At 30.5% G+C, this 111,729-nt stretch overlaps 10 protein-coding genes across 13 annotated transcripts; 5 read left to right on the plus strand and 5 right to left on the minus strand.

Annotated features, from left to right (window-relative positions):
• Nucleotides 1-26,178: 26,178 nt before the first annotated feature.
• On the minus strand, nucleotides 26,179-31,579 carry LOC107626256 (Peptidase M50 family protein). The gene is made up of 11 exons (XM_016329131.3): nucleotides 31,339-31,579; nucleotides 31,062-31,256; nucleotides 30,411-30,476; nucleotides 30,259-30,325; nucleotides 30,048-30,146; nucleotides 29,770-29,873; nucleotides 28,370-28,517; nucleotides 28,183-28,263; nucleotides 27,627-28,088; nucleotides 27,183-27,503; nucleotides 26,179-26,749 (listed from the first exon to the last, which is right to left on the minus strand). Exons 2-11 carry the CDS (start codon nucleotides 31,181-31,183, stop codon nucleotides 26,600-26,602), a joined length of 1,620 nt encoding a protein of 539 aa, XP_016184617.1. The 5' UTR covers nucleotides 31,184-31,256; nucleotides 31,339-31,579; the 3' UTR covers nucleotides 26,179-26,599.
• Nucleotides 31,580-41,884: 10,305 nt separating this feature from the next.
• Nucleotides 41,885-44,175, plus strand: LOC107643817 (putative F-box/LRR-repeat protein 9). Of its 2 annotated transcripts, XM_088502376.1 has the most exons (3): nucleotides 41,885-42,322; nucleotides 43,460-43,996; nucleotides 44,098-44,175. In XM_088502376.1, the coding sequence occupies exons 1-3, from the start codon at nucleotides 41,967-41,969 to the stop codon at nucleotides 44,135-44,137; spliced, it is 933 nt and encodes a 310-aa protein (XP_088358502.1). In that variant the 5' UTR covers nucleotides 41,885-41,966; the 3' UTR covers nucleotides 44,138-44,175. The 2 variants fall into 2 exon arrangements, with proteins under 2 accessions (XP_088358502.1, XP_016203060.1); XM_016347574.3 differs by having other exon boundaries at nucleotides 43,460-44,175.
• An 880-nt stretch (nucleotides 44,176-45,055) lies between these two features.
• Nucleotides 45,056-51,287, plus strand: DIS2 (Arp2/3 complex, 34 kD subunit p34-Arc). The gene is made up of 10 exons (XM_016329239.3): nucleotides 45,056-45,524; nucleotides 47,090-47,156; nucleotides 47,291-47,498; nucleotides 48,140-48,309; nucleotides 48,937-49,014; nucleotides 49,191-49,323; nucleotides 49,405-49,496; nucleotides 50,086-50,142; nucleotides 50,328-50,393; nucleotides 50,692-51,287. Exons 1-10 carry the CDS (start codon nucleotides 45,463-45,465, stop codon nucleotides 50,728-50,730), a joined length of 972 nt encoding a protein of 323 aa, XP_016184725.1. The 5' UTR covers nucleotides 45,056-45,462; the 3' UTR covers nucleotides 50,731-51,287.
• Nucleotides 51,288-51,878: 591 nt separating this feature from the next.
• LOC107626437 (Serine/Threonine-kinase, putative (DUF1639)) lies at nucleotides 51,879-55,316 on the minus strand. The gene is made up of 4 exons (XM_016329353.3): nucleotides 54,505-55,316; nucleotides 53,169-53,613; nucleotides 52,919-52,996; nucleotides 51,879-52,517 (listed from the first exon to the last, which is right to left on the minus strand). Exons 1-4 carry the CDS (start codon nucleotides 54,846-54,848, stop codon nucleotides 52,464-52,466), a joined length of 921 nt encoding a protein of 306 aa, XP_016184839.1. The 5' UTR covers nucleotides 54,849-55,316; the 3' UTR covers nucleotides 51,879-52,463.
• Nucleotides 55,317-56,802: 1,486 nt separating this feature from the next.
• LOC107643826 (transcription factor GTE1) lies at nucleotides 56,803-61,992 on the minus strand. The gene is made up of 8 exons (XM_088500749.1): nucleotides 61,671-61,992; nucleotides 59,962-60,186; nucleotides 59,163-59,240; nucleotides 58,770-58,994; nucleotides 58,507-58,605; nucleotides 58,336-58,394; nucleotides 57,834-57,984; nucleotides 56,803-57,286 (listed from the first exon to the last, which is right to left on the minus strand). The coding sequence occupies exons 1-8, from the start codon at nucleotides 61,785-61,787 to the stop codon at nucleotides 57,092-57,094; spliced, it is 1,149 nt and encodes a 382-aa protein (XP_088356875.1). The 5' UTR covers nucleotides 61,788-61,992; the 3' UTR covers nucleotides 56,803-57,091.
• A 1,100-nt stretch (nucleotides 61,993-63,092) lies between these two features.
• CEST (death domain associated protein) lies at nucleotides 63,093-66,787 on the plus strand. Of its 2 annotated transcripts, none has more exons than XM_088500750.1 (6): nucleotides 63,093-63,502; nucleotides 63,584-63,628; nucleotides 64,120-64,233; nucleotides 65,058-65,138; nucleotides 65,691-65,855; nucleotides 66,500-66,787. In XM_088500750.1, exons 1-6 carry the CDS (start codon nucleotides 63,197-63,199, stop codon nucleotides 66,509-66,511), a joined length of 723 nt encoding a protein of 240 aa, XP_088356876.1. In that variant the 5' UTR covers nucleotides 63,093-63,196; the 3' UTR covers nucleotides 66,512-66,787. The 2 variants fall into 2 exon arrangements, with proteins under 2 accessions (XP_088356876.1, XP_016184945.2); XM_016329459.3 differs by having other exon boundaries at nucleotides 63,096-63,502; nucleotides 66,532-66,787.
• A 2,958-nt stretch (nucleotides 66,788-69,745) lies between these two features.
• LOC107615876 (uncharacterized) lies at nucleotides 69,746-70,726 on the plus strand. The gene has a single exon (XM_016317897.3). It carries the CDS (start codon nucleotides 69,746-69,748, stop codon nucleotides 70,724-70,726), a length of 981 nt encoding a protein of 326 aa, XP_016173383.1.
• Nucleotides 70,727-72,428: 1,702 nt separating this feature from the next.
• LOC107626623 (defensin Ec-AMP-D2) lies at nucleotides 72,429-73,124 on the minus strand. The gene is made up of 2 exons (XM_016329551.3): nucleotides 72,963-73,124; nucleotides 72,429-72,741 (listed from the first exon to the last, which is right to left on the minus strand). The coding sequence occupies exons 1-2, from the start codon at nucleotides 73,024-73,026 to the stop codon at nucleotides 72,566-72,568; spliced, it is 240 nt and encodes a 79-aa protein (XP_016185037.1). The 5' UTR covers nucleotides 73,027-73,124; the 3' UTR covers nucleotides 72,429-72,565.
• A 7,383-nt stretch (nucleotides 73,125-80,507) lies between these two features.
• Nucleotides 80,508-83,644, minus strand: LOC107643831 (uncharacterized). The gene is made up of 3 exons (XM_016347589.2): nucleotides 83,056-83,644; nucleotides 81,421-82,413; nucleotides 80,508-81,319 (listed from the first exon to the last, which is right to left on the minus strand). Exons 1-3 carry the CDS (start codon nucleotides 83,642-83,644, stop codon nucleotides 80,508-80,510), a joined length of 2,394 nt encoding a protein of 797 aa, XP_016203075.2.
• A 6,457-nt stretch (nucleotides 83,645-90,101) lies between these two features.
• On the plus strand, nucleotides 90,102-95,106 carry LOC107626703 (UBX domain-containing protein). Of its 2 annotated transcripts, none has more exons than XM_016329693.3 (10): nucleotides 90,102-90,372; nucleotides 91,085-91,212; nucleotides 91,303-91,416; nucleotides 91,591-91,786; nucleotides 92,497-92,574; nucleotides 92,670-92,738; nucleotides 93,038-93,181; nucleotides 93,294-93,390; nucleotides 93,979-94,253; nucleotides 94,755-95,106. In XM_016329693.3, exons 1-10 carry the CDS (start codon nucleotides 90,271-90,273, stop codon nucleotides 94,914-94,916), a joined length of 1,365 nt encoding a protein of 454 aa, XP_016185179.1. In that variant the 5' UTR covers nucleotides 90,102-90,270; the 3' UTR covers nucleotides 94,917-95,106. The 2 variants fall into 2 exon arrangements, with proteins under 2 accessions (XP_016185179.1, XP_016185116.1); XM_016329630.3 differs by having other exon boundaries at nucleotides 90,105-90,372; nucleotides 93,970-94,253.
• The last annotated feature ends 16,623 nt before the right edge of the window (nucleotides 95,107-111,729 follow it).

Genomic DNA, 111,729 nt, shown 5'->3' on the forward strand with positions numbered 1-111,729 from the left:
AATTCAAATGACATAGTCTCTTCATACTCATTTATAGGTCGCGAATTCGAGTTTCTCTAACTTTACTTAAAAAAAAAAGAATAAATTACCATTTATACCCATGAAAGATATAGACCTGGACAAATATATTCATATAAGAATAAAACGACAATTGTAACTACGGGCCTCTATGTGCTAAGAATACTTGGACGTTGGTTACGCAATTAGTCCGTTAAGGTACTCTTGGTACACAGAAACTATTTTCCGTGATTACAATTGTCGTTTTATTTTTATATGAATATATTTGTAGCGTCTATATCTTTCATGGGTACAAATAGTAATTTATTCTAAAAAAAAAGAGATAATACTCAATTTAGTCCCTGAACTTACACGCGAGTCTCAATTTAGTCCTTAAAGTTTCAATTGCCTCTATTTAGTCCCCAAACTTTATGAACATAACTCATGTTAGTCCTTGAAACAATTTTTAACATACAAACGTTAACGGAACACTGTCGTGACAATCGGATGCCACACTAAACTTTGTCAAATGATGACGTTTTCGTTTTGGCACTCAAATAACCTAAAAACAACATCCTAAATGGTGTTTATTAAAATTTTACCTAACAAAATAAGTAATACAATGTCGTTTTTGAGCTATTTAAATGTCAAAACCAAAACTGCATCATTTTACAAGTTTTAATGTGACATGTGATAGTCTACAACAGCGCTCTATTAACGTTTTTATACTAAAAATGGTCTCGGGGACTAATATGAGGCACGTTTATAAACTTCGAGGACTAAATAGAGGCAATTGAAACCTCATGGACTAAATTGAAACTCGCGTGTAAGTTCAGGGACCAAATTGAGTATTATCTCAAAAAAAATATAATCTGTCCGGTGCAATTATTTTTGGATATTTCCAAAATAAGAAATAAAATAAAGAAGGAAAAAGGCGATATGAATTGGTTAAAAAGGGATTTGAATATTTGGAATAAAAAAACAAAAAAGAAAGAGAAAGGTTGGAGAATTTGTCGGTCGAGAATGGAGGGGGAAGAGAGGGACCGTACAGAGTGGGGCCCACAGGTAGAGAATAAGGATGAGAGGAGCACGTGGGACTTACGTGGCAAACTGCCATAACCGACAATAACCGTGACTATGTCCTTTCCTATTTTCTTCTCTATTCATTCCTCCACTTCCGTGTTGCTCTCTCTCTCACTTTCTCCAAATTCAACATTTTTCTATTGTAGAAACTCATATGCGGTCGACTTCACGTGAAGTTGATATTTAAAAGTTGTTAAATAATTTAACTAAATTTTTATCGATTTATATATTTTAAAATTAAAAATTAGAAATTTATTTATATTTTTCTATTATTTTTAAAAGAGTTTTGTTTTTATGAGAGAGATCCTAATTCCTAACCGATGGATAACGCAAATTCCAAACCCTTTCTACCAACTCAAAAAAATGGAGTTGGTATGAGGCGGGAAAAATAAGGATATAGTGTGGTACCTTTCAATGTAATTAAAGTAGGTATGGATTAATTAATAATAATATATTTAATAATACTAATACACTATAGACTATGTTCATGACTCATGAGTGTTGGATAGTCAATAATAAAAATTACTAAAATGATGGAAAGTCACAACTAAAAAAAATGAGAATTAAAAAAAAAAAATTGATATGGTGCAGTATAAATTTGACCAAATCAAAAGATACCTTGACTAAGCTTTAATTTGTGCATGTTCATTTTGGTTCCATTAGCAGGAATCATGCCGACACCACCTCCTTACTAATTTTTAAAAATATTTATCTTTTTATATAAAAAAATATTAAAAAATTATTAAAATTTATAATTTTTATTATTATTTAATTATTAATTTAATTTATTTAATTTTATAATTTAATAATATATTTTATTTCATATGTTTAAATATTAATAACTGATTAATAATAAAAATAATAAATTTTAATATTTTTTATATATTATCTATATACAATATTATTTTTATTAAAATTAAATTTTTTTAATAAAATATATATAAAAGAAAATTGATTGACCTATGAATACGCGTCCCTTTCTTGGAACTTTCTTACTGTAAGTTACCCGTGGCTATCAATAGAAACAACTAACTAATTTTATTTTAGGGTTTTACTAATCAATGTTGCAATGGTTTTATACAATAGTAATAATAATAATTAATTAGTAATAAGGATATTAAGCCAAGTGTTATGTGATGATTTGTTTGTCGAAAATACTCTTTCTATGTAAAGAATCACCCAGCCACTAAATATATACATATGTATTATTTCATATATTTTTTAATTTATATTATTTTTTATTTTAATATATATTTTATATAAATAATTAATTTTTAGTATACACATATATTGTATGGTTTCTTTAATTTAGACAATTTGTAAATTGTAAAACATGCCATACTCTTTATGGCAGCTAATCTCATAAAAATAAAATTATTTATAAAAAGTAAAATGAACATATATATATATATATATATATATTTTTTTTTTCCACAGTATTTTCCAATCCGACAGGTCAAAGACTAATTTGTCGCTGCTGACCAATGGGTTGCTGCATGCACAAGGTGGGATTCGAACCGCCGACACTTGCTTAAGCGGACAAGTGAACTGACTACTCGACTAACCCAAGTTGGTTAAAAACTTTTAAATATATGAGTGCTTCTTAAAAAAGAAAAAAAAAACCTAAACTTTTTTTTTTTTTTGTGTGATGATGGCCCAAATAATAACTTCCAATAGCAACTACTACTGAAAAAAAAATCTTATATCATGTAATTAAATTGAGGGTAAATTGTGAAAATTGAGAAAATGATGAACGTTATATGAAGGTTATGAACTAAGCGCAGTTTCTTGATGAACAAGAAACTTGAGACTAAGAATTAGAGAAAGCAGAGAAGCTAAGAGAGAAATGTGAAACACTCATATTGAATAAATACACATGAAGTGGTGTTACTCTCTTATATATACTTCCACACAAATACATTTAGTCTTATCCAATCACCTAAACTTATAATTGCCTAACAAAACCTAAAAATAGGTAAATCTTCTTTCACCACCCTCAGACTGCTGGAGACAGTTTACAAATGCGTTTAGTTTGCATTTTTATTTTCTGTTTTTATTTTTGGTATTTTTGAATTTTAAAAAAGAAAACATGAAAACAAAAAATAAAAACAGAAGATATAATTTCATTGTTTTTATTACTTTTATTTTTTCTTATAAAATTTAAAAATAAAAAATATTAAAAATAAAAATATAAACCAAACGCACCCTAATTTGCTCAAATATTTGATAAAGATTACTAGAGAAAAAGGTTTTGTAAGAAGATTAACAATGAGATCATAAACTAATATGTGAACAACATATAGTTCATGCTTGTTGATTTTATCACAAATGTTATATATGAAGATGGCAAAATATTTGTTCTTGTTGACAATATGAGAGATTACCACCATTTATCACAATATATCATTGGTGGAATTTTTTTAATAATTTTCAATTTTTTAAACACTTTCTAAATTTAAGAAATTTGAATTTTAACATTCAATAACAAATTTTATTGATTTGGATCTCAAATATACAAATCCTAATCCTGAATTCTTATTTTACAATTCGAGTCTAACATTCATATATTTTGTATCCTCAACATAAAAAATAGAATTATTAAAAAAGGTGATTGGATAAATACCTAATATGCCATATTAAACACATTATTAATAGAAACAATCAATTAAATTAGCGACAGTTATATCGATATTTATCGAAAATAATTGTAAAATACTTCTTTAACACTTTAAAAAATGACGTTTCATCAAATATTGATGAATCTTTTAGCGACGGTTTTAAACCGTCACAAAATGTCGCGTGTTGTATAATGCAAGAGATAACAACAGGTGAATTTTATCAAAAAAAAAAATTTATAAAAATTTTGTATTCATTTCTTTAATTCGAGAATTCTTTTACAAACTCAATTTTTAGGTACCAAAACAAGTATTAACCCATTTTTCACCATAACAGAAAGTGATGCATCCTAGGACCACTTTTTAAATTTGGTTTTTGGGTTTGGAGTAATTAAACATTGATGAATTAATTTATATATGAAGTATAAACAAATGAATGTGAAGCATGTTATGTATTTCTTTAGACAAATGCATATGTGCCATGAGAGATATCATAAATGGTAATAAATACCTATGAACCATTGTTGATTGAGGTTGAGGTTTCACGAATTATTGTATATATTATATTTAAAATAAGGGATAAGTGCGTTCAAAGAAAGAAAAAATAGTCAATGACTTATAACGCAAATAGCATAGTCTCTTCATACTCAATTAAGAGGTTGCGGGTTCAAGTATTTTATCTTAGATAATAATAAAAAAAAAGTACATTTTCTATTTTCCTTTTCAGATATAGTTTTTTTAAATACAATAATTGATGTTATTTTTTTGGATGATTTAGTATATATATATATATATATATATATATATTTTTTTTTTACCAAAGATAGGAGACTCGAACCCGCAACCTCTTAATTGAGTATGGGGAGACTATGCCATTTAAGCTATTACTCATTGGCGATGATTTAGTATAGTTGTCTATAAAAGTTGTTGAATATGATTATTATTACATAATAATTAATTTTATTCGTGTAAAGAAAAATATTGGAGAGAGATCCAATACAATAATAAATAAATTATGAGAGAAAATGAAAGAGTAATTTTTTTTATAACAATATCTAATTAATGAGAAAATGAAAGAGTAGTATAATAATTAACATCACCAAATAATTATAAATACAATAATATGTTGTGTCAATTTATCTGCTTAATAATATCCAATACAACAAGTCAAAGGACCATGCTATATCTCTTTAATAATATTTTTTTCCTACTAATAATTGTCAAAATAAGACGGAGAAAATAAGGGAAATTAAAGATGAATGGATTAAGAAAAAAAAAAGAATATATAGAAAATAAAATTCAATTTCGATATATTAATCATATAAAAGTTGTATATGATTATTTAATTAAATTTATATATTTAATTTATTTTTTAAATAATAAATTTTACATTTAATTAGTTTTACTAATGTAATAGTATAGGATTAAGTGTTAGTTTGAATTAATTAATTTAAATGAAAAACGTATTTTTTTATCAAAAATAAAATATTTTTATTAAGTTTTAAATATATTTAGATATATATTTTTTAATATTTTATTAAAAAAGAAAATTATTTGTATTTTTTAAAATAAATAATACCTTACTTTAAAAAAATAAAAATAAAATCTATTTTAAAAATATTTATCTAAATATAAAATAATTTTTATTTATTAAAGATAAATCTAAACTGATCTAAATATTTGTATAATACTATGATCTTTTTATATTAAATTTTAAATAAATAATTAAAATGGTATATAAAAAAATTGAATTTGCTTCGATAGGGTTAGCCGACATGGATAAATAGATTATGATTCATGGATTGAATTGAAGACTTTCAAATCAAAGCTTTTTATTAATTTTGAAGTTTGAAGATACTCTCTTTCGTCATTATGATTATGACATCACAAAAAATTTGGCAACACGTTTTCGCATTCTCACCCTTATCCATCTAACCTTCTTCATGCTTCTCTACATGCTTCTCCCTTTCTCTCTTTTGTTTTCTTCTTTTTTTCGGTGATTATTATATTACTATTCTTCTATCATCTTTTCTACATATAATATCTTCTTATATGTAAATAATATTTAATAATTATTAGATAATAATTTAATTAAATTAGGTAGAAATAATGTTTTATGTAAAATTAATATTTAGGAGTCGTTAAATAATTTAATATATTTGATTAAATTGTTATTTAACAATTTATAATTATTAACTTTACGTAAAATTAACTGTATCTGAATTTTTATTATTAAATTATCTATACTTTTTATATTATCCAATAATCCATACCCAATCCAAAAAGATATGTCCATTTATGTAGACGTTTAACCTAATTTTTAGTTAGTAAAAAAATTACAATCAAATTATTCTTCTTTTAAATTCGACCGTAATAAACAGCAAATTATTATATATATAATATAATTTCTATTGATATTAAAATAACTTTAAATATTATAATTTTTTTTAATTAATTTATATAATGAACAATCGTTGAATTGATGAAATTTTTTACGTATAACAATTAATTAGTCAGAGGTAATTATACATTATTATTATTATTATTAATGACATAATAATATACAATTAGTCAACGTAACGACAAAGTATATACTATTTCAATTCATTATCAAGATAAAACTTTTATCCTTATATATAACTTCTCCACAAATTAAAAAAAAAAAAGTAAAAATTTAGGTATAGTCGACTTTATGTAAAGTTGATAGTTAAGAACCGTTAAATAAAAATTTAGTCAAATCAGTTAAATCATCTAACGGCTTTCAATTATTAACTTCACGTGAAGTCGACTGCACCTGAGTTTCCACTATTAAAAAAATGGTAAAAGTTTGGATATCGACTTTTTTTTTTTTTTTTTTATAAAAATGGTCATCATTATGATATTATTATATTATTGTTATCCATAATAGATTCGTCACTTTTTGATTTGCGGATGCAGATACTAGAAGTGAACCAAGATATATATTGTTTAAGTTGGTAGATAAAATTTAATTAATAATTAAGTTGCGATATATATATATATATAATTAAGCAGTAGTATATCTTGTCATCACTGTTAAGGAAGATCTCCAACTTTTTAAAATATATGTTCACACTTAATTAGTTACCAGATTAGAATTATTCCTGCTTAATTAAGTTATAATCTACTTATAAATTCTTAATGAAAAAGTAATATGCCACGTGTAAAGAAATAATGTGCAAAAATAAAAACAACGTCAAAAATTAATTACTAAATTAATTATTATTATTATAAAAAATATTAAAATATTAAGAATATTAAATTATATATGTATACATAGTATTTTTTTAATAAAAAATTAGAAATATTATTACTTAAAAAGAAACACTAGCGAGCGTGCTATATATATAGTAGGTTTATTAGACATGCACTATATAATTTTAATAATATATCCATAAATGTTAATGTCATGGATTAACGGTGTGTATCGCATATTTAATTAACTTCATTAATTTTCTCTAATTAAATATTAAATTGCATGCGAGGTTGCTTTAATTTGGACTACGTGGGGATAGAAGGGATGCTTAGTTAAGATTAGACAATTAGAAGTGAGACATATATATTTAATTTTTTAAAAAATCGGAAAAGTATTAAATTAAAGAGTTTGGCGATTAATTAAACATTTATTTAATTATGGAACTAACACTTTTTAATTAAATAGTAATTAATGTTTCTTGGTATGTATGTATTGCTAATAGTAGTAGGTAGTAATATATAGTTTGGCTCCTTTCTCTTCACGTTTTAAATAAATAGAACTAACTATATGGCCTCTTAATTACATTAATTAATGTGTAAGCCTAATTATAAGTTTTTAGACGATACCTTACCTAATTGTATAACCATCAAGTAATAAGTATTGACATCATTCTTAACAGAATAATGTCTGTTAACTCCCAACATTGCTTCAATATTATTGGATATTATTATATATATTTTTTAACTAATTTGGATTATCAAGTACTCAATTCACTTATCAATTTAAATAAATATTAGAAGTTTAAATTTCGCCTTATTATTTATATATGTAGTCATCTACTAATTAGCAACAAATTTTACAACCAATTAGTAATTTAATTAGTGATGGATTTAACTAATTTATTTAGTGGCGCTTATTTAAAATCGGTTGCTAATTCATAACTACTGAAATTGGTCACTAATTTAGCAACCAAAGTTTTAGTAACCAATCATATCCGTTGCTAAAAATTAGGGATCGATTTTTACTATTTTAATAATTTCTTGTAATAATTTTTTGACGTGCCAAAATGAGATATGACGTACAAAACTTAAAAGATATATTTTTTTTATGTTGAACTAGTTATTAATTATTAGGGTTACATTAAGTACTTGATAATAAGCTTAATTATATAATTATATCATGCTTTAAAAATTTAATTTTATATACATTAATGCGCATGAGATATTGCATCAAATATTCCATTTAAAATTGACTATAAATGAAATATAATAAGTTGCGACGGTGTTTTATATTGTTGACGTAAATATTTAATTTTTAATATAAGGTAATTAAAAACTTAAGTTATATCTTATGTTAGTAAATATATAATAATAAATTTAAAAGGTGCATATTAGAAGTCATTTTTGGTATGCATAAATTACGGCGTGGTGGTTTCTTTTGAAAACGAAACAAAGATTATATTTTCTTGTTTTGCAAGAATTTGACCGATCAAACATAGAATCGGATGGGAAATGGGACCAAAATCCAGAGCCTTCATAATTCATGGTCTCTATATAGTAGTTGAAATAATGAAATTAATAAGCTATAATATGTATATATATATTATTAAAATAAAATTAATATAATATATTTTGAATATTTAAATTATTAATATTCATTTGACTAATTTTTATATTTTTTCTTTTTGTAATTACACTTCAACACCTAAAAAATTTTTATATTCTATTTCTACATAGTTAGAGCTTATTCGAGTTACATAAAATATATATATTTATTTTGGATATTCAAATAATACTACTAAATTTATCGTCCGTTAAATTAGTAAGATAATATTAATACAGAGAGTAAACGTTTAAATTGGTTTCATGAAGTTTTTGATTGTACATTTTGATTTTCAATAACATTTTATTATTCTAAAAATTTTCAAGAATTACTTTTGTGAAACAGATTATTTCTTTGTTGCTTTTAATCAAAATTTTTACCGTAAACATTCACATGTAGTTATCTTTCTGTAAAATTGATAGTTAAAAGTCATTAGATAATAATTTAATCGAACATGTCAATCATCTAATGATTTTCAATTAAAAACTTCACATAAATACAATTGCATGTGAGTTAATAAATAAGTTGATAACTATTTTGAGTTGATATAAATCTCAAAAAATATTATTATAAAATAAGTTAGTTCATATTTAAAATAATAAAGAGGCTAATCTATTAGACGAAAATAATCTTTTGAAAATATTTAAAAAATAAAAAAATTATTAGAAAATAAAATATCTAATCTAAGTTTTTTTAAGAATCAATTATATTTAAATGTTTACTCTAATATAAAAATAATCAAAATAACAAATAATACCTTATTATCATTTTAATTAGAAGCTTTTAAACTTTAGTTTCAAGAAAAGAAAATTGCTAAAAAAAACCCTAACTTTCTATTGTATAAACTTTCATCCAAGTCAAATAACAGAGTAGTCAAATTCTTACTAATAGTTTTATTTTATCCGACCCAAAAAAAAAGACTAAACAAAAATTTTAAGTGTAATTAATTTTACGTAAAATTGATATTTAAAATTTGTTAAATAATTTAATAAATTTGACTAAATTATCATCTAACGATTCCCAATTAACTTTACAAATAAATGACCATTTGTATCTATAAAAGATAAAAACGCTGACATATGTACCCACATTAAATCGAAACTAAACTTGTACCACGAAAAATGTCCTCTGTGTGACAAAAGTATCCTATTTTTTGAGGGTTGAAGTACCACGTAAGATACTTTATTGTCATATAAAGAATATCATACATGAGTACAAGTTTAGTTTCGATATAATGAGTACATATGTCAATATTTTTATTTTTTATAGATATAAAGAATCATTTATTATAACTTTACATAAAGTTAACCGTACTTAAATTTCTATCGTAAAAAAAATATAGAAATAGAAATAAAATTTGATGATATGGTGATGAAGTGGGTTTCCTCGTCAGATACAACAAAGCAAAGTAGTTGTAGTTTTCAAACCCACGTAGTGCCACGTGTTTCTTATTATGAATTGTTGTGTGCTTTAATTTGACGTATTAATTAATTTCCATTTCCATTGCACCATTTTTATTTTCTGCTCAACACGTTACCTTTGCCGCCAACCGAATCCAAACCCTTCCAATTCATTCATATTTCTCTTTCTCCAAATTTATAAATAAAAAATTGTAACTTTAATAACTATGTATGCATGTATGTTTATAGTTATTTTTACTGAAAATTATATATTTAAATATTAATTAATAATACGTATAATGTCACGTCTCATTATTCTCCCCTGCATCTTGCTTAGAAGCATTCTCTTTGTATGTGTCCATTTTGCTTAAATTTCAAGTGATGATTATGCATAATTCATAATTATTCTTTTCGTGATTATAATTCATAATTATTTGAAAACGCTCATATATTATTATTAATACTGGAGTAAAATATCATTTTTGTCTCCAACATTTGGGGTAAATTCTATTTGTGTCTCTAACGTTTAAATCGTCCTATTTGTATCCTTAACGTTTATAAAAGTGATTCAATGTTATCCTACTATCAATTATACTCAAATCAGATTATATTTTTCAATTATTCTCACTTGAATGTATTCATTCTCAATTAGGTCACATTTGAATGTGTTCGATTTTAATATTATACCTACTATTTGTGTTTAGATTCAATTATGTCCATAGAAAAATAAATTATGTAAATGTTTTAGGAATTAGTTTCAATATTTGATAAGCTATTTTTCGGAGTAGATCATCGATTCTATCCCAGATATTTGTATTCTAACTTCAAGAAGAGATTTTTAAAACTCACATTAACATTGAATCACTTTTACAAACGTTAGGGATACAAATAGGACAATTTAAATGTTAAAGACACAAATAGGATTTATCCAAAACGTTAGAGACAAAAACGATACTTTACTCTTAATACTATTATTAAAAAACCTCTATAATAAAAAGAAAAATAAGAATTGAATTCTAAATATTTTAATTATAATAATTTTAGCGTATGTTATTGAATAATAACATATAAAAAATTAGGGTTTAGAATTTATAATTTATGAATCAATTTTATAGAAAATTAAGAGAGAAAAATATAACTGCCAACTATCATAACCGAAATAGTTAATCACTAAAGTTAGTTAGCTGTTAAAGTGAAGAATTAGTTAATTTGAACCTATTATAAAATAGTATATATATATATATATATATAAAGCTTGTATCACAAGAAAATTAAGATTAATTCATTACTCTAAAGTTATTTAGAGCTGATTTTGTGAAACTTTAAAACTTTTGCTCATACCTTCTTCAAAAATTACATAGTTTTTACAATAATGATTTTTATTCAGATACGTGTTTCTTATAAGATTGTTAAAACTATATGTAACATTTTGTGCATATAAAATTTTAAATTAAGTTATTTTGGAGGAGTTGCATTCAATTAAGAGTGTTTGAATTTAAACCAATTTAACAAAATTGTTTATCCAACCCAATCCAATCAAAATAGCAATAATATGGACTTTATTGAATCTCATTTTAACAAACCACACAGTTCTGATTGTATTTCAGATCTACATTTTAAAATGGATTCAAGATTTTACTTAGAATATGTTTAATTTATTACATATACATGCATTATTATTACTTAATTAGCCTTTTTTTATGAATGTGAAGTGAGATTTGTTTATGTATTTCTTCTTTTGTTCTAGTAATTTAAAACTTCTCCTAATTATTTTTAATACTAATCTATTAAAATCGATTAAACCGATCGAATTTAAACCATAGTAATTTTTGAATCAAGTTAAAAATAAAATTAAACCAATTAATATTTACATTACAATAAATTATATATTTTAAAATGTCAAACTAATTGTTCTTTAAATAATCGATCTAGACTACACCACAAATATCTCTACATAGGTACATATTTTGACAATAGATATTATATCATGAAATTACTAATTCCAAAAATTTAAGCTGATAGAAGAGAGTAAAATTTATGGTTATATCTCTAACACACTCTCTCAAATAAGAATCTCTTTTGGGTTTATTTATTTTTTGCATAAGCTTTCTTTTCTCTTTAGCTGCGTTTATTTACACAGAAAGTACACTGAGACAGGGATATAGAAATACAAAATCGTGTTTGACAGATGAGACATAGACAGAGACAATGTGTCCAGAGACACTAAATTAGTGTATTTTGTGTCCATCCTGATAGGAAGGACACGAAGACACTAACAAGGGATACAACTTATTTTTCATTTTTTCTTTCATTATTTTTGTTAATTTTTCATAATTATATTTTTTATTATTATATTTTTCATCTCAAATTTTTTGAATGCAAAAAAATGAGAATAAATTAGATTTTCATAATTTGTTCTAATTTATCACCAAATAGAATATAAGAACACAAAATTTTATGTATCTGTCCATCAGGTCTTGTTCCTATTCTCAGTGTCTTATCCTGTCCTGTTCTTAGAAACAAACGCAGCCTTTTATTTGTCTTATGCTATTTTTTTTTTTTACTTTTGGGGTTCAGCAAGGATCGAACTCTAAATTTTTCGGACATAAAATTCTGATATCATATCATAAAATTATTCATTTCAAAAATTTAAACTAACAAAAAAAGACAACATTAATAGTTATATTTTTAACGAGATAAAACTTGAGAATTTGCATTGTCTCATTAACTAACCTTTAGCCTATATATATTTAATCAAAGTTAGATTCCTTGTCCATCTTTGTACTAGAATTAATCATCATGGCTCACATGATTCATTGAAAGTATTGTATAAGAGTGTTATGCAATACACAACATTCAACTAAAAGACAATAATGCATCACATGTGAAGATCCATCTATTTTCCTCTTGATTGATGAGCAGTGTGACTTGATTATTAATTAACATCATTTGTACAGATACATTAACCGATGAGATTATTATGCAAAATGTTAAGATCTCATCATATATGGAGAGAATATGATTCCTCTCATATGATGAAATTCTCATATAATTTTTATCATGTAATGATTTTTAGTTTAATTTCTTTTTACTAAATTTGGGTTTTATATACTTAATCCCACATTATATATTGATTAATTAACATTTTAAGGTAGCGTTTGGTGGAGAGACAGAGACTGAAAAGACTGAAACTGAGACTGAGAGACAGAGATTAAGAGATAGAAATTGAAACAAATCTCAGTATTTTGTTTGGTGTAAAGTGAGAGACAGAAATTGAAACAAGAATGAAATTCTAATTTAATTTGTACAAAGGGTAAAATTGGAATTAATTGAAATGAGGATATTTTAGGTATAAAATGTTATTAAAGTTTCAGTCATCTCTAAAAATTTTAGTCATCTGTGTCCCTATTTTTTGGAGGTACTGAAATACTGAAATTTTAGAGACAGAAACAGAAATTTTAGTACCAGTCTCTGAACCAACAAACATAATATTGAGTCTCAATCTCTCGGTACCTCAAAACAAACGCTACCTAAAATAACACATCAAGTATTAAGAATTCGAATTCCGTTTTGTGCATACAACAATTGATTAATCAATAATAAATCCTTAAATAGAACTTCGATTTATGACGGATATTAATCTTTATTCTGAACTAAAAAATACCGTAAAAAACTAAAAAATTAACATAAGAGAATTTATAGCCGAAAATCTAGATTATATTAATATACCAATATTTTTAAGCATAATGTGAAAAGGGTTATGAATATCTAATCTAGCTTTTAAACTAGAAAGTCTAAGATAAGAAGGAGAGAGAAATAATTAAGGGTGACTATCTAGCAAGTAGAAATTAAAGAAAAGTAGCAGTGTGTGTTGAAAAGAGGTGGCAAAGTTCACTCACTTTTCCTAATTATATTATTATTATTCCATATATTCAATAACAATTTATCCTATCCCCAAAAAAAAAAAGGAAATTAAAAAAATAAAAGTAAAGGGTTTTTTTTTGCATTGCATTGTTTAATGTTTATTATGATTCGGTCCCAAGAGAGGGAGAGTATATATTGGACTTTCTAACTACCATACCTAACCCTAAAATTTCACGGTTGAATATTTTGTGTGCTTATATATATATATAGCAGACCATGTGGGTTTATGGCTCTGTGGGAACCCACCTCGTGATTTCTGTTCTCTCTCTCATTCTTTGTCATTCCCACGTAGGCATGCAACTTCACACATTTTTTATATAAATTTAATTAGAGAATTATTTTTTTTAATTTACGTACACAAAAAAAAAAAATAATCAGTACATATATTAGTTATTTATATAAAATATATATCAAAAATAAATTAAATGACATATTTTTTTTATAAATATATAATACTTAGCTACTTGATTTGGTGATGATTGATTTTTTTGTACATAATATTTTTGTTAGTTAATATAAGTTATTTTTTAAATATTAGACCATTAATATTAAATTTAAAAAAATAATTTTATAATAATAAATAAGTTTAATTATTCTATCGGTCTTTATAGTTTTACTGAAATTTTAATTAAGTTTTTATATTTTTATTTTTTTAATTAAATTTCTATATCATATAAGATTTTAATTAAGTCTCTATCGTGATAATAAAATGTTAAAATTAACAGAATATTTTGTTAAACTACATGGAATATTCAGTCAAGTGTTAGACATATTCATTTTGTTTAACGGAATATTCTATTAATTCCAACGTTTATGTCACAGCAGAGACTTAATTACAAAATTTGTTTATAAAATTAGATGACACTACATTAATTACAGTACATATATGCTAATTAGATGCTAATATAATAAATTTATAAAATTAGATAAAATCAATCTCAAATTGAAGAAGACATTGAGGCATTGGACTCCCTTAATTTGAGGTTGATTTAATTTCATAAACATATCATGTTAGTAGGTAATTCAAATTATCAGGTGTGTATTATAATGTCACTTAACGTATCATATCAGTAAACTCTGATGCCATCAGCAATGAAAGTGATGGAAGAATTAATGTGACTAATTTAAATTCTTTAAAGGACAAATTTAATTAAAAAATATTTTTGAGGACTAATTTAAAGAACGAACGAATAATCTTTTAGAGATAAATTTAATCATTTACTCATTAAATACAATTAACAATGTAATATATATTTTATAAACAATTTTATCATTAATTATCAACTTTAGTTTTTTAATATATATATATATATATATATATATATATATATATGTATGAAAATTAACAAAAATAAAAATATATAATAATTAATTTAGTGACTAAATTTTAATAGGATTTAACTAGTATGTATTTTAAGAGCACAATTTAATATTATCAATTAAAAAAAATTCTAAAATAAGATGCAAAGTTTAGTTTTCAATGTATTTATTGTATTTATTGAGATAAAAAAAATTAAAAAATTATCCGCTACTAATAATCGTAATGTCTATCTTAAAAATACATGATAATTAAACTTTTTTAATATATATATTGTTATGGTATCTAAAATTAAAGTTATTGTCTAATTGTTAAAAAAAGTTAAATAATTAATTTTAAATTTAAAAGTATAAAAGTTAAAAATTTTAAATATTTAAAAATTATTATAAAATATAAGTTAGACAAAAATTAAACATCTAATAAAAAATATTATAAAATTGGCCTATATATAAAATAGAATAAATGACTATTTGTATCCATAAAAGATGAAAACGCTAACATATGTAGCCACATTAAATCAAAACTAAACTTGTATCCACATGCTCTCCATGTGATAAAAGTACCCTGTCTTTAGAGGGTTGGAGTGACACGTAGGGTACTTTTGTCACACAGAGAGCATCTTGTGTGGATACAAGTTTTGTTTCGATCTAATGTGCGTACATATGTCAGCGTTTTCATCTTTTATGAGTACAAATGGTTATTTATTCTATAAAATATTTTTTAAAAATATTAATGAGTACTCCTAGAATAGGTTTGTTAGTTGTTGTTTGTTTTTTCCATAAGAATTGAATCTACCTAAAATAATGCATGCCCTATGGGCTACGTTTGATATGGCTGATCAAATTGTTCAAAGTTCTTTCGGCAATCACATGCACAATGCAGATACTCACTCCAATACCAAACAAACCCTAATGAATGCTCCCAAATCCCATTAAAGTATGAAGCAGAAGCAAATGGATTTTTGTCTGCACTGTCTCATATATAGTCAAACCTCCATTCCAATAAATACTCTGTGGCACCAACTAACTCATGCCACTTTTTATGGAGAAATTCTTATATTTAATATATATTTTAAAAATAATTTTCATTTTTATTTCTATTTTCAATAATTAGAATTTATTTACAATAATAATATAATACAAAAGATTAGGATTAAAAGTGATTAACTGTTTATAGATGATATTATTATTTTTAGGGTTTATATTAACTGTATGTTTTAAAAGGATATAAATAGAAAAAATTACCAAAAGTATTCGAAAAAGTTTACGAACGCTAATAAAAGTACCTATAAACTAAGGAAATTAACGCTATAGTCATGAAAGATGAGTTCCGTACGATAAAAATATTCAAACCCTAATTTTTTGTTAATTTTTTAATAAAATTTTCAAACTACCCCACCCTAACTCCCATTCTACTGTCACTTAGTTTAAAAATTTTATTAAAAAAATCAACAAAAAATTAGAATTTAGATACTATTATCGTACGAAATCCATCTTTTATAGGTATAATGTTAATTTTCTTAATTTATGAATATTTTATATATATATATATTGTTCTTTAATGTTGGTCTTTGTGTTGTCAAATTTTGACCCATGTGCAGCTTTTGTTACTCCAATGAAACTTATGATCAAAAGGGGTAGTAAAAGTGTAAAACAAAGAAGTTTTGTCTATAAAAACTTTTTAATTTATAAAAACTTGCTTGTTTCAAAGAATGATAATTAATTAATTAATATCTATAAATTAAAGGTGGATGTTTCTATGTCACTTATGATTTTTTTTTTCACAAATCATTTAATTATATCTTATACTACATTGTGCATGCATAATAGTATAAGACTAAAAGATAAGTGCCATTTTTTAGTTTTTGTTCATTTTTTTTAAGATTATATATAAAATTATAAATTTTTTGGAGCACATATTGAATATTCACCAGGAGTATACAAATATTTCTTTCTTCTATTTTGTATTTATAAGATTTTTAAGCTAGTAATTAAATTTTCTTACAATTATCTAGAAATTGTTCTTATAGAATATGTATGTGGGAGAAAATGATGAATATTAAAAAAAAAGATTTGAGCATACAAAAGATTAATTATTAAATTTGTGGGATTAACTATTTTAAGTTAATGATGAGTAATTGATATTATGATAAATAATTAAATATTTTTTTAATATGTCATGATATTATTTTTTTTAAGTTTAAACTCATAAGAGAATGTAAGATAAATAGTTATATCTCTAACACGCATTTTTAGAACTTTCTTTTTTTATTTATTTTATATTATTTATTTTTTATTTTTTTGAATTTAACAAAAATCGAACTCTAGACATTTTAAATATAAAATTTTTAATACCATTTTTTTTCTTTGTCTTATACTATTTTTTTATCTTTTTGGGTTCACCAAAAATCAAAGTCTAGACATTTTAGATATAGAACTCTAATATTATATAATGATACTATTTTTCCTAAAAATTTATGCTGATAGGAGAAGATAATATAAAGGTAAAAATTCAGGTGTAGTCGATTTCACGTGAAGTTGATAACTGAGAGTAGTTAGATAATTTAACTGCTTTGACTACATTTTTATCTAATGACTCTCGGTTATAACTTTACGTGAAAAGAATATTTTTTAAAAGAAGAATTTGGAAAACAGTGAGGGAATTGGTTTGGTCAGATTGTTGTGTTGTTCACGTGATGGCAGTTATCTTCAGGACACACACATGGAAGCATATCTTAAAAGGACAAAATGAAATCTGTCTTCTTTTTATCAATTATTTTCCAACTTGCTCATTACAAAATTTTAATTAAATAACTAATTATTAATGGGGTTTCAATTTCCAAGCAACTAATTTAACTGCTACATTGACAAACTTTGGTGTTGCATGTTCCATGATTGTTCATTATTGTACGTGGTTTGTGAAATTTCATTTTTTATTTTATCATGTTTCTCAACATGTAACACAAACAGTGTAATAATGAAAGATTCTGAAGAAAGAGAAAAAAAATAAGTTATGAATTTTCAGGGTCTTGATTTTAGCGAATTTAAGAATATTGTTTTTTTTTTTTTTAATTCTTTCAATACGTTTGATGCATAAAATTAGAGTGTTTAAATTCAAACCGATCTAAATTAAACCGCTTATTCAATCCAATTTAAATCGAAAACCGATTAAAACCGCATTAATTCAGATTTGATTGGATTCTATTTTTTACAAACTGCTTGATCGGATCGGATTTTTGATCTACTTTTCATAACCGATCCAATCCAATCTAAACCGCACAATGTGCTATAATATTATTATTTTATTATTATATTTACAATTATGCTTATAACATGTTTAATTTATTATACAACTTTATATTATTCATGTATTATTATTATTTAATAAATATTTTATGTCCAAAATATTATTTATTTATTTATTTTAACTAACTTATAATTTTATTTCTATTGTTATGTTATTGTTGACTTCTTAAAATATTGTTGAGACTTATTATGTCATCGTTGATTATTTAAAATTTAACGTTGCGACTTGTTATATGTATTTGATTTTTTTAATTTACAAAACCGCACCGCAAGTACAATTAGTGTTCGGATCGGATGAGTTTTTGACTCAAAACCGATCCAAACCGCACCGCGAACACCCTTACATAAAATGTTAAAATATTTATATTAATATTTAATTTATATTTTTATTCAAATATATTTTTTATTCTTTTAAAATGTTTTCATAAAACACTTATTGTTAACCAGAAAAAAGGAGACAAATTAAATCAGAATATTCCAAATTAGTTGGAATCTTTATTTTTTAAACCACTAATATGATGACAACTTTCCTAAGAAGTTATTAAGGGAAGTCTAATAATATTTACAATGGACATGATATATTAAAACTTGATGCTAATAAAAACAAAGGTTTTTCATGCTTAGCTAAAATAAGACTAATATCATTGTTTTTTATCTTAAAATTATTATCGATGTCTAACCAATTTTGTAACGGAAACGGAAAGCAACAAAATATTACCGTTTTAAAAATGTATATTTCCTTCTTTTATAATAATTCCAAATTTTTTCGGCATTTGTAAAAAACTCTACAGAAAAAACACCACAAATAAAGAAGAGTAATAAAATATATTTGACAAAGACTTTATATATTATTATTAGAATTGATTTCTAATATACTGTCAATATATAATATTACATGTCTAATTACATCAATAAAAATAATTATTTTTTATATTAATTATATCAAAAGTTATAAAAAATGAAATGTAATTGGATGACTGCGCAAAGTTAGTGTATCAAAATTATTATTATTATTATTATTATTATTATTATTATTATTATTATTATTATTATTATTATTATTATTATTAGGGTATCAAAATAGTACATAAAAATTTATATTACAGATAAAAATAACATTTAAAGGTATAAATGATAAATAAATTAAATCTTTGAATGATTTGAAGGCATAACAAAAAGAATAAATAAAAAATATTTTATAAATAACAAAAAATTTTATATTTAGCAAATGACATCTGAATTTATGATAATATTTGAATAACTACTTAAAATATGTAAACACAAAATTGAAGCAAAATTTGATTTTTAGAAGATTGGTCTTTCAAAATATTTTTTAAAAATTCATTTGACATAAAATTACCAAATTTTAAGAATAAAAATATCTTTTTTTTGAATAATACTTGTAAAAAATACATTAAATTCTAATTTCTAAAACATATTTTAGAAATATATATTTAATATTTAATTATTTTTATTATATTTTTAAATCTTTTAAATAATCATTTATCGTTCATATATTTTAGGGTTACTTATATCAGCAATATAAACCTTCGTATATATTATTTTAATAATTTACCCTTGTTATTATTATTACAAATTCATATATTATCTAAACTAACTTGCTTCTCTCTTTTTCATTTTTACAAAAAAGGAAAAGTTCAACTACTTTATAGAAGATATAGTTAAATCATATGCTAAACAAATATTACATTTATTTTTGAAAGGCTTGCAACATAAAAGAGACGTAATGGTTTCTTGTTTTTCCAAATTTTAGCAGACAAAGGCACGTTGATCCTAAAATTCAGATAGCTCCAAGAACTTCCACAGGGAATGCATGAGACTTCCATAGCTTTCAACTTTCAATATCATCTATGCAGACCTACTCATTAGGGCAGAGCCACTAGGCCCCACACATCAATCCATATCTATTTTCTTATTAAATTTCACAGTTAGAACTTATCTTATTTAATATTAATTAATTATCACAACAATTAATGAATGCTAAATAAGATAAGTTATGACTATTTTTTATTGATTTTCTTTGGTTACCAAATATTTCCATAAATTTCTTACCCTTTCATAAATGGTTAACAATCTTTTGGACAATATGTAATTAATTAATGTTCGTAAAAAGGATAACTAAAATAAAATTTAATTAATATATGTTTTAAGAATATATAATAGATTTATTATTAGTAAAAAATTTAAAATTTTTTATTTTAATCAATATAAAATAAATATATTGAAAATTTAATTTTTTTTATATTAATAAAAAATTTTAATTTATAATTTTAACATATACTTTTAAAATACAAGTAAATAAATTCATTAAAATATAATTATTTATGTGCAAGTATTTTTTTTTAGTTTGTGTATGTAGAAATTGATAAAATATTAAAATTTTAGTATATTAATTAATTGTTAATTAAAATTTACCAATATTTTTATAATTTTTCATAATTCTTTTAATTTTTACTAGTTTATATACATAAATTATGTTATGTATGTATAATAGAGAAATGTATGATTTTATAAAAAATATGTTGTATTATAGTAAATAAGTTTGATTATTTGTTTATTGTAAATTTAATTATTTTATTATAATATATTTATTTATTTTAATAATTGATTATTTAGTTAAAAAAATATACCAAACATTATGGATGAATATATGACTAATTTTAGTTAAATGGTTAAACAAGATCTTCCCAAACTTTGAGGAATTTTAGAAGAAAATATATGTTGCATGTATCATCAAAGAAAAAGAAGTTGGGATTTGAATTCATTATTCTAAAATGAGTTACATGGTTTTTTTTTAAAAAAAAGGAAAATATAATAATAAAAAATACAATAATACATATTGTAATAAAGTCTGAATTGAAATTTGTATTTTATAAAAAAAAAATTGTATAATTATTTCTCCCATAAAAATTTGTATGGTGCCGCCCTTGCATTTAAAATTGACATGATAGAGATTGAATGATGAATGGTCAAACATTCATATTACTGTGTGAGTCAATGTTTTCTTATCACTATGAATCCCTTTTTGAGGATTGGACACGTGGCAGTGAGTGTGCCAGGTGGATGATTTATCACCCTTATTTAATTATTTTTTTTTCTTTAAAGGATGTGTAATTTATTTATCCTATAATCTAAACTGTCAAATCCCTATTATCAGATAGTATCTTAGTACTCAACATTTTACTATTCTTGTTATCACTATGACTAAGCCTATTATTCCAAAGTGAAGTGAATCCAATTTTTTCCACAATTAATTTCAATATATTATATTATTTCATTTCAATTCCATTGGTAGCCACTAACTGTGTTTGAATATTATGTTTATGGATAAGACTATTTATCTTTGGAAATTGATTGCAAATTAGGTATGGGCATGGTTTCTTTGAATTTGATTAAGTTGAAAGTATAAACATAAAATTTAATTAATCAAATTTTAATTAAAAAATAAATAAAAAACCAACTTTAAAGAATAGAATAAGATCATTAGATCATTTTTATAATTTAAAATAAAAATTCCTTCAGTATTTTCTGTAATTTCAAAGAATATTTCTGAAATTTTTTTGTTGAATTATTATGTTGGTCTCTATAATTTTACTAAATTTTTAATTAGGTCTTTATATTTTTTTTAGTTGAGTCCTTATACTGCTTTTAATTTTGTAATTAAATTCTTTTAATGTTAAAATTAACAAAATATTTTTCCTAAATATATATGGTAAAAAATCTAATTAGATTTTTAATTACGAATATCTTCAATTTGCAAAGAAATATTCAGTTAACTCTAACATTTTTTACACTAGAAAGAACCTAATTATAAAATTAAAAGTAGTGTAGAAACTTAATTAAAAAAATATAAAAATATAATTACAAATTTTATAAAATTATAAACAGAATAATTAAATATTTTTTTAATCCTTGGAATATTTATTATAAACAATAGTTGGATGCTTAAATCATTTTCATGGCATGCACAGATAAAACCAACAAAGATGGGCCTAACTAATTGATAGTACTATTTTAGTGGCCTCTATGCCTTAAGAGGCCCACAAAGTCTAATTCATAATAATCTTTTCTTCGTTGACAAAAAAGTTGTACTACTATATTAAGGATTTATCTAACCAATGAATGCACCACTGGCTAAGAATGCAACAAAAATGGAAAGAGATTTATGTATATAAAAAGAAATTTTCAAAAGCTCAATTTTCTAATGCATTGAATATTATAAAACTTCAATTTCCTTTTTATTCTATTTTGTTAGCCAATGTCCTGTGAATTCCAAGAGAAAGGAAATGAAAAATTTGTGGATAGGAGGAAGGGAAAACAAATATAGGGTTTAAGATTTTGAAATTTTTTCTTTCTTATGAATTTAAAATAAAAAAAGAGGTATTTAAAGGGTTTAACATATAATTTTATAATATTATTTTTTTTATTGCTCACGGTATCCTCTAACCCGACAGGCTAATGACTAATCCGTCGCGGATCTGAATTTCATTTAAGAGTCTGCCGCTGACCAATGGATTGCTTCAGGCACAAGGCAGGATTCAAACATTTTACATTTGCTTAAACGGACGAGTGAGTTGATCACGACCAACCCAATTTAATTTTAGTCCCTAAAGTTTGGACTAAATTCTAATTTTATCTCTAATATTTGAAATATCTTATTTTTGCATGTTATTATTGTCAACCATGGTGGCCTGGCATAGTACTGATCTACGTAACTCTGACGAGGACTTGAAAGACACGTGAATATAAATCCAATAGCTTTGGACCTAACCTAACTGAATCTGTCAGGGTACCATCAAGCAGCATAATTTTTGGTCTCATGGCCCAGAAAAACATTAATTTGGTACAAACCATGTTGATAAAAAATCGACTCATGTTCAAGACCAAAAAAAATAAAAAAATCCACTTATGTTGTGGCTAAGGCTGTGTACTAATGGCAAAGGTGTTTGCCTCCTAAGGTGCCACACCAGGCTCGAACCTAGCTGAGGTGATTGAAGAGTCATGTATTGTATGTGTGTGCAAGTGAGTGGGTGTGACAAAAAAATTTTACTTATGTGTAGTGAAAATAGTAAGCAAGAGTGTTCATATATCGGATTCGATTCGCATATCTGTGGTGTACAGGCGGATCGGATTGAGATTTTGGCCATATCCAATTCGATCCGTATTCACCCAAAATAGTAAGTGGAATGAACCAATTTGGCTTTGACCGAGTGGTTAACTCAGTGGTGTTTATAGATCGTATTCGATTCGTATATCTGTGGTGTATATCTGAATTCGATATAAAAATTATGGATATTCTACAAGGCTATCGGATCGGATACAAGTTAAAAAATTGCAGGTGGATCGAATTGAGATTTTGACCATATCCAATGGATCGAATTGAGATTTTGGCCATATCCAATCCGATCCGTGTTCATCCGAAATAGTAAATGAATTGAACCAATTTAGCTTGACCGAGTGGTTAGCTCAATTGTCTACTTAAGCAAATGTCAGAAGGTTTGAATTTAACATTGTACATACAACAATCAATTAATCAGCGACTTTTATATGAAGCTTGATTACAAGCTTGGAGAACGAAAAAGAAAACAAATAAAAAATCTCACTAAGAGACGCATACCAAATTCATGAATTTCTGTCGGGCCAAATTGGATTATTTGGTAGTTTAATTGGAAAAAAGAAAATTAAAAGTTAGTGATCAAAACATGTTACTATTTCTTACATTTTATAGTATGTTATTTAATGCATACCAAATATTTCATCGGATAATGTACATATATGTACAAATTAATTTGAGATAATCATAGTTTGGCATGACTTACACAATCTTACAATTATTTTATGTCAAGATACAGTTAAAAAAATATATTATTTTAAAAATAAATTAAATACCAAAATCAATTCTTTTAGAAAAAAAAATTGAATGAACCCCATCCAAATATGTTATTTTTGTTTGTTTTTTAAAGAACCATAATTGGATGGAGTTCAACCGATTTTCCCATTCCAAAAGAAAATGGTATTTAATATTGTTTTAATTTATTTTCGAAAATAACATTTTTAAATTTATTTAAGAAAAATTTCTGATAGAGAAATATCTTAATACGTTTAATCCACTTATACAGGATGTACAAGACTAATGTTAGTGGAATAATTTGTGTGGCTCACAATTTTGGATAAGGATTCGAATCAAAAGTCATACTTTTACTACAAGTAACAAAATTCGAAAAGTATTGGTTTTTCTAACCTTGAATTGACTATCATTGATTATCTCAAAATTTCTCAATTTTGTTTGTTTCCCATAAGTATTTCTTATAGTTTGCTAAGCATTTGACTAATACTAACAAAAATTGTTTTCATGGCTGTGAAAATGTGGTTATGTTTTTTTCAGCTATTGAGGACAAAGAAAAGTACTATAGCTTGAATAGTAGATTGAGTTAAAGCTAATCTTGAAATAAGTCATGTTCATAGACCAATATTCTTTGCTAGTAAGATGAAAGATTTTCCATACGGTGGAAACTCAAGTACAACCGACTTCACATGAAGTTGATACTTGAGAACCGTTAGATAATTTGACTGATTTGACTAAATTTTCATTTAACGGGTCTCAAATATCAACTTCACGTGAAGTCAATTTCACCTGAGTTTTCACCTTTCCATAAACCTACTTCATTATCAACAACATCTGACACTGTCCTCGAGTCATATAAATGCCTTGTGTCCACTTGATGATCTAACACTAACATAATCACTTACAGATCAAGATCTTCTAACGTGAGAAAATTAGTAAAGTGATGAAATGAGGAGTTAATCATTCTTAAATTAAAATAGTAAAATACACATTTCCTGAAAATTACAAAATCAACGGTGATTAATTCACTTTGCTACTTTACTAACTTTCTAACTTTAGAGGATCCAAATTCTATGTATGAGGCCAAACCCAAATAAATCCTCCAAAACTCTATGGAATCTAAATCCATATGGTATAAGAATATTCCAAGTTCCAAGGCAAGTGCGTCCAAATGAATTGAGTCACGAAAGAAAAGTAATAAAACTACATCTACATCAATAGATAATAAAGGGGCAAAAAATATCTACTATTACCCTTTGTTTCCTTAGTTTGTTAATCAATTAATCATGGTTCCGTTAACAAGACGGTCTAAATTTGGTTTTGGATGGTTGATTAAGACATTAGCAAATTAGCATTTTAGAATATGTAATATTCTAAACCACCACCAACCCAAAAGTATATCATTAGAACATAATAAAATTCCAAATCTTTTCCTTTTCCTTTTCCTTTTTACCCTCTATGTCCATCACTGTCCTTTCATTTAGACTTTGGAAAGTGAAACCAAAACAAAAGAAAGATAAAAAAGAAAAGGAAAGTGAAATTTATCCTTCTCAAGCTATATGTTTCAGAAACTACTCATAAGTCATAACTTTGCATGTGTCAAATTCTAAGTGAAGGGTAAGAAAGGGAACAAGAAAATGAAACTAGGAATTTGGACCTTTGAATACACAAGCAAATTCCTTTCTTTCTCTTTTTTGTTTTATTAGTCTTATGCTGAAATTCTTTTTGTTGGAGTCAAGCGGGATCGAACTCTAGACCTTTAAGTTATAGAAGTTTTGGTACTATGTCATAATACCACTTCTCTTAAAAACTTAAGCTAATAGGAAGAGTCATATGAACGGTTATATTTCTAACAATTTTGTTCACATTATCAAGAAAGTGTAAAATATTTACCAAAGATAACTAGTTTCTCTACAAACTGATCAGGGAAGTTCAGTGTGTAAAAACCAGCAAATTCTTGCTTGAAGTGTTCAGTTAGTTCCAAACTACAAGTTATGTGAACATGATCCATGTCATTTTCCTTTGATTTATGTATACAACATATACATGCACACAGAATGATTGGATCAATGCGAATCACATTCCAATAAACAAGACCAGATCACATTCCAATAAACAAGACCCGATTTCGAAAGATTCTTTGTGTGCATGTGCATGTTCATGGAAGTTCACTCTCAGGTTTAGAAATCAAAATTTTGAACATTCAGATGTTCACCAATGAACCGAAATGTTCACAGAATCACTTCATAAGAACAAAAATGATCTCAGAAAGCAACTAAAGGAGTTCCTGGAAAAAGGCTATAACAGAAGTAAGAAACCCACCGATAAGGCATAGTCTAAGAACCGTCTTCCGCTTTCTTGCGCTTAATGAAGTAAAGTGGGCGAGAGTTGCATCTAAAATGGATTCACCGTCGAGAAAATACACCTGAAAGTATCATCATTATTAGAGGAAATTGAACCAAACAGCATACTGCTATGAGAAGGAATACAAAAGATTTTTGTGCACATTCGATTCCACATTTCTTCCAATCTTTGTTTATTTGACAACAAAGATAGTTTGTAGCATAAAGAAACCAAAATCACTCTCTCTAGTAAGGGCTCACTTGTAGGACATAGAACAACAACCCACAGTTATTGTGACAAAAGCCTTTAGTTAACATTTTTTTCGCATTATTGTGATGATTTTTCTTTCTACCATTTCTTTAATCAGCACCAACTTAACATATGAATCATGTTTAACCCACAAATGATGGATATATTTAGGTATGACCATTTTCCGCTTAAATACGCAAATGCAGAAGTGATGCTTGATATAAGAGAATGCCTATCATATGCAAGAAGCTGTTTTCATTACTTACCGGTAAAGTATTGAGAAAAGCCAGAGCCAGAGAGACATGAAATGTCCATACCAAAATCTTTTCCAGTAAATTTGGAAAATAAGCAGCAAGTTTTAGTCCCCAGCGAGGCTGATATGACGTTAGCTGAATTGAATGTGCCATTGAGATGGCATCACCAACAAAAATAAAAGTCCCACCACAATTAGTTTCCTTAAGGCCAGAAGTCTCAGAAGCTGGTAATCTCTTTCTTTCATGTAATGAACATTCCGGAGAAGTACTTGAATATGTGATCTCCACCCATACCATGCCAGGCTCCTGAACCGGTGCTAAACAAAACTCATCCTGTAAACAAGAAAAAGAACATTCAGCAGCTATAGTATCTTTATCTTATCATATCTTGTTGCCATGTGAACAACAGAGTGGACACAAATTTGAAAGCTTAGAAACATTCAGAGATTTTGGTACCTGAGTGCATGTACAACTTCCATTTGTTGTAGCTAGACCCCAGTCATCACCACATTTATCAAGTCTGACAACATCTTTAGCATTTAAGCAGTATATAGTCGATCGTTTATTTGAAGGGTCAATTTTCCTCTGATCATCATTCAGAGTAACATTATTGGAGCACAAAACTTTTACAAATGCTGTAAGTTCCCTGGGACAAGCATATTGATTTTCCGGCAATCCTGTAATCTTGCCTTCTTCCATCATAAGACTAGAGACACAGTAACCCTTCATTCTATTGATAACCCCCGTGTCTCCAGTGTGCCCGGAAATATTTACATTATGAAGCTTGATGTTATATGTGAAAGTATTAACTTCCAACCACTCTTGTGCATTTCTAATTGGTACATTATCCACTGATACAATAACATCACCAGGAGCCAAAAAACCAGACAAAGGTGACGTTGGCGGTACATCCAAAACCTGTGCCCGCACATAGCCATTGAAAATGCAATAAGTAAGCTGTGCATGCGAAAACCAAAGAATGTATTATGTTATTAATATCTAGAAAAAGTACCATGGGACTATGGCCGCTACTGTATAAGGGAAACAAGAACATGGGCAACAGGAATAATGTCAATCCACAAGCTGCACAACACTAGAGGAGAAAGGTTGAAGCCTTTAAGTATGAAAATAAAATAAAATATGAAAAAGATAGAATATTAAAAATGAGTCGAATTGATCCTATCTCAAATTCAACTTACAACTGCATTGTGCCAAATTCCAGCAGAATACACACTGAGGGAAGTCCAATGTGGTAAAGTTTGCAGCAATTCATCATTGAAGGCAACTAGAGCACCAGGAAATAGAACTGCAATGAAGATAGCGACATACTCTATTTGTATCCCCTCACTGCTTTCCTTCAAAAAGGTGCAGCATAAGAATCCAACTGTCTGACATTTCAAGCAAAACTAAATTTTGGGATTCTAGGTATCTACAAGCTCATGAACGAAAAGAAGAATAACAAATTTAACTACACAAATCATCTCATCATTGGTAACATTTCTTTGCATTGCTTTTTAAATTCTTTTTAACAGCCTTCAAAACAAACTAAGTTTTGGGATTCTAGGTATCTGCATGCGCATAAACTAAACAAAAGAATAACAAATTTGACTACATAAATCATAGCTTTTTTTTTTTGGGGTGATAGAATCACCAATAACATTTCTTTGCATTGCTTTTAGATCCTTTTAACAGCCTTCAAAGGAACTAAAGATATTACCATAACCACTGATGCTGAAATATGTGAGATCACTACAGGGCACTAAAATATATCTCAAATTACAAAGGCTAAAAATATAAAATATAAAATGAATTATTCTTGGACAGAAGTTGGGACATATGTGTATCTATTACGAGAACAAAATAAGGGGTTTATGTATTTGCATAACGAACCTTCATTTCTAGCAGGTAGGATAACAAAATTATTATTTGGGAAGCAGGGCAACAGTCAATGCAAGTCACTCAAGTAGGCAATGTATTGTTGTTCCTCCAAAGCAACTGGCATAACGTGATGTGTCATTTGGTAGTTGTGGTATTGTCATGAAAATTGGAGTAGATCAAAATTTTGAAATATTCTTAAACAACTACTGGGAGATTTCTGAGCAAATTCTATTCTTCTTACCCACTAACTTCTCTCCAAATTATGTAAGCTACTTAAATTTCACTCATGATCTGCATAGAGGACTTTCCCTCTTAGACATATTGAGATATTGAAAAGCTATGATTTATATAGATAAATCTTTTGTTTGTTTTTCTTTATAGAGGAACACTTATCCTCTATCATGTACTATCGTATTATCCGTCTCCTCATCTTAATGAAATTTGTCTTTTATCCCCACCCCCACACCAAAAAAAAAAGGAATAAAAAAATTCACAGCTTTATAATAAATTAATTAAATATAACAATTAGAATGACAAAGTAGACACAGTGATGTCAATTTACATATTCTCTTTCCAAAAATTGGCCTGTGTAGTCCAAAAGGTTTATCTAGCTAGATAGTGATGTCACTCACTTAAGAATTGCAATTCAGATAAAAAAACGAAGCACAAAATGTTGTAGCTTGAAACTTCAATTGGAAGGGTAGTAAGCAAGACAGCTGACCTAGTGGCTGCAACAGCATGACCAAATTCATGAACAACGACAGATATGATGGTAGAAATACATATATACCCAGCATCAGCAAGTGATAAGCTGGAACCAGACGGCTGCATAGATTGCAGTAAGTTAATAAGAGGATCACAAAGAATGATTATTTACATTCACATTGTTTTGATATTTTGCTATTGAAATATCTTCTTTGTAATTGCTATCCTTTCTTAAAAAGTATAAAAATAAAACTTCATTCAAACTTAGAGAGAAGGAAAAATGTAGTTGCAAACCAAGGAGGGAAGCCCAAAGAGCAAAGCATTTCTAAGGTTTCCAAGCTTGTTGCCACCACCAGAGAGATGAAATGCTTTAGCTAATTCCCAGAGAAGAATCTGTGCAAGTGTTTGATATATACAACTCAATCAAAAGCGGTGCAGCAGCATATTCTATCTGCATATGAAAAAACCATTCGGAAACACGAGATTTCTTAGTAAGGGTGTGTACCAAAGTAACCCCAAGCAGAGCAGAAAGTGCAAAACCAACCCCAATTGAAAACCACACTTTCAAAAACCTGTAAGATAACAAAGCCATTCAAGTAATCAGAAACATGAAGTAATCAAAATTAAAAAACAAAAGGGGGTTGTATAGGGGACCACCTAGCATGTCTGCGACCAAAATGGAAAAGCGGTTTGTTAAATGTAGAGATTTTGTAGTCACAATACCTGCATTCATATAAAGCAACTCTGGATTACATCAATTCAAAGAGAGAGGACAGAAATGGCGTGGGGATCACAATTTTTTCCTTAAGAAAAAAGGACAAGAAGAAACTTTTGATGTAAGTTATTTCAGTAAAAATAAAGTAATCCAAATACACACCCTTGTATTAGACTACTCTAGATCCTAAAACCCTAAATCCTAATACAGATACAGTATCTCTAGATTACATTAATTCTAGGGAACAAATGCACACAATTATTTTTTTCCTTCAAAAAATGCCAGAAGAAGCTTTTGATTGAGTACAAATAAACTAACCCAAACAGACACCTTTGCAATTGACTAATCCAAGCCTTAAACCCTAACCTCTAATACCTAAAATCTGCATGTTTTTATTAAAATTACTTCAAGGGGGAAAAAAATGGTTCTAAAAGCCTTTGATCATAAGCTATTTTGAACACATCATAAACTGTCTGTTTTTGCCCATTTTTACATTAAAAAAAAAAAGCACTTTTCCATCTAAAAGTACTATTTTTCCTTCTGAATACAGAAAATGCAATCCACATAGATGGAAATAAAGAAAGAAGATTTACCAACAGGAAATGGTATTGTTGGGAACATGATGATAAGAAGCTGCATGAAGGGGAAGAAGAGTGTTGGTTCGTGTGTGCCTTTGATTCCCAAACCTCCTCATTCTTCTAGAATCCACTTCCATCACTGAATACTGAATCCTACCTAATAGTGCTAATTGTTGTTAATTAATAATCACATATATTTTGTTGCTTTCCCTGCATTGAAAATGAACAAGAAATTTGTCAATTTTTTTAGCTGATAAATTAAAAAGCTAAACGAAACAAGGAGGAAACAAACATTGGAAGCTAAGATGAAGATGAAAGAAGAGGGAAGTGAGCTGAGGCATCAACGTTCCAGTTTGACGCCATTAAAGAAGGAGCTCAATTATCCGCCGGTAGTGGTGGTGGCGGCGTCGGAGAAGGGCGGAGGCCAGAGGGAATTGGGTGGTGGGAGTGTTGATAGTGCTCTTGTGTAAATAAAGTTCTTGATTAACCAACTAACCAAGTGCTTGGAATTCGAAACTTTTTTTTTGGGGGTAAATGAAACTTTTTTTTATTTGGTAAGCTGGAGGCTAAAGACCCAAGTTATCTAATATTTACTGTTCGGGGTAAGTATATTTTACAACCATCTTCATTTAAAATAAGTTTAAGTCTACTTCGAATTTTATTCTGTGTATATAATAATTTATTAGTTAGATTCTTAAATAGAATTTATATTTAAGATAGACTAAAAAATATTGTGGACAAACAAAAAAGATTTACGATCTTTACAACAAAAAATTTGCTATCTTTAATCAATTTAAATTGATTAAATAGTCAGCTCACTTGTCTACTTGAATAAGTGTCGAAAACTCAAATTTACGACAAATTAATCTTTTACATGTCGAGTTAAAAAATACTGTGAACAACTAAAAAAAATTTACAATCTTTATTCTTTAAGAATATAAAAATGAGTGCGTTACAGAAGAAAAAATAAATTACAAGCATATATTAAAATAGTTCTTATTTTTATAAATGTTCAAATAAATTTTTCATATACGAGTTTTTTTTTATTCGTTCACTTTGACAAGGGCGACCGAGAGAGAACGGAAAGACAACGAAGAGGTAAAATCAGAAAAGATCGTTGATTATGGCGGCAGAAGAAACACATGTGTTACAAGGGTTGTAGTATGTGAGGGAAAATCGAAGATTCATGACAAGGTACCCAAAAGGTCTCCTTTAGAGACAAGGTAATGGGTGCATCTACAGCCAAAGTGTTGCGGGTGGCTGAAAGCCTTGTGAGGAAAAAGATGGCAACAGTTGTGAAAAAGCAAGGTGATGCAGACATACCATGTGTTACCTTCACAGCTGAAGCGAGAAAGGCGTTGGCGATGCCGTATTTAGATGCCATTGTAATTAATGTTTTGGACAAAAATTTTAGTTACATGGCTATAGTTAATAAGCTCAAGGGTGTTTGGAAGACGAAGGGAGGTTACAAAGTTTTAGATGTTGGCTTTGGCTATTTTTTGGTCAAGTTCGACTTGCGGGAAGACAGGGAGAGAGTCCTTCTCGATGGACCATGGATGATTATAAATCACTATGTGGCAGTGAAGTCTTGGAGCCCCGAGTTTGTACAATGTGAGGAATCCTTTGGATCTACATCAGTATGGATAAGAATCTCAAATTTGAATATCAAGTTCTATAAAAAAATGGTCACAATGAGAATTGGGCAACAATGGACATCCCGATTCGAGTTGATCTAGCAGCTAAATCTGCAAAGCGGGACAAGTATGCAAGAACTTATGTGACAATTAATCTTAGACTACCTGTGATTTCTAAAATTAAAGTGAATGGAGTAGTCTATTCTATTGAATATGAGCACTTAAACTTAGTTTGTGGCAAGTGCCGTTGCTTTGGTCATATCACTAGAGAAAGTAACAAGGTGACTCTTGCTTCCATTGATCAAGAAAACCAAGGTAGAGCATTTTTAGAGAACATGAGGCGAGTGGAAGAGCCGACGCCGATGTCAAGGGAGGTGGAAGAGCCGACGCCAGGCAATCCATTTTTTGAATTTGGTGTTAACGCGGGATTTTCTTCCAAAACGGAAAGAGAGAAAATCGCGGAAGAAACGTTGCATGGAGATGTTATAGAGGGAGAGAATCATATAGGGGATCAAAGTTAGACTTATGTGACTAGGAAAGGAAAGGTGGGCTAAGGACAATCAACTGGGATCACTTTTAAAAAAATACTACACCTAAGAAAACTACTTGGGCCTCAAAAAACATTAATGCGGATCATTCCGCCCCCAAAACCCAACCCGCTACTTACTCTTTCTAACAAGAAAGGAGTTTTATTTTCTGCTGGAACTGCAGAGAGGAAGGAGACCAGCTTCTCTTCAGAGCTCACCTAGTGACGACTGTACTGAAGTTCAAAGAAGCAAACAAGAGGCATGGAGATGGGCCAAGGAGGCAAGGAGAGCGAGAAGTACCAACTCGGAGATAGGGGACCTTCGGCGTAAAGCCAAGGTATGCTACATTCCAACATTTTCGGTTTCTTATGGATTGTGTGCCTTTAAATATTTTATGTTAGAATGTGAGAGGGACATCAAATAAAATGTCCCATGTTCATTGTAAGAAGCTAATAAAGAAGTATAAACCTTCTTTTTTCATTCTTATTAAAACTCATGTTACTTATGATTCAATAAAGAGATTCCGGGAGAATTTGGGTTTTAATTTATTGGGATTGTAGAAGCTAATGGTCACAAGGGGGGATTTGGTTCCTGTCCTCTACTCCATAATTTTTTTATTTTATTTTATGGAGCTTTCATCAATGCTTGACAGTAGAGATTAATGGTGACGATAAATCATGGGTGTGTAGTGTTGTTTATGGGAGTCCACAACCTAAGACCAGGGATGATCTTTGGAATCATTTGATGGAAATCTATTTGTTAATTCGGGATATATGGCTTGTCTTAGGTGATTTTAATGAGATCATAAGTAATCAAGAGGTTAAGGGTGGCAAGTTCTACACTTCTCGCAGTAATTTTTTCTCTTCTACTCTGAACTCCTGTGGTCTGTTTGATTTGGTTACCAATGGAAGAAGATTTATTTGGTTTCGACGGATTCAAGGTGATAAGGACGTGACTAAAAAGCTTGATAGAGCTTGCAGTAATGGGAAAATGGAGGTTATTATTTCTTGAAGTCTTTGCAGAGGTTCTCTGCTGCCTCCATTCTGTTCATTGCCCTTTGTTAATTCGCTGCAAGGGAGCTCCTATGAGGAAGGGGTTAAAACCATTTAGATTCCATGTAGCATGGACAACGCACCCTGACTATAAACCACTGGTCCAGAGAACATGGCATCAATCAAAACCTTATATTCAAACAAGGTTGCTAAAGGTTCAACAAGCATTCTTGGAATTCCAAAACCTTTAGTAACATTTTCTTGTGCAAGAGAGAGCTGGAAGGCCGACTTGATGAGCTCTAAAAGAAGCTTTCAATGACCCAAATTTAATTGAGCAGGAAGAACGAACTAGGGCAGATTATAATATTGTTTTAGCTCAAGAGGAGATGCTTTGGTATCAAAAAATTTGAGAGCAATGGGTTCGTTTTGGTGATAGGAACACTAAGTTTTTTCATATGCAAACAATTGTTAGAAGAAAAGCCAATAAAGTGCATGGTTTGTTGATTAGTGATGGGAGCTAGTCTTACGATGCTGAGGTCCTTGAACAAGAAGTACTCTCTTTTTATATAAATTTATTTTGTTCCACTGAACAAGTGAATATTGATTGTATGGGTAATTATCCTAAGCCAGTTCTTAGTTCAAAAGCTTGTGATTCTCTCACCAAGCTCGTTTCTCTGCTTGAAGTTAAAACAACTATTGATAGCATGAGCCTGCTTAAAGCACCAGACCCTGACAGTTTTCAAGCCTTCTTCTTTAAAGAGTTTTGGGATGTGGTGGGTCGAGATGTATGGAAAAAAATTCAGCAAGCTTTTAGCGGGGAGTCTTTAAGTAGTGCCCTGGTGAAAACGTTAATAGTTCTCATTCCGAAATGTGATTCTCCAAATACTCTTAAGGAGTTTCAGCCCATAAGCCTTTGCAATGTGATTTACAAGGTTGTGACCAAGGTGCTTGTTAATAGACTCCGCCCTTACTTATATGACAATGTAAAGCCAACTCAAGGAGGTTTCATACATGGTAGGGGAGCTCCAGACAATATTATTATCGCTCGGAAAATGATTCATTTTCTCAAGTAAACCAAGTATAAGAAAGGGGCCTTGGCTTTCAAGATCGATTTAGAAAAGGCTTATGACAGAGTCGATTAAAAATTTTTAGCCCACATCCTCTCCTCGTTTGGCTTCCCTTCAAGAACCATTTCTCTTATCATGAACTGTGTCAGGCGTCCAAGTTGTCTATCTTATGGAATGGGAATAAATTGCGTAGCTTTCACCCAAAGAGAGGGTTGCAGCAAAGAGATCCCATATCGGCGTATCTTTTCATTTTTATATGGAGAGGTTGGCTTGTTTCATTCAAAACCAGGTGGAAGAGGGTACTTGGGAGGTGGTGGCAGTTTCGAGGGGAGGTCCTAGAGTGTCGCATTTGATGTTTGCTGACGACCTTCTATTCTTTTGTAAAGCTACTAAAAGACAGGTCCAAAATGTCATGCACACTATGGTCCTTTTTTCTAAAGCATCAGAGGTGAAAGTCAACCATGATAAATTAAAAGTTGTTTGTTCTGTAAATATTTTTAATAGGAGAAGGGAGGTCTTATCTGGTGTTTCGCAGATTCGTTTCACTCGTGACATTGGCAAGTATTTGGAGGTCAACCTTGGCCATCCAAGATCCTCCCGAGCTACCTTTAATGAATCATTGGAAAAGATTAAGAGCAGACTTGCAAACTGAAAAGGGAGACTGCTAAATAAAGTGGGGAGAGTGTGTCTTATCAAGTCGGTTGCTTCTTCCCTATCTATTTACCAAATACAGGTATCTTTATTTTCCTAATCTTTTTGTAAGAAGATTGATTCTGTTCTTAGGCAATTTCTTTGGAAAGGTAAGGTTGAAGAGAGATGCCTAAATAATGTTTGGGTTAATGGTCAATGGCAATGGCACACTCTTTTCACTCTTGTCGGATTACCTTCGCGATTTGTGGAATCTTTTTAACCCGATTAATCTTTCAACGAGCGAAAATCCTTCTTGGTTTTAGGAAGCTTCCTCGTCTCGAACTTACTCTATTGTAAGTGGTTATAAGTGGCTTTTTAAGCAGCATTTAAACTGGCCCATGAATGGTGATTGGCCGTGGCTTTTGGAGATTGAGAATTCTGGAGAAAATCAAGCTTTTAATTTGGTTGGATTTTTAAAATGACCTGCCTACTCAAGACTTCTTTTTTTAAAAAGGACTCACTTCCTCCCCTATTTGTCAGCGGTGTAATCTTAATATTGAAGACATAGAACATTGTCTTGGAACGTGTCTCAAAGCCATTCAAGTGTGGCATCAACAAACACACATATCTCCTTTACAGTTGTAAACGAGATACATTCATAATTATCTCATTTACAGTGTAAATGAGATAAATAAATGCGATGTAAATTGGTAAATACGCTACAAATTACATATGTCGGTAATTAAAATAATTAAATTATTTATTTACAAAAATTTTTGCTACTAAAGTCAGTCACTAGTATAAAATACATGTTAAAATACATATACATACTGAAAATAAATTAAACCACATATATATTTATACACAAATATACTAATGGCTGATTTTAGTGTACAAATTTTGAGAAAAGGACAAATAGGTCCCTGACCTTTTGCCCCGCGAACATTTTTGTCCCTTACCATTGAAAAATACTTTTAAGTCCCTGACTTTCACAAAACTTGGACGGATCACTCCCTGACAGAGGCATTTGGACGGATCAGTCCCTGACGGAGGCATTTGGACGGAAGGACTGATCCGTCCAAGTTTTGTAAAGGTCAGGGACTTAAAAGTATTTTTCAATGATCAGGAACGAAAATGTCCGCGGGACAAAAGGTCAGGGACCTATTTGTCCTTTTCTCTAAATTTTTTAAATTTTTGTTGCTAATAAATGAATATAAAAGGATGAGATGAGAACAAATTCATAAATATTTTAGAGCGCTCCATCCAATGAAACTCTCATAGAGAGCTGCATCAAATACTATTGAACTATTCTTCCACCTTAATCCATGACAATAATAAAGAAGTATCGCAGCCCACAAATCTCCAACAAAATACATAAATTCAGTTACAATTTTAGTTTTTATTATGTTATCTTATCTTATTTTTATGTTATCTTCTTATCTTATCTTATTTTTACTTTTATCTTTTGTAGGCAATACTCTATATATATTTAGTTTTATCTTCATAATTTAATCAATCAATCAATCAATAAAATTTCTTCATCTTTTTTTTTCTTTTTCTATTCTTTCACAATTTTATTATGGTATCAGGACTCCTTTTGAACTCTGCTGACATCTATGAATAAATCAACCAATTCAGATCTTCTTTAAATTGCTGAGCTGCCTCCCTACTATGTCCTAGGTCAAGGAGAAAGGATGCAACAACAACTTCATTAAGAGCTTCTTTTGGACTTCTCGTCAACCAACGCTCTTCTTTCATGGCATTTTCTTTCAATAAAGAAACTCGTCATTCAAACCAATTTGGGCTTTTGTCAAATCCAACTACTCATTATCTTTGTTCTTTTCGTACTTTTTCTATTGTTAACGATTTTTCAAATCGAGATTCATTCTTGAACACTTGGATCATTAATTATGGTGTCACAGATCACATTGCATCAAATTTGTCTTGATTTATTTCTTACACACAAATTTCTTCTATTATTGTTTATTTACCAAACGGTTCTCAAGTTACTGTTTTTTATAAAGGCATTGTTCAATTTTCACCATCATTGATTCTTCATGATGTTCTTTATTTACCTCATTTCAACTTTAATATTATCTCCATCTCAAAAATTACTTCAGCACTCAAATGTGTACTCATTTTTTCATCATCTTCTTGCACTCTACAGAGCAACAATTTGGAGACGATTGATTTGGACAGAATGAGAGAGAGATTATATCTCTTTGATCCCAATTTCGGTAAAAATTCATCCACTACACATTCCATAAATTCCATCCAATCCCTACCCATTACACCTTCAAATATATGACATTTTCGTTTAGGACACCTTTCTGGACAAATACTTAATCATTTACATAAACATTTTTCTTTTATCTCTATGCATCATGATGAGACTTGTGACGTTTGTCATCTTTCTAAGCAAAAGAAACTTTTATTTTCTTAAAGTTTTAACAAAGCCAATGCAAGTTTTGATTTATTACATTTTAATATTTGAGGTCCGTTTCGACAAAATTCTATTTATGATCATAAATATTTTTTACTATTGTTGATGATTTTAGTCGCTTTACATGAGTTATTTTATTAAAATAAAAAAGAGAAGTGCAAAATCATGTAAAAAAATTTATTACTTTAGTTGAAACACAATTTAACTCTAAGTCAAAGCTATTCGTTCCGATAATGGACCAGAATTCAGTTTACATTATTTTTATGCTTCAAAGAGTATTATTCACCAACGTAGTTATGTTGAAACTCCTTAACAAAATGGAAGGGTAGAACACAAGTATCAACATATTTTGAATATAGTTCGTGCTCTTATGTTTCAATATAATTTACCATCATCTTTTTGGTTGTATGCTGTTAAACATGTTGTTTATTTACTTAACAGAGTTCCATCATCTGCAATTAATTTTAAAACACCATTTGAAATTTTATTTAATCATCCACTAAATTATCATGACCTTAAAGTTTTTGGATGCTTATGCTTTGTTTCTACCCTAATGGCAAACAGATCAAAATTTGATCTAAGAGCTAAAAAAACAGTGTTTATTAGATTTCAACATGGTTTTAAAGGATATATTGTTTATGTTTTAGAAGATAAAAGAATTGAAATTTCTAGAAATGTGATTTTTTATAAAATGATCTTGCCTTTAGTCACAAAAAATGTCCAATTCTATAAACTCAGGCCAACATTACCAAACATGCCTTCTCAAAAATAAGATTCAGTTAGTCTTCCAGTTGGACCCTCATCCATACCCATTGACCCACTTCCATCAAATTCTTTCTCTTCTCCAACAACCCCTCTTTCTTTCTCACTGATGTGTCCTGACCAACTTGAACCCATGACTCCCAAATCTATTTCAAGTAATACAACCTCCCCTCTTTCTACAATATACACTAACCCACCATCACCTCTTCACCCCACGTCACATTTCTCGTAACCTGAGCAACCCCGTCCTCGTCATTCCGACTGACCTCCAGTATATCTCTCTAATTACTTGTGTAATTCCTCTCTCACCTCCACAAATCTCTCTCCTTTAAAGTGTCATTATCTTCTATATTCAGTTATGTCTTTTTCTTCTTTTTCATCTTCTCATCATAAGTTTCTTAACTCTACATTCTGATGTTGAGCCAAAATCTTTTAAGGACACCAATCAACACTCTAATTGGCGTAGTACTATGAAAGATGAGTTGGATGCTCTTGAGTTGAACAAAATTTGGCTTCTAGTTGATTGCCCTGCAGACATTAAGTCGGTTGGCTGTAAATGGGTCTATCGCATCAAACGCAAGCCTGATGGTTCAGTTGATCGATATAAAGCACGCCTTGTGTCTAAAGGGTTCACTCATACTGAAGGTGTTGATTTCTTGAAAACCTTCTCCCCTGTTGTCAAGCCTGCCACCATCAGATTAGTTTTGGCATTGGCCTCTATGAAGCATTGGCCCATACATCAGTTGGATGTCAATAACACTTTTTTACATAGGAATCTTTTCTGAGGATGTTTATATGACTCTGCCACCCGGGTTTACATCTCCTCGATCGGATCAATGCTGCAAGCTGCTGAAGTCACTGTATGATTTACGACAATCTAGTGGTATGTGGTATGACAAACTTTCTCATCTTTTGCTATCTCATGGATATCAGCAGACCTTATCTAATTATAGTCTATTTATTAAATTCATTGGTACTCAAATTTCTATCCTTCTAGTATATTCGAATAAAAGATTTGGGTCCATTAAAATATTTTTTAGGTATTGAGGTTGCTCAATCAGCAAAGGGAATTTGCTTATCTCAGAGTAAATATAGTCTTGATCTTTTGGAAGATTTTGATTTATTAGGTGTTAAACCTGCCTCTGTTCCAATGGATAGTACCACAAGATTATATCAAGACAAAAGTCTCCTGCTATCTGACCCTTTTGTATATCGCCATTTGGTTGGGCGTCTTATCTATTTAACCACTACTCGACCAGACATCATGTATGCCACTCAATAATTAAGTCAATTTATGACACTTCCTACTAAATCTCATCTTCAAGCAGCTAAGCATGTGTTACGATATCTGAAAACTAGCCCTGACAAAGGATTTTTTTTTTCAAGAGAATCAAAAATTCAGCTTCTCGGCTTCAGTGACTCTGATTGGACCGGATGTCCTGACATTAACATGCTATTGTTTCTTCTTAGGCAGTTCTTTAATCTCTTAGAAGACTAAGAAACAAACCACCGTTGCCCGCTCAACCACTGAAGCAGAATATCGTGCACTTACCAACACAACTTGTGAACTTCAATGGATACTAAATGTGTTACAATTTTCACGCATCTCTTCTATCCGCCCACCAGTTTTATATTGTGAAAATCAGAGTGCTCTTCATATTGCTACTAACCCGATTTTTCATTAACGAACCAAACATTTAGAGGTTGATTACCACTTGGTTTGACAAAAAGCTCAAGTTGGAGTGATGAAAATTTTTTCCATTCCCTCTTCTGGGCAGCTAGCTGACATATTTATCAAACTTTTATCTTCTCAACCCTTCTATCTTAATACTTGGTATTTTTGACATCTTTTATCCTCCAGCTTGTGGGGCGTATTAAACCACTCTTCCATCTTAGCCCATGACAACAATAAAGAAGTCTTGCGACCCACAAATTTAGTCCAATAAAATACATAAATTCAGTTATAATTTTAGTCTTTATTATCTTATCTTTATATTTGTTTGGATGCCATTATTTTGATAAAAAAAAATATTTTTTCAATGATTTTTTTTTTATTTTTTAGTGTGTTTGGCAAATTTCTAGTAATAAAAATAAAAATACTAGAAAAATAAAAAAAACATCTTTTTTGAGAAGTTACAATTTATATTTTTTTAAAAGATATTTTTTTTAAAAAAAGATATTTTTCACATAATAAATAAACAAAAAAGTGTTTTTATCTTATTTTACCTAAATATAGTGCTTGTTTGGACACCATTATTTTGATAAAAAAAGATATTTTTTCATTATTTTTTAGTATATTTGGCAAATTTTTAGTAGTAAAAGTAAAAGTATTAGAAAAATTAAAAAAAATTTGTTTGAGAAGCTGTAATTTATATTTTTTTTAGTTTTTTTTCTTAAAAAAAATGTTTTTCATATAATAAATAAACAAAAAAGTACTTTTATATTATTATACCCAAACATAATTGATAGATAAAAATATTTTTTTGCACGAAATACCCAAACATAAAATTACTTTTACTTTTATATAAAATCTTTTAAAAAAAGATAACTCGAAAAAAAATACTTTCTTAAAAGATCTTTTTATATGAATAATCCAAACATAAAATCACTTTTATTTTTATAAAAGATCATTTAAAAAAAAAATCTTTTTCAAAAATAGCACCAAACAAACTTTTTATATTATCTTCTTATCTTATCTTTATCTCTATCTTTCATAAACAATACTCTATATATACTTAATTTTATCTTCATAATTTAATCAATCAAACAATCAATACAATTCCTTCGTCTCTTCATTTTTTTTTTATTCTTTCAAAAGTTTTATTAAATACTTTGCCCAGAAAGTGACTACCGAGTAACCAAGTTATGAACAAAAAAAGAAAAACCCGAGAAACTTCTACGGTTCTTCAATGGAGGCGCAAAGGCCAACCGAACTGGCTGGAGCTGCCGCGAGACGTGATGTCCGCGATATTTGTGAAGGTAGGTGCGATCGAAGTGCTGAGGAATGTTCGGAGAGTCTGCTCGGAGTGGCGCAATCTCTCCGAGGACCCTATCATCTGGCACACCATCGACATGCATCACAGACACGGTATCGCCTACTGCTCCGATGACAGCCTCGACGCCATGTGCCGCCGTGCAATCGACCTTAGCTCCGGCCAATTAACCGACATCACCGTCGACAATTTCGCCACTAACGCTCTTCTCAAGTACATCACCGATTCGTAAGTTTTTTTCTTTCCTTTTTAGGTTAAGTTTTCGTTTGGCTTTCTTTGTTTTCGCCTTCGAATTTCAATGTGAGTATCAGTTTTGGTGATCATTAGGGTTTCTGTTAAGAGGAAGTATAGGAAGCCATTGGAGTAGCTGTACAATGTGCACAATGAGAGTTTAAGTATCTATACATGGATAGTTATTCTGGATAATATGGGTACAATAGAGTATATTGTGTTCTAGCTGGTACAGTTACAATGCATGTAGTTTTTGGTGCTTCTGTTTGAAGTTAAAATAATATGTTGTATGAGTAATGCTAAGGAGCCAATAACCTAATCGTACAATGTCTACAATGGGCTAAGTGCATGTTTGGGTGCCATTATTTTGTCAAAAAAAAGATATTTTTTTAATGAGAAAAGATCTTTTTTTATTTTTTAACATGTTTGGCAAATTTCTAGTAGTAAAAGTAAAAGCACTAGTAAAATAAAAAAAAGATCTTTTTTGAGAAGCTGTAATTTACATCTTTTTTTTAAAAGATCTTTTTTTTTTTAAAAAAAAAAGATGTTTTTCATGTAATAAATAAACAAAAAAGTATTTTTATATTGTTATACCCAAACATAATTGATTGATAAAAAGACCTTTTTACATGAGATATCCAAACATAAAATTACTTTTACTTCTCTATAAGATCTTTTAAAAAAAGATAACTCGAAAAAAGATCTTTTTTTAAAAGCTCACCCAAACAAGCCCTAAATCTTTGGTCTATGAATAAGATGAACATCACTTATATTATCCAGAATAATCATCCGGATACCAAGGATAATAAACATCTCATGTCATAAAACCACTCATCCCAAAAAATTAAGCTGATTTTGGAGTTCACCAAGGATCGAACTCTTAACCTTTCGGATCTAGAAATCTAATACCATGTCATGAAACCACTCATTCCAAAAGCGTAATCTGACAGGACAATGTAACACTAATGATCATATCTCTAATACTTCCTAAACCTCCATTGTGCACATTGTACGCTTAGGCCATTGACTCCCTATACTTTCTCATGTTGTATACAGATACCCAAGTTCATATTTTCATTAGCATCTCTGATTTTTTAACTATATCTTCCGTTGCTGTTGTCTTTCCATTTACAGCACAAGTCATCTACGACGTCTATGCCTTATACTATGCTATGACATAACAGATATGGGATTGTTAATGGTTTCAGACAAGCTAGCTCAGTTGGAAGAACTTGACATATCAATCAGCCATTTATCCGAGTATTCTCTAGAAACTATTGGCCAGAACTGCCCCGAGTTAAGAACATTGAAATTTAATATAGAATGCCACAGAACTCCGCACATCGAGTCCAATAAGGTTGCATTTGCCATTGCGGAAACAATGCCTGCATTACACCATCTACAGCTTGTTGGAAACAAGTTGACCAATGATGGCTTACTTGCCATTCTTGATGGGTGTCCCAATCTTGAATCTCTCGACTTACGACAGTGTTTCAATTTGAAGTTAGAAGGAAAATTGGGGAGGAGATGTGCTGAACAGATCAAATATTTTCGGCATCCATGTGATCCCATTGATGATTATCCATTTGGAGCTGAAAATGTTGCATTAGAGTTTGCAGCGGAGGAGTTTGTGAATGCTTTAAAATTTTTAACATATGATATGATTCAATGGTAGAAACTTAGGTGAAGTCGACTTCACTTGAAGTTGATACCTGAGAGCTGTTAGATGATTTGAATAAATTTTTATCTAACGGTTCTCAAGTCACGTAAAGTCGGCTTCACCTAAGTTTTTACCTGATTCAATTTTGTTAATACGTTATAGTCAACAGTTAGTCAAAATTATTTTGTTTTATATTATTAATATATTAATATTAAACTCATATAAATTTCCATTTGTATCATAGTAAAAAAATAGGGATTATTTCAAAAAAATTAATATTACAAATTCATCTAATGCTATCTTGGAACTGCATTTTAATTTTCATATTGAAGATGAAATCGTGTGTTTTCACCAATATTAGAATTAGGTGTGTTATTTTTGGGTGCGGAAGACGGTGACAAATAAATCAAAAGGTCAGATTTAGAAAATCACAAATTAAACTCTCAATTTTGGATTTTTTAAAATTTTTTATTTTTTTTTACAAAATTTACCCTGCATAAATAGAAGACTCAATTTTATTTTTCTCTAAATTTAAATTCACTTTGTCATAAATCAAGCGCCGATTTTTCCACCGATTTTTCCATGCAAGCCAAATCTGAGCTTCCAATTTATAATTTTTTTTATACCGGAAGATATGGAGATTCGAACTCGTAATCTCTTAATTGAGTATGGGGAGATTATGCTATTTGAGCTATTGGCATTAAAATTTGGAAAGATATGTGACTCGAATCCACGACCTCTTAATTGAGTATGGGGAGTCTATACCATTTGAGCTATAACTCATTGGCAAAATTTGAAAAGATATGTGATTCAAATCCGCGACCTCTTAATTGAGAACGGGGAGTCTATCATTGGCTAAAAATTTGAAAAGATAGGGGAGTTTATGCCATTTGAGCCATAACTTATTGGCTAAAAATTTTAAAAGATAGGAGACTCGAACCCGCAACCTCTTAATTGAGTACGAGGAATCTATGCCATTTGAACTTCTAATTTATAATTTAAAATTAAAAGAAAAATTCATATGAATAAAAAACACACCATTAATTCATTACTAAAAAAACGAGCTTCCCCTCAAACATTAATTGACTTCACAAGCTACAACGGTAGAGTTGATCGTTTTACAAAATGTATTGAGTAAACAAATATTAATTTTAAAATAGAAACATTTGGAAATTATTTTTCAAAAAAAGAAAAAAAGGAGAAGTCCAAAAGAGGCAAAAGGAATCGGCATCGGGATTCATTGACAGCATCGGGCATGGTATCAATCACAATAATCAGCGCCACCCAGCTTCTACCTCCGTTTCCATTTTCCATTTTTTTATTCTAATTCCCATTCTTTCCAATTCTCACTCTTCAAGAAACGAATCATCCTTTTCTCTCTCTCTCTTTCTCGATCTAACCTAACCCAATTCACTGCCACTCTCAACCCATAATCAACCATAGCAGAGACCAGAAGCTGAGAGCTGCATAGAGATCCATGATACTCCTTCAGTCCCATTCAAGGTTCCTCCTTCAAACCTTATTGAATCGCCTTCAGAAGTATGTTCCCAAACCCTCTCTCTCTCTCTCTCTTACATTTCATTCAATTCACGAATTTAGGTTCTGTGTTTTATGTTAGGTCCTCTTAATAATACTTTTTTGTTTTCTTATTATTCTTTTGCTTAGAGTGCAAGTTCATGACAAAAATTGAAGCTTTTTTGTTTGGTTTCTGCTAGGTGGGTTGGTATAGTTTGACGTAACTAGTGTGTACCTAACAAATTATCCATAGAAACTAAGGTATTTATGCAATTGGTCCTTTAATTTTAGGGAAACTTGCCTTGCAAGTGTTATGCTTTAGGTGGAGTTTGGTGTATTTGGATTGAGTGAAATTCTAGAACCTTTTTATGTAAAGTTAGTTCCGGTTGTCTTTCAATAAGAAAATAAGCCAAGTGTTGCGGAGAAAAGGATGCTATGTTAGATGAGTGGACGAAGGATTAGGAATGAGTGCATCAGAGAGGAAGTTGGGGTGGGCATCTGTTGTGAAGAAAATTGTAGAAACTTGCCTTAGGTGATTTGGAGATGTGTGAAGAAGACTGGTAGAGACTTGGATTGGATGGAACGGTGTCAATTGCTAGAGATAGTGGGAGGGGAGGCCTCAAAAATGCTATAGGTGTTTAGATGTTAATAGCTTAAATTTAAATAGGAATATAGGATTCATTTTAGAACGTTATGGTCTTGTTTGTTCTGTTTAAGTAACTGTAAAGGATGGGTACCTAGTTTGTATTATCATCCTGACTTTCTTATGCCACTATATCGCTATATTCCTTATATCAAATAGAAGCTAGTTTGTTTATCCCAAATCCACTGTTGCATCATACCTTTTTCAAATATAAAAGCTATGTTCGAAGCACGTGCATTGGAGTGTAGCACAATTTGCACATTGCTGCAACGATTTTGCGTCTTTACTTCTGCCCGAATTATGTAAGCATTGAAGGTTGATCTAGTGACTACTAACTTGGGATCCATCGAGCATTTGCTGAAAAAAGAAAAATAAGGAATTCCATAGATGGATAGAAACAGGAAAGTGTATGGATATATTTCAAACTGATTCTGAGTAGGCACCAAAATAACAGAAATACAAGGGAAATAGCCTTATGTGCCTATTAACCCACAACATGTTCTCTGGTATTATTTATATTAAGCACCAATCCAAATAAAGGACCTGATCTTAGAGGGAGCTTTGGACTTTTAAGTAGTTTAATGGATGAAAGTAGCCATACTGAGAGAATAAATAAGGGACTGAGTGGAGTATCTTGAAATCAGACAATGTTTTTGGGAGGGAGGGCAGGCACTTAAATAGCTTACAGTTAAATCCTCAATCTATCTATTCTTTTTTTTTGTTCAAGAAAGATAATTGTACTAGATTCCCTTGTTTTTGGAATCTGTCAATTTCTATTTCAGTAGCAGAGGGTGAATTACAGCAACTGATACATTGATATATGAGTTCTGGTCATCATTATCTATCATTTCCATTCACTTGTAATGAAGCATATTCTGCTTAACACTGAACTTCTGCCTTAATGATCTATGGCATATCTCTAATGACAATCTACTGTCTGCTTCAGTCTTGAAAAGGGTATTGAACTGGATCACCACTGGGTTGAATTTGATGATGTTCGATATCATGTTCAGGTAACCATGATTTTTATGTTGAAAATGATTGTGGATATCATTTGTATGGTTGCCCTTGATCACTTTTTGTTAGCTATATGTTGGTTTTCTGACAGTTTTGGGATGTGCATTTGACCAAGCAAAAATTATTGCAGGTGTCAACAAAGAATCCTCATGTTTTGTTGCTTTCAGTATCATTACCTCCCCCATCTTCAGAGACAATTTTTGTCAATGGACTTCCTTTTGGAGCCATAGACGCAATAAAAGCTGCATACGGAGCTACTGTACAAATTAAAGATCCTCCAAGGGATGGGTTTAACCTAACATTGAAAATAAATCTGTCAAAGCTTCCTGCAAATCAAGGTACAAACTGGTTCTGTATATCCTGCCATCATAAGCTTTCTAACTGCTGTTTTTTTAGCATGGTATTATAGTTATCATGGTTTCAAAATTTCAATATTTTTAATTGACGTGCCCCTTTCCATGAGAAGTTCTTCCTAAATTGTTAGCTGCTGTATTTTCTATGCATTAAAACGGTTGAGATGAATTGCATTTCCATTATTATGGGGAGTTGTTGCCTTTCTATTTTAATTTCAGGAATCAATATCTATATTTGTTATTTATATTAGATATTAGATAGGATTTGTAAAATATCTTATACTAAGTGATATAATAAGAGGCATTCATGTGCGTTCACCTAATAGCTTAAGCTTTTGGGATGGTCACTACATGATATCAAAGCCTTGATTTGTCAGGAAATTAGTTTCTTGGTCTGTCAACTCATGTACTTCATGCTTTATTGAATTTCATGTATTTACTTTATTATACTAAATATAAACTCTTTCAAATGTCAATCAAATTACATTTTTAATCATTCTATGCTTAGATTCTATTTTGCATTGAATTGCAATTCTTGTGGATGGGGGAAAAAGTATTTCTAGATTCAATTATTTGGTTGTTGATGTTGGTCTTTTATAATTGGTGGTGTTTCCGATTATGTGCAGATCAAAGGCAATCCTTTTTGGTGAAAATTGCATCAGTGAGGGAGGTTGTCCTTGGTGCACCATTGAGAGTAATTTTAAAACATCTTGCTTCAAGAACTGTTGCTCCAGACATTGATCCGCTTGTCGCCCTTGTGCATCGGCCAAGGGAGTCATTTTTTCTTGTTCCGAAGGTAACAGCGTATTATAAGCATGGTTAACTTCTTTTTTAGCCTAAGTATTCTTCACTATCAGTCTTGAGAATTTATCAGTGGTAAATTATCTTCACAAATTCTTGCATTAAAATACTCCCAGGTTCTTCACAATTTATCAGCCATAAGCCTCAAGAATTACCAAAAGAAATTAGAGTGATTTTGGACATAAAAGGTCATTCTTGAAAGTAAATTATGACCAGCAAAGAAAAAAAATAAGAGGGAACAAAAAGAGCAAAGCTGCTGAAGCAATCAACACATATTTGAATGAAACCCCCTTAAGATGAACATTTTTCTTTACTCCAAAGATAATTGAATATGTGCTATCCGAAGAAATTTCTAGAATCAGATAACACAAATATTAGTCTTTTTTTTCCCTGTTGCCTGAAAACCTGCAAAAATTGTTTGCTGTTAGCTGTTAATTGGAATCAGAGAAAAGGAGAAAATAATAAAATAATGAATTTTTTAACACGAAATTTGAACAATTGAGTTTCACATTTTTAGATTTGTTTCATTGCCTTGACTTGATTGAGTTTGCATTGCTCAGCTTTATTATTTGAGAGGGAACCCTCTTTCTGGTTCAGATGATGAAATGGTTTCTCTTGACAGGCTGATAAGGTGACTGTGGTGTATCCTATGAGATTCAACGACTCAATAGACACTGTCCTTGCAACTTCATTCTTGCAGGTGTGATTTTCGCTTTTTTTCGGTTAATGCCTAATGGTGAGTCGGATTACTGAGTGTGGAGAGATAATGATAAAAGAACATTTCTGTTTGCTTCTTGCAAACCGTTCTTGTACAGTGCTATGCTCTTTGGTTCGGTGCTTTTATGGTTTTAATTTTCGGGGTTTATTGTGATATAGGAATTTGTTGAAGCCAGACGTACAGCTGGGCTTCATAATACACCTCCATGTTCGTGGTCTCTTACTCCTCCACAGGAACTGAAAGAAGTTTCTGCTGATGCATTATTGGCTAATGCAGGATTTGTAACATTTGGTTAGTGTTTGGAAAGTGACACAAAGCATACAGCATTTCTTCAGTTTGCATAATCACAATGTAACTTGTTCAACTTTGCAGTTATCTTCCCTCGTCATGTTGAAGGCCCGAAACTGGATCGTACAGTATGGAATCTATCGACTTTTCACGCATATGTTAGCTATCATGTTAAGGTATTTTAATGGAATTTCCTCATCATCACAGTGCGTCTTGTGTCATGATAAATGAACATGCTGTGCTTATTCTGGTGTAATCATGAAGATAATAATACAATCATTTATTTAGAGTTATTGCATTGTTAACCTTGGTCTTTTACACTATCATAGTATCATCTTTATCAAAGTATCACTGTGAAATAAGTTGTCCAAAAGTTATTTCACAGATAACTGATTTAAAGTATCATTTATTAATTTTGTTTTGGACAATTAATTTTTTCTGAAGAACAGATGGAGTGAGGAGTACTGCATAAGTGTGAGATTAAATAGTGGAAAGGATAGAGACACAGAAAGAAAAAATAATAATGATAATGATAATGGTAGTAGTAGTGGTAAAAAGGAGTTCCAAGGGAATTTGGATATTTTCATGGTTATTTTGAACATGAACATGTTAAATGGAAGAACAAACATCTTTTGCTCTTAAGTTGACCTGTTCATACTCAAAACAGACATAAGAGGAATATAATCAAATGGAAAATTCTGCTAAATTTAAATAAACTTGCGTAAAAGATGTCTGATCCCAGTCTACATTATGCCTATTTAACAGTGTTCAGAAGGATTTATGCATACACGGATGCGGCGTCGAGTGGAATCCTTGATTCAGGTAAACTCATTTTTTGCTTGTTCATATACCTTTGTAATTCACACAAAAAAAAAAAAAAAAGAAAAGAAAAAGAAAACATTAACCTAACAAGCCCTTGGCTTTTTTCGACATACATACATTGGTTTCCATTATGGTTTACGGATTTGTTGACTTTCATAGTAAGAAAAACTGTGCCTGTTTTGTAGGCTTTGGATCGTGCCAGACCAGATCTCGAAAAGAAAACAGCAATGAACAGATCCTTCAAACGGCTGGTTAGTTATATGCATGGTTAATTAAATTTGATGGTTATTAAATAGTAATGTCCTAGTTAAATTACACTTAAGGGCTTCTAGGTTAACACGATTTTCAATAATGTTTCTACAGTTTAAAGTTTAAACAATTCTAAAAAGTTCTTATACTGTACAAACAATTTTCAGCCAAAGTCCTTGTAGTTTAAAAATTGTGATCAAACCTATATTCGATTAAATCATGTTTTTCTGAGTAATCTAACATTTTGTTTTTATTATAGTAATATTATAGTAATTCTAAAACTTTTGTACTTGGTTATAGGGCCTCAAAAAGGAGTCAAGAAACAGTTCATTCTCATAAGGTGGAGAAGATTGTTGAGAAAGTACAGATATTCTGCTTCCAGTGGAGAAGAAAGTGCATATATGTTCCTTTGGACCATACAATCAGCCAACCAAGGAATTGTGGTGGCATGTTTCAGTGTCTGCAGATTGCTGCAGATTATGATTGTTAACTTGAAGATTTGATTCTTCTTTTGAACTTGACATGCTCAGCATCCAAGGAAAAATTGCTGACCTATTTTTGCTGACTGCTCCAGGTGCCTGTAATTTTATTCCTGATAGGAACGAAAGAGGATACAAGATAAATGACCAACTGAATTAGTTGTTAAAATGTACAATTGTTTATCAACTGCATGTGGTGTACTTTGTAGGTGTATTTTGGGTTACAGATCTAAATATCTTCCTTTTTGAGGCATTCATCTTGGTTTTTCTTTAATTGTAAAGTAATCTTTGGTATTTTGATGCAAGTTTAAACTTGCTATTGAGATAACATGGATAACCTTTTTGTTTTAGCCATTAAAGGTATTTTAAACTACATGCATGACTGTGTAGCATCTATAAATGGATTTTGGAGTTCAAGTTATCTCTATTGTTATTATTATATCATTATTAATTTGTCTCACTGTAGACATGATACATGATAGAGTTCAATAACGTTGTTTGATTCATGTAGCCAACCCCAACTAGTAGAATAAGGGCACAAGACTTTGTTGTTGTTGATGATGTATTATCATTATTAATTTCCTGCAATCCAATATATCATGATTGGACCATTTTATTTATAACTCTGAAAAGTGAAAAGAGAAGGCCTGAATTATATTATTGACACCTCAAATTTATAGTATTATTACTTCGATGTAAAGCATAGCTATAGCAGCAATCATTGAATCTTCCTCCTCTTCAAGTTGAGAAGCCAATTAGTTGGGTGTATATACCATCATGCAACTAAGTTTTTGAACAATTATAACTGAAATTTAATGATATAGACAATAGTGTGGTGGTGCCATTAATGTGAATGTGCTTTGTTTGACAATTAAAATATTGTCAAAATAATCAAACTTGGAAGGTATATAAAAGTAAAGTGAACATTTAGAATAGCCATATGACAATATTCCATTGGTAAACCATCAATTCAAGTTCATTAATGTCTACAGAATTTCCAGAGTACTCATTCAAACAGCTTCCAATACATAACATAAATGTTCTTAATATTGTATACCTACAACTTAAATGAAACTAAGATACTTCTTACACCAAATTCATTAAGAATAATGTGGCAATTTCGTTCATATCATGTAACTTCTACTCCAATAGACAAACTAGAATAAAATTTAAGAACAAATAATTGATGAGGGAAAAAATTACTTCTCACCATTGCAAATAAACTAAGAATACAAAAAAAAAAAAAAAAAAATAATAATAATAATAAAATAAGGGTCCTTGATATTCTGCTACTCTAAACAAACAGGGAACAATTTGAGAAGTGACTATTTCTTTCTTTATGTCTACTTTTAAGACATTAGAGCTTCTAGCCATTCACTTCCATGCCAATAAGGATGAGCTATAGTCCCTTAAGATTACAACTCAAAATGGTAGTTGAGCCAATTTCAATGACAAGGTTGTGAAGAGTGAAACTAATCATGCCACCAGCTTTGAAGACTTTCTAAAAGAAAAATTCTCCTCTTCGTTAGTGTTCACTTGTCACACACCTAGCTTCGACCATGATTTTGAGTAAGCATATTGGACTATATATGCTTATTCGGAATCACTGTCCAAGCTTTCCAATCCTTTCAGTCCTCTGCGCTTTTGCTGCACAATCCGTCAATCCCGAAAAGCAATTCAGTCTTTCATCATGAAAGGTTTCATTATGTAGGAAAAGTAATTAATCAAAATGCTGTGATGTATTTACATAATTACATTCATAAGCATAAATGCTCAAATTGATCCTTGAAAAATACATGAGATGTTTAGTCCATCCTTAAAATATATTTTTATGTTAATTTGATCACTCATAATATAATAAACATCAATTTAAGGACTGCATTTTTGTCCACATTGAACATTGAACAATGAGAGAACAAATATGATGTCCAACATTTTGAGCACTAACTTGATATCATGAAAATCTTTGGAGGATTAAATTGTGGAATGGTTACTCTTTGTACATCCCTAAAGAGAGGAAGGAACAATAAAGGGAGAAGCAGGGTTACCTTCTTCACAGACTTCTTCTCTCTGACCTCATACCTGCTTTTTGTCAGGTCTGATAACCACATTCCCGGGAAACAGTACTGCAAACCAAAATAAATATTAGAAATAAAGTATGCTTATTTAGTTAATTATTATAGAAATTTCACTTATCAAGGTGTAAATATTATAAAAAATAAGTATGAAAACAAAAATATAACTAGATGTATCTAAAACTATCTAACATGATACATATCCAATATAATATGGTAACACCTGTAGAGTTCTGTCTATGTTCTTTGCTCTTTTCTTTGGTCTTTGAGGTATCTTTGTTCCTTTCATGGCAAGGAAATCATCTTCTTTCTCCTTTCTTGAAAGTGCAATGTAGATCCTTGGCCATTTAACTACTTCCACAGTGACCTTGTCTCCATTTGCTGCCAGCGAGGTCATAGCTGATACAGCCGGAACAACACCAGGATCCTGCTCGGATTGCACCGAGGCAGAATCACCTTGACTGTACAGTCTTTCAGAGGCTTGTGTTGTCGATGAACCACTCGGCTTCTGACACTTTGCTGAACCAGAAGAAGGCATCCTTCTGTTACTTCTTTCTAGTCCAGAATGAGACTTTTTCAGTGCTGCTGATTTCGGAACAATGGAATTGCTGCATTGGCTATTTCTTGAAGGGGATTCGCTTCCAGCTGCAGATGGATCTTCCAAATTCCTGTTCATTTCCAACTAATGAATGCTCAAGAAAAGATCACAACAATGCAAATGAAAACTAAAATAAAATGCTTCTACTTTGTTCATGTAGAAGCAGAAATGAGTTTTTTTTTTAGCACTTCAAATTGTGCTGAAATTTTGTATGAGGATAATAAGAGAAAACAAGATCTAGGGTTAGATTAAAGGGCACATTAATTTCTACGCCTGTTTCTAGCATTATTGGCAACATATATTTTGACTATAATAAAAAACTTTAACTATCAAGTTTAAATTCATAAAAGAAAACCGAACTCTTATTATAACTGGAACAATGTTTTAAGGAATGGCATCTTTTGAAATCATTGAATAACAAAAGTAGCAGTGCTCTGTTTGTGAAAAAAAATATCAATCAGAAAATGAGAGGCATAAAGAAAAGAAAAAGAGGAATTTGCCATAAGTGTAAATGGTACCTATGTATCTTATCTAACACAATTGTACTATTTTTCTTTCCATAGAACCTAAAGTGCAGTGGGATTCATCATCCATCACATCTCACCTAGCAAAGAAAGAAAAACAAAAAAAATTTACTGAGAAAATGAAAAGAATTTTAGTGAATTATAGAATGAAAAAAAAAAGAAAAGAAATAATATATTCCTCCTTTAGCACTTTAAACTGAGTTGAGGTTGGATTTGATAAACTTTATGTGCAAATTGAACCATAATAAAATGTAATATACTCTAGTTAATCCAAGCATCAAAATGTCTTCCTTGACAAACCTCTAAAATTACTCATTAAAACTAAGATTAGAAAGATCAGATACCAAAAAAAAAAAGAGAGAGCACAGTAGATAACCATTCAAAGTTTTTTTCATAAAAGAGTAGAAGTTAGTAAATTACAATGGGAATGTTCATACCTAGGACTATGTTTTCTGGTCCTGCTGCCATTGGAGGCAGCTGCTCCTGAAGAAACAAAAGGTGGCGGCGGCGGCATGGATCCGGCAGACGACAACTTGGCGACAACGGCTGCCGGCTTTCCAGGGACAGTGTGGCTGCTGCTGATCCTCCTCTTATGTTGTTTAGCATGAACAGAAGATGAAGAATCCTCAATGGCAATACCCCTTGAGATCCTTGATCTCTTTCTATGACCCCATTGCAAAATCATATCACCACCACCACTTGGACTTGTGCTGTTGCTTGTGCTGATGCTATGAGTACTAGTCTCAGTTGTTGTTGGCTGAGGAGAATCAAATGGGGACATTTTGGTAATTAAATCTAATTCTAGTTCTTGTTCTTGGTGTTGGTTTTGTCTTTTTGGCTCATATGTGAATGAATCTAGAACCTTTCTTCTCAGAGACCACACAACAAACAGTTTGTGGGTGTGTATATTTGTACATAAATTATATGGCTTCAACTTTCAAACTTTGGCTTCAAGTTAATATTTTTGAAAAGGGTTTCATTCACTTTCCCATGTTCTTACCATGTGCTACCCATGATATTTTTTTCCCACTTTTTCTTCAATTTTCCAATTTCTTAAACTCACCTTCTGCAAGAGTAAAAAACAAAAACAAAATTGTGTAGCAACAAACATCAAAACATAAAGATAAATCGGTAAAAATGGGACTCATTAGATATATTTGGTTTTAGGAATCAGAATTGTGAGTATTAAAGGAGTGCGTGGAACAAAGAGCACTTTATTTGTCTCCATTTTTTTCACCACTTCAATTGTAGTAAGCTTTATTACAAGTGTTGAACTCTTTATTTCTTTTAAAAAAAGATATATTTATTTATAAATCTATTACTAAAAATTTAAACTTTTTTTTTGTTTAAATTGACAAATGAAGTGACTATTTTATCAACTTAAATTAATTAAATATATAACATAAAATAAAGTATTAGAACATGAAAAAAAAATAAAGTTTTATATAGATTATAATTAAGAATAGGTAGTAGAGGAAGTGATGATTATAGATTCCCGCTTGGATGATTCAAAGAATAATTTGTGTTGATGTTCATAGAAAAACAAACGTTATAGGATTTTAAATTTTAAATATTAAATATAGTTTAGCAATGATTGTGACTAGAGGACCCTAGCAAAAAAATTAAAATATCTTGAATCTTTAATTGATTTAGAGTGATCATATAATTGGATTAGAAGAATTTGGACATGTAAACATGAAATTCATTCTATAAGTTATTGAGATGGGTCCTAAGACCTTGGAAAAAACTTCGTAAGAGTTGTTTATAAATAAGATATTAATAGTTTACCATAAAAAATTGTAAAAAATGTAGGAATTAACTTTTTCAAACGATATTTGACTAAGGGTCCGTTTGGAAAACTTTAAAAGTAACTTTTTTGAGTTTTTGACTTATAAAAAGTAGTAGTATTAATGTATGGTGTAATTTTCAAAACCAAAATACAGTTTTTTAAGAAGCTATTTAGGAACTTATAGAGAAGTTAAAAAATAACTTCTTTCATAATACTACTATTTTTTTTATCACATTTCTATAAAATAAGTACTTTTAGAACTAAAAATCCAAACACAAAATAACTTATTTATAAACTACTTTTAATATAGTCATTTATTGTTTAAGCTATTTTTTCAAAAGTAACTTAATTAAGTTGTTTACCAAAACTGGGCCTAACTTTATCTTCTTTTTTCTTCCTCCTACTCTTGTTAGTTGAGAAAGAAAAATGTGTGAAAATTTTTTATTGACTAATTATCCACAAAAAACATTGATTCTCTAGTTGGACTAAAAAAAAAGATTACCATGGTCAATTTTTTTAATCTAAATTTGTTCTTTCAACATTCCAACTTCCAACTCATAGATAACTCATCATTTCAATCATTTTGTGTCCACCAAGACTGGTACATCATAATGTCAACATTAAATTAAGAAGGTCAAGTATTGCCTAGCCTACTTAAATATATACACCAAATATCAATAAATTCCTCTTGGTTTTGACAATGGATTTTCCCAAGTGGTTTCACATTGCAAGGGGATTTACATTTCTACCACCATATTTAAAATCACAGTTTTAGAAGTCATATTTTATGCCCTTAAATTGTCATTTTATAACTATACAAAAAAAAAATTGTCATTTTATAAGGAAATACTTTAAAATTCATCATATGATCATATCTAAACAATTTAACAACTTTTAATCTGATATATAAAATTAAAAAGAATCCTACAAGTACATTATATATAAATTGCAAGATAATTTTCTACTTATATTTCTAACAAGCAACAGTACTTCATCTTATCATATTGTGCAGACAAAGTGCCTGTTTGGTTTTAGCTACCAATGAGGGAATGAACAAGAACAAGCATTACAATTTTAGGGTAATAAAAGGTGTTACAGAATAGTTCCAATGCATCATCCAAAAACCCTAAAAGTGTTGAGCAACTTGAGCTCAATCACATTATAAACAAACTATTGCCTTATATATATATACTGAACAAAGTTGGAGTCACAAGTTAGAGATTTTCTTAGAGGAGTCACAAGTTAGAGATTTTCTTAGTCCTTTTTGAGTTTGTCTTGGCCAAAGAGTCACAAATTTCTCTCCTCCTTTTGTTGTTTTTCTTGTCATCCATGTAATCATTATGGTTAACAGCTATTCCCCCAGTACTCTTTCCTTGAACATCAAGTGCATCTTTTACAAAAATCTTCAGTCTCCATAGGGTGAAGTCGGTCTGTAAATTTTTACAAAAATAAAATATGATGAAATTTTGCGTAGCACGTAACATGATAAAAAAAATAAAATTAAAAAAAAAGTTTTAATTACTATAAAAATCCCCATAATTTTCATTCGAACCTTCAATTAGATTCCTATAGTTGAGAAGTTTGTGTAAGTTTCCATATTGTACAAAATTTTTCAATTACATTCTTATAATTTATATATTTCTACATAAAAAGTCTTTATATTGTACAAATGTTTTTCAACCTAAGCTAATCCCTTTAGTCTAAAAGCTTTTTGATCATTCCGTATACCGTACAAAAAATGTATAAATAACTGGTTTATCATCAATATAGAGGCTTGAACACAAAATTTTTAAAATAGAATGACTTGGTTAAAAGAAACATTGGTATAGTTCAGGGACTTTATTAGAAATGTTTTAACTTTGGGGACCTCCAAAGTAATTTAAAGTAGTTATTTAAACAGGCCAGAATGGTCAAAATTTGACAACGGAATGCTGCAAAAGTTGGTAGGTAGATAAACAAAAAACTAGCATTACAGACCTGAGCATCAATGTCGAGGTCCACCTCTTCGGCGCTAGATTGGAAGTTAGGGTTGTTCTCAGCAACAATCTCCAATGCCCTGTTTAGGTTTTCAGGAGACAATTTGGTGAGAGCGGTCCCAAGTAGTTTCTTCTCGTGTGTAGACAGTTTCCTACATTAAATTTCATTTGTCATGGTCAGTGATGGTAAGCAGTGCCAAATGTCAACAATCGACACAATACCAAAGTACCATTGCAAGATAAATCATGCATTCAAGTTTCAATGCAACAAACTATCAAACACACATTTATGGATCAAATCGGCATATTGTCTCAGCAGTATGATTTAAGCACCTTTGAGTTTAATGCTGAACAAGGATCATGAATTCAATACAATATATATATATATATATATATATATATAATCGGAATGATAGGACATGAAAATACAGATTCAGTAACAAATTTTCAGTTCAATTTCATGCCAATGATATGGAACAAGTGACAAATTATTTTCCACAAACCTGCACTTCTGAATCACCATCTCTTTGAGATTCTTCAAATGTATGTCAACTTCTTCAAGCTGAAAAACCAGGGAGTTGAAAGCACGAATCATTGTACATACTTCTAGGTGGCATCAAACAAATTATTTTAGTTTTGCTGGAATGCAAAATTCAATTACAACAATAACTAACCTCGTTGCTTAAATCCCTAGCCAAATTGGCATAAGCAGTTTCCTGAGCAAGCTGCAGGTCTAGTTGGGCCTGTGCTTCTTCCTCCAATGATCTAGCTTCCTAACAATGAATAGAGAAAAGGCAAGGACATGATGTAATATATCACAGCCACATAGGCAGCACGAAATCACAGCTTCCATTGTAATTGCAGCATCCATAATTATAAATATGAAATTTTCATTTTCAAAAAAAAAAAAAAAACTATTTTGGAAAATATTATTTACCTCTTCAGCAACTTTAGGCAAAAGTTGCAGCCATTTCTCCTCAAATTTTTCCAACAAGGTCTTTGCCATAACATGGACATCATGTTTTTCATTGTTGTATTTCATTGCGTTCTTAAATATCAACCTTACGTCAGCATATATCTCCCGGACATTCTTATATCCAGTGCCATCCTTGGCTTCCATTTTACTTTTTATTGTACTAAAATCCATTGGCTTTTCAATAACCTAGAAGCAGAAAAATAAACACTTAGAAATCATTCTAAAGTTCTAAATGTGAAACCAGCCGCACAAATTATATTTTTTTTTAAAAAAAAAAGACCAAGCCAATAATTAACCTTTTCTTTTCAGCAGAGTATATTCAAGTATTTTTTGTAAGCAACAGAAAGGCATTACCTCGTAGTAGTCATGAAGCCCAAGACCTTCTACATCTACAGGTTCCATAAAGGGCCAGGCCCATTTATGCTGAGTGATCTGAGTAGAAACACATATGATATATCAACATTTAATTTTCACGTAGAACTTGGTATGCTCAATCACAATATTCAACATTAAAAGGGCTAGAAGATAATTTAAAAAATGGAAAAGAAAGTGCATCTCAAGAATTTGTGGTTAACTCTTAAAAAGATCACAAAGAAAAAACAACCAATCTTCATCCCACCAAAATTGGTTGGCTACAGGGTCATGAAAGTAATGTACATGAAAAGATCTTAAAATATCTAGCTGGACAAAATTATGGACTAATACACCAGGATAACTATCGACTTTTTAAATAAATAATAGTTTTACTTGACTTCTAGGTATCTTATCTTCCTAGGAATTTATTATTCAGAAGCATATGATCTTATAGTTATTGGATATGTTTGGAGAAGACCTTTATAGAGGCTCAAATTAGGAGAGTGGATCAGATGCTGGGTAATCCTAAAGCGAGAATTGGAGGGAGACCTAAGGAGACTACAGGGGAAATTATTGAGAGATGTGAATATATACTCAGGTAACACGACAAGTGTGTATAAGTGAAGTGAACTGAGCTTAGTCAATGATAGTTGTGGGAATTTCCATATACACCCTGGCCAGCCAAAAAGCAAAATCAGTTAATCAGTTAAAGGGTGCATGCTGCATAGCCAAATGGTTCCATGTTAATCCCACAATATACAAAAACTATAAATAATGGTAAAAAAACATCCGCACTTGCCTGCCGCAATATTGTTGCAAACTGGCGCATGAGTTCTTGCATTCTCTTTGTAGCAGCACTTTCAGTTCGTGCAGCATCTAGCAGCAATGGCTTCTTAGTTGCAATAAGATGCTTCTCTCGAACCTTCTCTTTTACAACTGGGCCACCTTTAGAATTATTACCTTGAATGCTATTGTTACTATTGGATTGGTAGAACTGTTCAACCTCAATCAATTGCTTTTCAAGCTGCAAAGGCAATAAGATTATCTTTTAACAAACAATTTCAATGGTTCAAAGCTTATAACATTAATGTAATGAATGGAAGCAAAATTGAACTTCGCAGCAAGTATAAGCTACCCCTAGAGCTTTAAATATTCATGAAAGATGTATATTTTCTTTCACCCTGTTAAAAAAAAAAGGAAAATAATTTTGCAGTTAAAATGAGAGAATTAGGGTTCTACTGATAGAAATCACTTCAGATATGAAAATATATGTGGCAGATGAATACATGCCCAAAGGGTTGTTCATAATATGTCAATTACTTGTGTTGATGCCGAAAAATACTAGTTTCATAAAGATAATCCCTCTAATAATTAAAAGATCACATGCTAGTCATTTGATAACTAATTCAATAAAAGCAACATTTAAACCATAGCATAAAGGGAAAGGAAATAACTCACAAAAGGAAAAAAGTGTTGCTACGGCCCAAAGTTGAGCAATTCACCAATGGAAACTAAAACCAATCCGGGAAATTTGGTTGTTCTAAAAAACAGGGTTTTGTGTATTCCTTTAACATGGGATAAAGTTTATTAGGTTTTTTATGGTGTTTGGATAGTACTTTGGTATAAAGGTTCTCTCATAAACAAATAATGTCCACCATATCCACAAACAACAAATGTTCACCTACAAGATCGAATCAAGGACTAATTACATGACTATAGTTAACAAATATTCCTTTTTTGTGAAAGCACAAAGTATCCACATAAGTTCAGCTCCTAGAACCACCCATCAATACTCATTGGACCGTGGGAGCACAAGAACTATGAATTCTCCCCACACAAGTTCTTCATCTAATGTTCAAAACGGCATCATTGTTGCAAGAGTCAAACTGCATATCACCTTAATCAACCCTTCACGAGTAGTTAACTGATATTCTAAAATGTGCGAAAGATGCTAATGAATTCAGACTAGTCTTCTAGCAATATTAATCTCAAGCCTAGAAATCAACTTGAAAAATCACTTTAACCCTAGAAAAAGAATAAAAAAGGCCTTAAATTTATTTTCCATTAGTAAACTTAATGTACCACAATACAAACACTAATAATGAAAGTTGAATTCCAAACACTGTTTAACTGAATTCCACTTAAATTGTTGCTCTGGGAAGAACAATATGAATACATTCCTAACAATATGATTTTTGGTGTACACTTAGCATGGTTGAACACCAAAATCTCCTCATATTTGTTTGGATTAAGCTTGTTTTAGCCTCAAAAGAGCTTATAATTTAAAACTCTCAACTCCAAACTCAAATCATGCCCTATTCCATTGTTGCCAAGACTAACTAATGTTTCAAAGTTATGTCCGAATTGAAAAACAAGCACACACCTTTTTCAAGAGACAGAGAAACAACAAAAGCATAACAAAAACAAGTAATGGTATTAACCACAAAATTAATATAAAATTTATAAAAGAAAATTAAGGAAGATCTAAGGAGTTGAAAGATGAGGTGCCTTATCAACATTGGCAACAATTTCATCAACGTTGCGCTTGAAACCATCCAAATCAGCAACCACGTCGGAGGAAGCAACACCGCCGCCGCCATTGCCGCCGCCTACGGTTTGGTCCATATCCGAATGGAAAGAACAATAATTCAATTGGGGACAAACACAAAGTATTGAAGTAATTGAAGAAAAAACCGATCTTTCAGCTGAATTGGGGTTTCTTCGTGCTTCAGCTCCAGTTGGAACCTTCAGCTCCAGTTGAAGTAAATCCCTTTTCTAAAAAAATAATAATTAGAAATTGTGTGATTTTATATTTTGAGTTTATTTGATTTTAGAGTTTTAAATATTAAATCTCCATTCTCCCATAAGAATTAGTAGTGAATAAAACGATAATATAAATGAAAAAAAAATACATTATTAACGATAATAATTCAAAAAAATATTTTCGATTTTATTCATTAGTTAAATTGATTTTCTAAACTTTTATTTAGTCAATTAGTCTTTAAAATTTCAAACAAAATAATTACGTTTATCATACTCAATTTTTTGGGATTTTTGTAAAATTTTTAAATTTCTAAAAAATTATAATTACATTTTAAATTTTTATACGACTCTAAAACTCTCACACATTCTCAAAACAGTTACTGAAAAAACTGTTTTAAATTTTTTAAATTCTTTAAATATTGTTTTGTAGTTTATTCTAGAGATTAATTTGTTCATATTAGACATCTGAACATCTTGTCATGGGGTTCGTTTATATTTTTATGTTGGTTGCTAAAGACCTAACACAATTCTCCTCCTTTTTTATGTTGGTTGAATCGCGTCTCAGGTGGTTTGGACATGTGAGAAGAAGACCGATAGAACATCCAGTCAGGAGGGTGAATGAGATGGAAGATGGACAATTGGCGAAAGGGAGAGGAAGACCTAAGAAAGAAGACCATTCATGAGGTGGTCAAACGAGATCTACATGTAAACGGTCTCTCTGTAGACATAATACATGACATGACAGAACACAATGACATCGTTTGATTCATGTAGCCGACTCCACTTAGTGGGACAAGGTTTTGTTGTTGTTGTTGTAGACATATGAACATCTAAAATAGTTATATATTTGAATTAATATTTTATATCAGCAGTCATTATTAATAACTAATAAAAATAAATATTAAAAATTATTTTGTATATTTTAAAATACGAATAATTAAAATATCCCAATTTAAAAATTTGAGGGGTTTTTTAACTTTTAAGTGTTTACTCTCCCTCCTTGCAACATTGAATAAGAGGTAAGATTCTGATTCTTCTGCAAGATTATTGGTGTAGCCTCCTCCCCCAACCTCATCCCCTGCCACACAACACAAGGGAAAAATAAAATAAAATAAAATATAATAATAATAATAATAATAATAATAATAATAATAGGGTCAAAATTAAATTATCCACAAAACTGAAAACTGAGCTAACTAAACGAAACTGCTAAACAGAAAGGATGATAGAGTAACAGAAAAATTCAACTGTTTCTACCTTCAAGCTTACCTATGCCAATGGCTTCTCAATTATTCTCACTAACCCTAACACCAAACACTCTTCTTTCATCTTCTTCTTCTTCTTCTTATCTTCTTCAGACACACTCCTCCCTCTTTCCGAATAGTAATGGACCTCCATTCACAAGGCACCTCCTTATCCACTATCGCAGAACTTCTTCACTTTCCTTTCTTCCATTCGTTGGGAACGAAGACACTGATCTCCGAGTCTCTACTCAGCAACAACAACAAGAAGAAGAAGAAGAAGAAGAGGATGAACCAACACCTGAGGACCTTCAATACGTTAACCAAATCAAAAGCGTACGTTTCTCTAATTTCTCTTTTCAATTATTTTTTTCGGAAAGTTTTTTCTTCTAATTCAATTGTTGATTGCATTTGCAGGTTTTGGAGCTTCTTAGGAAAAACCGGGACATGCTCTTCGGCGAGGTACTTCATCTTTTCTTTTCTTTTTTTTGGTTTTTTTTTTTTATAATTTTGGTTTTTTAATCAGTTGTGTGTTGATGAATATATGTCAAGAACTGTTTATTATTTGAGTTGGTAAGATACTGAAGTTGTTATGATCATGCCATTCGGATTAAATTAGAAGCTTAGAACTTTTTATTGTTAATTAGAGAAGGAAATATGGAAAATGGAAAGGGAAGGACACTTTTTATTTTTGTTCATCAGAATGACTAAACATATATGATTTATGATAAGTTAATATGACATCGTTTGATTCATGTAGCCGATCCACCAGGTGAAACAAGGCTTAGGCGCTTGTTTTTATTGTTAGTTAGAATGGCCTAAAGAGTCTGAACTGAGATTTTAAAAAATATTGTTTGAGCTTATAGTTTTCACTGTTGCCACTGTGTCTCTCAACCGATTCTTGCATTTGCCGCATTGCTATCTAGTAATTATTTCTTCCCCCCGATTTCCAGGTGAAGCTAACCATAATGATTGAGGATCCTAGAGAAGTCGAGAGAAGGAGATTACTCGGCATAGAAGATCCCGATGCACCAACAAGAGATGATCTAGTTGCTGCCTTGGACGAAGTAAGTTCGTTCGTTACAATAATAATGATAATCAAAACGTGTGTTGTTAGCTTAAATAATAGATGTTTTTTACAAATATCAACAAAGTTTTTGGTAATAATGATTATAAAATTGAACTATAGATCATATTCTGGCTGGTGGCTGCGATCATCTCATTTCCCTTAAATGTGTGTAACCTGTGCTGCTTTCTCAGAATCTGCTCCTCTCTTGTTCTTGCATTGTGCTGCTGTGGTTTCCTTATAACACTCACTGTTTGGCATATATGGTCAATGTTGTTGAGCTTTTCAAAATCCCTGGACCAATTTCCAGTGACTAGATTTAATAGTTTGGTAGAAGTAAAGAACATAAGTTGTTGTGGCAGTGTACAATATCCTTCAATTTGGTGCTCCTGATTGGAGTATACCCTTCAATTTGGTAGACGTTTGCCATTTATTTGGTGTAAAGTGCATGGCCTTTTTCTAATGAGGGGTTTCACAAACAGATATAATGAAGGATTCAGAAGCTGTGTTATATTGTTTTCCATATTCCATTTTGTAGAGGATTCCTCATTCTCCTCTTCCTCCCAGTAATTTTTTCGCTTCAAGTTAATAAGATTTATTCGTTTATAAAAACATCAAGAAGAAGAATGTTGTTAGTCTCTTCCGATAGCTTCTAATTAAATGCTTTTGAAACCAGAAAGTTAAGGGAATGAGAGCATAATCAGCAATTCATTGTCTGAAAAGCTATACATCTTGTGCACCTCTGTTATGCTTCCTCAGCTTTTAATTCCAGTATAAACTTGATTGCTGCTTATGGAAAAACTAGTCTAATTTTACATTTACTAGGTGAATGAAGGAAAAGTTCCAAAGGATAGAGTTGCTCTGAAAATGCTTGCTGAGGAATTGGCTGCATGGCCTAATTTGGAGGTATGATTCAATTTGAGCATGTGACATCTGCTTCAACATGCAATATATCTTGATCATTCTTCTAAGGTTGTCGATAGTTTTGTGCTTTATGGAGGTGTTATCATTTATTTTCTCAATGGCCTCTGAAATGCATCATACCAGTAAAATCACCTTCTAAATAAGGCACTCGCACTTGAGTAGCTTCTTGTATTTTTGCCTTAAACATGCATCTTTATGGCGTCAAGAAAGTTCTACTAGAATAATCTTTTCTTCATTGACTGTTTTTCGTTTTTAATAATATTATTTACACAAATAGCTATGAACAATTCATGTCTTAAATGCTCTGAATTAAACTTTGTGCATGTTGAACCAAACTAATCTGTTAGACCAAAGTTTTGATCAAATTATAATTCAATTAGTAAAATTATGATAAAATCTATGCCATTAGATTATCTTGATGCATGATTCACCAAGTTTGTCTTGATGCTTCACATTGTCCTTGTTTGTTACCTTTTCATTCAATTCCTGCTGTTTCTTTTTCTTCTTCATCTTCTAACTATGGAATGTTGACAGACTGAAGCACCAAAGAAAAAGCCTAGCAAATCGCTCTATGCAAAAGCAACTGACACAGGAATAGATCCAAAAGTGGCTGCAAAGAAGTTGAACGTTGATTGGGATTCAGCAGCTGAAATTGAGGAGGTGGATGATGACGACGATACAGAAGTGCCGCCAGCAGTGGTCAGTTCCTAACCTGCCTCGGAGATAATTTTTAATGCTCTTGTTTCCTGCTTATTTTGTTTGGTTAGCCACCATGACTGTTCCTATTTGAATTTGAAAAACTATGATGTTGTAATGTATGATCCAAGATACAGTCTTTCGGAAAATTAAATTGAACTAATAATCTAACTTGATGTTCATAATGATAATGAATTTGGCTCCATTTCATTTTAGTCATAGAATTCATGATATTCAGAACTATGTACAAAAGTTTGTTGAAGAATAGTATGGAGTTCTCACAATTATCATTTAAATTCATTAACTTTTCTTTTTTAATTTAATTTATGTGCTTTGTTGGAAAAATCTTGCATGGCTTATCTCGAGGATTAATGTTATATAGACTCATGTTTATGGTGAATCCTATACATGGCAGCATATCAACTACTCAAAACATAAGTTATAACTTCATATATTTGTATCATCATCGATTGATACATTGCCACGTGTAGGATAGGATTCACCATATTTTGAAGTCTACAATAACATTTTTTATCTATCTGAAGTCCTGATAAAGGAGGAGAGTTGTATTAGACCGTCAACTTTGTGACATCTGATATTTTTTTCTACCATCTTTTATTTTACTTTTGTTTGGTGATTCATTGAAGGTTTTCCACTGAGGAAGTTCTTTGGCCTGCAGGGCTATGGAGCACTATACTTGGTCACGGCTTTCCCTGTAATTATCGGTATCTCGGTAGTTTTGATTTTGTTTTACAATTCCCTCCAGTAGGAACTGTTCCGGTACCGGTATCATTACTGGCCCAAGAGACCTGAACCCGGCCTCGGGTCCAAAATCCCCACTCCTGAACAGGAACTTACATTCAAATTCCTTGTACAATGTTACACCACATGTTATAATGAGGTAATATAATATATATTGCAAAATTTTCACTTTACATCATCTAATTAAACATTGTAGTGTTTATTTATCTTGGTGAAACTAGTGTTACTAAATCTAATGTTTTTGAGGAAAGCTGCCTGTGAAAGAAGAAACAATGTTTGTTGCATCTGATAGTTTATTCTAGGAGTTGATTCCCTTAGGGAAAGTTGATAAGAATTAAAACTTACGTGAATGTATATCTATAAAATTCATGCATTTAGATGACCTTTTAAATAGTGGATTTGAAAATTAATTATTTTTAATGATGTAATAATACGAATATCTTATAACCTATAAGAGTGGCATGACAAGCACTCAAATCGACTTCTTCTTGTTGAAGAGAGTCGACCGAAAATTTTGCATTAATTGTAAAATTATTCCGGAAGAGAGTTTAACAACACAATATAAGATGCTCGTCATGGATTTTCGCGTTGAACAAAAATTGAGGAAAAGACATCATACGTAGAACACAAGAACAAGGTGGTGGCGGATGAAAGATGAAGAACAAAGAAGCTTTTTAAGGGACAAAGTGAGAAAGGAATGGAAGCACGGAGGAGATGTGGAGGGAGATGGCAGAAATTATTAGAAGAACAATAAAAGAAAGTTTTGGTGAATCTAGAGAGATAGGTCCAAGAGACAAGAAATCCTGGTGGTGGAATATGAGTGTACTAGAAAAGATAAAGGCAAAAAGGGAGTACTTTAAAGAGTGGTCTTTATACCATAATGCAGATAATTGGAAAAAATATAAGGGGGCTAAGAAAGATAAAAGTGACTGTAACTAAAGCAAGAACAAGAGCATATGAGGGTTTCTACCAGTCTTTAGACACGAAGGAAGGAGAAAAAGGTATATATAGAATCACAAAGAGCCGTGAAAGAAGAATGAGAGACTTTGATCAAGTTAAGTGCATAAAGGATAAAGACGGAGAGGTTTTAGTTCAAGATGAGAAGATCAATGAAAGATGGAAGAGCTACTTTTACGAGTTATTTAATGAATGACAGAAGACTCTTCTGAGCCTTGGTCGGTTATGCACGAGGAAAGAATATCAAAACTTCAACTACTATTGAAAGATTCGAGACTTTGAGGTAAAAGAGGCTCTAAAACAGATGAAAAATGATAGACAATAGGACCCGATAATATTCCGATTGAAGTTTGGAAGGGTCTTGGAGAGAAAGATATCAATTAGTTAACCAAGTTTTTTAATCAGATTTTAAGGTCAAAGAAGATGTCAGATGAGTGGAGACAGAGCACCTTGATAACTATCTACAAGAATAAGGGAGATATACAGAGTTATGAAAACTATAGAAGGATCAAGCTCATGAGTCATACCATGAAGTTATGAAAAAATGTGATAGAATGGAGGCTAAGACAAGAGACATAAGTAACAGAAAACTAATTTAGTTTTATGCCAGGCAAATCCACCACTGAAGCTATATACATGTTAAGAAGGATGATGGAGAGGTATCGTAGTAATAAAAGGGATCTATATATAGTGTTTATTGATTTGGAAAAAAGTATACGATAGGGTGTTAAGGGAAGTCTTATAGAAGGTTTTGGAAAGGAAGAGAGTAAGAATCGCATATATTCGTGCAATTAAAGATATATATGATGAGGCTACAACTAGTGTGAAGACTCAAGGTGGTGTGACAGAGGAATTTTTTATTGGTATAGGATTATAACAGAGATCATCCTTACGTCCATACCTTTTCACATTAGTCTTAGAAGCACTCACAGAGGATATCCAAGAGCCTGTGTCATGGTACATGCTTTTTGCTGATGATATTGTCCTTATGAGAGAGTCAAGGAAAGACCTAAATAAGAAGTTGGATTTATGGAGAGAAGCTCTAGAGATATATGGTCTGCGCATAAGCCATAGAAAGATGGAATATATGGAATGTAAGTTTGGCCGCCAAAGGAAAAACCTTAATACAAAGGTAAAGATTGAAGAAAATATTCTACGAAAAGTTAAAAGTTTTAAGTATCTTAACTGTATGATGCATCATACAGGATAATGGAGAGATTGAATATGATATAAATGATAGGATCCAAGCAAGTTGGTCAAAATGACGGAGTACGTCTAGTTTTATATGTAACAAAAAAGTGCCTTTAAAATATAAAGGTAAATTCTATCGCACTTCTATCAGACCGGCTATATTTTATGGTACAGAGTGTTGGACTGCCAAAGGTGAGCACGAACATAAGTTAAGTATGGGAGAGATGAAGATATTGAGATGGATGAGTGGTCATACGTGATTGGATAGAATAAGGAATAGAGATATAAGAGAGAGAGTTGGAGTAACACCTATTGTGAAAAAGATAGTAGAATCACATTTTAGGTGATTTGGACATGTGAAAAAAAGATTGACAGAGCACCAGTCAGGAGGGTGAATGAGATAGAAAATGGATAAGGGGTGAAAGACAGAAGAAATCTTAGGAATACCATCCATGAGGTGGTCAAACGAGATCTATATGTTGTAAACGGTAGCTCTGTAAACATGATACATGATAGAACTCAATGACGTCGTTTGATCCACGTAGTCAACCCCACCTAGTGAGACAAGACTTTGTTGTTGTCGTTGCTAATGATATAATAATATACATTGAATATCCATGTAAAATTATTTCATAAATTCATAAATAAAGCATAGGTACTTCTATGACAACTTGTTAGACATTTTATAGGACACGTATGGCATTGTTAGTGCTAGCACGTTTGAAATTTGGCAGGTGATATTATAGGTTAATGTTGAAACTTGTTTCATAATGTCGTGCATACAATCATTATACAAAAAAACATATGGTATTAAGGAGTAATTGGCCAACATGTCATTATTATCATCATCATCATCATTTCAGAATCAATTAATTTATATTAGAGATAGAACATGGTCAGCACGATCAAGATGTGGATGGACATATAAATAAACCAAGAAATATGAACACAAAATTGCAAAGAAAGCTGAAGGTGATGTCCCTATGACAATAATGGACAGCCCCAAAATCCTAGTCAAGAAGAGCTCACAAAAAGAAAAGCATACTGTGGTAGATCCAATGACAGTTGAAGATTCTTCTTTCAATCATGGATTCTTTGATATTTCTCTTCCAATTTTTAGCACAACTATGGCATTTCTACCACTACGACCTCTAAAACCAAAATTCTTGAGACACAGTCTTCCAAATTCGGCTAACTCATCGCCAGGGTTAACCTCGGCTATGTTCAAGAAGAATACAAAAGTTGGGATTTGGGAATCACGACGTCAAGCTAGTAACTTGACACTCAAGGATCATCATCTGCAACCAGAGATCAACTTAAGAAGAAGCAAGTCGTGTGGTGAACGATGGGATTATGAGCCGTCGGATGAACTTGATCTTTGGTTGCTCAAATCGTCTATTGCCAAACATGCTAACAGGTCTCCTCTTAACGAGATCCAATCCATTAGTACTGGTATAATCGTTTCTAACCAGTCTTGTGGTAATTTCTCCAGAGAAAAACCTCTTGATAGAAATCTTTCCAGTGGCGACGGTTCGTTGGAACCTGAAGAGGGATTCAAATGCAATGCTCTTTGCTTGCACTTGCTGAGTTTTGGAAAATCAAAGCAACTTAAGGAAAGAAAGAAAGGGCAAGAAATGGAAGGTGCATTAGTATCTAGAAGAGTCTCTTTGGAGAAGTTTGAATGTGGTTCTTGGGCTTCTTCAGCTCTATTTCAAGAGATTGAAGGAAGGGATTCTAAGAGTACTAGTACCTACTTTGACCTACCAATGGAATTGATCAAATGGAATGCCAATGATGTAGATGCACCAATTTCATCAGCTTTTGTCTTTGAGAAGGACCATGATAGGGTTCTCAATAATGGATCCTCTAAAACAAGCCTTGACTCTCAAGAATCCTACATTAGTCCTCGTTTAAGAAAAGCCAGAGAGGATTTTAATGCTTTCTTAGAAGCACAAAATGTATGATGATCTTTTCTTTTGCATAATAATGTGAAGTTAAGGACTACTATATTTATTCATTAATAATTATTTTTTCTTAAATGTATTTGTTTTGGGAAATAATAGTTCCTTTTAATTTATTTCTGAAACATTTCCAAGTATTCATCTTCATGCAAGACAACCACTTATTATCAATCATTGTACTATTTTCTTTTAAGAATTCCAAAAATATTCAAAGTTTTTATAGAAAAAGTACAAAATTTTAAATTTTTAAAATCTTTGTTATGCATGTATTAGAACAAAAGGTCTAAAACATTCTTCTAATAGTAACATTATTATATGTTTTTTTAGAACATATATTAACTAAATTCGTCTCTAAATAATATATATAAATTAATATATTTTACATATGAAAAAATTTTAAATGCCAGCATTTTTATTAAAATTTAATCAGTATTTAACCATTAAAAAATAGTGTATAATTTCACATTATTAAATATAATCTTATACCATTAAAAATATTAATAATAACTAATTAATGGTTATAAATCATAAAATGTGCTAACCCTAGCATTACTGCTATACATACCCATAAACAGCGATAAAAGGTCTGTGACTAGAAGAATTATTTTAAGTAACATATAATCTATTTTCCTTTTTATCATCGATTTTATTTATTTTTTAAATAAAATATGTGGGTATTAAGTATTAACTACACATTGGTCAAAAACTGATGGGATTCCTTTCTTTTCACTGTTTCTTATTTTGGGTAATTCTTTCCACCACAGGGAAAATTTGTGTTCATCACTATATCAAATTATTCTTTTATCTCTGTGGACTCATTAATTAATTATTACAGTTCCCTATATAATTTAAATTTTGTTTTTTCTTGTTTATTTTTTATGAACCTTTTCTTGTTTATATATACTGTGTCGCTTAGATAATTTGTACAATAATTAAAAAAATAATTATAAATCAGATTAAAATAGAATACCATCTCCATAATTGTTGAGTGATGATAGTTGATTTAATACAAGTGTATAGTCAAATTACTTCCAATTAAAATGTGCTTTAACATTTTAGTGATGAGCTCTCAAATAATCAAGCTTGAAAATATTCATGATATATATACATATATCATTATTTATTTTTTGGAGAACATAATAATAATAATAATAATAATAATAATAATAATAATAATAGAACCGCCAACGAACTATAGTTCAAATGACATATATGGATCTGTTTGGATAAGTTCATAAGTGACTTTTTTTAACTTTTAACTTATGAAAATGTGTAGTATTAATGTCTGGTACAATTTTCAAAACAAAATTGCAACTTTCTAAAAAATTATTTTGGTGCTTAAGGAAAAATTAAAAAAAAATGATTTCTCTCGTAATAAAAATCTTTTTATCACTTTTCTCTTAAAATAAGTACTTTTAGAACTAAAAAACCAAACACAAAATAACTTATTTATTATAAGCTACTTTTAATATAAGCATTTATTGTTTAAACTATTTGTTCAAAAGTAACTTAATTAAGTTGTTTACCCAAATTGGGCTCATGTCTCTCCAATCTCCATACTCACCTAGGGATCGCGGATTCGAGTCTCTTTATCTTTAGAAAAAAAAGTAAAAATAAAAATAAAAAATAATAATAGAACCATGAATATTACCCATACATTCAAAACTCAAAAAAGCAAGAAAAACATGAGAGAGTGATAGAGAAATTAAATAAACAAAGCCAAAGTGCACAACATTATTATTCTTAAAACACAAAAGTTTATAACACAAGCATGATGAGGATTAAAAGATGATAGATCTATCATCTTCATCCATGAAAATTATTGACTAATAAGATGTCTCATTAAGCACAATGCTTCGTGCAGAAGCATCGGCGGCGAAAGCCGTGGCAATCCCCGGAAGGGAAGCCCTCCGTTTTGCAAACGGAGGCGCAATTTGTGTCACTCAAACACACTCCTTTGAAGCGATGGCTTTGAGACGCACAAGTTCTACCTTCAGCCACCATTATTGGTCCCATCTCTGTTTAAGTCACAAATAATAAACACAAATTAATTAACAATATTATAGGTCTAAAACTACAAAATCATTGTATTCAAAGAAAAAATAAATAACACTACGTAAAAGTTAATTAACTTACATAGTACATAGTGTTTATTCATTATAGCTAAATTATTATAAAGTTGTTGTTATAAATTAAACTTGCATTAATAAGAAATTAAAGACTAAGTTATTATTATTACCAGTGGCCACTAGAAGCAAAAGGAGGACAAAAATGGTGGAAAGCAAAGGAAGAGAGCGAGCCATTATTATTATAATAATAATAATAATAATAATAATAATGGAAGATTTATAGAAGCTAATTAAGGGGAGAGTGTAGTAGTTGTGAGTGCAATATGTATATGGAATTGGTTTGCCTTATATAGAGGAATAAATCTATGTATGTGTGTGTGTGGTTGCTTTCCATGTATCTAAGAGATATATATATTAAATAATGTGAATAATAGATATATTGGATGTTCAATTTATTAGGTATGTGTGGATGGTTATTTTAATAGTCAAATTGAGAGCCACTAAGATAAAGATGTCAAAAACGTCTTTTTTTAAAAGATATTTTTTAATAATTAAAATTTAACACATATAATCGGTTAAATTGTGTTATTTTTATTAAAATTAGACAGGACAAATCAGTTTTGTTGGAAAACTAATAAATTAATTTTAAACCGATCTAAATTAATATTTTTTTATAAAAAATGACTACAATATTCATATTATAAAAAATAAATAAAATACCTTTATTATATATATATAAATTTTAAAAACTCTAAATCTTAACTCTATGATGCCAGAAAAAAGATTAGAATTTAAGATTTTTAAAATTAATATATAATAATAGGAGTATTTTAGTCATTTTCTATAATAGGGGTATTGTAGTCATTTTCTATAAAAAATAATATTAATTTAGACTAATTCAAAATTTGGTTTACCATTTTTTTGGTCAAATTAATTTGTCTGGTCTAATTGTGACAAAAATTAACACGATTTAATTGATTATACGTGTTAAATTTTAATTATTAAAAAACATCTTTAAAAAAAACGTTTTAAAAATCTTTATTTGAGTGGCTCCTATTAAAATTTAGGTGAATAATTTAGAGTATAATGTATTTTATTTGAATTAGACCAATTTTAGGATCCATTATTTATGTTATTCAAAAAAATTATTAGTTACCTAACATAACCTATTTTTGTTATATCCAACAGATATCTTTTATTTAATTATTTTATAAATTTTTATAGTTTTATTAAATTTATAATTAAATTTTTTATATTTTATTTTGTAATTAAATTTTTATATTAATTTTTATTAAATTATTATATAAAATTAATATTTAAAAATTATCAAATAATTTAATAAAAGGTAAAGTATACTTTTTGTCCCTAAAGTTTGATAAAAGTTTTAAAAATATCCTTAAGTTTTATTTTGTTTCAATTTTGTCCCAAAAGTTTTCGATTTGCATCAAATATACCCTTTGCGGCTAATTTTTCAAAAAATTTAAGACCAATTCAATAATAATTTCATAAGAACAACCCTCAATACAAACAAATCAAGCATAATTTTCATGCATTATTGTTAGATTTGTCTTAAATTTTTTGAAAATTTAGCCATCAGGAGTATATTTGATGAAAATCGAAAACTTTTGGGACAAAATTAAAACAAAATAAAACTTAAAGATATTTTTAAAACTTTTGACAAACTTTAAGGATAAAAAGTATACTTTACCCTTTAATAAATTTAACTGTCTCAAAATAAATATGTCTAAAATTCACGTATCAAAACTGATGAATGATCCAGAAAAAGAAAAAGAAAAAGAAAAAGAAAAAGAAGGGACAACTCAAGAGCCCATTGAAATGTATTGAGGGCATTGGCTTTATCAACTTTTGATTTGGAGGGTTTTGTGTTCATTCAACTTTTTTAATGAAAACACGGTTGTCGACGCAGAGTGTCCACGTTTTCTTGGGACAACTTTGGACCCACTTATCTCCACACCTTTGTACGTCTGATTCCCTTTCTGCCATTACCACATGCCCTCACATCATTCATCGTTTTCGATTTACACCAAAATGCAAAATAGGAAATTTTTAAATATATCCAAAACACCGTTTTTTTTTTTGAATAATTTTTTTATTGTTGGATTGATTTTTTTTTTTTTTAATGTTTGCAGTTTGCACCACATATTTAAAATTTTTACTAATAAAATTATATATATATATAATAGGATTATTTTTTTCACCGACTTATTTTTTGTCTCTTTCCTTTTTTAAATTTTGAGTGTAAATTTTTTTTATCAAGAGTTTTTTAATTTAATGAATCAATCAAATTACTATTTGTGTTTTCTTTTGTTTTATTGAGATAAGTATCCGTTAATTTTAATATAATATATTATATATATTTTTTTGAAAAATAATAAATGTTTTATTGTCTATAACAGTATTATTTTTATGTTCATATAATAGTAACAAAATACATACTACTGTAAATAATAAATTACATAAATAATTTTATTTGTTTTACACTATTTATTGATAAAAGGATATAGATATCTACTATTTAATACAGTAAAAGATCTAATTCATACTTATTTTAAAATTTAATTAATCTTAGATCAAAAATTTTGAAAAATTTAATTATCACTTTGCTCTAAGAAAAATTATCAATTAGATTTTTGGTAAACATATTATGTCCTTACTTTAATAAATAATATGAAATAAAATGAATATTTATATATTTTATTATTGACTGTAATATACCTCATTGTTATTACATAAGTATGAGAATAATATTATTTTAGACAATAAAATAATCGTTATCTTTTAAATTTTTATATACTTCTCAATTTTTTATTTATCATAAATTCTAACAAATCAAGTAAAGTTTTGCTAAAAAAAATTGTTATTTTTGTAAAAAATTTCTATAAATATTTAAATAGATATGTGACATTAATTAATGATAAAAATAAATATCATTTATTATTTTGGAGAATTTAATTAATATTTTTTAAAAATTAATTAGTCTAAAATTAAAATCTTCAATAATCTAATAATCAAATTATTCTAAAATAAAATTTCGTTTTTCACGTTATTTTATTTTTATTATTTGGATATTTACACTCGGGGATTATTCTCTTATTTGTTTATAATCAGCATCCATATTCATACGAAGAAGAGTTCAAATTTTCTTTTGGTAAATGTTTTTCGGCATCATATGAAAAGGAAAGGGAACATCTTTATTTCACTTCATGGATATTGAAAAGGACAATAGATCATTTGACATGATTCATCAGATTTTTTTTTTAGCAAACATAGGAGATTCAAACCTGCAACTTCTTAATTGAGTATGAAGAGATAATGCTATTCGAGCTATAACTCGTTAGCATGATTCATCATATGTTTATTTTTCAATAAGATAGATTTATTATTTAAATAGACCCTTTGCGCCTTTCATCCGTTAAAATTACATTAAATTTTTAATTAATTTTATCTTTTACAAAAATTAAAGCGCTTTTTATTTTTGTTATGGAGCTAGGAATGGTGTGAGACTGCATTATGGGGTACATGGGTGCAATACTGGAGTATGGGGTCAGGGTAACTAAAATCGGACGGTCCGATTAAGGGGGAGCAAATCGGACCGTCCGATTTGTGGGTTGCTGGCCAGGTGTCGAGCATGCAGTTCCCCAGCAGCGGTGGCCCCTCCATGCGTGACTATCTCCCCCCTGAAGCCCCACTCTCCTTCAGAAGTCATTTTCCCTTCCTCCATCTCAAGTTTTCACCATTTCGTTCTCTGCTTCTTCATCTTTAGTAGCAAAAATTTTTGCTTCTTGCACTGTAAAAAAAAAAATTACAATGCCAAAAAAAAAAAAAGTTAAAGATGTTGATCGTCCTGAACTACATATTGTCAATTATCTCTGCCATTCTGATTATGTAAGTTAAATTTTTATTTTTTTTATTTCAAAATTTATGTTATTATTACAGATTTATTATTACTATTTTTAGAGGTTTAGAAATGTATATTTAAGAATTAGTTAAAAATTTATATATTTAGATTTAATTAGTTGTAATGAATAAGAATAAGAATGTTTGAATTACATTAATATAATTGGTTAGTAGAAAATATATGTTTAGATGTTGTTGGTGGAATAATTTTATAGATTATGTGTTTACGGCTAGTCTAATTATTTCTTCTAATAATTTTGAGAATTATGGTTAAGAATTAGATTTTGTGTAATATATGATATATGTTATTGATATATTTTGTTACGATAATTTCATATTGTTATTTATTGTTGGATATTTAAATTGATATAATGTAAATATATTGTTGTAGTTGAGGATTTAATAATAGGTGAACTATTATTAATTGAATAATAATTATATTTATTTAATTATTAGTTGTCATTAATAGTTAGTTAGTAATTATAACTGTTGGTGATCTAAGAATTATTATTATTCGTTCAACGATGAATATGTAAATAAATCATTATGTAACAAGAAATCTAGAAAAATATTTACGTAACAGTATGTTGGAGTTAGATTAAATAGTTAGAATTATTAATAATTATTAATAATTTTCATGTATAGTGTTGAATTAGCATGAGTATAGAAATTTAATTAGCTACTACTATTAGGGAATTAGTTCGATCGAAATGTTTTTAATAATGATACTTAAATAATTACTAAGTTAGTTGTTTCTATATATGTCCATGCATGTTAGTGAGTAAATTTGTGTTAGTCTAGTAAATTAGTTACTATTATTAGAGAATTAGGGCCTTTTATATTGAGTTAGGTTTACTATTAATTCACTAATAATTTGTTATTTTTTTTGTAGGGTTTACGAAATTTGACATGTAATCACCTGTTGCCTCCGGATAGATACAATCATGCTGTGGAGGAGCATTTACGGTTTACTGGTTTTTTTCATGTTTCTCAAATTGGAATAGTTCAATGCCAGAAAAGGCCTAGTAAATGCTCTTGTTGAGAGGTGGCATCCGGACACACACACCTTCCACCTTCCAGTTGATGAGTGCGCTGTGACACTAGAAGATGTGGCTTTGATTCTGGGTCTTCCGACCAACGGTATGCCAGTGACTGGAGTGACTTTGAGTAGCCATGAAGCCTTAGAGGCTGAGTGTTTGCACCATTTTGGAGCTGTGCCGGGTAAGTCAAACTGTAGAGGAAGCTTTATAAAGTTGGGATGGCTTCGGGATTTAAAGGAGCGTATTCAGTGCATTGATGAAGACAGTATTCAGAGGTACGTGAAGGTCCACATTATGTTGTTATTTGGTACGATATTGTTTGGAGACAAGTCTGGGGTAGGTGTGCACTGGAAGTTTCTGCCGTTGCTTCGTGATTTTGGCAGTATCAGACAGTATAGCTGGGGTTCGGCATGCCTAGCACACTTGTACAGGTCGTTATGCAGGGCTTCTCGTTTTGACTGCAAAGAAATCGATGGTCCGCTAACACTTTTGCTAGCTTGGGCTTGGCTCCGTCTACCACATCTTGCCCCGGTTCCTAGGGAGCCCCATAGTTTTCCACTTGCAAACAGGTAACATTATTGACTTACATCGTATATTCATAGTTAGCATTGTACTGTGTTAATGAGATAAATTATATTAGGTGGCGTAACTGGGACCGTGAAGGTGGACGCTATAGATATCTTAGTCTTGCTCACTTTAGGAAGGCATTTGATGATCTTCAGGAAGGCCAGGTTTGTTTTGAATAAAGGAGTATATGTACGAAATTATAGTATAACTGTTGGATGTTTAGTAATTAGTTGTTTCTTTTGTTGTGTGCAGTTTGTGTGGCAGGCCTATGCCGTTGATCGCATTGATCCTGACACAATTCCTCCAGAAATCCACATGGACTCAGTTGTGTGGAGCGCTACAGTGCCATTAGTATCATTTGAATGCATTGAGTGGCATGCATCTGATCGGATTAGGCGACAGTTCGGTTTCATTCAGGTAGTCCCTCACCAGGAACGGAGTTTGGAACCGGCACACGGGGAGGTCCTTACTGGTCCTAAGAATCTTGACTGGACCATAGCCCCGACTCATTCATTTTGGGTGATGCAGTGGACAAATAGGTATAATCACATTCTTACTGAGAATCCAGTGGCTCCACATCATCCTTTAGATATTTACATGGATTGGTACCGTAAAAAATATGGCAATCACCTGAACTTGTCGGATCTTATGGTGCATGAGAATGATGATGGTAATCCAGTTAGGGAGGATGACCCCCAAGAGCAGGCGAATGACCCCGACGAGCAGGAGAATGATGAGCCACAGTCACCACCACCCCAACCTCAACCTCCAGAAGAACAACCACAGTCCTCGAATCCATATGTACCTCAGACATTGTTTACCCCGTCTATGTCTTTACATCAGCAATACTGGGGTTCTTCACAGTTTGACACAGGAGAGGGGGCTTCATTTAGCCAATTACTTGGGTTCATGGCTGCAGATTCTAGCCGGTCACATACTAGCCATCAGCCTGATATTATGGCGGGTAGGTATTCCTTGGATGCGAGGTTTCCGTGCCGTACCCCCTCAATAACTTCTGGAGGGGTAGTATCTGGAGACTCTAGTAGGAGTGAAGGTGGTCGAGGAATTCTTATAAGCCAAGACCCTAGACGTGTTTCAATGGGTCAAATTGAGGAGAATCCTATGGCAGCTGAGCAAGGGGCTGATGACTATCTAGTAGACGAGCCGGAGGACGATGAGTCTGAGGATGATGAAGAATCCGAAGACGACGACTCTGGTTATGGTCATGATGCAGGTTTAGGTAAGAGTTAACTCTTTTGTTCTTTCACTGCTTATGGTAGGTTCATATTAGCATTTGATTTTGATTGAGGTTAGATTCGTAACTATTGTGATAGATTCATGTTTGGATGGTGCTGTTCATTAGTATTATAATGGTATTCATGTTTGATGGTGCTACTCATTTCTATTACTAGATTCATTTTTGGATGGTGCTGTTTATTAGTATTATAATGGGATTCATGTTTGATTGTGCTACTCATTTCTATTCTTAAATTCATGTTTCGATGGTGCTATTCAATAGTATTATTAGATTCAATGTTAGATGGTGCTGTTAATTAATATTTTTACATTCACCATTGGATGAGTTGTAAAATTAATGTATGTACAGGTGAGGCACGGACTCCAGCTGAGACAGGCAAAGCCTACAATCTGAGGGTTGATCCGCCTCGTCGTAGTGCTAATCGATTCACCCCATCTGTGTTCAAGAAGGCCGCCAAAAAATGCAAGAAGTTTGTGAAAGATGTAAAGTGGTCCATGAGAAAGTAGTGGATGTTGTATTTAAGATGTTATGTCTATGAGTAAACTTTTCTATGTCGTTGTTAACTACCTTTTCATGACTATCATTTAGGTTTTATTTCTATCATTACTATGTTTGAATTAGGCGGAAAAATCATGGACTGATATCGGTTGCTGTCGTCATATATCAATAATTTTTCCTTCAGTTATTGTTGTTGTTGCGACGTTGAATTTTGATTGGATATGCACATGAATGTGATTAAGTTTTTTATCCAAATTTTGTACATAGCGTACTTTAAAATGTGAGAAATTTGGTCCAATTACAATATTAAAGCAACTTAAAAGCAATAACAACCATCAAGCATTGTTGCCTACATTAAGCAGGATAAAATGTCATATATCAAGCACAAATGTCATACATTAAGCAGGACCACATTTAATGTGAAATACATAACTCTACTGAGCATTGTTGCCTCTGGCTTGACGGCATCTACTACGGCTGTGGCCCTCAGCCCCACATTGCCTACACCTCCTAGGACCACGTAGCATTCTTGTGTCCATCTCGTTCAAGAAACGAGTCATCCTTGGACGACCTTTGGCAACCCGTCGCAAGAACGGATTGGGCACGAATCGAGGCCCATTATATGCAGGCCATGTAGTAGGATTCCCAAGTGGCCTAAACCTGGCTCGGTAAACGCGTCGAATTTGGTCCATCTTATAAACGTCATGTACATACCCTTGCCAATCTAGCCGTTGATTCGCACAACATGCAAACACATGTCGACAAGGAATACGATCCACCTGGAACTCACCACAGTCACATCGGTGTCGACGGAGGTCGACGGCGTACTCCACTCCACTTGGCATCTCACGCACCTCAAAGACCTCATTCTGTCTGTCGAAACACCTCACCTGGATGTTTCCTGATGCAAGTTGATTTGCATGCAATTTGGAGGTCACAATCTCAGAGAAAACATGTCCAGCATTAATCCGAGCCTCCGCCTCGGCTCGTTTTCGTGTGAACAACTCATTAAGCCTGTAGAACGTCGCCTTGACAAGTGCAGTGATAGGGAGATTTCGTGCCCCCTTCAAGACTGAGTTGATGCATTCCACTAGATTCGTGGTCATGTGTCCCCATCTGTAACCACCGTCGAACGCCAACGCATACTGTTCGCGGGGGATACGGCTTAACCAGTTAGTATAAGCCTCACCCCGCTCCCGTAAACGCTGGAAACGCAACTCGTACTCGCGGAATGTCCTCGAATATCCTGTGCAATAAGAAAAAATAGATGAAAAAAAATATGTGAGAATCACTGCATGAAGATAAGATAACTCTATTAACTATGCACTTCGAATTACTAGGTGTTACCTATATTGACCACAAGTTTCTGCAGGTAAGGTGCCTTAAACTTCCTTAAAAAATTCGACTCTATATGCCTGATGCAAAACATGTGGAAGGCTCTAGGAGGCGACCAAGCTCCGTTACTGCGGGCCACAGCTGCATTAATGGATTCGTGTCGGTCAGAGATCAGTCCCACACCATCTCGAGTAACCACATGTTGTCGCAGGTTGCTAAGAAAGAAGTGCCATGCATCAGAAGTCTCTCCCTCCACAATAGCGAATGCAATTGGGACAATATTGTTGTTACCATCCTGTGAAACCGCAACCAACAGACAACCCTTATACTTTCCATACAAGTGGGTCCCATCTACCTGGACAACGGGTTTACAATGTCTGAATGCTCTAATACATGGATAGTAACTCCAGAAAACTCGAGACAACACCCGAATATCAGTAACCAAGTCATCACCTTGATATGCAGGCATAGTCTCAAAGTGGACGAATGCTGATGGCTCCTTATGACACATTGCCTCAAACCATATGGGCAAAGCTTCGTACGATGCTTCCCAACCTCCAAAAATCTTTTCCACTGCCTTTTGCTTAGCCAACCATGCTTTCCGATAGCTGATGGTGTAATTGAACTTTGACTGCACTTCAGCAATAACTGATTTCACCTTTATTGACGGGTCAGCCTCGACCAACGGCTTTATCGCTTCTGCAATAGTGTTCGAATCCAGCTTCGAATGATCCTGTGATATGGTTGCTCTAGTACAAGTGTGACTACCATTATACCTCCTTATAACCCAACAGTACTTTCTGCTGATCATGCTAACCCTGATAAGCCAATCACAACCTGATCCATACTGCGTGCACTTGGCGTAAAAGGTTAGCGGCTCCGACTCATACACTCTGTAGTCTACACCTCTTCGAATAGTATAATCTTTCATCGCCATAATAACAGCTTCCCTGGAACTGAATTCCATTCCAACAGCAAATTCACCATCTGCGACGATAGGAATTTCTGCCACAAAAACAGTTGTACGTTAAAAAATTTAAAAACATATATTTCACGACTGAAATTAAAAGTCAAATCTATCTATAACTTGTAACTCAATCATACCAAAAATTTCCTCTAACATAAATAATTCCGGAAATTTTTTTTGATATTGGGGTAGAAATGGAGTTTTTTAGGATTATGGATGGATAAGGGTGTTATTCTCAAAGGTGGAACTTTTTTATTTAAAATGTGAAAATCGGACCCTCCGATTTGTTTGTGAATAAAAATCGGACCATCCGATTTATTAGGAATAAAAATCGGACCCTCCGATTTTTTCTTTTTTTATAAAAAAAATTACAACAAACAAATCGGACCTCCGATTTGATATTAAAAAAATTTTAAAAACCAACTTACAAAGTTCTCGGACAGTCCGATTACTGATTCCCATATCAAAATAAAAATACATGTACCACCAACATAATTGCATTGCACACATTCATCTTCCATACTAAAATTTTTTAGCCAACTAGTTCCTCATATGTCAAATCGATATCTACCATGTTAATCTACGGTTTAATATTAACTTAAAGAATCGTTACTCACTACAGTTATACTAACATAAATAAATTTTACATCAAGTAATTATCTCAATTTTACATCACATACCTGCATTCATATAATCAGGAAACTCCGGAGCATGCATGGCTTCCAAATCCAACGCTCGCATGAAAGATGGTTCCTCAAACGGATGGTCGTTCGCCAACGCATTTGCCACGTCCGTCACACTTGCCTCCCAAGTGCCGTCACCTTGAACTTCATCTCCCTCTTGACCAACAACTTCGTAATTGCTTTCAAACTCTTCTTCACTATCACTATTGTAATCTTCTCGTTCGATATTTCGGTCGGCCTCAGATTGCTCAAAGTTAATATACAACTCAATGAACGGCATCTGAGCGCGATTTTCCATATACACTGAAAACATCTCTTGCATGCTCGCTTCATCAGTTATATATCTTGTTTGAAATTGAACGAATCCGCCAAATACCGGTATAGGATACCTGTATAAAATGCATGATATTTTTCTTGCCACCGCAAGATCTATCTTCTCACAAATCACACCTTTTAGTTCCTCGAATGAAATTATGAACGGAATAACAATATCTAATGGATTTTCACAGACAAATTTCACTCCTTCAGATGTTTGTAACAAAATCTGACCAAAATAATATACTTTTAGAAGGACTCTATCATCCATATTTCTCACTCACATTACTATAATTTTCCACTCTCAATTTTTTAATAATCAACTGAAACAATGGAAATACTGCTAAAGACTAAAGAAAGAGCTAGAACAGCTCCAGGAAGACGAAGAAGAACTCGAAAGAAAAGAAGAGATTTGGAAGCTCGGATGGCACACAGATATATATATACACTTATAAACAAAAGGATTCGTACCCCCCGATTTGTATTTGGACCGTTGAAATATTGATATTATATTAAATTCGGACGGTCCGATTTGCATTTTGCAAAATAAAAAAATAAAAAATAAAAACGCCTGAAATCGGACGGTCCGATTTCAATGTCCAAAATTCGAATTTTTACCCCCTACAAATCGGACCGTCCGATTTGTAACACAAAAAAATCCTATCAAAGAAATCGGACGGTCCGGATACCCTCTTCTAAGATTGACGTAAAGCTGTCCCATACGCCCGTATTGCACCTATAGTTTCCATTACAAAGCATAACACGCACAGGTTTTCAATATAAAAAAAAATGAGCCAAATTAAAGGACACTTTTGTTAGAAAATCTTTTATGTGTTTTTATAATATATAAAATTATAAATATTTGTATACTGTCGTTCAATTAGATTTACGTATTTAGATTAATTTTTAAATTAAATAATAAATTTAAAAATTAATTATTTTTATTAATATATGATTAAATAAATTTATAATAGGTAGTGTTTGGTGGAAAGACAGAGACGGAAAGACTGAGACTAAGAGAAAGAGACTAAAAGACAGGGATTGAAATAAATTTCAGTATTCTGTTTGGTGCAAAATGGGAGACACGAATTGAAACAAGAATGAAACTCTAATTTAATTTGCACAAAAGATAAAATTGGAATTAATTAATTGAAATAAAAGTATTTTAGGTATAAAATATTATTAAAGTTTTAGTCTTCATATCTAAAAATTTCAGTCCCTTATGTCCTTATTTTTTTGAGGTACTGAAATACTGAAATTTTAGAGATAGAGACAGAAATTTTAGTACCAATCTCTAAACTAACAAACACGATACTGAGTCTCAGTCTCTCAATCTCTGTCTCAATACATCAAAACAAAAAATTAAATTTATTATTATTATTTTTATAGCTACCAAAACTAATTAGTTACATAGTACTTTTTTAACAAATCTGACCTAAAATCAACAGAGTGAGAATAATGATTTAAAAGCAATATCCTTGAGCATGAGATCAGATCAGATTTTTTTTGAATACCATGAACAAGTCACATTACTACCGACACATGGTTGGTTTAGAATTTAAATATTCGTTTTATATTTCATTAACCGGTGATTTTATATTTAAGTAGTCTTTTATATTAAAAACCATTTGTGTAAAGAGTTATACACACTATCAAGTTTTTAATGCTCAAACCTAACAAATAAATTATTAAAATTTCATTTCAAATATTTAGGCACCATAAAGACAATTTTAAAAGATGAAAACAACAAAAAAATATTCTTGAAATATTAAAAGAGTTTGACAAATATAATAAATCATCGAGTAACTCAGTTTTTAATTTTAACAATTTTTAATTTATCATTTTATATTTTGAGATCTTTTTGTTAATATTTAATTTTTAAAATATATTTTTAGTAGTTTATTCCAAATATAATTATATCTATTAGAAGATATAAGAAGTTTGGGGGAAAAAAATAAAGCAAACAAATAAAGAAGCTTGGGACATTAGTCATATGCTTTGGAAGGATATATTAGGTTTTTGTTTCCAGTATAGCATATTAATAATCAAATGGGTAATGTTAGGTAGGCAGAAAAAAAAAAAAGTCAGAACTTGTCTTATTTAGCATTAATTAATTATCGCAATAATTAATGAATGCTAAATAAGGTAAGTTATGGCTGTTTTTGGTTGATTTTCTTTGGTTACCAAATATTTCCGTAATCAAATAGAGTTAAAAAGTGTGTTGAAACATAGAGATGAGGGGTTAAGTATGATTTTGGTCTCTAAGGTATAGGTCAAAATTTTTTTTTGTCTTTAATTTTTTTTTTGCATTCAAAATTGTCTCTAAGGTTTAACTTGGTTTTAAAATCGTCCTTACTATAAGGACCAAAATCGTACAGAGGTAACGATGGAAGCGGAGGCAGAAGTAGATTGTGAACAACTTCTTCTTCTTCTTCTATTTTTCTCCTTTTTTTCTTTCCTTCTCATTTGTAAGAGTAGAAACACTTTCTTTTTCTTATTTTTTTATTTTATAATTTTTTTATTATGGATAATTTGGCCCAAAATTTTAATATTTAAGTAAAAAAAACGATTTTAAAATTTGATTTTAAATTTTAGAAACAATTTTATATAAAAAAAAATAAAAAATAAAAAAAATTTTCAACCTATATTTTAGAAATCAAAATCGTACTTAACCTAAAGATAAGTGTGCACTTTATGAAGTACAACCTACTAATATTCCTATTTCTATATCTAGTAAGGAATTTGGTTTAGGAAGACTGGAATGTAGTAGTAGTAGTAACTAGTACAAAACTACAAATATAGGAGTTTATAATTAGGTTTGGTTTGAACAAATCGTAAACCAAACCCATGCAATCAATTTATGATAAGATAGGTTTGGTTTGATTATTAGGTTGGATTTATTTTTTTACAAAAGAAAACCTAAAATGTGTAATAAGATTTTTTTTTCTAGAACCAAATATTTACTGACTATCATTGGTCATAATAACTTAGTTATTCAATAAATTCTTATAATTTTACTGAATTTAAAATTGAATTTTTAATGTTTAAAACTTTTTTAATTGAATCATTATATTAAACAAAAATTTTTAATTAAGAATTTATTTACTATTTTTTATTAAAAAATACAAAATGTTATTGAAATGTTTATTTTTGTATTTTAGATAAGATAGATTGTGAAATATTTTAGAAACTAAGATTTTAGGATTATTGAGTTTTTTTTCGTTGAAAAATAACAAGTAGTGACGGTCTAATTAACTTTTTTATTTAGTATGATAATTTAGATATAAATTTTTAAATTATAAAGACCTAATTAAAAATACAACAATACTAGAAAATTAAGAGGGTACTAATAAAAAATCAATCAAATGTCTCCGGGTGAATTCAAAATCTCTACCTAAATGGTGCTTATGCTAGGCATTATGATGTTTCTTCTACTAAATATCAGAATATTTATTTTTTATACTAAATGGATGTTCTTTTATATATTTTATAAAAATTTTTTTATATAAAACCATGCGGCGTAACACCCAAAGCGCTTCAAGTGTGAGGTGTGAAGAAACGGACTTGATTCTGCGCCGTAATCCTAGGAGCAGTTTTGGAAAGATATTACTCAAAAGTTGATTTTAATTAAATAGCAATTAATAACAAATATTGTAAATTAAAAAAAATTAAATTAATTAAGAATGAATATAAATTAATGTGATTTTGTTTAGTTTTTTACTAATAACCTCTTAGTTTTATATACTTTTCCTTAAAAATATAATGAAATTATGCATAATGACAAAGTACATAAACTTCTTTTTATCTTAAAACAATAAAATATAACTTAGGCTGGCTTGTTTCTTTTTTTTTTTTTTTTTGGGTCCGTATAGGTAATTTTATTGTTTGGATTTTATTGTTGGCCATTGTGTTAGTTACGTTGGTCCATGTATAATTTGGACCAAGGTCCTCCAACTCATTTTAGAAAACCAAACAAAAATGAAATAAATATATTCAAGAAATAACATCCAGTCCGACCAAAAAAAAAAAAGGGTTACAAACTAGAAAGCTTATAGCTTAAAGGTTTGTAAATGATTGACCAAAAAAAAAAAAAGGTTTGTAAATGATTAAAAAATTTTTGAAAAAGTTAACCAATAAGAAAAAGATACCATTTTGTATGCGATAAAAATACTATTTGTACAATAAAATCAGTTATCATATATTTTTAAAAATATATGTATAGTTAAAATATTTTTAGTATATATTTTATATTTTAATATATATTTTATATTAATAATTAATTTTAATTTATTTTTAACATTATTGATAAATTATATATCTTAAATTTAAAAATAGTTAAGCTCTCACTTATTTTTACTTTACTAACCATTTAAAAATTTTATTTTTTCAAAGATAATAAGTTTTATTTCATTAATTATTGAAAATAAAATACAAAAATGTCAAAAAATAAAATAGTATAATAAAAAGTGAAAATCTCCCAAAATAATACATGAAAAATATTCATCCAAAAGTGATCATAAAATAAAAAAATAAAATAAAATAAAATTGAATAAAACTATAAGTTTTTCTCATGAAAAATGAACTAAGATAAAATTCTTTAAAATTTTACGTACCAATTTGATCTAAACCATTAGATCGAATCTTATGTACCTTGGTCCCTAACTTGGGTAAAACTTGTTATAATTACCCGTTTAATATTCAATTTTTTTAGTTGTAATTTAAAATTAAGTATTGAGTTATTTTCTTAAGACTAGTTTTTAAGAGAATACTTTTAAAAATTTATGTTCAAAATAAAATAGTGTGGATTGATATGCAATTTACTTGTAAAATAAATCAATTTTTGTGACTATAAATCAATTTTAGTACACTTTAACTATTATTATTATTAGAATCTAATTTTAATATATTATTTATTTAGAACGTTTACAATTTATACCATTATTCAATTATATTTATTTTTTAAATAATTATTTATTTTATCAATACCAAAATAAAAAAAATTTATTAACATATTGTTACATAATTGAATGCATGTAGAGTTGGAAGTGAGTCGAGTTAAACCAAGTTAAATTTGGCTCACAAAAATTAAACTTGGCTCACGGCTCGACTCATTAGCAATCGAGTCTGTTTCTTAAATTCAAGCTCGACTCACTGAAATCTCACAAGCTAACTCGAGCTCACGAACTGTCTCAAGTAATAGAAATATAATCTATAATTCCATATCAATAAATTATAACTTATATATATATATATATATTAAAATATTAAAAAATATAAATTTTATATATTATCTATCTATCAATTATAAACTTTTTATGAGTAAAGTATCGTTTGTGTCCTCAACGTTTGGGGGTAAGTTCCAAGGTTGTCCCTAACGTTTAAATCGTCATATTTAAGTCCCTAACGTTTCAAAATTGACTCAAAGTTGTCCCGCCGTCAATTCTGTTAACAGATCCCTAACGGCAGGACAAAATTGAGACAATTTTGAAACGTTAGGGACTTAAATAGAACGAAAATATTAGGGACAAAAACGATACATAAAAATAAATTTTAATATTATCCTTCAATAATCAATTTTTTACGATACATAGTAATTCAATTATTTTTTAATCACATCTAAGTAAATTACACTTAATCACATTACTTTTATTCTAAATAAATTTATTTTTTTTATAATTTTACTCCTAAAGATTTTTACTCATCATAAAATGTTTGTAGAATGACTAAAATGATATTACTTTATTGTATATGTATCATTTTTTTCACAAGTTTATGTACTTGTCATCCTACAAATATTTTATGATGAGTAAAAATTTTTAAGAGTAAAATTATAAAAAATAAATTTATTTAGAATAAAAGTAATGTGATTAAGTGTAATTTACTTATATGTAATTAAAAAATAATTGAAAAGCTATGTATCGTAAAAATTTGATATTATTGAAGGATAAAATTAAAATCTATTTTTATGTATCGTTTTTGTCCCCAACGTTTTCGTCCTATTTAAGTCCCTAACGTTTCAAAATTGTCTCAGTTTTGTTCCGCTGTCAATTTTGTTAACAGAACCCTGACGGCAGGACAACATTGAGTTAATTTTAAAACGTTAAGGACTTAAATAGGACGATTTAAACGTTAGGGACAACTTTAAGACTTATCCCAAACGTTTGAGGACAAAAATGATACTTTACTCATTTTTTATTTATGTCCTACATCGAATCAAAATTATATATAAAAAATACCTATAAAATTTTAAATAATTAAGAACATTATTAATATATAAATACGCCTCTCTTATTCTGTTATATCATGAACACTATATATTATAATCGAGCCAACTTACGAGCTAATGAGTTGAACTTATCCAAATTCAAACTCGACTCATTTAATTTATGAGCTTAACTCTAATCTCAAGTTTGGCTCACCAACTTACGAATTCAATTTATCTAACTATTAATGAGTCGAGTTTAAACTGGACTCACTTTCAACCCTAAATACACCTCATGAATTATTATACATTCATATAATATTAAAAATAAATTTTAATTATTAAATAAAAATTAAAATATAATTAATTTTATATAAAATTAATAGTTAAAAATCGTTAACTAATTTAAAAAATTTAACTAAATTATTATTTAACCCTCCAAACTATCATCAACATTAAGAATTTCCACCTTATTATTATTAGGAGAAAAATAATAATAATAAATAAAGAAATACGAAATGCATCTAACATAGACAGAGTGATATTTCTGTGTCTTAGTTTCTTTATTTCTTTCCCCTTGTTTTCCTTTTCTATCTTTCCTCGTTGGAACCCTAAATCACTTCACTGCTTCTCTCGAAAAGGAAAAGATCGGAATTGAGAAATTGAGAGTGAGAGAGAAAGAAAAGGGGATCCGAATGGAAGGAATGCTATCGGCAAATGACCAACAGAGCATGGTCTCTTTGTTCTTGGAGGTTGCTCAGGGCCAGACCACTGAGACTGCTCGACAGTTCTTGCAGGTTCCTCTCATTATTGTTTCTAATTTATTAGTGTTTGTTGAAGATTTATTGTGATTCTAGAATTAGGGTTTATTTTTTAAAAATTTTAGTTTCTGGACTTTGAAATGGTTAGAAATCTTTGCCTTCATCGGTGGTTATGTTTGGTCACCGAAAAATTCATTCTTTTAGCTTATTGTGATGACAATTAGAAAATTGGTTGTATCTATCACGGAAAAAGTTGAAATCTCGCTTGATCAGTGATTCTTTTGAAATCTATCATGAAAAAATAGCTCTTTTAGCTTATTGTGATGACTAAGACTGGTGTGTTGGGAATTTGCTTATAGGTTCTGATTTGTGATGAAGTTATTTTCTTTAAAACTGAAATTCTGTTTGATAAGTGGTTAATGGTTATAGTGTCTGTCATGAAATTTAATCATCCTTTTAGCTTATTGTGATAACAATACCCTACATTATGTCTATCTTGAAACATAATCACACGTTTAGCTTATTGTGATGACAATTATAAAATGAGCATGCTTAAAGATTTGCTTGTAGCTATTGGTACTTCGATGGATATGCTTTACTTAAAAAAAAAAGAAAACTATAATCTTGTAGCTCTTGCATGAAGAATCATCCTTTTAGGTTTTATCCTCTTTATAATGATGGCAATGTGTAGATTTTCCTCTTGTATAGATTTATCAAATTTTGTGAACCTGTGATACTGGTAACACAGGCAACAAGTTGGAAACTTGAGGAAGCTCTTCAGCTGTTCTTGATCGGCAATGATGCTGGGTCTTTGCCACCACCATCACACTCTCCACCTTTAGAAAATGTTGAATCTTGGACTGATCAACCATCAAGGTAAGTTGGGGTGTCTAACTACGATTTATAAGTTATAATCCTAAGTGAGCACTTTTTAGTTGGTTGTTTGACTCATACTTGTTGCTTTAGTGAACCAAGGAAGGAAAGTGAGAGTAGTGACCACAATGTCAATGATCCAGATGAAGTACGCCCTCCCTTACCTGTTATACGGGAAACTCTTTATGAGGATTCAATGCTCTTTAGGTATGTTTCACCATTCTAATTTCTTTGCTTGCCTTGTAAACTGATAGTTTATATTCCAAGAGAAATGCATATCTGGTGTTTTTATTGCTCTTTTTGTCATTCTTGGGATTACTTAATGTGCAATATGGTTTTTCCCTGTCAGATATTTATTATGTATTTTATCATGTCATGCAGAGGATCAAGGTTTGCACCCCGTTCACAAGAGCCTAACTCTTTAATAGCATTTCGTAACTTTGAAGAGGAAATGAGACGTCCTGGGGTTTGGGAAACAGAGCAAGGTGCTGCTTCGACAGCAGAAACTTCTAGGGATAATCTTGCTTCACTCTATCGCCCTCCATTTCATCTGATGTTTAATGGCACTTTTGATAAGGTAAATCTCCTGCTTAGTGTTGACTGTAGATTCTGCTAGAGGTGTAACTGGCACAACATCTATTTATGAAATATTTAAAGTGATAATAATGTTTTAGATCTCTTTTACACCTCTCTTTTATTTATAATGATTTTTTCCTTAAAAAAATGTCTAGTTCAGATAAAGATGAAGTTGCGCCGAATAATTGTACTTATGTAAATAAGGAACCTTAACAGCTTTTGATCAGTATTTAGTAATGTGTGTTGAGGTTTGGGATTTTGTTGTTGTGTTCTTTATTCCTTAGACTAATACTGTTGTGGGGTGGTTTAGTTCCTTGTTTAGAAATTGATATACAGGCTCCTTAATTATCCTATGCTGTTATTATAGCTTATGTAGGCCTTCCTCTTACATGACTTATTTGCAGTCTTATGCAAGTTTCTGGATATGACAAAAATCATGTGTACTTCATATAAGAGAAGTTAGCTGGAAGTATGAGAATGATTTTTGTTGGTTTCACTTATTATCTTTTTTACTTGTTATTTGTAGTGGCAGTTTACATCTAAAATTCATTTGGAAACACAATATTCATTTGCATATCTTAGTTTATGGGATTTCCTTGCATTTGCGGTGTGTCAATGGCACTAGATTGGTATTGTGTTTATTTATATCTATTCAAAATGTAAGCCATTCATATATATACAATTATGACCAAGTTTTGTCCTTGACCACAGGCAAAAGGTGCTGCTTCCATGCAGGACAAATGGCTGTTGCTGAACATTCAATCCACTACAGAATTCAGCTCTCATATGGTATTATATTCTCATGCAAATTGACCCCTTTACATTTTCTTTACATGTTTGTTTCGGCATTAACACTGTTGTACTTAATGTTTTGCTTTGTGAAGCTTAATCGTGATACATGGGCCAATGAAGCTGTTTCTCAAACCATTAGCACAAACTTCATATTCTGGCAGGTTAGCTTGTTGCTATATTAATTCATTTTAAGTGTTATTTTGTCAAAAGAATTTATGACTTTTACTTGCACTTTCCAATTTTCTCTGGGGTTTTCCAAAGGACCGAGATGTTTATGATGGCTTTTCTTTTGAAGTTGGAATTTCAGATGATGTGAAAATTGATATTCACAACATCATTATTTTTTGCTGATATAGACATGTGGTGCACCGTGCACCTGGATTTCTGTCGTGTTATATGTTTTCATTTTGTTTCATTTGTTGCAACGTTTCCTTTCTTAATTATTTTTCTTGTCATATAGGTATATGATGATACAACTGAAGGAAGAAAAGTCTGCACTTATTACAAACTGGAATCGATTCCTGTAGTGCTTATTATTGATCCCATCACTGGCCAAAAGATGCGATCATGGTCTGGAATGGTTCAGCCTGAAAGCTTACTAGAAGTATGGAAATTCCTACTGGGGAATCTCTGAAAACATTATTCATATACATTAACTTTGAACATGTTTTGCTCTTTATAATTACTGATTCAAAGAGTCTTATGCTTTACTTTAGGGTCTACTAGCATTCCTTGATGCAGGGCCAAAGGATCATCACATGACCTTATCTCACAAGCGTCCTAGAGGAGCTTCTAGCCCACCTAAGGCTAAAGGTTTGCACTGGTTTATGTTTCTGTAGCAGTTTGTTTTGGCCTTTAGGAGGATGACTTCATATTTCATGTGTCTTTCTTGTTATTGTAAAGCCATAGGCACCCTATAGACATATGATTTTCCTATTTTTTTTAAATAACATAATAATTTAAGAAAATAAAGGGTAGCTCGGTGTACAAAATCTCGCGTTACGCAGGGTTTGGAGAAGAACCACACCAAAGGGTGTAATGATTTAAGAAAATATTTATAAGAAAAAGAAAGTTTCATTAAAATAATTAGAAGTTAGTTAGAGTAAGCGAAGTTGAAAATGTGAGTGATTTTCTTTATATTGGTCAATTGGAAATGTAGCCTTGTATAGGAAATAAAGATGTTTACTTATTTACTTTCTTTCTAGCCATCAACACTTCAATTAAGATGGATCTTGGCTTCGCCCAATTTCTAATCATGCAATCTCTTTCATTATGTTTTGAGGATTGAAAATCTTGTTTTCACTGCCTGGGTAATATGCACATCATAACTTGTGAGGAAGTTATCTTTGGCATATTTTTTGTATTATCATGATAACTTTTCTGATGCTACAGCTATTGTAGATTCAGACGAGAATAAAGATGAGGAAGAGGAAATCCAAAGAGCTCTGGCAGCATCGATGGAGGGCATGATTGGATCTAATGTTGCGGCTGGAAGTGACAACAAGGAGGCAGATTCTGCTGTCAGCCAGCAAGAGGCAGCCTTGCCCAAGAGGCCCTCATACCCAGTACTCCCCGAAGAGCCTAAAGCTGAAAGAAGTCTCCTGTGCAGGGTTGGTGTTCGGCTTCCAGATGGACGCCGGGTTCAGCGTAACTTTTTACGCACAGATCCTATTCAGGTAAAAGCATTGCTGTCACTTATCACATGTCTTGTGGATAGTGTTACGTCTTGCATCTTACGTCTGGTATAGCCTTCTGCTGATTTCTTGTTATTTCTGTATACCATAAATGTTTTTCTTCTATCGTGAGGAGGTATTACTAGATTGTTGAGGAAAAGGCTTTGTAGTCATTTGATAATTGATATATTGTCTTATTTTATACAAGAAATCCTTCTGTGATCATGAAAATACCATGTGGATATGGATGCAACCAATAAGAGAAATTACGAATGTATTTGGTTTGCATTTTCATTTTCATTGTTTTTTGTTTTATGAATTTTGAGAAGAAAAATGAGAAAACAAGATATGAAAATAGAAGACATTATTTACTGAAAACATAAAATACTGAAAACGGAAAATACTGAAAATGAAAACGTAAACCAAATGCACTGTAATTTTTTAATATAGTCCCTCCTCCAACTAACTTGCACTCTCTGATTGTTGTTTTGTTTCCTCTTGAAGCTGCTGTGGTCATTCATTTCAGCTCAAGTAGGAGATGAGACAAAGCCATTCAGATTAGCACAAGCAATTCCTGGAGCCAACAAAGTTCTTGACTATGAAAGCAATTCAACTTTTGAAGAATCAGGGCTTGCAAATTCCATGATCTTTGTCACTTGGGACTGAGTTTAGCTTTTAAGACTCGGAGAATTTTTAATGTTGGTTTCTTCTGATATGATGAGGATTGAGGCTGGTTTATCATCAAAGGAAAAGGGGGAGTTTTTGTTTAAACTTCTTGTGTATATTTTATGAATCCGAATGATGAATAGACTTTCAATTAATGGAATTTTTTTTTTCTTTTGGGTACAAAAAGAAATATTCCTGTGCAAGTTTCAAGTTTCGGATTCTGTTTATAAATGAGAAATCTCACTATAAAGTTGAATACTATTGTCAAATAATTGAGAATCAAATGGTGTGTTAAGCAAATGTTATAATGTTGAATTGCATAAATGTTTTAAAAATCATTTGTTGGAAGAGTTTATATGTAATAGATTTTTTTTGAAAATTTTGTAACAATTTAAATATTCTCAAATTCATTAAAAACAAAATACGAAAATAAATATATAAATATGTCATCATTTATATGAATATAAATAATTTGATAATATAATAACTTATATATTGAAGATTATTTAAATGTGCAATATTATGTTCTTTTAAAAAAGTTAATTTTTGTATCATTTTTTTCTAAAAACATTTTAAACACTAATAACTTTACTTACTTTTAATATTATCACATAAATATAAGGAATTACTCAAATGAAAATGACAAAAAATCTTTTTATGAAGATGTTGTGTTTAAAAGTACGACTTATTTATTTAGTCACACTTTAAACAAAGACAACACTTTTAGAAATATCAATATCTAACTATACAATCCATCATCCAAAGGTTAAAAGAAAATATTTTCACATAAAGACAGTTATAAAATTTTCATTGTAGTATCCACCATAAATATATATTACCCTCACTATATCGCTTTTGTTCTCACAATTAAAATTCTCACTATACTACTACATTTTCACAATACTATACTAATACACTTTTAATATTAAAACTCACATTTTTGCAAAGAAAGAATGTACATGCTAAAAAAGGAAGAAATGTGAGATTTATACAAGGTTTGGCTAAGTGGGGGATAGCTACACACTATTTGCATAGCGCACACATATCTCCATCAAGCTCTTCTGACATGTCATGGAAAGCAATGGAAGTAAAAGTAGCGCTCGAACTGAACCCACATTAAGTGTTATAGCCCACTAGTAATATTTATGATATATATATTTAGAAATTATTCTAATAATATATACAATTTGATACTTAATATAGTGTATCAGCGTTAACTTGCAAATATAGTAAAAAAAGTTTAAATTTGGTATAAACAAAATACGAAAATAAATATACAAATATATCATTTCTTACATAAATATAAATAATTTGATAAAATAATAATTTATACATTGAGAATTATTTAAATGTGCAAAAGTATGTTCTCTTTAAAATATTAATTTTTGTATCATTTTTTATTTGAAGCACATTTTAAACAATAAAAACTTCTCCCATCTTTAATATTGTCACAAATAAAATATATTACTTTCATTATATCACTCCTATACTTATTTTCACAATTAAAACTTACAGTACTTTACTAATACACTCTTAAATCTTAATATTAAAGCTCACACTTGTGCAAAAGAAGAATACACACTGCGAAAAGAAAAAAAGTTTATACACGATTTGGCTGGGTAGGGACAGCTACCCGCACTGTGCATAACATACGCGTGTCTAGGGATGTCAATGGGGCGGGGCGGGGGCGAGGGATGCCTCCCTGCTCCCCGTCCCCGCCCCCAGAATTGATCCACATCCCCGCCCCGATCCCCGCCATGGGGATAATCGTCCCCATCCCCATTCCCCGCGTTTCCCGTGTTTCTCACGGGGCCCCATTCTCCATCTCCTTATGTTGAACATTTATATGAAAATTATAGTAAAAAACAAAAAAAACAAAAAACAAACTACAAAACATTATTACAAACATATCTTATCTAAGATTATAAATTCAGAAATACAACATAGCAAATCATAGTCCATAAAGGGGTAAGCACTGAGCAGGAAGAGTGGCCGGTAGCGACTGACGAGGGGGTATGCTGCTATGGCTGTGACTGTGGACACAACTATGGGGGATTGAGAGTTTTGAACTTTTCTGGAAAGTTGGGGCTTGGAAACGGCGCTAAGTGGAATCGTCGGGGAGAATGGAAGACATTCAATAAGGTAGGGTTAGGGTTTTCAATAGGCGAAATTACGAAAAAGTCCCTATATTAGAAATAAATTAAGGATATTTAAATAAACTCAAGAATTCGGAGAATTATTGAGGACGGGGCGGGGATCCCCGCGCCTGTCTCGGGGGGATTTTAGTCCCCATCCCCATCCCCACGTGAAAAATTTCTCGCCTTCGGGTCCCCATTTGGGGCAATCCCCGCAGGAATTTCCGCGCTTCGGGAAATTTTTGACACCCCTACGCGTGTCTCCATCAAGCTCTCTTTTGACAGGTCACAAAAAACAATAGAAGCGGGAGAAGCAGAGCCTGAACTGGTCCCACACCACGTGTTATAGCCCACTAATGTTAATATTTATGATACATATATGTGAAAAATTATTCTAATAATATATACGACTTGATACTTAATAGTTAATATAGTGTATCAACATTAACATTCAAAAATAGTAAAAAAGTTCTCAAAATCATTAAAAACAAAATACGAAAATAAATATACAAATATGTTATTATTTACATGAATATAAATAATTTGATAAGATAATAACTTACATATTGAAGATTACTTAAATGTGAAATAGTATATTCTCTTCAAAAAGTTACTTTTCGTACCATTTTTTATTAGAAGCACACTTTAAACACTAATAACTTTACCCACTTTTAATATTATCATAAAAAAAAATATTTTAACATCATTATATCACTCTTATTCTAACAATTAAAACTCTCAATATACTACTGCACTCTCACAATACTGCACTAATACACTTTTAATATTCAAAATCACATGTATGCGAAGAAAAAATACACACTGCGAAAAAAAAGATGGAATTCATACAGAGTTTGGTTGAGTGGGGGATAGCTACACATACTGTGCATGATTACTAGTCTCACACCATGTGTTATAGTCTACTAATATTAATATTTATGATACAAATATTTGGAAAATTAATCTAATAATGTATATGATTTAATACTTAATATAGTGTATCAGCATTAACATCATAACATGCAAACATAGTTAAAAAAAGTCTCAAATTTATTAAAAACAAAATACGAAAATAAATATATAAATAGAGTAAAGTATTATTTTTGTCCTTAACGTTTGGGGTAAGTCTCAAAGTTGTTCCTAACGTTTGAATCGTCCTATTTAAGTCCCTAACGTTTCAAAATTGACTCAATGTTGTCCTGCCGTTAGGAATCTGTTAACGAAATTGACGGCGGGACAAAATTAAGACGATTTTGAAACGTTAAAGACTTAAATAGGACGAAAATGTTGGGACAAAAACGATAATTAGAAATAAATTTTAATTTTATCCTTCACTAATATCAATCTTTTACGGTACATAGTTATTCAATTATTTTTTAATCATATTTAAGTAAATTATACTTAATCACATTACTTTGATTCTAAATAAAAGTTCTTAAAAATTTTTACTCATCATGAAATATTTGTAAAACGACTAGAATCACATTATTTTATTGTATATGTATCATTTTTTCTCCACAAGTTTATGTACTAGTCAATCTACAAATATCTTATGATGAGTAAAAATTTTTAAGAGTAAAATTATAAAAAAAAATTATTTAGAATAAAATTAATTTGATTAAGTGTAATTTACTTAGATGTGATTGAAAAATAATTGAAAAACTATGTACCTTAAAAAATTAATATTATTGAAGGATAAAATTAAAATTTATTTCTATGTATCGTTTTTGTCTCCAACGTATTCGTCCTATTTAAGTCCCTAACGTTTCAAAATCGTCTCAATTTTTTCCCGCTGTCAATTCCATTAACAGATTCCTAACAGCAGGACAATATTGAGTCAATTTTGGAACATTAGGGACTTAAATAGGACGATTCAAACGTTAGGGACAACTTTGAAACTTACCCCAAACGTTGGGGACAAAAATAATACTTTACTCTATACAAATATGTCATTACTTACATGAATATAAATAATTTGACAAAATAATAACTTGTATAATGATGATCACTTAAATGTGCAACAATATGTTATTTTAAAAAAATTAAATTTCGTTCCTTTTTTTACTAAAAGCTCATCTTAAACACTAATAACTTCGCCACCTTTTACATTATCAGAAATAAAATATATATTACCCTCACTATATCACTCTTATTCTTACAATTAAAACTCTCACAGTATTATACTAATACACTTTTAATATTAAAACTCACATTTATGCAAAAGAAGAATGCACACTTCGAAAAAAAGGTGGAATTTATACACGGTTTGGTTTGGTGGGGGACTGCTACACGCACTGTGCATAACGAAGGCGTGTCTCCATCAAGATCTTTTCTAGTATATCACGGAAAGCAATAAAAGCAGAAGAAGCAGAGCTTGAATTAGCCACACACCACGTGTTATTTTTCACTAATATTAATATTTATGATACATATATTTAAACAATTATTCTAACAATATATATGATTTGATACTTAAAAAAGTGTATCAGCATTAACATGCAAAAATAGTAAAAAAATATCAAATTTATTGAAAACAAAATACGAAAATAAATATACAAATATGTTATTATTTACATGAATATAAATAATTTGACAAGATAATAACTTACATATTGAGGATTACTTAAATGTGCAACAATATGTTCTCTTAAAAAGATTAAATTTCGTGTCTTTTTTACTAAAAGCACATTTTAAATACTAATAACTTTGCCCACATTTAATATTATTACCAATAAAATATGTATTATCCTCATTATATCACTCTTATTCTCGCAAATAAAACTCTCATCACAATACTACACTCTCACTATATTACTACACCCTTAATATTAAAGCTCACTTTTATTTTATCCAAAGAAAAAATGCACGCTACAAAAAAGAAGGAAAATGGAATTTATAGACAGCTACATGCATTGTGCATGACGCACGCGTGTCTCCATCAAGGTCTTCTGGCAGGTCACGAAAAGCAATGAAAGCAAGAAAAGAAGAGTCTGAACTGACCCCACACCACGTGTTATAGCCCACTAATATTAATATTTATGAAACATATATTTAGAAAATTATTCTAATAATATATACAATTTGATACTTAATATATAGTGTATCAGCATTAACTTACAAAAGTTATAAAAAAATTTCAAAATTAGTAAAAACAAAATATGAAAATAAATATGCAAATATGTCATTACTTACATAAATATAAATAATTTGACAAAATAATAATTTATATATTGAGGGTTAATTAAATGTGCAACAATATGTTCTCTTAAAAAAAATTAAATTTCGTGCCTATTTTACTAAAAGTACATTTTAAACACTAATAATTTTTTCACCTTTTATATTATCACAAATAAAATATATATTACTCTCACTATATCACTCTTATTCTCACAATTAAAACTCTCACCACAATACTACTACACTTTTAATATTAAAGCTCACATTTATGCAAAGGAACAATACACACGGCAAAAAAGAAGTAAGGTGGTATTTATACACGGTTTGACTGGGTGGAAGATAGCTATATGCACTGTACATGACACATGCGTGCCTCCATCAAGCTCTTCTTCTTAGGTCACGGGAAACATTGAAAGTTGGAGAAGCAGAGCCCCGTCTGGCCCTACAACACCTGTTATAGCCTAGCTTCTTGCGATCCACTTGATACCAGCGTCAGGTGCTCATTCTCTGCAAAAAATTGTGCGCACTATACAAACATTTATCTCATCACTATCTTAGTCATAACACCCGTTATAGCCCAGTTTCTAGCAGTCTACACACTATACACACGTTTATTTCATCATTGTCTCACTCATAACTCACAACACCTGTTACGCACATCACTGTCTCAATTATAACTCATAACACCTATTACGCACAATACACATGTTTATCTCATCACTGTCTCACTCAAAAAATCAACTCCTATTATAGCCTAGTTTCTCACAGTCTACGCACCATACACATGTTTATCTCATCACTGTGGTACTCATAATTTCTGTCATAAGAAAAATAGTAACTCTTTTCTAATATTCTTATTTGATGCATAGTTAGTAGAGCTCCACCTGACCTCATAACACATGCTATAGGCTAGCTTCTCACGGTCCATGTGATGCCAGCGTCAGGTGCTCATTCTTTGCAAAAAATTTTGCGTACCATACACACGTTTATCTCATCACTGTCTTACTCACAACACATGTTCTACCACAGTTTCTTGTGTTTTACACACCATATACACGTTTATACTCATATACGCAGATCATTGTCCCACTCATAACTCACAACATGTTACCCACATATAACTCACGACATCTGTTACGCACATCACTGTCCTACTCATAACTCACAACAACTGTTACGCACCATACACACATTTATCTCATCACTGTCTCACTCATAACTCACAACACCTATTATAGCCCAATTTCTCATGGTTTACGCACCATACACACGTTTATCTCATCACTCATACACACATTTATCTCATCACTATGCCACTAATAATTTCTGTCATAGGAAAAATAATAACTCATTCTAATTTTGTTTATTTGATGATTAGGTATCAGAACCGTAATGGACCAAAAAACTAGTGAACCGAACTCTCAACTGGTCCGGTCCAGTCATAACTCACAACACCTGTTATGCATATCACTCTCCTACTCATATCTTACAACACCTGTTACGCACCATACATAAGTTTATCTCATCACTATCCCACTCATAACTCACAACACCTGTTATAGCCCAGCTTTTCGTGGTCTATGCACCATACACACATTTATCTCATCACTCATACATATGTTTATCTCATCAATGTTTCACTCATAATTTCTGTCATAGAAAAAATAATAACTCTTTTCTAATTTTCTTATTTGATGCATAGTTAGCAGAACCCACCTAGCCCTATAACACATGTTATAGCCCAGCCTCTCGTGGTCTATGTGATGTCAGGTGCTCATTCTCCGCAAGAAATTGTGTGCACCATACACATGTTTATCTCATCACTGTCTCACTCACGACACCTCTTATAGACTAGCTTCTCGCGGTCTACACATCATACACACCTTTATACTCACATACGCACATCATTGTCCCACTCATAACTCAACACCTGATACGCACTATATACATGTATATCTCATTACTGTCCTACACATAACTCACAACACCTCTTATAGCCCAGCTTCTCGCGATTTACGCACCATACACACATTTATCTCGTCACTTATATACACGTTTATCTCATCACTTTGACACTCATACATTCTGTCATAGAGAAAATAGTAACTATTTTCTAATTTTTTTTATTTGATGCTTAGTTATTAGAACCATACTAGCCCAAAAAAACCAGTGAACTGAACTCTCAACCAGTCTGGTTCAGTCATAACTCACAACACCTGTTACACACATCACACTCCCACTCATAACACAAAACACCTGTTGTGCACCAACATATGTTTATCTCATCACTATCCCACTCATAACTCTCAACACCTATTATAGCTCATTTTTTTGCGGTCTACACACCATACATACATTTATTTCATCATCATACAAACGTTTATCTTATCACTGTGCCACTCATAATTTCTGTCACAGGAAAAATAATAACTCTTTTCTAATTTTTCTTATTTGATGCATAGGTAGCGGATCCCCACCTGACCCTATAACACATGTTATATCCCAACTTCTCATGGTTTACATGATGTCAATTGCTCTTTCTTTGCAAGAAATTGTGCACACTATATACATGTTTATCTCTTCACTGTCTCACTCACAACACCTGTTATAGCCCAGCTTCTCATGGTCTACGCACCATACACGTGTTTATACTCGCATATGCACATCACTGTCCCACTCATAATTCACCACAGCTGTTACTCACTCATAACTCACAACACCTGTTATGCACATCACTGTCCCACTCATAACTCACAATATCTGTTACACACCATACACACGTTTATCTCATCACTATTGCACTCATAACTCACATCACCTATTATAGCTTAGCTTCTCGTGATTTACACACCGTACACACATTTATCTCGTCACAAATACACACGTTTATCTCGTCACAATGCCACTCATAATTTTTGTCATAGGAAAAATAATAACTTTTTTTTTTCTAATTTTCTTACTTGATGCTTTGTTATCAGAACTCTACTGGAACAAAAAATCAGTGAACATGACTCTCAACCGGTTCGGTCCAGTCATAACTCACAACACCCGTTACGCATCACTTTCCCACTCATAACTCACAACACTAGTTACGCACCATACACACGTTTATATCATTACTGTCTCACTCATAACTTTCAACACCTGTTATAACCCAACTTTTCATGGTCTATGCACCATACACAAATTTATCTCATCACTCATACACATGTTTATCTCATCATTGTGCCACTCATAATTTATGTCATAGGAAAAATAATAACTGTTTTCTAATTTTCTTATTTGATGCATAATTAGTAGAGGCCCACCCGACCCTATACCACGTGTTATAGCCCAGCTTCTCTTGGTCTACGTGATGTCAGGTGGTCTTTCTTTGCAAGAAATTCTACGCAACATACACATTTATCTCGTAACTGTCTCAATCACAACACCTGTTGTAGCCCAGCTTCTCGTAGTCTACCCACCATACACACGTTTATACTCACGTACAACACCGTCCCACACATAACGCATACCACTATCCCACTCATAACTCACAACACTTGTTGCGCACTTATAACTTACAACACCTGTTAGGCACATCACTGTCCCACTCGCAACTCATAATACCTTTTACGCACCATATACATGTTTATCTCATAATTGTCTCACTCATAACTCACAACACTTGTTATAACCCAGGTTCTCGCGGTTTACGAACCATACACATGTTTATCTCATCACTATGCCACTCATAATTTCTATCTTAAAAAAAAAATAACTTTTTTCTAATTTTCTTATTTGATACATAGTTATCAGAACCGTACTGGACTGAAAAAATCAGTTAACCGAACTCTCAACCAATCTGGTTTAGTCATAACTCAATACACCTGTTACATACATCACTGTCTCACTCATAACTCACAACACCTGATACACACCATACACATGATTATCTCATTACTGTCCCACTCACACTCACAACACCTGTTATAGCCTAGCTTATCATGATTTACGCACTGTACACACGTTTATCTCATCACAAATACACACATTAATCTCATCATTATGCCACTCATAATTTCTGTCATAGAAAAAATAATAACTTTTTTTTAATTTTAATATTTAATGCATAGTTAGCGGAGTCCCACCTGGCCCTATAACACGTGTTATAGTCCAATTTCTCGTGGTCTACGGATGTCAGGTGCTCATTCTCTGCAAGAAATTATGCACACCATACACATGTTTATCTTATCACTGTCTCACTCACAACACCTGATATAGCCCAGCTCTCGCAGTCTACGTACCATACACACGTTTATACTCACAACACTTGTTACACACGTCACTATCCCACTCATAACTCACAACACTTGTTACGCACCATACACACGTTTATCTCATCACTATCTCATTCATAACTCACAACACCTGTAACACACATCATTATCCCACTCATAACTCACAACACCTATTACATACTCATAACTCATAACTTACAACACTTATTACACACTCATAAGGTTTGAACCCAAATCTTCTTGGTTACTAAATACTCCTTTTACCACCAAGCTATGCTATTTTTATTATTTTATATGATAATTATTAATTATATAGTAAAAATATACAAAAATTTTGTTAGATATTATTTTAATTTTATATTTACTTATGTTTAAACTAATTATATATTTATTATGCATTATTATTAATATAAATATAAATGTTATTAAATATGCATAAATAAAAATATCAAATATTTTTATTAGTTACAATATAATTATTCTTTTTATGATTATATGATATCTATTAATATTATTTTTTCAATAAATACATATAATATATAACAATATAATAAATATAAACCAATTAGTTAGTTATTAAAATTAAAAATAGTTATTTTAATATAAAAATAAAATTAAAAAAGCACACTAATGTTAATATTTAGGCTACATATATTTGAAAAAGTATTCTAATAATATATACAATTTGAAACTTAATATAGTGTATCAATATTAACATACAAAAATAGTAAAAAAAAAATATCAAATTTATTAAAAATAAAATACAAAAATAAATATACAAATATGTCATTACTTACATGAATATAAATAATTTATCAAAATAATAGCTTAATATTGAAGATTACTTAAATGTGCAATAATATCTTCTCATAAAAAAGCTAAATTTCGTACCATTTTTTACTAAAGACACACTTATAAACACTAATAACTTCACCCACCTTTAATATTATCAAAAATAAAATATATATTATCCTCATTATATCAATCTTATTCAAGCAATTAAAATTCTCAACATACTACTACACTCTCAAAGTATTGTACTACTACCTTCTTAATATTAAAGCTCACATTTATGCGAAGGAAGAATGTACACTACGTAAACGAAGGAAGGTGAAATTTATACACTATTTAATTGGGTCGTAGACAGCTACACGCACTGTGCATGACGCACGAATATTTTCATCAAGCTCTTCTCGTAGGTTCCAAGAAGCAATAAAAGCAGGAGAAGCAGAGCTTGAGTTCGCCCCCACAACATGTGTTATAGTCCACTAATGTTAACATTTAGGATACATATATTTGAAAAATTATTCTAATAATATATGCGATCTGATATTTAATATAGTGTATCAATATTAACATGCAAAAATAGTAAAAAAAATTTTCAAATTCATTTAAAACAAAATACGAAAATAAATATACAAATATGTATGTCATTACTTACAAGAATATAAATAAGTTGACAAGATAATAACTTACCGATTGAGGATTACTAAAATGTGCCACAATATATTCTCTTCAAAAAGTTAATTTTCATATTATTTTATTTACTAAAAGTACACTTTAAACACTAATAACTTTAACCACCTTTAGTATTATCACAAATAAAATATATATTACTCTCATTATAGCATTCTTATTCTTACAATTAAGACACTCACCACACTACTACACTTTTACAGTATTGCACTAATATACTCTTAATATTAAAGCACACTTTTATGCGAAGGAAGGTGAGATTTATACACGGTTTGGTTGGGTGGGGGACAGCTACACGGACTGTACAAGACGCACGTGTGTCTAGATCAAGCTCTTGTAGATTCCGAAAAGCAATAAAAGCAGAAGTAGAGCCCGAGCTGGCCTCAACACATGTTATAGTCCACTAATGTTAATATTTAGGATACACATATTTAAAAAATTATTCTTAATATATATGATTTGATACTTAATATAGTGTATCAAAATTTACATGCAAAAATTGTAAAAAAATTTATCAAAATTATTTAAAATAAAATACTAAAATAAATATACAAATATGTATGTCATTACTTACATAAATATAAATAATTTGACAAGATAATAACTTACATATATATTGAGTATTACTTAAATGTTCGATAATATGTTTTCTTAAAAAAAATAATTTTTGTTCCATTTTTTACTAGAAGCACACTTCAAACACTAATAACTTTACATACCTTTAATATTAACAAATTAAATATATATTACCTTAATTATATCATTCTTATTCTCACAATTAAAACTCTTACCACACTACTATACTCTCACAATACTATACTAATACACTTTTAATATTAAAATTCTAATTTATACGAAGGAAGAATGCACACTGCGAAAAAGAAGGAAAAATTTATATACAGTTTGGCTGGATGGGAGACAACTACACGCAATATGAATGACGCACGCGTGTCTCCATCAACCTCTTCTCGCAGGTTTCGAGAAGCAATGAAAGCAGGCGAAGTAGAGCCCGAACTGACCCCACAACACGTGTTATAGTCCACTAATATTAATATTGAGGATACATTTATTTGGAAAACTATGCTAATAATATATACGATTTGATACTTCATATAGTGTATCAACATTTACATGCAAAAATAGTAAAAATTTTTCTCAAATTTATTTTAAAAAATACGAAAATAAATATACAGATATGTATGTCCTTACTTACATGAATATAAATAATTTGACAAGATAATAAGTTACATATTGAGAATTACTTAAATGTGCAACAATATATTCTCACGAAAAATGTTAAATTTCATACCTTTGTTACTAAAAGCATATTTTAAACACTAATAATTTCACCTACTTTTAATATTAACACAAATAAAATATATTACCCTCACTATATCATTTTTATTCTCACAATTAAAACTCTCACCACATTACTACACTCTCACAGTACTGCATTAATACACTCTTAATATTAAGGCTCACATTTATGCGAAAGAAGAATGCACACTACGTAAAAGAAGGAAGGTAAGATTTATACAAGGTTTAGTTGGGTGGGAGACAGCTATACGGACTATGCATGATATACACGTGTCTCTCTCAAAAACTCTTCTCGTAGGTCACAAAAAGCAATAAAAGCTGGAGAAGCAGAGGCCGAATTGGCCCCACAACACGTGTTATGACCTACTAATGTTAACATTTAGGATACATATATTTAAAAAAAATATTCTAATAGTATATATGATTTGATACTTAATGTAGTGTATCTACATTAACATGCAAAAATGGTAAAAAATTCTCAAATTTATTAAAAATAATATACCAAAACAAATATACAAATATGTCATTACTTACATGAATATAAATAATTTGACAAGATAATAACTTACATATTGAAGATTATTTAAATGTGCAACAATATGTTCTCTTTAAAAAGTTGATTTTCATATCATTGTTTTACTAAAAGCACACTTTAAATACTAATAACTTCACACTCCTTTAATATTATCACAAATAAAATATATATTACCCTTACTAAATCACTCTTATTCTCACAATTTAAGCTCTCACTAGGCTACTACACTCTCACAGTACTGCACTAATACACTCTTAATATTAAAGCTCACATTTATGCAAAGGAATAATACACACTACGTAAAAAAATGAAGATAAGATTTATACACAATTTGACTGGGTGGGGGACATCTACACGCAATGTGCAAGATACACGCGTGTCTCCATCAAGCTCTACTCGCAATTTACGGGAAGCAATGAAAGCAGAAGAAGTACAATCCCGACAAGATCCACAACACTGATTATAGTCTACTAATGTTAATATTTAGGATTCATATATTTGGAAAATTATTCAAATAGTATATACAATTTGATATTTAATAAAGTCTATCAACATTTACATGCAAAAATAGTAAAAAAAATTTTCAAATTTATTTAAAATAAAATACGAAAATAAATATATAAATATGTATGTCATTACTTACATGAATATAAATAATTTGATAAGATAATAACTTAGATATTGAGGATTACTTAACTGTGCAACAATATATTTTCATGAAAAATGTTAAATTTCGTACCATTTTTTTTTTACTAAAAACACACTTTAAATACTAATAACTTCACCCACCTTTAATATTATCACAAATAAAATATACATTACCTTCACTATATCAATCTTATTCTCACAATTAAAACTCTTAACACACTACTACACTCTTAATTTGAAGCTCACATTTATGCGAAGAAACTATGCACACTGCGAAAAAGAAGAAAGATGGATTTATACGCGATTTGATTGGGTGGAGGACAGCTACACAAACTGTGCATGACACACGCGTGTCTCTATCAAGCCTTTCTCGGAGGTCACGGGAAGTCATGAAAGCGGGAGAAATAGAGTCCCACCTGACCCTACAACACGTGTTATTCTCCATCTTCTCGCGGTCTACATCCTCCATGAAGCTCTTCTCGCAGTTTACGGAATCTCGCAGGTCACGGAAAGCGTGCACCCACTCACATGTGCCAACAACGTTCCCTCCAAGAAACGCGTGTGCCCCATACACACGTTTATCTCACATGCGTTATAGCCCGGCTTCTTGCAGTCAGGTCACATGTTTATTTGCTCATTTCCGGCAAGAAACGAGCGTGGACACATGTTTATTTGCTCATTTCCTACAAGAAACGTTTATCTCACACGTATTATAACCCAGCTTCTCGCGGTCAGGTCACACATGTTTACTTTACACGTGTTATAGTCCAACTCTCTGCAAAAAATATGGGCACCATACACACGTTTATCTCATATGTGTTATAGTTCAATTTCTCGCGGTCAAGTCACACGTTTATTTGCTCATTTTCTGCAATAAATATTTATCTCACACGCAATGACGGAGTTAAAAATTTGGGAAAGTACGAGGAGTCAATGGAATATTTGTACAATGCGTACAATGAAGGTTTAGGGAGTATTAGAGATATAACCATTAGTGTTACCTTTTCCCATCAGCGTAAACCTTTAGGATGAGTGGTATCATGACATGATATTAGAGTTCTAGATTCGTATCATGACATGGTATTAGAGTTTTAGATCCAAAAAGTCAAAAGTTCGATCCTTGGTGAACCCCAAAATTAGCCAAAACTTTTGGGATGAGTGATTTTATGACATGAGATGTTTATTATCCTAGTACCCGTTTTATTTTGTAACTCATATACCCCATTATACACATTGTACAAATAAATCATTGGCTCTTTAAAAAAAACTCTAAAATTTTTTTTAGAAAAGACCAACATAAAAAATATAAATAAAAAAAAATAAAATTAAAAAAAATCAAACTAAAAAATTAAAAACTTATACCTACAAATTATTAATTTTAGAAGGACTACTGCCCCTAATTATAGCCCAATTTTCAGCGGTCAGATCACATGTTTATCTTCTCATTTTCTGCAAAAAAACATGGCACCATACATACATTTATCTCACAGGTGTTATAGCACAGCTTTTGTTTATCTCACATCTTCGTTTATCTAACACGTATTATAGTTCTCACACGTGTTATAACTTCTCAAAATTGACAACTTAAAATGTTACCAAAAAAATAGATTTTTTTATAAGAATTAACTAAAAAAAATATTATCATTAAAAAAGATAAATAAAATATTATGAGAATGAATTTTTCGAATGGTTTAAAAATATTTAAAAATAAAAATTAATCATAATTTACTTTTTGTTAGGTTTTATTTATATTTATTAATTATGACAAAAATAAATATATAATATTAAATATAATAAATATATAATTATAAATATTATGTACATAAAATTATAAATGTTAAAGTTAAATAGATATTCTCAAGTACAATTTCTCATTGTAAGATTCTTAAGTGAGGCCAAAACAATACAGATGAATAAAAGAATCCTATGATAAAAGCCACATTATATATGTATATGAATTCTCTCAATTTTTTTTATATTGACGTTCTCAAGGATAATTTTTAATAGTAAGATTTTAAATGGGACCAAAACAACACATGTAAATATGGAGTCGGATATAAAAAATTACAAATAAAGTATTTTTTTAATATTTTTTATTTTTTAAATATTTTAATATTTAATTTTATTTAATTTTTTTATTTTTAATTTATTAAATTTTATTTTTAATATTTTATTTGTGTCAAAAATATCTTTAAAAATTTTTAATATTATCGCTAATATTTTACGTAAAATTAACATCTAAGATTAATAGGACACAAATTGTAAACATTAAAGACACAGTTAAATATAACTAAACGTTAAAAATATTTTTAAAAAATAACAAATGTTAAAAAAAAAAATTTTATCCAACAAATTACACTTGACTCTGTCAACAATAGAACAAAATTAACTAAAACATTGCCTATAATTAAAGATGATGAACGGAATATTAGAAAAATAAATCCTCTCAAATTTCTTTTTTATATTGACGTTTTCAAGTATAATTTTTCGGATTTTTTATTTTAATAAATTAAATAGATATTTTATTTATTAAAATAAATAATTTTAAAAAATTTTACGAAAATACGTCAATCTCTCTTGTCTCATTTATACTGTAAATGATATAATTTTGTATGTATTTTGTTTACGATGTAAATGAAATATGTGTATTTTTTTAATTTTTAAATATTTCATTTACCATGTAAACAAGATAAATAAAAAATTATCTCGTTTACATGTATTTGTAAGTATAAAAATATATTTTTTAAAAATAATAAAAAATATTAATAATTTAAATTGAACTAAACTTTTAAAAATAGAATATTTCAAATAATATTAAAAATAGACGATCTTATATAACAGGAAAGATCGGGCGATTTTAATAAAAGAACATTATTAACACGTTTATTTTTCTTAACCGTTTAAATACTGAAAGCACATAAGTAGCATTATTAAACTGCTCACTATTAATACGGTCATTTTTTTTTTAACTACCCACTATTAACACTATTGCTTTTTCCACTGTTTTGGTTGGTCACTGCTTCTTCCATATCCTTGACGGTTTTCTATTAAGATTTACATTAAATTAATTCAAATAATACTTCAATTCTTTAATTGAGATATAATTTTTTATTAAATTTTTAATTGAGATATAATTTTTAACTGACAACATTTTTTAAATTTTTATATACTCTTGAATCTATAATAATATATAATGATAAAATCTATTTTGGTGTCTAAATTTTTTTTTTACTTTTATCCTTTTT

This window comes from Arachis ipaensis, chromosome B1, assembly GCF_059453495.1.
Source record: "Arachis ipaensis isolate K30076 ecotype BB chromosome B1, ASM5945349v1, whole genome shotgun sequence".
Lineage (NCBI taxonomy): Eukaryota > Viridiplantae > Streptophyta > Magnoliopsida > Fabales > Fabaceae > Arachis > Arachis ipaensis.

Excerpts from the sequence above, each read along its gene's own strand:
- LOC107626256 (XM_016329131.3), bottom strand. The coding sequence starts at position 31,183 with ATGGAAGTGGATTCTAGAAGAATGAGGAGGTTTGGGAATCAAAGGCAC. Across the intron at positions 29,874-30,047 it reads TCTTTGGGCTTCCCTCCTTG|CCGTCTGGTTCCAGCTTATC; the intron begins GTTTGCAACTAC and ends CAATCTATGCAG. Across the intron at positions 28,264-28,369 it reads GAATTTGGCACAATGCAGTT|TGTTGTGCAGCTTGTGGATT; the intron begins GTAAGTTGAATT and ends TTTCTCCTCTAG.
- LOC107643817 (XM_088502376.1), top strand. The coding sequence starts at position 41,967 with ATGAACAAAAAAAGAAAAACCCGAGAAACTTCTACGGTTCTTCAATGG. Across the intron at positions 42,323-43,459 it reads CTCAAGTACATCACCGATTC|CACAAGTCATCTACGACGTC; the intron begins GTAAGTTTTTTT and ends TTCCATTTACAG. Across the intron at positions 43,997-44,097 it reads ACATATGATATGATTCAATG|TCGGCTTCACCTAAGTTTTT; the intron begins GTAGAAACTTAG and ends AGTCACGTAAAG.
- DIS2 (XM_016329239.3), top strand. The coding sequence starts at position 45,463 with ATGATACTCCTTCAGTCCCATTCAAGGTTCCTCCTTCAAACCTTATTG. Across the intron at positions 45,525-47,089 it reads TTATTGAATCGCCTTCAGAA|TCTTGAAAAGGGTATTGAAC; the intron begins GTATGTTCCCAA and ends TGTCTGCTTCAG. Across the intron at positions 50,394-50,691 it reads ACAGATCCTTCAAACGGCTG|GGCCTCAAAAAGGAGTCAAG; the intron begins GTTAGTTATATG and ends ACTTGGTTATAG.
- LOC107626437 (XM_016329353.3), bottom strand. The coding sequence starts at position 54,848 with ATGTCCCCATTTGATTCTCCTCAGCCAACAACAACTGAGACTAGTACT. Across the intron at positions 53,614-54,504 it reads ACCAGAAAACATAGTCCTAG|GAATTTGGAAGATCCATCTG; the intron begins GTATGAACATTC and ends GGAAATGAACAG. Across the intron at positions 52,997-53,168 it reads ACATAGACAGAACTCTACAG|TACTGTTTCCCGGGAATGTG; the intron begins GTGTTACCATAT and ends TTTGGTTTGCAG.
- LOC107643826 (XM_088500749.1), bottom strand. The coding sequence starts at position 61,787 with ATGGACCAAACCGTAGGCGGCGGCAATGGCGGCGGCGGTGTTGCTTCC. Across the intron at positions 60,187-61,670 it reads TTGTTGCCAATGTTGATAAG|CTTGAAAAGCAATTGATTGA; the intron begins GCACCTCATCTT and ends TTGCCTTTGCAG. Across the intron at positions 58,395-58,506 it reads CTAGGGATTTAAGCAACGAG|CTTGAAGAAGTTGACATACA; the intron begins GTTAGTTATTGT and ends CTGGTTTTTCAG.
- CEST (XM_016329459.3), top strand. The coding sequence starts at position 63,197 with ATGCCAATGGCTTCTCAATTATTCTCACTAACCCTAACACCAAACACT. Across the intron at positions 65,139-65,690 it reads CTGCATGGCCTAATTTGGAG|ACTGAAGCACCAAAGAAAAA; the intron begins GTATGATTCAAT and ends GAATGTTGACAG. Across the intron at positions 65,856-66,531 it reads CAGAAGTGCCGCCAGCAGTG|GGCTATGGAGCACTATACTT; the intron begins GTCAGTTCCTAA and ends TTTGGCCTGCAG.
- LOC107615876 (XM_016317897.3), top strand. The coding sequence starts at position 69,746 with ATGACAATAATGGACAGCCCCAAAATCCTAGTCAAGAAGAGCTCACAA.
- LOC107626623 (XM_016329551.3), bottom strand. The coding sequence starts at position 73,026 with ATGGCTCGCTCTCTTCCTTTGCTTTCCACCATTTTTGTCCTCCTTTTG. Across the intron at positions 72,742-72,962 it reads TTTGCTTCTAGTGGCCACTG|AGATGGGACCAATAATGGTG; the intron begins GTAATAATAATA and ends TGACTTAAACAG.
- LOC107643831 (XM_016347589.2), bottom strand. The coding sequence starts at position 83,644 with ATGGATGATAGAGTCCTTCTAAAAGTATATTATTTTGGTCAGATTTTG. Across the intron at positions 82,414-83,055 it reads TCCTGATTATATGAATGCAG|AAATTCCTATCGTCGCAGAT; the intron begins GTATGTGATGTA and ends TTTTTGTGGCAG. Across the intron at positions 81,320-81,420 it reads GAAACTTGTGGTCAATATAG|GATATTCGAGGACATTCCGC; the intron begins GTAACACCTAGT and ends CTTATTGCACAG.
- LOC107626703 (XM_016329630.3), top strand. The coding sequence starts at position 90,271 with ATGGAAGGAATGCTATCGGCAAATGACCAACAGAGCATGGTCTCTTTG. Across the intron at positions 90,373-91,084 it reads CTGCTCGACAGTTCTTGCAG|GCAACAAGTTGGAAACTTGA; the intron begins GTTCCTCTCATT and ends CTGGTAACACAG. Across the intron at positions 91,417-91,590 it reads GAGGATTCAATGCTCTTTAG|AGGATCAAGGTTTGCACCCC; the intron begins GTATGTTTCACC and ends CATGTCATGCAG.